The following is a 130444-nucleotide window of genomic DNA, read 5'->3' as shown; positions in this document are numbered from 1 at the left end:
CCCATGGACTGAAATGTGCTGTCCTCAGTAATATTCCATCTCGGGCGGTAAATGTGATCGGATTCTTGCAAAAACAATGTAATTATCTAAGTCAACAAAACACTAAGATGGAAGTCCGCGCAGCGGAGCAAAAACGAACCTATACCTGCGGGGATGAAGCAGAAAAGTCAGCGCCAGCCCCACAAGAAGGCTCCGCCGCGAAACCTCGTGGCGCTGCAGGGCTGGCGCGGCCGCCGTCGGAGTCTTCAACTTCAAACTCCTCATCCTCCTCGGAAACAGGCCTTTTCTCCTGCGACCTAGAACCAAAATCAGTCTCGCGAGGAGGGCTGTGCGCAGGAGGAGGTGAGGGAGGTCTCGACGCCGCCAGGTCGGCGCGTAAAACGGCCTCCTGCTCCTTAGTAATCCCGATGAGGGGAGATTCAGCACTTGCAGGAGCAGGAGCAGAACCAGCGGCGCTGGCACCGGCGCCAGGATTGCCGCCGGCAGCTTGTACGCCAGCTATGACTCCTATGAAAAAATCAACAAAAAGAAATGGTTCATGACTTGATCTAAAAGAAAAAAGTCCGAAAATAAAAGCGCAATACATACCTTGGCGCAACTCCGTTCGCGAGGCAAACATCGCCATGAAGTCCATTCTACCCTTTTTTGAGGGTAAAACGGGGGACTTCGAAGGGACCTCCGGCGCAGCCTCGGCATCTTGTGGCGCTTGAGGTTGATCCACCAAGGTCGCCGGCTCTACACACATTTGAGTGAGCAAAGATTCATTAGTAATTCTATCAGAATCGCGCTCATAGAACCATAAAAGATAAGCAAAGGATAAGCAAAGTATACCTGTCGAAGGCGCAACACCGCTTCCCTTTTCCGCCGCGCGAAGGGAGGAGGTAGCGCCACCATACCTCGTGTGGACAGGAGGTCTGCCCACTTTTTGAGGCAGGGAAGACAAGGAAAACTTGGTGGTAAACACCTGGGTTTTCTCAAGTCCCTTCGCCTGGGTAGGAGGATCCTGAACAACAGGGGCATCATCTTTCTTCTGTTTCTTACTGGCCCCTGCGCCAGTTTTCCCTTTAGCCTTACGCTTTAGTTGGGGCGCCTCCTCCTCCTCCTCCTCTTCCGCGAGCTCCAGCTCGTAGTTTTCGAGCGCATCTACAATAAGTGCAAAGGAAATGTTAGCCAAATTTGGTATAAAGGCATAAGCATAAGTACAAAGGCTTACCAGGCGCATCGCTGTCAAAGACAAATCCCAGATCAACAGGGATGAACATGTCATCGAAGCGATCGGGAAACCAACCTCCCCAGCGCCCAGCACGACGGAGCCACCCTCCATATGCTCGTCATACGCGGCGTGGACATACTCCTTGCTGACTGCACAAAACAAGTCAAATGATATCAGCAAAACGAAGTACATTAGCGCAGAGGTAATGGAATGAGATTAACTTACACAAGCCATCAACTTGGATTACGGGCTCAGTCGCGCTGTCGGCCCACCTCCTGCTCATGCCAACCCCCACCAGCGCCTCCTCGCAAATGTTCTTAGCGGGGGATGGTTCGGCAGTCAACTTGTTTACCCAGGCGCCAGTTGGGTTCTTGAGGACACCCACATCCGCAGGCGCAGAAGAGATCGCGCGCATGGTCATGCGGATGGGGATCACACCAGCCCTTATATAGAAAAATCTCTCAGACCAGTCATGAAGGCTCTTGAATGAAACAGTGCAGCACTTGACCTTCTGACTGCGAGGAATAAATGAGAACCAAGAATCTTGGATCTTGGGCTTGTAAAAAAACTGAAAGCGCCGAGGGGTGGGCTCCTCGCGCTGAGATTTGCACATGAACTCAAAGTGAGTCATGCGCACGAGTCCAAACGGATGGACTTGGGATATATGAATCCCATAAAATTTAAGCAGCGCACCCACAAACTTTGTCATCGGGAGACGAAGGTTGCAGTGGGTGAAAAAATGGCAATAAAGGGATATATAGCCGGTGGGCGGGTCCGCCGCCGTTTGCCCGGCCGCCGGCAACATGCAGCCGTACTCAGGGAGAAAACCCTGAGAGGCAATAAGGCTGTCAAAATCGGCCTGCCTCAGTTTGCAGGGGATCTCATCCCACTTCTTCACTGTTTTGGTCCTCCCTACCTCCTCCGATGAGGCCTCAGCAGCTTTCTTCCCCTTGCCGGTCTTCTTCAATGTAGACATTACTAATGATTTCACACGGCGATGGATAGGGGAGATTGTGTTGTCTGAGCTATCAGACATACAACTGTAAAAACGGACGAAGGATGCTTCTGAAGAACAGAGATCCGGAAGCAGAAGATAGGTAATCGGAAAAGAACGAAAGAAAGGAAAGCTTCGAATAAACAACAAAGAAGATGAAGAATAAAAGCTCTAAGGGCTTGCATTTATAGGCTCAGGAGAGAGAAAATTTGGTACTGAACGGACTTCACGCGCCCCCGCTCGCAGGTGTAAGCCAACGCAAGCGCGACACGTGTCCCTGATACTGTGTGAGGGGACACGAAAAGAAACGATACAGCTGCTACCATAGTTCACGCGCCACCACTCGCAGGTACGGACCAACGCGAGCGCGACACGTGTTCCTGACACTATGTGAGGAGACATGAAAGGCAACTGTAGCACCTCGAGCACACGAAAGGTCTGACACGTCTCCATCACTGACGCATGTCAGCAACAACCAACCACGTACAGGGACGATTCGTTTTCAGCCAAAGGGATAGAATTTCGCGCAACGATGAGTAATAAGAAGAAAAGACAAACCCTATTAAAAAGAGCAACCTATTAAGTCTAATATCTATCTTACCTCGCTCGCGCGAGACAAGACACACATTAGACTGGGGGGCTTGAAGAGGTATGTACCCGCCTCAACACCGAGCGAGGCGGGTCAACCCACAAGATATAGACAAGAGGCTTGAAATCAAGAAGGCACAAAGCCAAAACCTATGCGCATGGCGCATATCACATATGCTCACGCATATCACATATGCTCATGCATACATGCTCAGGCATCACATATGCTCACGCATCACATATGCTCACGCATATCACATCTGCGCGTGGCGCATCCGCGCGTGGCGCATATCACATGCTTGTGCATATCACATCTGCGTATGAAACATCTGCGCGTGAGAATAAAGAGAAGACCTCGCGCATCCTCAGGATAGGCGCGTATCACACATGCACATAATCAACCTCGTCCTTATCCAAATCAGGATTAGGGCAACCTTGATGGTGCACGTCAGACAACCTTCCAGAAGGTATCTTTTTAAGGAATAAGAATATGCTGATGTTGACAGCTGCCAATGAAAGGTGGACAACTCAGCAAAACCCATGTGCTACCACGTGATTATAACCAACGAAAAAGCACCAGGTGTCCCAGAGGACACGTGGCGCAAAACAATTGGATGAGGCCAGCAAGGCCCTAATTGGGTCTGAGCCCAATCATTGGAAACCCTAGCACTATAAATATCACATCAACTCCACAAGGAAGAGGACACAATCACATCCAACTACACAGTATTCAGCTATATCAAGCAATACTCTCCAAATTTCCTTACTCTCATATTATTATCTTCTCCTACAAACACTTATTCTCACACCGGAGGGTTACCCCAAAGAGGACCCCTCTGTCCCTTTCTGAGGGGTAAGTTTACGGTGCTGTTCATTTTGTAGGTGGAAGAACCCAGATCCCAGGAATCCATCGATGGAAGAGCATAATCACACCCGAGGAAAGTAGATCGTCTACCAGTGAGTCGATCCACGTTTCTTCACTTGCAATTAATAACTCATATACTAGTTATAACTACAGTTTCTTGCTGACCTTTGTAAGTGAAGATAAGATCTCCTTCATGTCTGGTCGATTGCCTAGATCCGCTCAAGTGCAAGATAAAGCCAACAGAAGAATCTGTTCTATAACATCGTGTTTTGTGGGGAAATCGGAAGCCAATACAGGATCTACAATTTTAATCAGCTCATTGATTTTGTAAGTGAAGATAAGATCTCCACCAATACGACTTCCAATCCATTTCAAAATACAGTAAGTTCTGTGTTTTACAACTTAATTAACTTTATTACTTTATATTTAGAAAATAAATTTTATGAATAGGCATGCATGCATGTGTATGTTTTCGGTATATATGTTAGCTATAACTGGAGGTGCAAATGTGTCGAGCCACTCGTGAGCTATTTTGAGACCGGCTCGTGAAAAAGCTCATCGAGCCGAGGTTGAACGAACTCAAGCCCGAGCCTAAAAATGAACGAGCCTGAGCTTCGTTTGTAGCTCGAACCAGCTCACGAGCCTAAACAAGCCTATTATTTATATAGTTTTCAATATATATATGTGTGTGTGTGTGTATATATATGTGTGCGTGTGTATAGGGTTTGGATGAAATACAAATGAAATTAACGTGCTAAATGTGAGAATCAAGTAGTGTAATAATATATACATATAGAGTAATTATGTAAATATTCTATGATAATTACTCTATGATGTAATTACATAATATTTCTACTTGTATATATAATTACTCTACTTGATTCTCACGTTTAGCACGTTAATTTCATTTGTGCGTTAACCTTTATATATATATATATATATATATATATATAATGTTACAAAAATAACGAATTAATTTATATTATTTATACGCAAACACACACAATTTTAAATGTATAAAAATATATTAATAAATAGTAAACGAGCCGAGGTCGAGGTTGAAAGACTACTCACGAGGCGAGCCGAACCTTAGAATTAAAGATCGAAAGAAGCCAAACTTGAGCTCGAGCTCTGTGTAAGTTAAACACACAACCCCCCCCCCCCAACACTGTTCACCCCTACCCCCCCCCCCCCCTCGCCGAGTACTCAACGAGTAATCTATTCCTTGGCCGAGTTCTCGACGAGCCGTCCCCAAGTACTCTCCGACTAAGGTCGAGGAATCCCAACTCCCCAATCAGCCGCCTAGAATCCGTCTAGCGACTTTTACAACACTGAAAAAAACTACATAAAGATTAACTTATATTTTCCCTTTTGAATATTGTAATAAACAACACTGACACAAAACAAGAATTGAATAATATATTTGGATAACTTTGAATGGATAGATAAGGTTAAACTTTTAAATTTTTTTTTTCGCTATTTAATATTTTCACATATTTAAATATAAAAATTGTCTTTGTGTTTAAAAAATGCAAACTATCTTTAAAAACTATATGAAAAAACTTTCTATGAAAAAAAAAACAATTAAAGAAAAAAAAAGTATTTTTAAATAATAATTTTTTTTATTTTAAATAAGGAATATCTGTTTTTTATTATTTAAAAAAATAAAAAATCATTTTAAAAAGTATTAAAAAAAAGTTCTAGAAAAATGTGTTTTGAAAATAATAACAAAATTATAATAAAATAAAATATTTTAAATTGTATTAATGTAAAACTAGAGAGATGAGGTACGTTCGGTAAAATTGACGGGAATGTGGGTATGTTTAGCAATAGTACGCTATTGATAAACCTTAAATACATACCAAGTATATTAATTTATGTACGCTTGCACATTCACCTTTTTGTCGTATAATATTGTATTTTTCTTTGAATTTCCGGATAGGATCTCATAAGTCAAACTCATCAGAATAAAGTAGTAATAAAGCATAGTATAATATTATATTATATACTAGTTTGAGGCTCGTGTATTACACTGGTAATTAATTAAAAATTTAATCTTTAACCATTAAGTGAAATACATTCAACAAATTGATCATATATTGTTAATACAATTACAATTAACATTGAAATTACATAAATTAGATAACTAAGATTACACAAATATGTTACAAATAAGTAAAAACTTTCTTTTACACTACATTTGTGATTGTATTAATAGGTATACATTGTTTATCAAAAATCAAAATATTTAGTCCATGTCTGTTTGTAACTCTTAATAAGGTGACATATATGTATGTTTATAACTCTTGATATAGCCACGTATAGTTGTTCGTGTGACAAAAAATGTTCCCCAAATACATACCAACTCTAGATAAATGATAATATATCTATGAAATTATTAAAAAAAATATTCATACATATAAAATATCATAGCTTTTAATCAATTAATATGATATCATTTGAGAACATCTGCTCATGTTTTTTTTTTAAAAAACACGATTATCCCAAAAATCATATTACCTACACTTAGATGTTATAATCATCCTTAGAATCTTTAGAATTTGAAATGATCATGATAAATTTGTTGTCATTAATATTCTGTGTATGACAAAATTTTAATTAATTTTATATTTTACAATTAAAAATTGTATAATCAAGCAACATAAAAACCGAAAATTAAACTATAACAAAATGATTTGTTTCATTCATATGAATGTAATTGCCAAGAAAATGACAAATACATATTAACCTTATAACCATGTTTAAATAATAGTGATTATTCTTTGTTAGAAGAATTTTAGAAGATTTAAAGTTGCATAAAGTGAAGGTAGTGATTCTTATATATAATAGTTGGAAGTAGGACTGTCACTTTTACCCGTAACCTGAAACCCAACCCAAGAAAACTCATACCCGAACCCAAACTAACCCGGCCTGAGAAACTCGAACCTAAGAAAATACTAACCCGAACTTGAACCGAAGTAATTCGGGTTGGTTCTTGGGTCAAAGTTCTAGGTTTCGAGTCAACAAAAATAAACTTTGAGTTTTTAAATCATATATATTTTTTGGTATTAAAGGCTAAGCCTTAGTCACTGGCGTTATCAGGATTTAATCCAAGTCGATTGTTCTCATTCCACATATAATGAATCGATTGTTTATTTTTTATTATTTTGAATATAAACCATAATAAACACTTTAATTATGTACTAACCAACATGTAACACTAACATAACCTCAATTCGTTGTATTTGTATAAAATTAAAATTAATAAGGTAATATAATATAGGAATTATGTAAATAACTGATGAAAACGATATTCTAGGTTTCAAAATCCTAAATGATTTTTGGAAAACGAAAATAATGGAATGGGACTGAACCAAATTTTTTGGTTTAAAATATCAAATGCTTTTAATTAAGTAATTTATCTTATAAGACATATTAAATTAAATATATTAGAATGTATAGAAAAAATATAAATTAAGTCATAAAACATATGTTTATGAAGTATTTTGCTCTGAGTTATGAAATAAAATATTGAAAACTAAATATTGATTTTTCTTATTGCTAAAACCCTTTATACTACACAAAAAGTCATATAAATAGATGACAAATATTTCATAGAGTAAATCGTTATAAATATAGATTATAATTATACTATTCAACTTCAATGATTTAATGTTAAACACCAAGATATATGTGTATAATAGGTATTCTCCATGTTTGTAATATTTATACAAAATATTTGTAGAAAATTAAGAATATACACATATGATGAGTTCAAATGCATATGTGAAAATTTTAAATCCAAATTTGAAACTAATCTTATATAAAAAATTATGCACTGCTGTTTGAATCCCTGCTTAAATATAGTTTGTAGTTTACCATACAAATCTAAATTATTCGACAATAATGCACCTTTATTTTTTTTACTTGCAATTACTTGTGACTTTCAAATTTTATTCTAACAGATCTGCAACTTTGATTTTTATATTTTCTTATTTCACCATTAATGTTAATGAATGAATAAGTTAGTATTTACATTTAATAAACATAAACTTAGATTCATATATTGAAATTACTTAAAAATAAGAACCATATATAGAAATTTGTTGAAAAATAGTGAGGAGGGTTATGAGCTTGACAAGTGGCAAAAGTTATAGTCTTTTATTAGAATAGATAGATATTTAAATCGTCTATTACATAAAACTTTCCCGGCCATTTGTAAATTTTAACTGCGGCTTTATACAACCGCCTCGCATATATTCGTCTAGTTGTATATACTAACAGCTGCTACGGGCCTTTATCTCTTCCATTCATCTCCCCTAGCATCATTTATCTCCTATGGTTGATACGAGTAAAGTTCACGTGTTGGTTGCGGTTTTAATGAAAAAATCGAACAGGATCAGTTAACGGTGCTTGGTGTTGGGTTTCAACGGTGGTTCGGAACGAAAACGGTCAAACTTTTTAACCCGTTTTAGTTAAGTATTTCGTTTAAGTAATCATTAATCAATATTAATAATTTATATATAAACGAACTATAAAACGTAGCGGATAAATAAACGAGAGAGCGAACCATAAACCGAAACCCGAACCCGGATCCGGTTACAACATATAACGACGGCAACGGCGGCGATTAACGACGGCAACGGCGGCGATTAACGGCGGCGGTGGCGACGGGTGGTTTTACGGTGGGTGCAGGCTGCTTTGGCGACGGCGGACTAATCCGGCGACGACAGGCTGGGCGGCAGTGGCTGGTTCCAGCGGACAGAAGCCAAACAGCAGCAGTAGATGCGTAAAGAAACAGCGGCCGGTGGTGTTGAGGTCGGCTATTGACAACAGTGGATGTAGGTGACTGTGGTGATTGTTTGGTTGCCGGAAAAAGCCTCGTCGGAAAAACGGGCTGCCGAAATTCAGCGCCGGAAAAACGGCTGGAAGTGATGGTGGTGGATTAGGGTTTTTTCTTTTTTTGATTAGCTTAGATAATAATATAATATTAAGATATTATGTAGAATACAATTAGGGTTTAAACACTTTAAACCAATTTGGGCTTAAAGCCCAAATACCAAATCAAGGCCTAATCCACCAACTTAACATTCTAATTGATTGTGTAGGCCCAGTTAACATTTAAGTGGGTTTAATATTCCGTTACCCTCGGTGTAACTCATACCGAGTCCTATTCGGGTCGGTCCACGTTGACTTGACCCGAACCCACCATATATTCCAACCCTTGGTGAGGAGCATAGTGCTACAAATCTTGTGTCTCGGTGTGATTTTTGGCTTTACTATATCGCGTATTTTTGTGGGGGTACTATCGGGCTTGTTTACAGTAACAATTTAGGGCAGGTTGTGCGGTCACTTGGATACATTTCCATGACCAAACCACTTGTTACGACTTATTCTACATGATCGTTTTTTGGGCGTCTTCTTTCGGGCGCTGCAGATTTGGTTGCCTTCTTTTACCACCAGACTTATACAGAATGTATAGTACTTGGACCGGGAGGCTATCGCTTGCACTCGTGCCAATGCCTTTTGATTTTGTTCTGCTAATATTATCAGACGGATTGACTGTTTTACGTGTGGCTACCGGTTTGATAGGAATCTGCTCCGGGTTCTTAGTGTCAACAGCTGTTACAATCACTTCTGAGCTTTTTGAATCAGAGAGCTCGAGGATTAATTATAATATTCTTATAACCAACATCCCATTAGGATCATCGATATGTAGTGTTACTGCATCTCTGGTTTACGATGACCACATCAGGAGCTCAGAAGATGAAGGATCAACGGTGTGTATTGGTCGAAAATGTTATTACGAGACGTTTATATTGTGGGGATGCGTTTCTTTGTTGGGTTTGGTTTCGAGTTTTCTGCTTTCTTTAAGAATGAAACCGACTTATAAAAGATATTTGATGGGGGCCCAAGTATTGAAGACCGGGATATTATGTTTCTAGAGGCCCAAGATCGCGCTACAAAAGGTGGCCCACAAAAACGGGCATAACTTGGCCCACGAAGCTTTGTTTCAGGCCTATTACCAGTCAAATCGAAGCTTGAGACGAGGAGCACGTTATGGCAAACTGCCAACGGCGGTTTGGCCCCTATCCGAAGCCAAGATATTGTAATTCAAGATCTTGTAATCTTGACAAATTCCCAATCTCTCTAAGAATGATACCCGTAAGTTGGTTTTGGCCGACATTAAGAACTTGTAGGTCTTGGCCGACATTGGCAAACTTGATAGGTTTCCAATCTCTTTAGGAATGATACCAGATATCTTGTTTTGATTCAAGCCAAGCACTTGTAATTCTTTCAACTTACCAACCGAAGGAGGAATCGGACCTTCTAAACTGTTATTATAGGCTGAAAGATACTGTAGATTAACCAAATCACCTATCGACTCTGGAATTGTACTGGTAACCGATGTTGGAATCGAACCTTCCAAAAGGTTACTAAAAGCTCCAAGAAACCGAAGATTGACTAAATCACCAATTCTATCTGGAATTGAACCGTTAAGCTTGTTGGTATCTAGATGAAGTTCTACCAAAGAAGTGCAATTACTCAATTGAACACATGCAGTTGAGTAATAAATTGCTGAACTTTTGATTGCAAGTTGTGCAGTAATTTGATAAGAAGCATGTGTAGATTTTTTTTACTATAAAGCTTTGTTGCAATTTGAGAGTACATAGGAACAACATGCATTCTTCTTAGTCTGAGACAAATATAGGAAGTTAAAGATAGGGTAAAAACAAAGAGTTAATTCATAAATTGGTTTAAGGGCAAAATGGTCAAAGTAAGTACTCCCTATGCTATTTTGCATAAATAGAAGTAATGCTCACAGACAAATATGAAACTGCTACAATCTTGAAGTGAAACTTGTTATTAATACTCAAATACGAGTTATAACTACACTTTCTTGCTGATCTTTGTGAGCGAAGATAAGACTTCGTTCATGTCTGGTCGATCATCTGGATCCGCTTGAGTGCAAGATAATGCCAACTGAAGAATCTGTTCTATAACACCGTGTTTTGTGGGGAAATCGGAAGCCAGTACAGGATCGACAATTTCAATCAGCTCACTGGTTTCATTTGAAAGTGCTTGTTCTATCAACTGTGGCAAAGTTCCCTCGTCTTCGGTGAGTCCTGTTGGTCTTCTTCCTGTCATAAACTCCAAAATTATCACTCCAAAGCTAAATACATCCACTTTTGTTGTCACTTTTCGCATATATGCAAACTCTAGTGGAGAAAAAAAATGAATTAGTGTGACTTTTTAGGTCAAATGCTATCTAAAAAGAGAGTTGGGGATGCATTACCTGGTGCCAAGTAACCAATGGTCCCTTGAAATGCGGATGTAGAAGAAACACTCCTTCCATCCGGCTGAATCACTCCTAGAATCCGAGTGGTCCCAAAATCGCTAACATGAGCATCCCAATTTTCATCGAGAAGAATGTTAGAAGGCTTTAAATCACAATGAACTATGGGGAAATCATATCCTGAATGTAAATAAACGAGTCCTCTAGAAACTGAAACCAAAAGACCAACTCTCTCAGAAAGATTCCATCTTGATCGATCAATCCCAGAATCATGTATAACCTTATCCAGATTACCATTTTCAATGTATTCAAGAACCACAGCCTTTAACTTTCTACTCTCCCATGCATAACCAACCACTTTCACTAGATTTCTATGCCTCAATTTTGCTAACGTGCTCATTTCTTTGTAGAAGCTCTTATCGGATTCTGTTGAAAATTCTCTTAAACTCAGATTTTTCACCGCTATCATCCTTCCATCTGTTAGTCTACCCTTGTACACTGTGCTTAAACTGCTTGTACCAAGAACGTTACTTTTACCGTATCCATTAGTAGCATCTTCCATTTCTTTTCTTTCAAATCTTTCGAGAGTACACCCTCGGGTGAATTCTAGTTCTTTGTCCCCAGACATAACTTTTGGTTTTCGAACATAGCAATAATATAAACCCGCCAAAAATAATACAAGAAGCAAAGCTAGAGATCCGAGCAATATTGCAAGAATTATGACTTTTCTTGATATTTGATGAGAATGATAGGTGCATGATTTGGTTCCGTTTGCAACACACAAAGAAGGGTTTCCAAGTAATCCAACTGCGCTCGAATTTTTGAAAATTCCTTTATTGGGAACACGTCCTTCAAGGTGGTTGAACGATAGATTGAGGTGTTTTAATGCCAAACTGTTGGCAAAATTTTCAGGAATCATGCCATTGAATTTGTTTTGTGAAAGATCAAGTGAAGTAAGAAGTGTGAGATTCGCGATGCTTTCTGGGATCTCTCCTTCCAACTGATTTCTAGAGAAGTTTATGTAGTAAAGAAGGCCAAGAGTAGGAAATATTTCGTCAGAGACGGTGCCAGAAAGGCGGTTTCCTGACAAATCAAGACTCTGTAGGTTTCTGCAATTTTGGATTGTTACAGGAATACCTCCTGACAGATTATTGTTTGAGATATCAATGGCTTGCACCATCTCCATCTTCCCAAACTCACTTGGGATATTTCCTGTAAGGAAATTATTTGAGAAATTAAGATATATCTGCATATTCTTCATACTTGCAATTACTGGCCCTGAAATCGATCCAGTGAGCAAGTTGTATGACAGGTCAATCCACATCAACCGATTCAATTTTGACAGACTGTCCCCAATTGATCCGTTAAACCTGTTTCCACTTAGATCCAACTTAGAAAGCATCTGGAGCTTTGAAACAGAATGTAGAATCGGACCCCTCAGATTTATTATTCTCCAACTTGAGGTAAGTCAATTGTTTAAGATCATAGATTTTATTAGGGACCCGACCTTCTAGATTATTGTTACCGACAGATAGGCTTTGAAGGGAAGAAAGGTTTGAGATTTCTGAAGGAATGGTGCTTGAAAGTTGGTTTGTGCTCAATTCAAGATATAGAAGCTCTTTCAAATTTCCAATTGAAGTCGGAATCGGGCCAGAGAGAGAATTTTGCCCCAAGAATAGAAATTGTAAGCTGGACAAATTCCCAATCTCTCTAGGAATGATACCAGAAAGTTGGTTTTTGTGCAATTCAAGATCTTGTAGCTCTTTCAAATTTCCAATGGAAGTTGGAATCGGGCCAGAGAGGGAATTTTGCCACAAGTAAAGAAATTTTAACCTGGACAAATTCCCAATTTCTCTTGGAATGATACCAGAAAGTTGGTTATGGTCCGATTCAAGAAATTGTAGCTCTTTCAAATTTCCAATCGAAGTTGGAAACGGGCCAGAGAGGAAATTTTGCGACAAGAAAAGAATTTGTAACCTGGACAAATTCCCAATCTCTCTAGGAATGATACCATGAAGTTGGTTTTCGCTCAAACCAAGAGCTTCTAAAATTTTCAGCTTGACAATCGAAGCCGGAATCGAACCTTCTAAAAGGTTTTCTGTTAGCCCAAGAATCCGAAGATTGGCCAAATCACCGATTCTATTTGGAAGTTTACCGTTAAGTTTGTTGTTACTAAGTTCAAGTGTAACAACGAAGTGCAGTTACACAAGCTATCCGGAATGATTCCAGTGATGAAATTGGAATACAGAATAAGTTTGGAAAGTTGTGTGCAGTATCCCAACTGGGATGGAATGTTGCCAGTAAATGAGTTATTAGATAAATCAAGAACCTGGAGACCGGAAAGGTTACCAAGAAAGGGAGAGATTTGGCCTTTGAGGTGTGCTTGTTGAATGGAAATAGAAATGACACGTTTGGTGGTATTATGGCATTGGATTCCCGTCCAGTTGCAGTGGTGGGTGGATTCAGCATTCCAGTTCAGGAGTGCACCAGTCGGGTCGTCTGTGATTAAACTCTTGAAATGTTTCAGAGCATTTGCTTCATCAGCTTCCGAGGTGGAGTGAACACCAAGCACCAGGAAAGCTAGAAGGATAAAGATTTTGAAGGCCATTGAAGTGATGATGAGCATACATGGAAGGTGGTAATTATTTATATTGTAGGATCTATAAGAGAATATCTTTCTTGATTTGTCACATTAAATACTTTTCATATCATATGTGGCTTTGTTTTAAGTCTCTAGGAGGAACAAGTCTCTTCCATGCAAGTAAATGGTGGTCATACTCTTACCTACCCCAAAGACGCGGCTTAACAAAAGTTCTTTTGACGTCCCTTTCATAAGACAACATAAGTCAACGTTGACGGCTGTTTAATTTATATAAGTCTATGTACACATTGGATGGTTTGAATGTTTAATATAGGAAATAGTAATGCTACCAAACCAACTCGAATCTTTACATTATTCGTTTAGTCCCCTGCATACGAAAATGAGGAGATTAGTCAAGTGTGACTAATGGGTACTATAGAAAATATATTTTTATCATTTTTTCCGTGTTTTTTAAGTCATGTATCCGTATTTTCTTCCCGTGTCTCTGTATTCACAACCCATGAATTTCAAATCCAAACCCTAACTCTATATTTATATATATGCACACCGAGGAGCTTCTTCGGTTGGTAATGAATATTTTTAGATTCATGAACGATGGGGATATTCTATTGGAATTAATTTAATCGAGCAACACAAAGGACACGATATTTTGTGATAACTCATCATGACTCTTTCAATATTATTAACTCAAATGTAAACTTGAACCAAGAAATTACAATTCCCTATCAATTTATTTATACTAGACCCAAAATCTAAACCAACCAACTATATATGGACTTAAAACACTTTTAAAGTTATCCAAATAAAAAAGGTAAACATTAACTTTAAACAATTATATAAACTTAAAAAACTAACTCAAACTCTAATAATTTAAGTTTTATCAAGATTAACCCTTCAATTTCTTAGATATTTGGATATTTTTTGGCAAATGTAAAAGTAGGATGATTGTATCCAATATTGTAGGTTCTTCAAAAAGCTCGTGACTCGGAGCTCGCTCAGATTAAGCTCGCTTGATACGGGTCATTTTGAAACTGAGCCGAGCCAACTCAGTTTGGATCGCTCGTTGGCACAACACGTTTAGCTCAGATTATTTTACTTTTTAATTTCCATATTTATATTAAACGTATAGTATATTTTAAAAATATTAAAAGGGGGGGGGGATTATATCTCCTTCCCAAAACTAGAATCTTGTTCTTATTTATCAAAACTCTTGCATTATTGTTGTTGCAGGTTGGTTCGGTTGCTAATGATCTTATTTGACTTATTATGTATTTGCGTAATGAACTTGTTTTGTATATGGTTGAAGTTTATTAACTTAAAAAAAGTGAGCAAAATCGAGTCGAGCCAGCTCGATTTTTAACAAGCCGTGCTCGAGCTTAAACTTTCAGCTCGGTTTTAAAACCGAGGTGAGCCGAGCTGGATCGGTTTAAAACTGGGCCGGGCCCGAGATCTTTGAAAGTGTAGTTTGGTCCGAGTATGCTGGGCTTAACACCCTCAGAGTCAGTTGCAGACTTACGGTTGCGTTGAATCGAAAGACACGGGGTGCGATTTCAATGCTATTTTATATAATCGAATCGATTACTAATGCATCAATTCAATTCGTTAGGCAATTTGATTCAATATGTTTAGTATAGTACCACTTGATTTTGTAGTTTTGATGTTTAATTGATTGATCTATGTATGTTAAAATGTATTATTGCTTGATTCAATTAATTAGCACTCCAACTGTTTGATGAAATGCCTGAATGAAGTTTTCTTGATGATTTAGTTGTTGATAATTAATATTTGAATAGGTAAGTAATGCTTTGACTAATCATTTTTTATAGGTTACTAATTAGATTTAAACGAACGAACATGAACATGCCCTCGGCGGTGTTCGTTCGGTTAGTTTATAGGCCTACCTTTAGGTGGTGGAAGTAGATTTAGCTTAACATGTTTCTGACTAAAACCAAACAACTATATAACTGCTAGAATCATGAAATGAAATTTGCTATTATAATTTGCATCTAGATGAATATGAGTTTACTGGTTTGAACTGTTCAAATTTGAAACACTAACTACACTTTCTTGCTGATCTTTGTAAGTGAAGATAAGACCGCGTTCATGTCTGGACGATCGTCTGGATCCGATCGAGTACATGATACAGCTAACTGAAGAATCTGTTCTACGACACCGTGTTTTGTGGAGAAATCGGAAGCCAAATCAGGATCCACAATTTCGATCAGCTCATTCATTCCTTTTGAAAGCGCTTGTTCTACCAACTGTGGCAAAGTCATTTGGATTCCGTCCTCTTCGGTGAGTCCTGTTGGTCGTTTTCTAGTGATAAATTCCATTATTATGACACCAAAGCTGAATACATCCACTTTTGTTGTCACTCTTCTCATATATGCAAACTCTGTTAGAAAAAATAAATGGTTTAGTGTTAGAATTAGAAATCATTAACCCTAATTTAAACAAATAAAAGAAAGAGCTGGTGATTACGGCTATAAACGAATCAAACCGAACCGAATGAAGCCTTGTTCGTTTGTTAAGCTTTTATCAGACAAACAAACTGTGCATGAACACATAACCGAACGAAATTCTTGTTCATTCCTTAAGGAAATTAACTTGTTTGTGTTCATTCGTTAACTTCTTAAACGAACACAAACAAACACAAACGGTTATTTATAAGTTCGAAAATATAAAACAGCATTGTTAATCCCATACTATAGACATAATAATTATAATCATTACAGTTAAAAGGAGTGTGAAAGGTCTAAGTTCCCCAAAGTCGAATGCTTGGGTAATAAACTAAAAATTTAATATAATATATTATATAAAAGCCTGTAATGAATGAACACGAATAGATAATAATGAGCGTAAATGAACGAACATCAACGAACACGTTACCAAATGTTAACGAATATAAATGAACGAACGCGACCTTTATTCATGTTCGTTCATTTAATTAATTGAACGAAGCTTATTGTTTATGTTTGTTCGTTTATTAAATGAACAAATGTAAACGAGCTTCCCACCGAACAGTTCACGAACAGTTCGTTGAACGTTTTGTTCGTTTACAGCCCTATTGGCGATGCATTACCTGGTGCCAAGTAGCCAATGGTGCCTTGAAATGTTGATGCAGAAGAAACACTGCTTCCATCCTGCTGATGAACTCCTAGAATCCGAGCTGTCCCAAAGTCGCTAACGTGAGCATCCCATTTTTCATCAAGAAGAATGTTAGAAGGCTTTAAATCACAGTGAACTATAGGGAAATCGTATCCTGAGTGTAAATAAACGAGTCCTCTAGAAACTGAAACCAAAACATCAATTCTCTCAGAAAGATCCCATCTTGATCGATCAATCCCTGAGTCATGTATAACCTTGTCTAGATTACCGTTTTCCATGTATTCAAGAACCAAAGCCTTTAGTTTCCCACTCTCCCATGCATAAACAACCACTTTCACTAGATTTCTATGCCTCAATTTTGCTAACGTCTTCATTTCTTTGTTAAAGCTTTTATCAGATTCTGATGAAAACTCTGTGAAATTAAGATTCTTCACTGCTATCACCCTTCCATCTGCTAGTGTACCCTTGTACACTGTGCTTAAACTGCTTGTACCCAAAATGTTACTTTCACTGAATCCATCAGTAGCATCTTCAAGTTCTTTTCTATCAAATCTCTTGAGAGTGACACCCCGGGTGTATTCTGGTTCCGGGGTCTCAGATTCTATAGCTTTCGGTTTTATAACATGGCGATAACATAAACCCCCCAAAAATAATACAAGAAGCAAAGCTAGAGATCCGAGTATGGCAAGGATTAAAATGGCCTTTCTGGATAATTGATGTGAATGATTAGATTCAGCTGAGAAGACACATGATATGGTGTCATTGATTACACACAAAGAAGGATTTCCAAGTAATCCGACCGCGCTAGAGTTTTTGAAAATTCCCTTATCAGGTACACGTCCTTCGAGGTGATTGAACGAGAGATTGAGGTGTTTTAATGCTAAATTGTTGCCAAGATTTTCAGGAATCGTGCCATTGAACTTGTTTTGTGAAAGATCAAGTGAAGTAAGGAGTGTGAGATTCGCTATGCTTTCTGGGATCTCTCCTTCCAACTGATTTCTTGAGAAATTTATGTAGGAAAGAACTTCAAGGGTAGGGAATATATCATTAGAGACGGTACCGGAAAGTCGGTTTCCTGCCAAATCAAAACTCTGCAGGTTTCTACATTTTTGAATTGTTACGGGAATACCTCCTGACAGATTATTGTTTGAGATATCAATGGCTTGCACCATCTCCATCTTCCCAAACTCACTTGGGATATTTCCTGTTAGGAAATTATTTGAGAAATTGAGATATATCTGCATATCTTTCATACTTGAAATCACTGGCCCTGAAATCGATCCGGTGAAGAAGTTGTGTGACAGGTCTATCAGAATCAACCGGTTCAGTTTTGTCATGCTGTCCCCAATTGACCCGTTAAACCTGTTTCCACTAAGATCCAACCGAGAAAGCATATTGAGCTTCGAAACAGAATTCAGAATCGGACCCTCAAATTTGTTGTTCCGCAAGTAGAGATCAGTTAGCAGGTTAAGCTCAAATATTTTATCAGGAATCCGACCTTCTAGATTATTATTACGAATTGAAAGTCTTTGAAGGGAAGACATTTTTGAGATTTCTACAGGAATGGTGCCTGAAAATTGGTTTGGCCCGAGATATAACATTATCATACTGGTTAAGTTTCCAATTTCTTTTGGGATTGGCCCGGAAATGGAATTTTCATGAATTTGCAGTATTTGGAGATTAGAAAGTCTTCCAATCCCCGGTTTAAACATCCCTGTAAGATTGTTAAATGACATACTTAAAGTCACAAGACTCGAACAATTGAAGAGATCGTCTGGGACTTTTCCCGACAGTTTGTTTTCTTCGATACTAAGAAATTTAAGTTTTGACAACTTTCCTAAACCCCGAGGAATCTCTCCGGTTATCCTATTTTTAGACAAATCTAAGGCGCCCATATTTGTACAGTTTGTGATGCTAACTGGAATATGACCCTCAAGAAGATTACTGCTGAGGGACAAATTTCTTAAGTTGTAAAGAGACCCGATGCTTGAAGGAATTGATCCAGTGAGAAAGTTTATACTTATTGACAAGTAAGTCAAATTGACTAACCTGGTTATGGATGCTGGAATCTCACCTGTAAGCTTGTTCTCATGTAGGGTCAATATTTGCAGTGATTTCAGTGAGGAAATCTCTGAAGAAATGTTCCCGGTTAGGTTATTCATAGACAGTTCGAATACTATTAATGATTTCAACTGAAACAATGTTTTTGGGATTGTGGAATTCAGTTGATTATCGTATAACCGCAAAAACTGTAATCTTTGAAGGTTTCCAATCTCACCAGGAATGCTTCCAGTGAGCTTGTTGCTGTATATATTCAAAAGATTGAGATTTTTGCAACTGCCAATTTCGGTCGGTATATTACCCGAGAGAAAATTTTCAAACAACTGAAGAATTTGTAAACTTGACAAATTCCCAATCTCTCTAGGAATGATACCGGACAGTTGGTTTTGGCTCAAATCAAAAGCTTGGAGATCTTTTAAGTATCCAATCGAAGTTGGAATCGAACCTTCTAAACGGTTATCAAAAGCTCCAAGAAGCTGAAGATTTACCATATCACCAATTCTCTCCGGAATTGTACCGTTAAGTTGGTTGGTATCAAGACTAAGCTGTTGCAAAGAAGTGCAGTTACACAAACTATCCGGAATGATTCCAGTGATGGAATTGTTTCCCACATCCAGTATCTGCAGATTCTGGAGCTTCCCAAGTTCGGACGGAATTGGGCCAGAGAGGGAATTTGTGTACAAAACAAGTGAGGTAAGCTGTGTGCAGTATCCCAACTGGAATGGAATATTGCCAGTGAATAAGTTATAAGATAAATCAAGAGCCTGGAGACCAGAAAGGTTTCCAAGAAAAGGAGATATTTGGCCTTTGAGGTATGTTTGTTGAATCGAAATCGAAATGACACGATTGGTGATATTATGGCATTGGATTCCAGTCCAGTTGCAATGGTGGTTGGAACTGGAATCCCAATCCAGGAGTGCACCAGTCGGGTCGTCTGTGACTAAGTTCTTGAAATGTTTTAAAGCATCTGCTTCATCTTCTAATGCAGACTCTGCAAATGTAACTGAAAGTAGCAGGAAAGGTAAAAGTATAAAGCTTTTGAAAGCCATTGAAGAGTTGATGATTTTATGAGCTAGAAGCTGTGGTCTATATATTGTGGAATTAAGAGGTCAACTAGAATGATTATTTGTCAAACCTTAACATGTGAAACCAAAATATTTACTGCGCTGAAACTTTCAAGATTCATTCTTATCATAATAACTGGAACCCATACTCCCAAGTCCCACACACTGAATAACAATCATATTACTTGTGAATATAATGGAAAATGAATCATTATCTGCAATTTTTCTATTTATAAAAATTAAGCACATGTTTGATTACAATATTTTTGTTATATGTTACTTTCATGTACTTAATGGTAATTTCTGCTTTATGTGAATAGAATTTAAATTATGGCAAGTGGGTACGTTCTCATGTATTGTACTTGCATTTCTTTATAACCAAACTAGCAGCTTGTTCAGCTGAAAACTCAAATATGGGTCAATCTAGTGCTTCGGAATTAATCTTGGTGTCTTAAGACCGATACTTGTTTTTTATGTGTTATTTACTTGTTTCAAAGGCGAGTGAAGAATATGGTATAATATTATATATATATATATATATATATATATATATTTAAAAGCAAATGGTACTTAACTCACATAAAGTCACTATTCATGAAAGAGTAAATATATTAACCACTTACTTATTGACGCCTCACTTACTTTTTTTTATTTCTATAACTAACTTTTGATTTTTACATATTTTACTTATACATATTTTAATATACTATGTTTTCTTAATTTTCAAATATACGATCACGAACGCTTATTTTTATTTATGTTTCATCATAAGCTTCGTTCAAAACCGATGTGTAGGTCAAATATTATGTATTTTTAACTTTTTTTCGCAACTTAATGCTACTTTAAATTTGAATACAAACGACAATGTTTCTACGTATGCTTCGATATAAATTTGATTCAATACCGAGCTCATACAATGCTTGACCTAAACATGTGTGTCAAATATAATATATTTTTGTACTCTTCATGGCATTATAATTTTTTACAAAAACAACCATATTTCTACATATATTTCGATGTAAAAACTAATTATTAAAATCAAGCAACTATAACGCATTGAAAAACTTTATTAACTTTATGTTTTATCAACGTCCTCATTGCAATGCACATACTAATGTGTATCAAGGCTCCAATCGCAACGCACGGGATTATTTACTAGTTCTGGTTAAGTACATTGAATCCTTATTTTCTCATACGTCAAGCAGTATTGTCTTTAACTCTTAATAATTGAGATTTGAGAGTCAACTGCTTGGTACATGTCATCTGTCATGTATCAATAATATGTGACTTGTGATGAGTCTCTGGGAGTCCATGAAGTAAATGTCATCTTCCTAGTAAACGGTGGTCGTACCCCCTACCCTACCATATCCTATCTGCTTAGGTTGTGTGTAGTGGGTGAGAATTTGTGGGCGACAGGGGCGATTTTGACATGGAACACCCCCCCCCCCCCTCGCGACAAATGGGGCGAGGGGGGGATGAGTTTTTGTCACCGGCCAACCTTTGATTATTATTATTATATTGTGTTGTGCGTGGTATATATATATATATATATATATATATATATATATATATATATATATATTGGGCTACAATACCACTACACCCTTAAAACAAAAACTCATGTTTTGTTGACTGGACGTCAGATGACAAAAATTGCTTCATTTTATAGACCTTCCACTACACATGGCCTTACCAGTTACCACGCATATTTGGCTTCCACAAGTTCTTTTTGACTTCTTATACAAAATATGATAAATTTTCTTTTTTAAAAATTACTTATTATCTATCTATAGTAAATAAGAAGTTTGGCGTCACAGGACTCTTATTGGACCTTTAGTTTAGCCAATCGTCTTTGTCCATCTCTCATCTCTGGCTTCATATTCACATCCACATCCACGCTCCGTCTCATCGATGTTATACAATCAGCTTTTTATAAAACCAACCAATTGACCCTAAAATTGTTCTTGTTATGTTTAAAATATAAATATGCTTTTTTAATAATATTTAGGGGGGTGGGTTATTCTACGAAGGATGAATACTCATGAGAAACATGCTTGCTTCCCATGAGGCACACACGTGTCGTAAGGGTGTCAATGGTAAAGGCGTTGAATGAAAACGTACAAGTCTGAAAAACAAAGATACAAAACCTAACGTACCATTATATGAGGTAAAGGCATTACATATTGGATCGAAGCTAGGTAAAGCGTCTATGAAGAACTCTAATGCATCGTCATATGCACCAAATTGAAATATTTTGAAAAAGTTTTTTCTTTGATATAATGATGTTATTATAATTGAATTAAAACGAAAAATGCTTATTTTTATGGTAAACATTATAAACTATATAAAAGTTGTTTAATTTAAATAAAAAAAACCCACCTATATAGGCTAATACTAATAACATATTATAGTTTTTTATATTTATTATTATTTTAGTTCATAATTGATAAAATAAACATGGAAACACACTGGTATATGAAATTACGAGTACATGCATGCACAGTTGATATTTTGTCTTGTAACCATGAAAGTGATGTACAAGTAGAATCATACAATGTACAAGTTTGGGATGACGTCTCCTCTCTTGAATGCTTCCGTACTTAAAACCGTGTGCCTACTTCAAAGGCACAACTTGCAACTAAAAGGACACAACGCGTGATATCAATATATTCCTTTTTGGATTTTCTTTTAATAATACCTTATCTATCTATATTACATAATAAATAAAACTTTTCTTATGCCACATGTCATTCTTTTATGTATTCTTATTCTTTCTTCCCGCCTCTCCCTCCTATTAATTATACATACCTTTTAAAGTTCATTTTATATATTATTTGTTTAATGATTTCTCTAATTGCTTTTACAAAACGTATTTTATATTTTTTTTAAACGTTAGGTTTATTTATAAAACATTTTTATAAACTGAACATTTTCATTATTTAACGGGTTCGTTGTTAAAAACACGTGGATATTTAATTGAGCCCGACCCGCCTTCTTTTCACCTGTAACCGTAATATCTTTCTTTCTATCCATATTTTGTCGATCAAAACCTTATCGATTATCCTATACTGTACATTCTTCAACTAATCGAACGTATTCTTATATTGATGGTTAGTTCGTATCGATTGTACCGTTTATGTTCTCATAATACTATTTTATTTTAGTTGCTACCATATTTTTAGTGTATTATCTAATTTTGTATCGAAAGAAGTATTTAAAGATTTATGATTTATATTTAAGTTTGTGAATAGTAGTTATAATTTAACTTTGTACTTACTTAATGTATTATTCAACTTTATTTATCAAAAGTTATCACTTCCTCTCAAGTCACCAGATTGGTTTATTTGTAAATGAAGGTTTCTCATGCATCAGACCCGAGTCCATGGGAATGAGTCTCACACACCCAGATGGCGCTTAATAACAAAAGTTCTTTTGACGTCCCTTTCATAAGACAACATAAGTCAATGTTGACGGCTGTTTAATTTATATAAGTCTATGTACACATTGGATGGTTTGAATGTTTAATATAGGAAATAGTAATGCTACCAAACCAACTCGAATCTTTACATTATTCGTTTAGTCCCCTGCATACGAAAATGAGGAGATTAGTCAAGTGTGAGTAAAGGGTACTATAGAAAATAGTAATTGCTTCAAGTCTTTTGGAGGAACAAGCCTCTTCCAAGTAAATGGTGGCCATACTCTACGTATCCCAAACACACGGCTTCCCAAAGTTCTTTGACGTCCCTTTCATAATACAATAAGTTTTGTATTTTACAGCTTAGTTAGGTTATTAATAAAAAAAATAAATAAACATTATACGCATACAAGTATGTGTGTTCTTTTAGTATATATGCACAATCACTTTTTGTCTTATATTAGTGTACAAGTAAGAGTGTTGAAAGGGGTGCCAAATTCAGAGTCATTGTGAAATTGAAACAAATAGACACAACGTACGCGTTATATCAATATACTAGTGTGAGTCCCGTGTGGCCGTGTATTACACGGGGAATTGATCAAAATTATAAACTTCAAACATTAACCACAATACAATTAAACACACAATTATTATATATTGTTAATACAATTACAAGTTGTGTTAAATTACGGAAATTACAAAGCAAACATTAAACAAAAATTTAACAAATAAGTAAAAATTTCCTTGTACACTACTTGTGGTTGTATTGGTCAATATACCTTGTTTATCAAATATCAAAATTTTGGCCCGTGTCTTCTTTTAACTCTTGGTAATGCCACATACAACTGTCCGGATAAAACACAGGTTCTTTCAAACACAAACCAACCTTAGACAATGATTGACCTTGGCTTTTGGTTCTGGTCATCACGAAAGATATTGCAAGGGAAACTGTCGTCTTTGAAATTTAAATACTATTAATTTGTTGTCTGTTGGAGTCAGTGGTGTTTTATGGATCAAAACTATATGTCCAATATTAGTTCCAAAAACGATTTTTGCTTCAATAACCTAAATATATGATATGTAGTCTAGTACCGTTACACAACCTTTCTTTCTGATTAAGATTTATAAATAGCATAACATAACCCCAACTTTTAGTATAAGCTTGTGGTTTTGCAGTATAGATATTCTTAGACCATTAATAATGGTTTTTTTTGTTTAAGATATTTAATATTAACAGAATTTATGCTATTTTTTTGTGCTATATTTATAAATGTTATAAGGGGAATTGAATACGGTGGTGTTATGTAACCTGGGAAGATTAATTTGATTAAACGACCTGTTTTATTTTAATTAAAATCCCCTCCATATTTAAGGTCACAAAACGTAACTCTTTGAACGTAATCCTTGTTTGCAGAGATTTTCATCCAAAAATCCGTTTTGCTGGTTATTTAAAATAGAGTTTTTTTCCTTTTATTTGATGAACTTGTTTTCCTTTTATTATTATTTAGGTGAATATATTATATATAAACTCATTAATTTAATATGCATACCTTAAAATCCAAAAGAAAGTATAAAATAAATCAAGAAATCGCAAGCACTAATGTACGATTTATGAAAAAAAAAAGTTCCACGGCCTTATCAAAATAGGGGGGGGGGGGGGCTTTAGTTTGTTTTTTAAGTATTTCATCTAATCTCATTGAAAGTAATATAGAACTTTGGACTTTGGAGAAAAGTTACATTTGAGTAGATTCTAATTTGAGAAGATAAAGAATTTCCATTTCTAAATTAAAATTTTCACAACAATGAAAAAGATTTTATTGAATAAGAGGTCTTTTGATCAAAACTACATAGTCTCTGGAGTCCACCATGTCCCTGGAGGCGAAGGAATAGGTTCTTGTGGTGGCAGTTGGTTAGATTCCGGTGCCGGCAGTGGTGGCGGCGGCGAAGGTGGACAGGGGTGATAGAAGTTGATGGAGTTGGGAGAGTTTTGGGATTTAGGGTTTGACTGGAATAAAAGATCATAGATCCGAATAAGACTAAACTGTGACCCATGTGGGATTCATATTTTGAAAATGGGTTAAAAAGTGTGAGAAGGGCTAAGAGAGTGACAAGTGGCATAAAGTAGTAGTCTTTTATTATAATAGTATGATTTTTCTTTGGATTTCCCTTTCAAGGATAGTAGTACATAACAGTAATTTATAAATACTAGAAGACTACCCGCACAATTCAACGGGAAACACATAATTTGATAATCATGTAACAAAATTTAGGGTGTTCATTATTCCATTTGAAACTGTGAGACCGTTCATCAGTTTCGTTTCCCGGTGGAAACCGAAGCTGGCCGTACATATTGAAATGTTAAGTATTTTCTTATTTAGTATTAGATATGTTTTATAATATATATTAGACATAGTTAAAATATAGTTAAACAAAGTTTATATTTAATACAAACAAACTCGTCTATTACAGCTTTAATAATTTAGCCCAACTTCCAGTACGTTTTTATTTATAATATTTGTTCTTGTTATGATTTCTTCTTCTATTTATTCTAATAAGGTTTATTATTTATGTGACCAAAGTTATCTTTGTTCATAATATGATTCTCTTAATAATGTATTAGTTGGTGCTTAGTGTGAAGTGAATGTATATGCAAATTAACAATTCTTATTTTAACTTTTAAACTTAATTTTTTTATTGAAGTACAAACTATATCGGAACCTAGTCGCTGGGAATGGTTTGGCTTAGTTTAGTTTTAATTTTAAACAGTTCGGTTTCGTTTTCGATGACCAAAAAACGTGTAAAGTTGGCTCATAGTTTAATTTAAAACTATCAAAACCATACCGCAAACACTTTTGCATAAATTGTTTTTTTTTACTTCAAAAACTATAGCAATATCATACTCAAACTAAAGATAATAAAATGTTCGTTTTTATGATACCATTTATTTTAAACAATATTAACGTATGAAACAGTTATCACCGTTTAAAAATTGTGGGGTAGTTGAGTTAAAAGTGAAAATAAAATAATATATAAGTAAAAGATTAAGGACCAATGTTGTAACTTTAAGGGATGAAAATTGTAGTTATTTTGAAAAAAAAAATAAATAAACATGAGATTTCATTTAATGTAACAACTAACAATGCCTATTGCCCCTAGTTAATGTTGTAAAAAACTTAAAAATTAAGTGTATTAATTTGCCAATGAGTGATGCATTATATATAGTATAGATATAGATTTAATGCATATAAAATATTATACTTAGTAGTTTAATATTATTCATACCTTAACTGGGAGATGCTCCAAAAAAGTCAAAAAACAGACAAAACTGGAGAGACGGGTGGTGGCATGTTTTTTTTAACAGGAGATGATGTTATGTAACGAGTCAAAATCGGATACAGAGCTAGATGAGTTAGGGTTAAAACGAGAAAAATGTTGTGGTTCATACTCCAAACAAACCAAAAAACATAACAATCTAACCCACTACGTACTCTAAGTTACTTTAAATGAACAAAGAAAACTAGGAAACATGATGACACAGAAGCAGATTATGATTTTTGTGCATGGGTAACGTGGGTATGTGGACGTACCAAAGAGAAGTATTAATTTACATCTGCCCGAAATGGATATGGACTATAAGAGCTCGGATTGAAATGACTTGTTTTAGAAAAGAAAACAAAATTAGAAATGCGTTTACGTGCTATACCGGTGGATCTGTTAGTGATAGAGGTGGCAACAGGTGGTGGTGAGGTGATGAGTATCGATCATTGAGTGGCTGCAGTGGCCGGGTGGTGGTGTTGTTCAAAACGGTGGAGGTAGCATGCGGCACTGTGGACTGTGGAGGTGGCAACATCGATCGGTGGGGTGCATCAACATTGTGGCGACATAACAGAGATTGCGGTGTCAACAACGACGAGCAGGTACAACAGGTGTGGCCGGGACGGAACCAGGGGGTTCAGAAGGGTCCGGCAGTCAGAAAAGTTATATATCCGGTATATGATGTCGAAATCTTTTAGGTCGTTTGACCCTTCAAATATTTAGTAAAGTAGTACAAAAGTAAGAAAAGAAAAGGGAAGTAGACTTATCGGAAAAAAAATTCCCGTGGACTGAATGAGATTACTACGGATTGTGGAGTTGGGTGAAGATGAAGTATAATAATAATAATAATAATAATAATAAATGAGGACCTATATGTATAATACCACTTTTAAAAAAGGACTGTTGTAGTCTACAATACCAATATTACACTGATAAAAAGTTACAAATGTGACATATTTCAGATTTACTTTGTATACTTGATTTATTATTATAATTATTATTATTATTTAATTATTATACTTGTATATTATTGAATTAGATTATACTTTGTATGCTTTGGATTTAATAACTCTCTTATATTTTTACAAGTTATTTGATTTTTCTTAAACTCTTTTCGATGCTTTTAACAAAAGATATAATTGAGGAATTGTTTTTAATATTTAGACATTACATGGAACATCATGTGGTAAATATATCATTTATACCAAGACATATAATTTTTGTGGCTTTATTATATCACATCGCATATTTTTGTGGGGGTACTATCGGGCAGGCCCGGCCCGGCCCATGGGCCAGCCAAATAAAGCAATGGATTTGAGCCTCGAATTTTTTAAGGCCTCCAATTTTATATAGGTTATGACTATATTTTTTAAACTGAGCTTTTTTATTAAGAACTTGTTGATGGATCACAAGATAAGAGTGAGGCCCATGCATTAATGATTCATCCTTGTATTATGGTACCTATAGTAGAAAAAATAAAATAAAAATAAGAACGAAAACTAATTGCGGCCGATGGTTAAAATCTTAGATTATTTATAGCTAGATTTTTTTATAATGTCAAATAAAATTCGAAAGTTTGAATCGGGTCAATCTAAAATTTTTAACTCCTCAATCTATAAACTTATTGGTTTATTATTGCCGGTTCCAAACCCGAGAAAAGAGGAGGTTTTACATCAAATGGATTTTTCAAAAAGGCCTCAACATTTTAGTTTTTTTAGGCCTCCATAAACGTTAAGACGGGCCTTCTATCGGGCTCGTTTACAGTAACAATTTAGGGCAGGTTGTGCAGTCACTTGGATACATTTCCATGACCAAACCACTTGTTACGACTTATTCTACATGCTCGTTTTTTGGGCGTCTTCTTTCGGGTGCTGCAGATTTGGTTGCCTGCTTTTACCACCAGACTTATACAGGAATGTATAATACTCGGACCGGGAGGCTATCGCTTGCACTCATGCCGATGCCTTTTGCTTTTGTTCTGCTAATATTATCAGACGGATTGACTGTTTTACGTGTGGCTACCGGTTTGATAGGAATCTGCTCCGGGTTCTTAGTGTCAACAGCTGTTACGATCACTTCCGAACTTTTTGGTTCAGAGAGCTCGAGGATTAATCATAATATTCTTATAACCAACATCCCGTTAGGATCATTGATATACAGTGTTACTGCATCTCTGGTTTATGATGACCACATCAGGAGCTCAGAAGATGAAGGATCAACGGTGTGTATCGGTCGAAAATCTTATTACCAGACGTTTATATTGTGGGGATGTGTTTCTTTATTGGTTTGGTTTCGAGTTTTTTTGCTTTCTTTAAGAACGAAACCGGCTTATGAAAGATATTATAAGGAGAGAAGAAGTAAACAGCCTTCAGTCAGTGACGAGTTCTAGAGTTTTGATAAATGGGTTGGATACTTACGATGAAACGCGAAGAACAAGATAGACATAGAATTAGTGATCTTTGAAAGATGCAGTTCAGGATAGCAGCAGTGTATGACTTCATAGGTTTTGAGTTTATAAATTTGTAACATATAATTTGTAGTGCTGGTTAATGTATGCAACTTCTGGTCATTTTGACTAAAGAAAGTCAAACTGTGAATTTACTAATGAGTAATGATTAAGGTAGCCTTATGAGGAACTGGAGTGTGAAAACAAGAGTTTCTGTCTTTTCTTACCAAATGACATAAATTAGTTTTGAATGTGATTTATAGAATAGACTCGGTTGAAATGATTTATTTTAGAATCAAATTATTAAAATGGGCTCACTCGTTATATATGTGCTTTATGGCGGATAGTGTTGACGGGTGGAGGCGATAGCGGTGACAGATTGATAGACGATGGAGGTCGTGCCAATGGTGGCGGTTGGTAGTGGTAGTGGCGGATGGGTCACCCCTAGGCTGGAATGAAAAATATAATTGAGGGGTGTATCAAGTAAAAAACAAACCAAACTGGATGGTTTGGTCAGACTAGCCAAAATGGTTTGGTTTGACTGTTTAAATCTCTCCCCCTCTCTTTTTTTGTAATACAAGTCATTATGGAGTTCAAATCTTTTGAAGTGGAAATGATTTTTAAGGTTAAAAATGATAAGGATTCTTCTGATTTTAAAACCGTTAACTAGACAGATAAACTCGGTATTTCTAATCATAAATCGTGTATCGAGCTTTATTAATCTCAGACTGACTTAATTCATGATTTAGTTCATTTAAATGGTTCGATCTGTTTGAAATGTTTATTGCTAAGCGAATAACCGATAAGTTTTCTTCGTTGTCCGAGCTAGCTCGAGTTAACATTCCTATGTATACATAAAACACATTAGTAACCAAATGGATAATTTGTAAGCATTGTTTGTTATTCAAAGAAATCAACTGGTAAAATAGATGCAAGTTTTTATTTAGTTGTCCAAGCTTGCTCAATTTGACACTTGCAGTTGAGTAATAAATTGCTGAAGTTGCGCAGTAATTTGTTGAGAAGCATGTGTAGATTTTTTACTATAAAGTTCTGTTGCAATTTGAGAGTACATAGGAACAACATGCAGTTTAAGGGCAGAATGGTCAAAGTAACTACTCTCTATGCCATTATGCATAAATAGAAGTAATGCTCACAAACAAATATGAAACTGCTACAATCTTGAAATGAAACTTGCAATTAATAACTCATATATGAGTTATAACTGCAGTTTCTTGCTGATCTTGGAAAGTGAAGATAAGATCTCGTTCATGTCCGGTCGATCTTCTGGATCCACTTGAGTGCAGGATAAAGCCAATTGAAGAATCTGTTTTATAACACCGTGTTTTGTGGGGAAATCGGAAGCCAATACAGGATCTAAAATTTCAACCAGCTCACCGATTTCATTTGAAAGTGCGTGTTCTATCAACTGTGGCAAAGTTCCCTCGTCTTCGGTGAGTCCTGTTGGTCTTTTTCTAGTCATAAATTCCATCAATATAATTCCAAAGCTAAATACATCTACTTTTGTTGTCACTTTTTGCATATACGCAAACTCTAACAGAAAACAAAAATGCATTAGTGTAAACTTTTAGGTACAATGTTATCTAAAAAGAGAGCAGGCGATGCATTACCTGGCGCCAAATAACCAATGGTGCCCTGAAATGCTGATGCAGAAGAAACGTTGCTTCCATCGTGTTGATGAACTCCCAGAATCCGAGCTGTCCCAAAGTCGCTTACATGAGCATCCCATTTTTCATCAAGAAGAATGTTAGAAGGCTTTAAATCACAGTGAACAATGGGGAAATCATAGCCCGAATGTAAATAAACGAGTCCTCTAGAAACTGAAACCAACAGATAAACTCTCTCCATAAGATTCCATCTTGATCGATCAATCCGAGAATCATGTATAGCTTTGTCTAGATTACCGTTTTCCAAGTTTTCAAGAACCAAAGCCTTTAGTTTCCTACTTTCCCATGCATAGCCAACCACTTTCACTAGATTTCTATGCCTCAGTTTTGCTAACGTGCTCATTTCTTTGTAGAAGCTCTTATCGGATTCCGTTGAAAAGTCTGAAATTCAGACTTTTTACCGCTATCATACTTCCATTTGTTAGTCTACCCTTATACACTGTGCTTAAACTGCTTGTACCAAAAAGGTTACTTTTACTGAATCCATTAGTAGCATCTTCCAGTTCTTTTCTATCAAATCTTTTGAGAGTACACCCTCGGGTGAATTCTAATTCTTTGTCCCCAGATTTAACTTTTGGTTTTCGAATATGGCAATAACATAAAAGCGCCAAAAATAATACAAGAAGCAAAGCTAGAGATCCGAGCAATATTGCAAGAATTATGACTTTTCTTGATATTTGATGTGAATGATAGGCGCATGATTTGGTTCTGTTTGCAACACACAAAGACGGATTTCCAATTAATCCTACTGCACTAGAGTTTTTGAGAAGTCCCTTATTGGGAACATGTCCTTCGAGGTGATTGAAGGAGAGGTTGAGGTGTTTTAATGCCAAATTGTTGCCAAAATTTTCAGGAATCGTGCCACTGAATTTGTTTTGTGAAAGATCAAGTGAAGTAAGAAGTGTCAGATTCGCCATGGTTTCAGGGATCTCTCCGTCCAACTGATTTCTTGAGAAATTTATATAGGAAAAAAGTTTTAGAGTAGGGAATATTTCTTTGGAGACAGTACCAGAAAGTCGGTTTCCAGACAAATCAAGACTCTGCAGGTTTCTGCAGTTCCGAATCGTTACAGGAATACCTCCAGATAGATTATTGTTTGAGATATCAATGGCTTGCACCATCTCCATCTTCCCAAACTCACTTGGGATATTTCCTGATAGGAAATTGTTTGAGAAATTGAGATATATCTGTATATTCTTCATACTCGCAATCACTGGCCATGAAATCGATCTAGTGATCAAGTTGTTTGAGAGGTCTATCCAAAGCAACCGGTTTAAGTTTGTCGTACTTTCCCTAAATGACCCGTTAAACCTGTTTCCACTGAGATCCAAATGAGATAGCATCTCGAGCTTTGAAACAGAATTCAAAACTGGACCCTCAAATTTATTGTTCTTAATATAGAGTTGAGTCAACTGTTTAAGCTCATAGATTTTATCAGGAACCTGACCTTCTAGATTATTGTTATCGACAGATAGGCTTTGAAGGGAAGAAAGGTTTGAGATTCTAATGGAATGGTGCCTGAAAATTGGTTTTCGCTCAATTCAAGATTTAGAAGCTCTTTCAAATTTTCAATGGAAGTTGGAATCGGGCCAAAGAGGGAATTTTGCCACAAGTAAAGAGTTTGTAAACCGGACAAATTCCCAATCTCTCTAGGAATGATACCAGAAAGTTGGTTTCGTCTCAAATCAAGATCTTGTAGCTCTCTTAAATTTCCAACGGAAGTTGGAATCGGGCCATAGAGAGAATTTTGCCACATGTAAAGAACTTGTAACTTGGACAAATTTCCAATCTCTCTAGGAATGATACCCGAAAGTTGGTTCAGGCTCAATTCAAGACCTTATAGCTCTTTCAAATTTCCAATGGAAGTTGGAATCGGGCCAGAGAGGGAATTTTGCCACAAGTATAGAAATTGTAAGCTGGACAAATTCCCAATTTATCTTGGAATGGTACCAGAAAGTTGGTTTTCGCTCAATTCAAGATCTTGTAGCTCTTTCAAATTTCCAATGGAAGTTGGAATCGGGCCAGAGAGGGAATTTTGCCACAGGAAAAGAACTTGTAACCTAGACAAATTTCCAATCTCTCTAGGAATGATACCAGAAAATTGGTTTCGAGTCAATCCAAGATATTGTAGCTCTTTCAAATTTCCAATGGAAGTTGGAATAGGGCCTGAGAGGGAATTTTGCCACAAGTAAAGACCCTGTAACCTGGACAAATTCCCGATCTCTCTAGGTATGATACCAGAAAGTTGGTTTTCGCTCAAGTCAAGTTCTTGTAGCTCTTTCAAATTTCCAATGGAAGTTGGAATCGGCCCTTCTAAAAGGTTATCAAAAGCCCAAAGAATTTGAAGATTGGGAAAATCGCCAATTCTATTTGGAACTGTACCACTGAGTCTGTTGGAACCAAGTTTAAGTTGTAGCAAAGAAGTGCAGTTACACAAGCTATCTGGGATGGTTCCAGTGAGGGAATTGTTTGTGAGTCTAGTGTATGCAGATTCTTGAGTCTCCTTAGTTCAGTTGGAATCGAGCCAGAGAGGGAATTGTTGTAAATATCAAGTGTGGCAAGCTGTGTGCAGTATCCCAACTGGAATGGAATGTTGCTGCTGAAAGAATTTTCAGACAAATTAAGAAGCCTGAGGTTGGAAAGGTTACCAAGAAAGGGAGAGATTTGGCCTTTGAGGTGTGCTTGTGGAATTGCTATAGAAATCACACGTTTAGTGATATTATGGCATTGGATTCCAGTCCAATTGCAATGGTGGGTGGATTCAGCATGCCAATCCTGAAGTGCCCCAGTCGGATCGTCTGTGATTGAATTCTTGAAACGTTTCAAATCATTTGCTTCATCAGCTTCCAAGGTGGACTGAACACCCAGCACCAGGAAAGCTAAAGGGAAAAGGATTTTGAATGCCATTGAAGTGTTGATGAGCATATATACATCGAAGCTAGCTGGTTTATTTATATTGCAGAATTCAAAGAGAATATATTTCTTAATGTCATGTGAAATCAAAGACTAATCATACATATTTCTTTGAGTTCCCATTCAAAATACAATAAGTTCTGTAATATACAGCTTAACTAATTAAATTATGTTTAATAATTAATTATTGTATACATACATGCAGTATATATGCTAGCTACATTTTGTAGTTTTTACAGAAATAAAATTTTAACCATAATTTATATATAAACATTAAACTGTTAACCAATTATTACACACAAGTATATAAACTCACGTATGCACAATCACTTTTTGTCTGATAATAAAAGTGTACGTAAGAGTGTAGAACAGACAGATAAGTAGAGATTGTGGTGTCAACAACGACGAGTGTTGGATTATGAAGGCCTTTCGGCCTGTTTTATAAGGAGTCCCGGTTTTGGTTCCTAATTATGTTTAGCCTTAATCTTGTGTATTATATATATATATCCCATCATGTAATTGTAAACTTTATTATGAGCTAATAAGAAAACCTAGTTGCGGCCCGTGGATGTAGGTCTTCTCGTGGGACCGAACCACGTTAAAATTCTTGTGTCATTTATATTTCCAGTTACTACGTGTTAATCGTCTGTGCATGTGTGTGTTGTTTCGCTTTCGCGCGCTGTTTTGTTTCTAACAAGTGGTATCAGAGCTTTGGCTCACTGAACACACGGTTTGTTGCATGGAAAACTATTCGCAATTTTGGTTTATTCTGGTTCAACGATTGAAATCACGGGATTGATTTCTGGCTCGTGTTCATCAGTGATCGACGGTTCAAGATTGATGGTTGAGTTAGGGTTTCGATTTGGATATGGTTAGTGATTCTGTTTCGTGTTCCCTTAATTAATCGCCGCCGGGGTTTCGGTAGAAATCAGGTCCAATTCGCAGAAGAAAAAAAAAAGTTGTGGTCGAGGTTGTAACCTGGCTGGTTTTGATTGCGGGCATCGTGATCGGGTGTGGCGTTAGGAGTATGGTCAAGATTTTTGGCTGATTTTGCCGGTTCGTTTTGGCCGGAATCGTCTTGATGACGTTTTACGAGTGATACCAGTAAAAAACAAAAAAGAAATTGGGTCTATATTGTCTTCTCGGGGTGTATGAAGGAAAGTCACAAGAAAAGTTTTTTTTTTTTTTTGTGTGTGTGTGTTTGCTGAATCACGAGAAGAAAAGAAAAGCAAATGGAATTCCAATTCCTTTTTTTAATTATTATTTTCTTTTTTGTTTTGATCAGGATGTGACATACTGACATATGACCAAGGATCTAACGTTTTGTGAAATTTCAAGTTCGGGTTTGTCTGTTAATTATCAACGGTGAAATTGGGAAACCGGTTTGTGTGAAAATTCAGCGTTCGGATTGGGTCAAATTTGTTCGCAATAGATATGTTTAAAGTTTATTTTCATTTACTTGATTTATCGGTTATTTTGATTGACCGTCAAGTTCAGACACATGTCATTGCTGTGTCTGTTCACTGTTTCCGATCCGTTCTTGTTTGTTATTGTTATAACTGAAGATGGGATGGCTGTGATCGAAATGTTCAATGGTTACAGATTTGGGTTGGTTGGTTTGTCAAAGGGAACTTGGATGTGGAACTGATATGGGTAAACCTAGAGAAAATGGAACCATTATGTGTGTTGGTGATGACATAAGTGAAAAAAAGAGGTCAGTGGCAAGTCATGTGAACTATTACTCGTTTGGATGATCTTTCGGTTAGTGTTTGCGTTAACTGGTCGTGTGTACGGTCATAGAACCCTTGGTACCGCTTATGTTTCATGAATGTTCTACTGCTGTTATAATTGTTCGCTTGTTAGTTGGTTTGGAAATGTGATTATTACTTCTTGGTCGTTTGGAATTGTGAAGTTATATCTTGTTTAGTGGTGATCATTGGTACGACACTTGAGAGGATCGGGATCTTGTGTGGGTAAAGTTATTTGTTGGGAAAGTACGAGTGGGGTTCATCTCATGGAGTGTTGGTGTGGCATGGGTTGGGACAGTTGGAGCTGGGATAGTTGACTTGGCCGTCTGCATGGAGATGGGACATTTGAGAAGTCGATGTCGAAAGGTTTGAAATTCTACTTATGAGATATTAGGACTTAGTAAAGGTGGTGAAGACTCTTGGGTTTAAGATTCTGGTATGCTTAATTTCTTGTTACTCGCTTCAATAAAGCATTCGTGAACATTTTAGTTAAAGACTTTGGAAGATACGGTCTCTGTATCATCGAAAGAAGTGAAGCAACTTTCGAATTAAGGTCTTGGCTCGCTAAATGGGAAGAGCAAAGGGGTTTCAATTTTCGTACATGAAGCATGGAGCCACAGGGATGTCAGTTTGAGCGTATTCGAAGGTCTAAACATGTTCGGGGTTTTGGTAACAATGGGAGCACGCTGTGTGTTCTAGGTTAGTTTCCAAAGGGACGTTGGGTTCGGAAGACCGGGAATCCGAATGTGAAAATCTCTCTTGGTATAGTCTACTAATTTGGAGAGTGTTTTATCCTCTGAATGTCTTTGGAGTCGGTATTATGGCATTGGATTCCAGTCCAATTGCAATGGTGGGTGGATTCAGCATGCCAATCCTGAAGTGCACCAGTCGGATCGTCTGTGATTGAATTCTTGAAACGTTTCAAAGCATTTGCTTCATCAGCTTCCATGGTGGACTGAACACCCAGCACCAGGAAAGCTAAAAGGATGAGGATTTTGAATGCCATTGAAGTGATGATGAGCATGCATACATCGAAGCTGATTATTTATATTGCAAATCTAGCAGGAAATAATATTTTTTTACTGTTTAAATCAAAGACTATTATCATATCAAAGACCCTTTAAGTAAATAATCTTTTGGTTACACTCCACCTCACACGGCATCCTAAAGTTCTTTGAGTTCCCATTCAGAAAACAAGTTCTAGTATTTTACAGCTTAATTAAATTATATTTAAAAAACATTTATTACATGCATACATGAATGTTTGTTTTTAGTATATATGTTAGCTACAGATGTAACATATATTTTAGTTAAAAAAAATTAAAAATTTAACCATAATTGATAAATAAACTGATAACAAATTATTATACACACAAGTATATAACTGATCACGCATGAACAATCACTTTTTTGTCTAATAATAGTGTACAAAAGTTTGGGTTTAAAGATGCCAGACATCTTACGTCTAAAATGAAATGTACTATACTGTAAGGGCATGTTCGTTTCACAGAATTCGTGGGAATTCAAAGGAATTAGAATTAAAATCTCATGACATGGCGTGTTTGTTTCGTTGGAATTGGAATCTTAGTTTCACTTTGCTATGTTCGGTTCAAGGAATTGGAATTGGAATTCAATTCCTTCAAATTCCTTTAAATTAAGGGATTCCAAATCCTTCCAAAATGTGGAAGAATTAAGGTAATTCTGTGGAATCTATTCTCGAGGTTTTTTTTTTAACAAAGACAACGAATAAAACATTTTAGTTTTTTTTTTACTTTTTTTGTTTTTTACTTATATTTTGAGTGTTATGATTTTTTATTATTATTTTTGAATATTTTTTTTGAGGGGTTTTCTTATCTTAATAGAAAACCCATAATAAACATTAAAAAAAATAAAAACTCAAAATATAAATAAAAAACAAAAAAAGTAAAAAAACTAAAATGTTTTATTCGTTGTCTTCGTTAAAAAAACTGATTCCTATTCATTTGTCAAACGAACACATTAAGAATGTAATTGGATTTCAATCATCTCCAATTCCAATTCCTATTGGAATGTTCAAATTCCAAATCCAATTAATTCAAATTCCTAATCCTATACAAATGCCAATTCCAATTCCATTTCATTCCGTGAAACGAACGTGAGAGTGTTAACGGTGTGCCAAATTCTAAAGTCATTGTAAAGCTGAAACAAATAAACCCAACGTACACGTGATATCTTGGGATTTCCCTTTCAAGGATTGGATTACATAACAGTGATTTAGTAATATTAATGAATATAAAAATAATATATATATATATTTCAATTTTTATTAGTAATTTTACCGGGTGACACCCTGAAAAGCTTGACAAAATGAACAGGGCGCGTGGTCGTATGCATGTTTTTCTTAATTTTGAACAGCAGATGGTGTTATCAGTTATGTAACCGGTCAAAATGGATACGTACGTACAGAGCTAGATGAGTTCGGATTAAAACGAGAAGAAGTGTTTAAGTTGCTCACGCATGGGAGAAATTAAAGCATTAGCAACTGGGAAGCTGAAATGAGTATTAATTTACCAAAAGAACTTGGATTGAATGACTACGGTGGTTGAGGGCTGCAGTAGGCAGCGTCGGCGACTACGGTGGCATCGAACATCGTGACAACATAAGCGGAGATTGTGATGTCGACAATGGCGAGCAGCCGAGTAGGTAGCAGCAACAAACAATGGGTGTGCCGTGCGGGTATGATAAGCTAGGCAGGCATTTTGACCCGTTAAAGTTAAATCATCTGTTTTAGAGTTTAGATGATCCATATATTATTAATTTAAAAATAAATGATTCTAGCTACTTTTAACTTCTTGCTTTTATTCATATAAGGCCCAATTTGAATGTTTAAACCGAAAACACGAAATACTATTCAACTTAATTAACGGCATGCGCTCCTTCATCTCCTTACTTGTAGAAGTTATTAATAACATTTACAGGAATAAGTTAACAGAATAACATTATAATCATATTGATAAAATTAAAATTATTATTAAGGCAATATTGTCTCTCTATTCACAACTCATGAATTTTAAATCCAACCATTAACTCTATAAATACTTTTAGACTATTAGTGACCTATCATTTGTCAAACTAATATTGGTTTCATTGAAATAAACAATATAAAAAAGAAAATAAAAGTAATGAATCGGTCATGAGCCAAATATATATTTTTAAGTAAAACAAAAGTTCACATTTGTTTTATATTTAAAATAATGAACTTTTATCTTTTGAAATAAAATAATAATAAATTATATTTTATTATTTTATAAAGATAATAACACACCCTACATTTTTTTTTTTGAAAAGCTATAAAATTACCAAAACTAGAAAACCCAAGTAAGTTCGTAGGACCCAAAGTACAAAACAAAGAAAATGGTATTAACATATAGATATTAAAAGACAACTAATGGCTAAAGGCTAATTATATTGCGAGTCTCTCGACCTTATTTGGGGATTATTTTGACTTAGGATCACATATTTAAACTGTGCTTCAATCTTCATACTTTGCGGATATTTATTTTTTTGGGTTTAAGTGGTAATCAGTCAACGGTTTAATGATTAAACCCGATTTTAATAAAAGTTTCATAATTATTAATCTGATTAAAATTATTATGAATACGGCTGAATAAATAAACGAGTAATCATCACTTTATGGAACCATACAGGATCCAGTTACAAACAACACGAGTACAAAAACAAAACAACCAAACTAAATACCGACAATATTTAATTTTACCTCGGTTAATGAATAACTAGTTGAGACACCACATAACTAACTTCGCTAGGTGACAACACGAACGACACCCGGTGGTGGCGGTGCATGGAGGCAGCCGGCAGCAGCGGTGCCTGGACAGCAGCAGCGGCACGGCGGTGGTTGGTCAACGGCTGCGGCAGCCGCTTCCGGCGGCGATGGGAGCGGCTTCCAACACAGTCTCTGTTTTGTTGTTAACATACATAACTTTCCTGAAAACTGGCCAATTGCGGTATCTTTAAGTGTTAGTTTCAATGGAGTAACCGCGGCTTTATACAACCTCCTCACCACTCAAATATTCCCGAATGACAAAAGCACGTCATACCTTCTTCTAAACGCCATTGTCCCTTTCATTGTAGCCATAGCAGCACTAGGCCCGAAACAGTCATCAAAGACGACGCACATATATTCGTCTGTTTGTATATATTAGCAGCTGTTACGGGCCTTTATCTCTTCTTCTTAGATCTAAAGTCACAAAACATATATATCATGTCAATGTTTTTGATAATCCTTCCATTCATCTCCCCAAGCATCATTTATCTTATAAAGAAAGTGCACCGGACTTATTACTTTAAACAACAGCCCGTTAAAAGCCCGGGTTACTATTTTGTTGAATTTGAACATCATGAAGAATTCCCTGAAGAATGTATTACTCTTGTGGTTGACACGAGTTCACGTGGTGGTTGCGGTTTTAATGAAATAATCGAACAGGATCAGTTAACGGTGCTTGGTGAGGAGCATAGTGCTACAAATCTCGTGTCTCGGTGTGATTTTTGGCTTTATTATATCGCGTATTTTTGTGGGGGTACTATCGGGCTCGTTTACAGTAACAATTTAGGGCAGGTTGTGCAGTCACTTGGATACATTTCCATGACCAAACCACTTGTTACGACTTATTCTACATGCTTGTTTTTTGGGCGTCTTCTTTCGGGTGCTGCAGATTTGGTTGCCTGCAATTTTACCACCAGACTTATACAGGTATGTATAGTACTCGGACCGGGAGGCTATCACTTGCACTCGTGCTGATGCCTTTTGCTTTTGTCTTGCTAATATTATCAGACGGATTGACTGTTTTACGTGTGGCTACCGGTTTGATAGGAGTCTGCTTCGGGTTCTTAGTGTCAACAGCTGTTACGATCACTTCCGAGCTTTTTGGTTCAGAGAGCTCGAGATTAATCATAATATTCTTATAACCAACATCCCGTTAGGATCATTGATATACAGTGTTACTGCATCTCTGGTTTATGATGACCACATCAGGAGCTCAGAAGATGAAGGATCAACGGTGTGTATTGGTCGAAAATGTTATTACCAGACGTTTATATTGTGGGGATGCGCTTCTTTGTTGGGTTTGGTTTCGAGTTTTCTGCTTTCTTTAAGAACGAAACCGGCTTATGAAAGATATTATAAGGAGAGAAGAAGTAAACAGCCTTCAGTCAGTGACGAGTTCTTGAGTTTTGATAGATGGGTTGGATACTTGCCATGAAATGCGAAGAACAAGATAGACATAGAAATTAGTGATCTTTGAATGATGCAGTTCAGGAGTGTTGGTTAATGTATGCATCTTTTGGTCATTTTAACTAAAGAAAGTCAAACTGGGAATTTACTAGTGAGTAATGACTAATGTAGCCTTATGAGGAACTGGAGTGTGAAAAAAAAGAGTTTCTGTTTTTTTCTGACCAAATGACATAAATAAGTTAAAAGGATTGTGATTTGTAGAATAGACTCGGGTTGAAATGTTTTGTTTTAGAATCAAAGAATAAAAAATAGGTGTCTGAGTTAACATTTCGATGTATACATAAAACATTAGTGACCAATTGGATAATTTGTAAGCAAGTTGTGCAGTAATTTGATGAGAAGCATGTGTAGACCTTTTTACTATAAAGTTATGTTGCAGTTTGACCAGGAACAACATGCATTCTTCTTATTTTGAGACAAATTTAGGAAGTGAAAGAGGATAAAGGTAAGGAGTTAAATTGGTTTAAGGGCAAAACGGTCATTAAATACTCTCTATGCCATTTTGTTGAAATGGAAGTAATGCTCTCGACAAATATGCAACTGCTACAATCTCGAAATGAAACTTGCTATTATAATAACTCAAATGTGAGTTATAACTACACTTTCTTGCTGATTTTTGTAAGTGAATATAAGATTTCGTTCATGTTTCGTCGATCATCTGGATCCGTTCTAGTGCAGCATAAAGCCAATTGGAGAATCTGTTAACAGGTTGAGGCGACAACGGTGACAGACTGACAGGCAATGCAGCAATGCAGGTCGTGTCAATGGTGGCGGTTGGTAGTGGTAGTGGCGGACGAGTCACCCCTAGGCTGGAATGAAAACTATAATTGAGGGGTTTATATGGTATAGTTCGGACGGTTTTGATGTATGTTATGGCTAGAAGTCAATTACGGACAGGTAAACTAGGTTTTTAGTGATACAAGTCATTCTGATTTTGAAACCGTTGACTGGACAGGTAAACTCGGTTTTTCTAACCGTAAATCGTGTATCGAGCTTTATTAATCTCAGACTGACTTAATTCACGATTTAGTTCATTTAAACTGCTTGTACCAAAAAGGTTACTTTTACTGAATCCATTAGTAGCATCTTCCAGTTCTTTTCTATCAAATCTTTTGAGAGTACACCCTTGGGTGAATTCTAATTCTTTGTCCCCAGATTTAACTTTTGGTTTTCGAACATAGCAATAATATAAAACCGCCAAAAATAATACAAGAAGCAAAGCTAGAGATCCGAGGAATATTGCAAGAATTATGACTTTTCTGGATACTTGATGTGAATGATAGGCGCATGATTTGGTTGCGTTTGCAACACACAGAGACGGATTTCCAAGTAGCCCTACTACACTAGAGTTTTTGAAAAGTCCTTTATCGGGAACACGTCCTTCGAGGTGATTGTGTTATTAGTGTAAACATCATTTGTATATCTTATCATACTTAGCATATGTAAATAAACATTAGTACTTAGGTTATTGTTATTATTATCATTGTAACATAAGTAGTTGTCGGTTAATATTGTTATAAACAGATGACGGTTATATTGACAGTTATTACAGTTGATTATAACTGTCATAACCGTTTTGTTTGTTGACAGTTAACCGCCAAAATCCTTGTGTATATAAGGGTGAGGGCCGACACCCTTTGTTCGGCACCAAGATATTTACATTAATCAATAAATATCCATTTCGTTTCCTTTCATTATCAAATACTTTTGTGCTTCTGATTTCCAACATCTAGTATCAGAGCCACTACAATCGTCACTACAAATCCGTAAATCTTATCAAACAACATGGAAGGATCTTTCAGAAGCAGGAATCGCAGAATTAGAGACATTGAGAAACGTCTATGTTATTATTGCTGGGAGACTGGTCACAAAGTCCGACATTGCAAACTCAAAGAACAAGATGAAGCCACATCTCTAATCCGAGGCACAATCAATATGGGGATACAAGATCAGTATGCGATGAACAATCATACTGATGAATACATTGTATCAGGAACTGACCAAGGATCCTGGTCAGGAATATGGTATGTTAATATAAACATACGAAATCAATTTGCAAATGATTTATCCCAATTTGATAAAATAATGACATCATTTGGGTAGAAAGTCGTATAAAAAAATCTGAAATTTTGTTTATACGTGGAGTTGGGCAAGTTTCACTTAATCAGAATGGAAAATTGTTATTTTTTGAAAGTGTGTTCTATGTTCCAGACTCTGGTAAAAATGTTTTTAGTTTGGAACAATTAAGATTACAAGGTTTTAAGATTAAGTTTGAGGGACACAAATGCAAAATTGATCCCATGTTTGAAAAAGAAAAGGATTTTTCAAATGATCCTTATCAAGAAACAAGAATGAATCGTTTTGAAAAGAATAAAGTGATCTTAGGAAAAGATAATGAATATGAATCCTTTAAAAAATCTTATTTGAATTCATATTTTCAAGAACTCTCTTTGAATAACTCGTCCCAAAATGAATCACTTTGGTTACGTGTGATTATTGAAGCGGTAGAGTTTAACTCTTTTAATGACTGTATAACACTTCTTGATTTAATCGATAGTATAGATGATCTTTACAAATATAAAGATCAACTATCCACAAAGTTTTTACAAATGTTAGATTGGTTTTTTAGTTTTTATTTAAAACTCTCAAAACCGATTCCTCCATTGATGGACTGCAACAAAAAAATTGATTTACTTGATCTATTCATCGCCGTCAAGAAAGAAGGAGGGGCAAAACAAGTAAGTGAATATAATATTTGGACACTTATAGCCAAAGAATTGGGATTAGAATACTCTGATGATATGTGGGTAAAGGATGTCTACTTAAATTATCTTGATGCAATGGAATGGAATTACAACATTACATGTGCTGCAAGAGAAAGAAGAAATAATATATCTCATGACGGAAAACAAGTTGGAAAACAAGGCGGAACTTCTAATGAATCTCAACCTTTGTCAACAACACCCGATGAACAATCAGATTATGCATTATATCTCAATGGTGACTGGAATGCAGCAAAACGTATACTCAAGAGACGAAGATTCAATTTTTCTGGAGCTACAAAAGCTGTTGAAGAAGCAATCCAAAGTCTGCCCACTTACAAGACCTCTCCTTAATTTATGATGTTTAGGGGAGTATGTTATTAGTGTAAACATCATTTGTATATCTTATCATACTTAGCATATGTAAATAAACATTAGTACTTAGGTTATTGTTATTATTATCATTGTAACATAAGTAGTTGTCGGTTAATATTTTTATAAACAGATGACGGTTATATTGACAGTTATTACAGTTGATTATAACTGTCATAACCGTTTTGTTTGTTGACAGTTAACCGCCAAAATCCTTGTGTATATAAGGGTGAGGGCCGACACCCTTTGTTCGGCACCAAGATATTTACATTAATCAATAAATATCCATTTTGTTTCCTTTCATTATCAAATACTTTTGTGCTTATGATTTCCAACAGATTGAAGGAGAGGTTGAGGTGTTTCAATATGAAACTGTTGCCAAAATTTTCAGGAATCGTGCCACTGAATTTGTTATGGGAAAGATCAAGTGAAGTAAGAAGTGTCAGATTCGCCATGATTTCGGGTATCGCTCCTTCCAACTGATTTCTTGAGAAATTTATGAACGAAAGAAGCTTGAGAGTAGGGAATATTTCATCGGAAACGGTACCGGAAAGCTGGTTTCTTGATAGATCAAGACTTTGCAGGTTTCTGCAGTTCTGAATTGTTACAGGAATGTCCCCTGAGAGATTATTGTTTGAGATATCAATGGCTTGCACCATCTCCATCATCCCAAACTCACTTGGGATATTTCCTGTAAGATAATTGTTTGAGAAGTTTAGATATATCTGCATATTTTTTAAACTTGAAATTGTTGGCCCTGAAATTGATCCGCTGAAGAAACTGTGTGACAAATCTATCAAAATCAACTGGTTCAGTTTTGTCACGATGTCCCCAATTGACCCGTTAAACCTATTTCCACTGAGATCCAACTTAGAGAGCATCTCAAGCTTTGAAATAGAATTCAAAACTGGACCTTCAAAGTTATTGTTCCTCATATAGAGATAAGTCAACTGTTTAAGCTCATAGATTTCATCAGGTACCCGACCTTCTAGATTATTGTCACTGATTGATAGGCTTTTAAGTGAAGAAATTTTTGAGATTTCTACAGGAATGGTGCCTGAAAATTGGTTTTGGCGTAGTAGTAACAGCACTAGACCCGTTAGGTTTCCAATTGAAGTCGGAATTGAACCGTAAAGTTTGTTGGAACTAAGCCCAAGTTGTAGCAAAGAAGTGTAGTTACACAAGCTATCTGGAATGATTCCACTGATGGAATTGTTATTCAGGTACAGTGTCTGTTGATTTTGGAGTTTACCCAGTTCGGATGGTACGGGCCCTGAGAGAGAGTTTTGCCACAAGTTAAGAACTTGTAACCTAGATAAATTCCCAAACTCTCTAGGAATGATACCAGAAAAGTGGTTTTGGTTCAATTCAAGATCTTGTAACTCTTTCAAATTTCCAATGGAAGTTGGAATCGGGCCAGAGAGAGAGTTTTGCCACAAGTAAAGAACTTGTAACCTAGACAAATTTCCAATCTCTTTAGGAATGATACCAGAAAGTTGGTTTTGGCTAAAATCAATATCTTGTAGGTCTTTCAAATTTCCAATGGAAGTTGGAATCGGGCCAGAGAGAGAGTTTTGCCACAAGTAAAGAATTTGTAATCCGGACAAATTCCCAATCTCTCTAGGAATGATACCAGAAAGTTGGTTTTGGCTCAATTCAAGATCTTGTAACTCTTTCAAATTTCCAATGGAAGTTGGAATTGGGCCAGAGAGAGAGTTTTGCCACAAGTAAAGAATTTGTAATCCGGACAAATTCCCAATCACTCTAGGAATGATACCAGATTGTTGGTTTTGGCTCAAACCAAGAGCTTGTAAATTTTTCAGCTGATCAATCGAAGTCGGAATCGACCCTTCTAGAAGGTTATCAACAGCCCCAAGAATCTGAAGATTGACCAAATTACCGATTTTGTTTGGAAGTGTACCGTTAAGTTTGTTGGAACTAAGTTCAAGGTGTAACAAAGAGGTGCAGTTACACAAGCTATCCGGAATGATTCCAGTGATGAAATTGGAATACAGAATAAGTTCGGAAAGTTGTGTGCAGTATCCCAACTGGAATGGAATGTTGCCAGTGAATGAGTTATTAGATAAATCAAGAACCTGGAGACCGGAAAGGCTACCAAGAAAGGGAGATATTTGGCCTTTGAGGTGTTTTTTTTAATGGAAATAGAAATGATACGTTTGGTGGTATTATGGCATTGGATTCCCATCCAGTTGCAGTGGTGGGTGGATTCAGCATTCCAATTCAGGAGTGCACCAGTCGGGTCGTCTGTGATTAAACTCTTGAAATGTTTCAAAGCATTTGCTTCATCAGCTTCCAAGATGGACTGAACACCAAGCACCAGGAAAGCTAAAAGGAAAAGGATTTTGAATGCCATTGAAGTGTTGATGAGCATATATACATCGAAGCTAGCTGGTTTATTTATATTGCAGAATTCAAAGAGAATATATTTCTTAATGTCATGTGAAATCAAAGACTAATCATACATATTTCTTTGAGTTCCCATTCAAAATACAATAAGTTCTGTAATATACAGCTTAACTAATTAAATTATGTTTAATAATTAATTATTGTATACATACATGCAGTATATATGCTAGCTACATTTTTTAGTTTTTACAGAAATAAAATTTTAACCATAATTTATATATAAACATTAAACTGTTAACCAATTATTACACACAAGTATATAAACTCACGTATGCACAATCACTTTTTTTCTGATAATAAAAGTGTACGTAAGAGTGTAGAACAGATAGATAAGCAGAGATTGTGGTGTCAACAACGACGAGTGTTGGATTATGAAGGCCTTTCGGCCTGTTTTATAAGGAGTCCCGGTTTTGGTTCCTAATTATGTTTAGCCTTAATCTTGTGTATTATATATATCCCATCATGTAATTGTAAACTTTATTATGAGCTAATAAGAAAACCTAGTTGCGGCCCGTGGATGTAGGTCTTCTCGTGGGACCGAACCACGTTAAAATTCTTGTGTCATTTATATTTCCAATTACTACGTGTTAATCGTCTGTGCATGTGTGTGTTGTTTCGATTTCGCGCGCTGTTTTGTTTCTAACAAGTGGTATCAGAGCTTTGGCTCACTGAACACACGGTTTGTTGCATGGAAAACTATTCGCAATTTTGGTTTATTCTGGTTCAACGATTGAAATCACGGGATTTATTTCTGGCTCGTGTTCATCAGTGATCGACGGTTCAAGATTGATGGTTGAGTTAGGGTTTCGATTTGGATATGGTTAGTGATTCTGTTTCGTGTTCCCTTAATTAATCGCCGCCGGGGTTTCGGTAGAAATCAGGTCCAATTCGCAGAAGAAAAAAAAAGTTGTGGTCGAGGTTGTAACCTGGCTGGTTTTGATTGCGGGCATCGGGTGTGGCGTTAGGAGTATGGTCAAGATTTTTGGCTGATTTTGCCGGTTCGTTTTGGCCGGAATCGTCTTGATGACGTTTTACGAGTGATACCAGTAAAAAACAAAAAAGAAATTGGGTCTATATTGTCTTCTCGGGGTGTATGAAGGAAAGTCACAAGAAAAGTTTTTTTTTTTTTTTGTGTGTGTGTTTGCTGAATCACGAGAAGAAAAGAAAAGCAAATGGAATTCCAATTCCTTTTTTTAATTATTATTTTCTTTTTTGTTTTGATCAGGATGTGACATACTGACATATGACCAAGGATCTAACGTTTTGTGAAATTTCAAGTTCGGGTTTGTCTGTTAATTATCAACGGTGAAATTGGGAAACCGGTTTGTGTGAAAATTCAGCGTTCGGATTGGGTCAAATTTGTTCGCAATAGATATGTTTAAAGTTTATTTTCATTTACTTGATTTATTGGTTAATTTGATTGACCGTCAAGTTCAGACACATGTCATTGCTGTGTCTGTTCACTGTTTCCGATCCGTTCTTGTTTGTTATTGTTATAACTGAGGATGGGATGGCTGTGATCGAAATGTTCAACGGTTACAGATTTGGGTTGGTTGGTTTGTCAAAGGGAACTTGGATGTGGAACTGATATGGGTAAACCTAGAGAAAATGGAACCATTATGTGTGTTGGTGATGACATAAGTGAAAAAAAGAGGTCAGTGGCAAGTCATGTGAACTATTAGTTGTTTGGATGATCTTTCGGTTAGTGTTTGCGTTAACTGGTCGTGTGTACGGTCATAGAACCCTTGGTACCGCTTATGTTTCATGAATGTTCTACTGCTGTTATAATTGTTCGCTTGTTAGTTGGTTTGGAAATGTGATTATTACTTCTTGGTCGTTTGGAATTGTGAAGTTATATCTTGTTTAGTGGTGATCATTGGTACGACACTTGAGAAGATCGGGATCTTGTGTGGGTAAAGTTATTTGTTGGGAAAGTACGAGTGGGGTTCATCTCATGGAGTGTTGGTGTGGCATGGGTTGGGACAGTTGGAGATGGGATAGTTGACTTGGCCGTCTGCATGGAGATGGGACATTTGAGAAGTCGATGTCGAAAGGTTTGAAATTCTACTTATGAGATATTGGGACTTAGTAAAGGTGGTGAAGACTCTTGGGTTTAAGATTCTGGTATGCTTAATTTCTTGTTACTCGCTTCAATAAAGCATTCGTGAACATTTTAGTTAAAGACTTTGGAAGATACGGTCTCCGTATCATCGGAAGAAGTGAGTAAGGTCTTGGCTCGCTAAATGGGAAGAGCAAAGGGGTTTCAATTTTCGTACATGAAGCATGGAGCCACAGGGATGTCAGTTTGAGCGTATTCGAAGGTCTAAACATGTTCGGGGTTTTGGTAACAATGGGAGCACGCTGTGTGTTCTAGGTTAGTTTCCAAAGGGACGTTGGGTTCGGAAGACCGGGAATCCGAATGTGAAAATCTCTCTTGGTATAGTCTACTGATTTGGAGAGTGTTTTATCCTCTGAAAGTCTTTGGAGTCGGTAGTGTGAGTAAGTTGGTCTGATTAAGATTGAGGATGAGTTATTGGCAGGTTTTGTCATGACTGGGTCGTGATGACCGGATTGGAGCTCTCGGGAGCTTCAATATTGGGCATTTCAAGTAACTGATGGGAAGGGCCGCTGCAACTAGGGTGGATTGGTGGAAATCTTAGCTTGATCCTAGGGAACTAGAAGCTTGGAGAACTTATGTTGTTGAAGTTTAAGCTTGTTCTTGGAACTGGAGGCTTGGTAGATTTCTGTTACTGGATATTACTAGAGTTACTGGATTATTTGCTTGGAATGCGGACTAGAATTTATCGCAAGGGCCTTCAAGTGTGAGTTGGTTGGGTTATGAAGGCATTTGGGCCGGTTTTATTAGGAGGCCAGTTTTGGTTCATAATTATGTTTAAACATAATATTGTTTATTAGATATATATATCCCATCATGTAATTGTAATCTTTATTTAAAGCTAATAAAAAAACCTAGTTGTAGCCTGTGGATGTAGGTCCCCGCGACCACGTTAAAATTTTTATGTCATTTATATTTTCGGTTATTGCGTGTTTATCGTTTGTGCATGTGTGTGTGTTGTTTCGCTTCTCCGCCCCGCTTTGTTCCTAACAACGAGTAGGTAGTAGCGACAAACAATAGGTACGGTATAATATCACATTTAGACCCGTTAGAGTTAAGTGATATGTATAATAGTGATCAGTTTAAATGTTTTAGAGTTTAGATTCGTTAAACAATGTGAGTTGTTAATTTAAATAAAGGATTCTTGCTACTTATAACTTCTTGAGAGGTTTTACTTTTGTTCATATCAATCCATAATAAACTATAAGTAACAATTGCCACTCTCTGACAAAGGGTGTTTACGATTTAGTTTTCGCGGTTTTTAGGTCAAACCATGAACCAAACCATTGAACTTTTTAAACCGAACCAAACCAAACTGTTAGTTACGGTTTGGTTTCACGGTTTGGACATGTTGGGCTATGAATGCTATGTAAAAGTTTAACTTATTTATATAAGTTTAAACCATAGTGATGTTTAAAAACAAGGTGTTCGGAAACATGAAATGTATGTTATATAGAGGTTAATAGTTTAATTATAAAACAACCAAAATGAAATCCATTGCAACTTGTTATTGCGGTAGTGCGATTAGGATTTGGGCATCAACTCATTTTTCGATTTGTATTTACTTAATCATTAATACGAATATTATACACTTACACTACTGATTTATATATAACATAAATATTGATACTATATAACATAAAGATGTAAAAAAGTAAGTATAACTAAATTGTACGGTCCGGTCTGGTTTTATACGGTTGGTTTTTGACACAAGCTGCAAACCAAACCATTCGCTACGGTTTGAAGTTATTGAAACCGACCGGCCAAAACCTTAGGAAAAAACTAACCGTGAAACCGAACCGATGACCGGTTTGGGCAGTTTCACGGTTTTGAATCGAACCGTGTACACCCCTACTACTTCCTGAGGTGTTACTTTTATTCATATCATCTTCGAATCATGAATAACACAATCAGATTAAACCAATTAAGGTGTTCACCCAATGTTTAATCGGATTAGACTAACTAAGATGAAATTGAAAAACGAAATTTGCTTGTTATCATAAATGGTACCCATATACTCCCACCGACTGAATAACTATTATTTTACTTGTGTGTAGGGGTGGCAAACAAACCCCAATGAGTTGTTTTGGGTCGATAGGATAACTTTTAAAATTGAAATGGGTTATGATGGATCAGAAGAATTTTGCAAGAAGGTTAAGATGGGTTGGGATAATGCTAGTGATTTTTGGTTATGAGTTAGAATGGGTTTGTTTATGGGTTACAATGGATTAAATTAAACAAGCTCCTTCCAATTTTATTTCAAACAATACACACGAAACCGAAATGAAACCGAGAAATCAAAACCGAAAACATTAAAACTAAAACCGACCGAAATGAAAAAAAAACAAAATCGAACCCAAAAAACCGAACCTGAACCGAGAAAAACCGTTTTTCTAACGAACGTGAACGACAGGGAAAACATTTTAGTTATTTTTTTACTTTTTTGCGTTTTTTATTTATATTTTGAGTTATTGATGGGTTTTTGAAATCTTTTGTATTTTAACCTTTACTTGAGTCAAGATGGGTTAACTTTACCCACTTGACCTATACCCATCATAACCCTCTTTAATTTTTAAAACTCATCATAACCCAAACTCATTTTACCCCATCACCCAAATCCAACCCTACCCACGATATTGCCACCTCTACTTGTGTGTGTATATAAAGGGGGGGGGGGGAAATCCTTTCTGCATATATAAAAGTTGAGCACATTTTGATTATAACATTTTTTTCGATTTCATGTACTTAATGGTTGCTGCTTGATGTGAATAGAATTTAAGTTATGGCAAGTGGGTTCATACACTGTACATTTTAACAAAACTAGCTCGATCAACTGAAAATTCAAAGCTGTTAATTTTGTGGTCCTCGGTCAACTACTTTTACTTTGAACTTTATAAACATCACATGACACGGTAAAAAAAACACTGTATATTGCTATATAGTAAAACCAAGACATGCATGTTTTTTATGTGTTATTTACCTGAAAGTCGAGTGAAGATTAAGAAATAGATAAGATCATTATAATTGGGTTTTCTGAAGCATCATACATTAGTCTTTATTGAGAGTTTACTTAAAGGTTTCCAAGAAAACGAGAGATTTGGCCTTTAAGATGTACTTGTGGAACTGAAATAAATCAATGACATGTTTGGTTATATCATGGCATTGGATTCCAGTCAGTCTAGTTGCAGTGGTTTGGTTTAACTCTCATACTCCACCCCAAACACGTTTACAAGTCTTTTCCATGTAAATGGTGGGTCATACTCCACCCCAAACACATGTTTGTTACGTACTTCTCATTCAAAATACAATAAGTTCGATCGGTATTCTACAACATAATTATATCATATTAAAATCCGTGGTCCGCGTCACAATAGGATTTTTAGATATTCTTTTAATGTGTTTTTTCTTTAAATATGTATATTACTAGTTTTTATCCCCGGGGTTGTTTTATATTATTTGTTTTTAATAGTTATCTATTTTTTGAATTTTTATTTTTTTATTGTATAAAAGTTAATAATATACTTATGGTTTGATATTAAATTGTTTCACAATTAAATGAGATGTTATAACCCGGTTTAAAAGCAATATGAGTTTGATGAGATCCAAGATCCGTTTATTTATTTTTTTTTACAATAAATTTGGTTTTTTAATTATAAATAATATATATATATATTTAAATAAATTAGATATTAATATTTAGTATATTCCTACTTTATAAGATTTTTGTATCAAATATTTGGTGAGATTAGTTTTTAATTTGATGAGATGTTATAACTCGTTTAAGAAATATATGGGTTTGATAAGACCCATACTCGTGAATTCAGGTCAAATGCATGAGAAGCCTCCATTCAAAAATCAAGCAAATATGGTGACTCAAAAAAAAGGGGAACGACTACATCGCGACACGTAGGATTTTTATATTTTCGTTTATATATATTATTGATTTGTTTTTGTTTTTATACTATAACGCACGTAACCAACATCGGCCTCAATTCGCGTTGGCTCGTCTCCGCGACGCCAAGTTTTTACCGACCAAATAAACGTCTATCTAAATATGCTATGTTTTGCATCACAAGCTATACGTGTGTTTTAGGCGTTTACTAATTTATTTTTTGGATTTAGTGCCAATACTATGACGAAAATATCAATCAAATTCATGTCGCTTTGATCATAATTGTACATCAAGCAATACTATTTTGGGCACTCACATATTTACTTTATGGATTTAGTCCTATTGTTGTTGCGAAGTTAAATGATACCGACCAAATTCGCGGCGTTTCACCGCCGTCGCCGCAACATGATTGGTTTTTACCCAGTTATATTTTAAATAATATTATATGCATGCATGTGTGAGTGTGCCGGTAAGTTTGCTAGCTACAATTATAACATCTTAATGTATTTTCAATACACACTACATTGAGACCCGTGTATTATATTGGTAATACATGAAAACATGATATTTAATAAATAATCGGTATACAATAAACAATAAACCTATTAAACAACAAATTTGAAGTGTTAGTTTCAATGAGGTAAGCAGAGCTGTTTAAGCTCAAAGATTTTTACTATTAGAAATTTAACAAAAGGCTTTGAAGGAAAGAAATTTAAGTGATAGTTTCAATATAACAAAATCTTTCCATCTTACATGCCATTGCCCCATTCATTGTATCCATAGTAGCACTAGGCCTAAATTACAAGTTGGAATTGTGTAGGTCCCAAAACGACCACTCGAACGGATTTTTCACTTGACACGGTTTTCGAGACGGGTGCTGTAAATCTCGTTGTCGGTTAAAATATTTGATATATTAAACAAAATATTTGATATACAACACACATAAAAATGACACATAAAGCCTCTATATATAGTAAAACATAACATATTCTAGAAGCCTTATCCCGTTGAAGCTAAACGCGTGTTCCCGAAGCTCTCATTTCATGTTTGGTTTTGCTCGCCGACATTAATAATTATCTTGACCAAAATATATCACGGGTTTCGTCATTTATTTGATATCGCAAGTCAAATACCTCAGGAGTAATTTCCCCTAACGTCGCAACCCTTGCCGGAGTAACCATCCAAGGGTATAAATACCTCCGGCCACCACAGTTGTAAATATCCGTTCACATACAAAATCAATAATACAATTCTGTTATTGTTTAATTGTTGTTGTTTACATATTAATAGAAAAAAAAAACTTTTTCTAATTTGGAAAGGAAAAAAGGTAATATATTTTTTAGAGAACCAATTCGATGTTTTGCAACTCCTAGCTTTAGCGAAGATGTTTTGCAGTGCATGAAGATGTGCTGAAGCTACAACACACAAGTATTGCGTCACATCTGCTGTAGAATTTCTTGAAGTATTGATTAATTAAAATGTCTTGTTGTTAGGAGCTGTCTTTATTTTAAGAACGTGCTAAATCTAAGTTCAGGCTGCTCCAGTTAACATAAAAGTTATTCATTTTGATATGGTCTGTTTTCTCCTAATCAATCATGAATCATCACTGAGTTAACTCATGCTGTTAACATATTGAGGTCATGTTTGTTGATTATATCTTAAACACGGGTCAAAACAAAGAACCCTAATCATGTTAATTCAATCAGTAATATAAGCAAACATGTAAATTAGTAAGGCTTAATTACTTGTGAGAAACACAATCTAATTGATGAAGATGACATAGTATACTGCTTTGAAATGTTCAAATTTAAAACCCTAACTACACTTTCTTGCTGATCTTTGTAAGTGAAGATAAGATTTCGTTCATGTCCGGGCGATCGTCTGGATCCAATCGAGTGCAGGATAAGGCCAACTGAAGAATCTGCTCAACAACATCGTGTTTTGTGGAGAAATCAGAATCCAAATCAGGATCCACAATTTTAATCAGCTCATTCATTCCTTTTGAAACTGCCTGTTCTACCAATTGTGGCAAAGTCATTTGGATTCCGTCCTCTTCGGTGAGTCCTGTTGGTCTTTTTCTAGTGATAAATTCCAGTATTATTACTCCAAAGCTAAATACATCCACTTTTGTTGTCACTTTTCTCATATAGGCAAACTCTGGTAGAAATCAATGACTAGTGTTAGAAGTTCATAAACCCTAATTAATTTGAAAGAATAAAAGAAAGAGTTGGTGATGCATTACCTGGTGCCAAGTAGCCAATGGTGCCTTGGAATGCTGATGAGGAAGAAACAATGCTTCCATCCTGTTGATGAACTCCAAGAATCCGAGCCGTCCCAAAGTCGCTAACATGAGCATCCCATTTTTCATCCAAAAGAATGTTAGATGGCTTTAAATCACAGTGAACTATGGGGAAATCATACCCAGAATGTAAATAAGCGAGTCCTCTAGAAACTGAAACCAAAAGACCAACTCTCTCAGAAAGATTCCATCTTGACCGATCAATCTCAGAATCATGTATAACCTTGTCTAGATTTCCGTTTTCCATGTACTCAAGAACCAAAGCCTTTAGTTTCCCACTCTCCCATGCGTAACCAACCACCTTCAGCAGATTTATATGCCTCAATTTTGCTAATGTGTTCATTTCTTTGTAGAAGCTCTTATCGGATTCTGTTGAGAACTCTGTGAAGTTCAAATTTTTAACCGCTATCACCCTTCCATCTGCTAATGTACCCTTGTACACTTTGCTTAAATTGCTTGTACCGAGAATGTTACTTTCACTAAATCCATTAGTGGCATCTTCTAGTTATTTTCTGTTAAATCTTTTCAGAGTACACCCTCGGGTGAATTCTAATTCTTGGTACCCAGATTTAACTTTTGGTTTTTGAACACGACAATAACACAAAACCGCCAAAAATAATAAAAGAATCAAAGCTAGAGATCCGAATAGTGCAAGAATTATGGCTTTTCTGGATATTTGATGTGAACGATTTGATTGCTTTAAGAAGGCGCATGATTTGGTGCCGTTGGCAACACACAGTGACGGGTTTCCAAGCAACCCCACTGCACTAGAGTTTTTGAAAATTCCGGTATCAGGAACACGCCCCTCGAGGTTATTGAAAGAGAGATTTAGGTGTTTTAAAGCCAAATTGTTGCCAAAGTATACAGGAATTGTGCCATCGAATTTGTTTTGTGAAAGATCAAGTGAAACAAGAAGTGTGAGATTCGCTATGCTTTCTGGGATCTCTCCTTCCAACTGATTTCTTGAGAAATTTATGAAGGAAAGAAGCTTAAGAGTAGGGAACATTTCATCAGAAACGGTACCGGAAAGTCGGTTTCCTGACAAATCAAGACTCTGCAGGTTTCTGCAGTTCTGAATTGTTACAGGAATACCTCCTGATAGATTATTGTTTGAGATATCAATGGCTTGCACCATTTCCATCTTCCCTAACTCACTTGGGATATTTCCTGTAAGAAAATTGTTTGAGAAATTGAAATATGTCTGCATATTCTTCATACTTGAAATCAGTGTCCCAGGAATTGATCCAGTGAGAAAGTTGTGTGACAAATCAATAAAAATCAATTGATTTAATTTTGTCATACTGTCAGGAATCAACCCGTTAAACCTGTTTCTGCTGAGATCCAACCGAGAAAGCATACCAAGCTTCGAAACAAAACTCAGAATCGGACCCTCAAATTTGTTGTTCGTCAAGTGGAGTTCAGTCAGATGTTTAAGCTCACATATTTTATCAGGAATGCTACCTTCTAGATTATTATTACCAATCCAAAGGCTTTGAAGGAAAGATATCTTTGAGATTTCTATAGGAATGGTGCCCGAAAATTGGTTTTGGCCAAGATTTAACAAAATCAAACTAGTTAAGTTTCCTATATCTTGTGGTATTGGCCCGAAAAAGGAATTACCATGAATTTGTAGCATTTGCATATTAGAAAGTCTACCAATTCCCGGCTTCAACATCCCTGTAAGATTGTTATTTGCTATACTTAATATCACAAGATTTGAACAATTAAAGAGATCGTTCGGGACTTTTCCTGACAGTGCGTTGTCGCTGATACTAAGCCGTGTAAGAGTTGACAACCTTCCTAAACCTTGAGGAATTTCTCCTGTCATCCTATTTTTAGACAAATCTAACCAGCGTATCTTAGTACAGTTTGTGATGCTAATTGGAATAGACCCCTCAAGGAGATTATCGCTAAATGACAAATTTCTTAAGTTGTAAAGAGACCCGATGCTTAAAGGAATTGATCCTTTGAAAAAGTTTGAGTTAATTGTCAAGGAATTCAAATTGACTAACCTGGTTATGGATTCAGGGATTTCGCCAGTAAGCTTGTTGTTTTGAAGGTTCAATGATTGCAACGATTCCAGTGAAGAAATTTCTGAAGAAACATTCCCAATTAGATTATTATCTGACAATTCCAAAATAATCAGTGATTTCAACTTGAACAATGAGCTTGGGATTGTGGAGCTCAACTGATTACGGTATAACATCAAAGACCGTAATTCCCAAAGATTTCCGATTTCACCAGGAATGCCCCCAGTGAGCTTGTTCCTGTATAGATTCAGTTGAGAGAGATTTTTGCAACCACAAATTTCGGTTGGTATCTTTCCAGAGAGAGAATTTTCATACAACTGAAGGATTTGTAATGTTGACAAATTTCCAATCTCTCGTGGAATGGAACCAAAAAGTTGGTTTTTGCTAAAATCAATAATTTGTAATTCTTTCAATTGACCAATCGGAACTGGAATTGAACCTTCTAGGGAATTTTGAAACAACAGAATAATTTGTAATTTTGACATATTCCCAATCTCTCTAGGAATGATGCCAGAAAGTTGGTTTGCACTCAAATCAAGATTTTCTAATTCTTTCAGTTCACCAATCGAAGTCGTAAGCGAACCTTTTAGAGAGTTTTTCCACAATAGAAGAACTTGTATTCTTGATAGATTCCCAATCTCTCGAGGAATGATACCAGAAAGTTGGTTTTGGCTTAAATCGAGAGTTTGTAATTCTGTCAGTTGACCAATCGAAGGCGGAATCGAACCTTCTAGCGAATTTTGAGACAAATCAAGAACTTGTAATCTTGACAGATTCCCAATCTCTCTAGGAATGATTCCTGTGATGGAATTGAGCGCAAGATCTAGTGTCTGCAGATTTTGGAGTTTCCTTAGTTCGGCTGGAATTGGGCCAGAGAGGGAATTCTGCCACAAGTAAAGAGCTTGTAATTTTGACACATTCCCAATCTCTCCAGGAATGATACCAGAAAGTTGGTTTTTACTAATAGCAAGCCATTGTAATTCTTTCAATTTACCAACCGACTTAGGAATCAAACCTTCTAAAAGGTTATTAAAAGCCTCTAGAACTTGAAGATTGATCAAATTAACGATTTTATCTGGAATTGGACCGTTAAGTTTGAACCAAGTCCAAGTTCTAGTAAAGACGTGCAATTACACAAACTGTCCAGAATGATTCCGGTGATGGAATTGTTTCCAAGGTCGAGTGTCTGAAGATTCGGTAGTTTCCCTATTTCAGATGGAATCAGGCCGGAGAGGGAATTGGTGTAAAGAATGAGTATGGAAAGCTGTGTGCAGTATCCCAACTCGAATGGAATGTTGCCGGTGAATGAGTTATAAGACAAATCAAGAAGCTGGAGGCCAGAAAGGTTACCAAGAAAGGGAGAGATTTGTCCTTTGAGGTGTGATCGTTGTATTGAAATAGAAATGATACGTTTGGTGACATCATGGCATTTGTATCCAGTCCAGTTACAATGGTGGCTGGAATCAGCATTCCAATCGAGGAGCGCACCCGTTGGGTCATCGGTGATTGAATTCTTGAAGTGTTTCAAAGCATTTGCTTCATCTTCCAAGACGGATGCTGCAGATAGAACAGCAAGTACCAGGAAGGGTAAAAATAGTACAAGGCTTTTGAACTCCATTGTTACTTTTGAAGTGGTGATGAGTAAGAATTAATCTAGTGTTAATTTATATTGTAGAAGTCAGAACTTGGGATTTTTGTCAAACTTTAATGTGTGGTAACAGAATGTTATAATGTGTGAAACCAAAGACTTATCATATGTGCCTTGTTTTAAGTCTCTTGGTGTCTGAAGAAGTTGACTTTGTACGAGTAAATGGCTGTCATGCTCCTCCACCCAACCACCAATGACCAAACGCATGGCTTCTGATAGTTGTTTGACTTCCTATTCAGAAGTCAACTTGGTCTGTATAATTTACGTATATGTATTATATATATAGTTTTTTTTTTTTTAAATTGAGTTTTAAAAGTCATATATTGTTATTGTTGTTGAGGATGAGTTTCACTTTTAAAAGTATCTTGTTATAATTACATATGTAGTAGGCTGTTTATGAAAAAGAAATTATAAATCAAGAACGAAAAATAATCGAGAATGATTTGAACTGAAATTCAAGTATTTGATACAAATACCTTATAATAATGATGCATAAGATTTTTGTTAATTAATGTAGAATTTATTTATCATTCCTTATTTTTCTCACCATCTCTTAAATCATGTCCATCAATTTTTTCACGATCTCTTTTCACAATTTCTTTTCTTTTAAACGACAAATTCACACATACTCTAAGTGTATTCATTGATTTACCCTAGTTGGCTACACCATTAATTGTTCATGACAGGACTAATTAAAACCCACAACCACTTAAAAAAGTGACATCAAGCGTCAATACAACACATTAAAATACCACTAGGCCAAATGCACTTTGGTCTTTTCACGATTCCAAAAGTCAACCTATCCCTAACTACAAATTTGATATTACACTTGTACCACGAACAACTTCGTTTGTTAAAGTAAATTATGCGGTTATAGACTTATAGGATTTACAGATGGTACAAGTTTACAAGGTCATACATATATATTTCAACAAAGGTATTTCATAGTGTTTTATCTTTTTAAATATTTTAGTGTAATTTTATTAACTTGTCGACAAATGTAAACTACCATACATATGAAACAAGTTAGGAGGTGAAGGGTGCAAATATATTTAACTTTATTATAATGTTAGGGGTGAATGCCCTAACCAATAGAGATTCCAAAGGGGTGTTGCTCCCTTCGTCGTGTTCCAATGGGCGGCGACCTCTTACAAGATCAAAGCAATTTGGATTTTGTAACACATAAATCCTAAGCCAAAATAAGGGCTATTTTATTTTAGTGAATTTGAATTTCAAAATGGATAATCCTCTGTTTCCAACCTCATTCCTGCACACACACATACACACATACACACACATATATATATACACACGGCCTTACGGTATTTTAGTCGCCTCATGATTCAAAATTCACTCTCAAATCACATACAATTTCCTAGCTAGTTCTGTCTGAGTTTTATTCTAATAAGTATCAAAGAACCACCAAATAATTTAATCTGAAAAGATCATACGACTTTTGAAGTAACTAGACTCAATATTTTTAAACATTATCGTGTTTTCTAAGTACATAAAAGTAGGATGGTATAAAACTAACCATGTTACGTTATTTCAATTAATTTTGATCTTTAAAAAAAATTTGTAATTCATTTCATTATTATTATTATTATTATTATTATTATTATTATTATTATTATTATGGTCAAAACCAAACCGATCTACCTAATAAACCGGGCGGTCCCATGACGAACCCAAGCTGGGCGGTTCGGTATAATGTGTTCCCAAACCAACAGTTAACCGTTAAAATCAGTTGAAATCATTTCAAGCCCAGTTGAGCTAGGGCTTGGCTCATTTACACCCCAAGTCGGCTAGTCAATATTATTTAAACATCAAAATTCATATCTATATTGCTAGAAGTTCATTAACTCTAATTTGAAAGATTGAAAGAAAGGGTTGGTGATGCATTACCTGGTGCCAAGTAGCCAATGGTGCCTTGAAATGCTGATGCAGAAGAAACACTACTTCCATCCTGCTGATGAACTCCGAGCATCCGAGCCGTCCCGAAGTCGCTAACGTGAGCATCCCATTTTTCATCCAGAAGAATGTTAGAAGGTTTTAAATCACAGTGAACTACAGGGAAATCATATCCGGAATGTAGATAAACAAGTCCTCTAGAAACTGAAACCAAAACGTTAACTCTCTCCCAAAGATCCCATCTTGATCGATCAATCTGAGAATCATGTATAGCTCTATCTAGATTACCGTTTTCCATATATTCAAAAACCAAAGCCTTTAGTTTCCCACTCTCCCATGCATAACCAACCACTTTCACTAGATTTCTATGCCTCAATTTTGCTAACGTCTTCATTTCTTTATTAAAGCTCTTATCAGATTCGGATGAGAACTCTGTGAAATTCAAATTCTTCACTGCTATCACCCTTCCATCTGCTAGTGTACCCTTGTACACTGTGCTTAAACTGCTTGTACCCAGAATGTTACTTTCACTGAATCCATCAGTAGCATCTTCAAGTTCCTTCCTATCAAATCTCTTGAGAGTGACGCCTCGGGTGTATTCTGGTTCCGGGTTCTCAGATTCTTTAACTTTCGGTTTTCTAGCATGGCGATAACATAAGACCCCCAAAAACAATACAAGAAGCAAAGCTAGAGATCCAAGTATTGCAATAATTAATACGACTTTTCTGAATATTTTATGTGAATCATCCGATTCAGTTGAGAAGGCACATGATTCAGTGTCATTGGTTACACACAAAGAAGGGTTTCCAAGTAATCCGACCGCACTAGAGTTTTTGAAAATTCCATTATCTGGAACACGTCCTTCGAGGTGATTGAACGAGAGATTGAGGTGTTTCAATGCCAAACTGTTGGCAAAATTTTCAGGAATCGTGCCATTGAATTTGTTTTGTGAAAGATCAAGTGAAGTAAGGAGTGTGAGATTTGCTATGCTTTCTGGGATCTCTCCTTCCAACTGATTTCTTGAGAAGTTTAGGTAGGAAAGAACGGCAAGAGTAGGGAATATAACATTGGAGACGGTACCGGAAAGTCGGTTTCCTGACAAATCAAGACTCTGCAGGTTTCTGCAGTTCTGAATAGTTACAGGAATGTCTCCTGTCAGATTGTTGTTTGAGATATCAATGGTTTGCACCATCTCCATCTTCCCAAGCTCACTTGGAATATTTCCTGTTAGGAAATTGTTTGAGAAATTGAGATATATCTGCATATTCTTCATACTCGCAATCACTGGCCCTGAAATTGATCCGGTGAGAAAGTTGTGTGATAGGTCTATCCACATCAACTTATTCAATTTTGTCATACTGTCAGGAATCGACCCGTTAAACATGTTTCTACTGAGATCCAATTGAGAGAGTCTCTCGAGCTTTGAAACATGATTCAGAATTGAACCAACAAATTTGTTGTTCATCAACCAGAGTTGATACAGTTGTTTAAGCTCAAAGAGTTTTTCAGGAATCTGACCTTCTAGATTATTATCACCAACTGAAAGGATTTGAAGGAAAGAAAGTTTTGAGAGTTCTACAGGAATGGTGCCTGAAAATTGGTTTTGCCCGAGATCTAACGTCATCAAACTAGTTAAGTTTCCGATTTCTTGTGGGATTGGCCCGAAAAAGGAATTACCTTGAATTCGTAGAGCTTGGAGATTATAAAGTCTTCCAATTCCCGGTTTCAACGTCCCTGTTAGATTGCTATAACCCATAGTTAATAGCACAAGACTTGAACAATTGAATAGACCATCCGGGATTTCACCAGTAAGCTTGTTCCGATGAAGGGTCAGTGATTGCAATGATTGGAGTGAAGAAATTTCAGGAGAAACATTCCCTGTTAGCTCATTATCTGAGAGTCGCAAAACAGTTAATGCTTTCAACTTAAACAAAGAGCTTGGGATTGTGGAATTCAATGTATTATTGTATAACCTCAAATACTGTAATTCCTGAAGATTTCCGATTTCATCAGGAATACTTCCGGTGAGCTTGTTGTTGTATAGACTCAGAAAAGTGAGATTTTTGCAATTAACAATTTCGGTTGGTATATTTCCGGAGAGAGAATTTTCATGCAATTCAAGATCTTGTAATCTTGACAAATTCCCAATCTCTCTAGGAATGATACCCGTAAGTTGGTTTTGGCCGACATTAAGAGCCTGTAGCTCTTTCATATTACCAATCGAAGTCGGAATCTCTCCAGTGAGAGAATTTTCATACAAAACAAGTAGTTGCAAACTTGATAGGTTTCCAATCTCTTTAGGAATGATACCAGATATCTTGTTTTGATACAAGCCAAGCACTTGTAATTCTTTCAACTTACCAACCGAAGGCGGAATCAAACCTTCTAAAACTGTTATTATAAGCTGAAAGAAACTGTAGATTAACCAAATCACCGATGCTATCTGGGATTTTACCAGTAAGCATATTGGAATCTAGACTAAGCACTTGTAATTCTTTCAATTTACCAACCGACGATGGAATCAAACCTTCCAAAAGGTTACTAAAAGCTCCAAGAAACCGAAGATTGACTAAATCACCAATTCTATCTGGAATTGTACCGTTAAGCTTGTTGGTATCTAGATGAAGTTCTACCAAAGAAGTGCAATTACACAAGCTATTCGGGATGATTCCAGTGATGAAATTGTTTCCCACGTCTAGCATCTGCAGATTCCGGAGTCTCCCGAGTTCGGATGGTATCGGGCCAGAGAGTGAATTGGCGTAAAACACGAGTGAGGTAAGCTATGTGCAGTATCCCAACTGGAATGGAATGCTGCCGGTGAATGAGTTATTAGATAAATCAAGAACCTGGAGACCAGAAAGGTTTTCAAGAAAAGGAGAGATTTGGCCTTTGAGGTTTGTTTGTTGAATTGAAATCGAAACGACACGTTTGGTGATATTATGGCATTGGAATCCAGTCCAGTTGCAATGGTGGTTGGAACTGGAATCCCAATCCAAGAGTGCACCAGTCGGGTCATCTGTGATTAAATTCTTGAAATGTTTTAAAGCATCTGCTTCATCTTCTAACACAGACTCTGCAGATATAACTGAAAGTAACAGGAAAGGTAAAAGTATAAAGCTTTTGAAAGCCATTGAAAGTTGTGATGATATGATATAAGCAAGAAGTTGTCTTTATATTATATTGTAGGATTCAGAGGTCAACTAGAATGAACTTTTGTCAAACCTTAACATGTGAAACCAAAATATTTACTTCGCAGAAACTTTCAAGATTCATTCTTATCATAATAACTGGAACCCATACTCCCAAGTCCCACACACTGAATAATAATCATATTACTTATGAATATAATAAAATATAATCATTATCTGCAAGTTTGTCTATTTCTTTATTTATAAAAAATTAGCACATGTTTGTTTATAATAATGTCTTATATTTCATGTCCTTAATGGTTTCTGCTTTATGTGAATAGAATTTAGGTTATAGAAAGTGGGTTCATGTATATGTCGGGAAACGGATACTTGTTTTTCATGTGTTATTTACTTATTCGAAATTAGAGTGAAGATTGAAGAATATAAATAAAATCCTTATACTTTTGAGGTTTTTCATAAGTCAAAGATGTCTTAATTGAGAGTCAACTAAATATTAAATGTCATCTATGTGACTATGATACATCAATATGTAGTTTCATGTGGTCTTACTCCTGACCTACCCTACAGTTCATATTTGGCTTCCACAATTTCTTTTTGGCTTCTCATACAAAATATGATAAATTCTCTTTTTCTAAAATGACTTAAATTATAATTTAATATACAAATAAGTTAGAGAACTGGGGGGGGGGGGGTTGCTATCCATGAGGCACAGACGTCTCACAAGGGTGTCAGTGATAGATGCTTTAAATAGGCACAGACGTCTCGCAAGGGTGTCAGTGATAGATGCTTTAAATAAAACGTGAAAATATGGAAAACAAAGATACAAAACTTGACACGCCATTATGTATTGGATCAAAGCTAGAGGCATCATGAAATATGAACTCTAACGCGTCATTGTACGCACCAAGTTGAAAATTTTTTAAATAGTATTTTTTATATAGCATCTTAACTCAATTTTATGGTAAAATTTATGAACTGTATTAAACTTGTTTAATTTAAGAAAATGGTATAATATAAAAGTAATTAACAATGGTGGTATTACCATTTTACCCCTACTCGCAAAAGCTAATAGTCCTTTTGAGTCTACGTGATCATTCATCTCATTTTAACCATTGATTACACTTGATCAATGATCTAAAAATGTTCTCAGTATATAGGATTTTAAGACTTTTTATTTGATATTGATTCTAATTCTATGTATGTGTACGTTTTCACACACATGTGTGGAGGAGAATTTGTTTGATTGTTTCTAAACCAATAATATGTGAAGCAAAAAAATTTGAATGTGAATATATACAATTGTGCAAGTAGCTGTGTTTCCGTTTCCAACGAATATATTATTATGTTCTTGTGTTTTATTAACATAATATTGTTTCAGAAACAAATATGTTCTCACGCGTGTATAGTCAATATATGTTTGGGATAATATTAATACCCTAATTACAAAACCAATTAAATAAAGAACCATATAATACATTTGTACGCTTATAAGATTTAAAGTAGGCATAGCAAACGTGACGTATGTGTTACAAGTGCATTACGTGTTCTCGGATTATTTAATTAAAACCGTGTGTAATAACCATTTTTATAGATAAAATGTTAACACGAAAGTATATGTATACATGCATGCACGTTAACTTTTTGACTTGTAACAATGAAAAGGAAAGCATGTACAAGTAAAGAAGTACAATGTACAAGTCATGCAAAATGCCTCACGTCTCGAAAGCTTCCGTATTGTAAATCCGTGACAAATTCAAAGCCGTATATAGTACAACTTGCAACTAAAAGACACAACGCGTGATGTCTATTTATTCGTTTTTGGATTTGGATTTTCTTCAAAGGATATGATTTCGTCAATAATACTTCTAAATTATTGACTTCTAGTCATTTATTATTAATCAATCATCTTATCACGGGTTAATTAAACGAAACATTTAATATATGTACTTAACTTTTTTTTTTGGATCGGCGGAAATTATTAAACGAAAAAAAAACTAGACTAGAAAGAAGTTAGACCAGACACAACAAACACCCAAAATATATGTACATATCTATATATGTTTGAATTCTTTTTCATCTCTCTTCTTAGTTGTCTTTTAAAATTGGGCAAGAAGTTTGAATTCTTCAAATGGATACACTCTCCTTTCGATCTAGCTGGAAAAACCCTCACCTAAGGCTAACGCCCGTGAACACTCTCCCGAAGGCACGACGGTGCGGTGATATAAAACTTGCTCGGTTCAAGGATCTAATTAGTGAACGACACATGCCCGCCTAGTCTCCCATCATCACCTAGTGCCACTGAAACTAAATGATGGGGCAGGATTCGAACATGAGTCATATGGAATACCAAGTTTCTTTCTTACCACTACACCACAAGCTCATTGACATTTTTCTTCTATTTATGATTAGCAATTTAGATATAATAACACAAATTTCTTGTTACTCTTTGTCTGCTAAAATAATTGAAGGTCATCCTAACCTTTGATGATGCCGCAACTGCACTCTAATGAAAAGAAAACCATGATCCTTAAATGGAATACTTAAACCACTTTTAGATTCGAGATAAAAAATTGTTTACAGCATAAGACAAGTAAGACACAACACTCTTAAAAAACGATTTTGTAATGACCTTAATAAGGATTTTTCATGCATGAACTTATAAAACCAAATAATAAAACAAGTAAAAAAGATTAGAAAATGAATATAAAGATCTTTTTCCTATATAATAGCACCAACGACAATGAGAACTTGATGAAGATTCCTTGAAAAGTACATGGTACTTGATTTCCCATGTTCACATTCTTTTGTTTATGTTTCATACAAGACTTTGTATTTTACTAAGCTGGAATTTATTATAGATTTTTTTTATAAAACTACAGAATAAAAAAGAAACAAATGTAAAAAAAAATGCCCAAAATAATTCCAGCCTGGTTAAAGTAGGTCCCAAAACCAGAAATTTGACCAAATGCAACATTTTAGGATTGATCATGTTTAAAAACTTTTAGTTGTGTTATTGAAGTCAATTAATTCTCATATAGATAGTACTCATAGTATGCATGAAAACACACTCAAGGTATCCTTGTAATAATTAATCTATAAAAAAGCTACCTTGCTTTCTTTACAAAATAAGTTGAGAAAGGAAGATTTGTATACTTCGTATTTGATATTTTTGGTTTTCTAGCGTCTGAGACTTTAGAGTTTTTTAGGCATGTGTAACAAGTCATGAATAGTAATATTATGACCATATGTATTATAAATGTTATTTTTAAATGACTTAATTTTGATATCCAAAAAGGGTTAACAACACAACTTATTACCCACTTGTCTGTAGTAATACTATTTTTCTAATGAAACATATTTATTTTATGCATGTTCTATAGTTGAATAATAATAGTCATCTACCAGTGGCGGACCCATGATTTTTTGCCAATGGGGTCCCATATTTTCGGTGTTCAAATTTTTCGGGTCGGTCGTTGTTCAGGTCGGGTCGAGGCGAAAAACATAATAAAAAACAATATCATAATAAAACTTTCTTTTCAATCATCACTACCTGAACGGGTCAAAATGGGTCGGGTTGACACATAAACACTTTGTTTTCCCTTTCTTAAACATTTTTGAGATAGAACCTAGATCCACCCTTTCATAAGCATGTGTTGAAAACCATTAACTTAAACTAGTGAAAAATAAAACTGATATTTTAAAGTGTTTGAATGTTTCTAAAGAAAACCATGCATAAAGTTGAAAACAATGATATGTATTTTAGAGGTGTTTGAATGTTTCCAAAGTTATCATTGCAACATTAGCAATCAAATGATTGATTAACACTAAAAATTAACACAAAAAACCAAAAACTAAGCCTTGTAAGACTTGAACCCATGACCTTTCAAAGATAAAACAAGAGACTTTCCATCAAACCACATCAACATTAATAGTATGGGTTCCAAGTATTAAATCCTATGGGGTCCTCAAAAAATTTAATATACCGCTTCTAATAAATTTTTAAAAAACATTGGTGTCCCGGGACCCCGATCCACACTATGTGGGTCCGCCCCTGTCATCTACGCATTAACCGAACGTTGAAGAATTCAAGAAACAATTAAAAACTAGTTTAAGTGACGGAAAAATTAATGGAAGATACGTACAAAGCTAACAATCGATTCCTTGGCATTTACATTATCTAGAGTATACTTAAAAAGATTGTGATCTCTTAAAAAATTTGTAGAGGATTTTATATTTTGATTTTGATTCTTTTTCATAAATAGGGACTTGATGGAGGATTTTAAAAATGTTTTAAATCATTGTATACATTTCGCTTCCGTTGTCTTCAAATTTTAGGGGCTCGTATATAAATCACAACTCATATGATATCTAATGAGTAGGGATGTCCGTATAGCTTGAAGTTCGCTCGATACAATCTTAGAAACAACTCGCTCAAAATCGACTTAGTTATAAATAACCTAGCTCGGTTTGATTTATAAACGAACCAGATTCAAGCTAAACCGGGGTCTGTTTGACTCTCTTTGATCGTTAGATAAGCCCATTTTTAATGTATTATAACCTAGTTTATCTATTACTTGCTTAATTCAACTGCTTGGAACTTCCACACTCGTTTTAATTTACTTTTCGGGTAATTTGCTAATTCGTTGAATCTTAGGAATGGAGTTGATTAGAATTGTGAATACTTGAACCAACCTAGTAATCCATGAACAAGAAGCTAAAACACAAGAAATACTTGTTGACATCAAATAGAAGAAATTATTTGGGCACATGATCACAACATAGAGAATTAAGGTTAACTTCTCGAATCGATAGTTTAATAAACACTTACATTATAATCAAGAAAACTATCTCAAAACTTGATTACAGACTAAACCATAACTCGGTATATATATATAGTTAACCTAAACTCGTTAGACCATGATACAAATTGTAACAAAGTAGATTGGTATGAGTGCATGACCAACATGTTAATATGTATATTAATCACCTCATGTTGCACTACATACCAGTCTCTTGCTTGTAATCCAAGTTCAGATATTTGCTAGCAATCAACCCCCTAATTTTCGAATCAAATTAAACAGTTCTTGAAATTTAAGAGATTCTTGCATCTCCTTTAGAGTTGGCCCAAAAGGAGGTTGAGGAGGGTGACGGAGTCAGGCCCATTCTCTCAAAGGTCCATAATTGTTAAAAGAAATATATTTTTTATATATAATTTTGTTTTTAAACATAAGTATAAAAAATGGCTTTTTAGTGCAATGGAAAAGGTGATAGTCTAGGATCAAACGTTATGGGTTCAATTCCATTCCCATTATTTATGTTTATGTTTTTATTTAATAGAAAAAACTTTCCTTTGTGTTATTTATGAGCTATTTTAATAACTTTTTACAATTGTTGTTGTTGTTGTTGTTGTTGTTATTGTTATTTGTTTTGGTTCGTATTGAGCTTTGAAAATACAACCAAATTGGTAAAATTGTCAAATTAATTATCACATAGTTAAAAACGTGATTTCAGTGATCACTTTTTATGAGCCCCAAAATTTTTAAGGATTCTTGGAGATAGTCCCGATCTCCTTGAACATGATCTTACCAATAACTTTTGTCAATATGCTGACTTGTTATTTGTTGCGGCGTGCATGCTTGACCTCTATGTCGTCTTTCTTGGGTTCTTGAACGAGTTCTTTGGTTTCGTGATCGTGTTCTTCGTCAAGGCTATGATACCAATTCAATATCATAATACGATAAAACTAATTACGCCCTGCTTGCGGTGCACACATATAATGTATATATGTGTGAACCCTCGGGTGGGCAAAAGTGAAATTGCACTAATTTTGACGTTATTTTGCTTAGTTCGTAAAAAAATGTTAAAAGTGGCGGAAGGTTAATCAGGCATCATGTGGTGGCGTTGATAGCCGAAAGACAAGGGTACATGCACCAATCGGTCGGTGTCCCGATGGTTAGGTGTCATGTGTCTTATGTCCAAGGCTTGATGCAAAACTACTATCGAGCCGAGGGTCTCACCGGAAGCAGTCTCTCTATCCCTATGGGGTAGAGGTAAGGCTGTCTACATCTTACCCTCCTCAGACCCTACCATAGCTTTGCTATTTGTGGGATATATTGAGTACGTTAAAACTAACTGTAAATAAAAATTCTACTAACAAAAAATTTATGCCCAAATTTTATTTTTTTTTTTTTAAAGTTTCAGCCAAAATTAAAACCAAACCCAAACCGAAAACCAAAAGCCTTAAAACCGAACTTTTTTCATATACTCAAAAGCCGAAATCTCAAATTTGATTCGCTTTTAGCCCAAACCGACTACGCACACCCCGAAATCTCTATTTTAATTCGCTTTTAGCTCAAAACCGACCGACTGCTAAAGAGCAACAGCCAACTGCATTGTGGTTCCGTTAGCATGACCAATGAAAAAGCTCAAACCACACTTACCCACCCACCACCTTCAACCACCACCATCACTCGCCACCAAATCCCACAACGCTGTAATCAACCGCCACTCATCCGCCGGTGCACACCACCATGTCCTCCAACTCTACTTCACCATGCTTAAAACCCACATCCCACCAGACCCTTACACTTACCCAAGCATGTTCAAAGCCTGTACTTCACTAAACCTCATTTCACTCGGCGTATCATTCCACCAACACGCTGTCGTTAATGGGTATTCATCAGATGCCTACATTGCAGCTTCTTTGATCAACTTCTATGCGAAATTTGGACACATTGATGTTGCACGCCAAGTGTTTGATGTAATGCCTGAGAGAAATGTTGTCCCCTGGACCGCGGTTATCGGGTGTTATACTCGGTCAGGGGATGTGGATACTGGGTTGAGTTTGTATAAGCGAATGCAATGTGAAGGGATTAGACCGAGTTCAGTTACTATATTAACCATGGTTTCAGGGGTTTCAGGGGGTTCGGAATACGCACGTCTTCATGTTCAGTCTTTTCATGCTTCTTCGATCCGATACGGGTTCATTTGTGATTTGCCTTTAGTTAACAGCATTTTGAATTCGTATGGGAAATGTCGAAGAGTGACGGATGCGACTAACTTGTTTAAATCGATGGATAAACGAGATATTGTGTCGTGGAACTCTTTAGTTTCTGCTTATGCTTTGACTGATAATATTAGAGAAATATTACAACTTATGTACAGGATGTGTTTAAGTGAATTTGAGCCCGATCAGCAGACGTTCGGGTCGTTGATCTCTGCTGTTACGAGACAGAACAACCCGCGCGTTGCGAAACTGGTTCATGGGAAAGTGATAACTAGTGGTTTTGAAGTGGATTTACAAGTTAAAACATTACTTGTAACCATGTGTCTTAAGTTTAAAGATTTAACAACCGCGTATCAACTATTTGAATCGACTCCGAATAAAGACATGATCTTGTGGACTGCGATGATCTCTGGCCTTTTGCAGAACGAACATCCGGATAAATCATTATCGTTATTTCATAAAATGATAGTTTCTAAAGTGATCCCGTCTACCACAGCAATATCTTGTGCACTTGCAGCGTGTGCTCATTTGGGTTCGTTTCGTGTAGGAACTTCAATTCATGGTTACGTAATAAGACAACGAATATTACTAGATATTCCGACACAAAACTCACTCATTACAATGTATGCAAAATGCAGTCATCTTGATAAAAGTTGTGTTGTTTTTGAATCAATGGTTCGTAAAGACGTTGTGACATGGAACGCGATGGTTGCAGGGCACGCGCAAAATGGTCAGTTGTCGAATGCTTTATACGTATTCAATGAAATGAAAGAATCGTTTGAAAAACCGGATGCTGTAACAATAATATCCCTTCTTCAAGCGTGTGCATCCATCGGAGCTCATCATCAAGGAAAGTGGATACACAATTATATTATCAGGAATTCTCTTGCATCATCTTTATTACTTGATACAGCTTTGATTGACATGTATTTCAAATGCGGAAACATAGACAGTGCGAGAAAGTGCTTTGACCGAATGTCAAACCATGACGTGGTGACATGGAGCACGATGATTGGTGGATACGGTAGTCATGGTAAAGGGGAGGATGCTTTAAACATGTTCATGGAGTTCTTGCGGTCCGGGCTTGAACCGAATCATGTTATCTTTTTGTCTGTTTTATATTCTTGCAGCCATAACGGGCTTGTTGACGAAGGCCTCGCCCTTTTCAATATTATGAAGAATCGTTACAAAATTGAGCCGAAACTCGAGCATTGTGCATGCATTGTTGATCTTCTTTGTCGAGCTGGAAGCATAACGGACGCGTATGCTTTCTACAAGAAAACGTTTATAGAACCGGCTGTTGATGTTTTGGGAATTGTTTTAGATGCTTGTAGGAGTAAAGGTAATAAGGAACTTGGAGATGTTATTGCAAGTGAAATGCATAGGTTAAAGCCTGAAGATGCTGGGAATTTGGTGCAATTGGTTCATAATTATGCTTCAAGTGGTGAATGGGATGGTGTAGGTGATGCATGGGTGCAAATGAGGTCACTTGGGCTAAAAAAGCTTCCTGCTTGGAGTTTTGTTGAGTTAAATGGGAATATTACAACATTTTTTAAGGATCATAGTTCACATCCTGAATATAATGACATTTTAATGTGTTTGAAATCCATGTTTATGCATTTAAAACCTGGAAAATATGTTGTAGATTGTATAGAATGTCAAGATCCTGAGTAATATTTTGACATTTGTTTTACCAATATGACCCTTAAACAATTGCATTAAGGGCTTTTTCTTTGTAAATTTTGGATCAAAGTTTATTAAGTCAAAACCAACATTAAGTAAATCACAACTATAACAATAATACAATAAATCAACAATAAAGTAATAGTCATGAAACATTACATAACCACACTAAAGCCATAGGTTCATCATTCTCACAAAATAAAGCAAGTAAAATTACCCTTCTACCCAACTAGGCACTTCCCGAAACAAAGGCAACAACATCCCGGACAGCAGGGGCACAATCGCCATTTCCGCTAAACCTGTTGTGAACTTCAACCCGACAAATTTCCGAAACCCATTTTACATGCTTCGACTTTAAGAGACTTTAGGTATTTAACAGCTTCATCAAGGACTTCAACTGTATTCATTTGTGGGTTGCCGCCAGGTACGATTCCTCTAATTGATTTCATCATCTTCATCTTTTCATGTTTTCCGGAACTACTCTTTGACCCGTGAGATGATGTTGACCCGGCCCATTTGTTTCTTAACATAGAAGAGCAAGAATCAGATGTATCGCATGTGTCATTTCCATAGGTCCGCCCGGTGCTAACCTCCTCTTCTTCTTCATATTCTTCATCTTCATCCTCATCATCAAAGCTCAACAATGCGTCAATATCAGCCTGATCTTCTTCCACAGCCCTAGGGGCATATACGTCTTTTTGCATCAGTTCAGTATCAGGGAAATAAGGCCGACCCATGTTCAGACCGGGGTTGTACATGACCTGACTATGATTATCTGTCCGGTCAAAAATAATGAAATTTCTCGGGCAATCTCGTGATGGATGAAAGTCAACGTTTTGACCAAAGAACGATGAAATACGGTGATCGGGTAAGTATCCGTTATTACCCATTTGATCTTGATTTCGGGGGAGATTATGTCGGTCACCCTGCATTAATTCTTTTTAACCAGACGTATCTAAACGTGTGCCTTTGTTGTATGTAGTTTCGGTTCTTGGGCTTAGTGTGATCTTAAAACAAAAAAATAATCTTAAACACAAATAGTAGAGCAAGCGACGCACTTTCAAGTTATTTCCATTTTTGTACCGAGAGATTTATGTTCCAACTTAATATAACCACCAACAACTAACCGATCAATATCTTTAACGTCTTCTAATGAGAAAAAATAACCAAAAGAGCAAACCTTGCCAATGTCTACAAGCTTTGACTAAGAAACATCTACGTAACAGGCTTAAGCAACTGACGGAAATATTCAGCCTGTAACAAAGCACAAGTTAACGATTATTGGTCATCCAGCTCCAAATGAAGGTAAAGGTTGACTTTTGAAGTCAAACAGAAGTTAGTATCTATTACTTATGACAACACTTTTGAGTTCTAAATTCATGTTAATTACAGTAGTTATATACTTATATCATACATGCAGATAAATATATTTTACTTAAAATCACTTGGTTGACCAAAAAGTCAAAAGGTGCACCTTTTACCTAACAATAAGGTTAAGATAAAGATAACAAAAATAAAACTTTTGGAACGGAACACAAATCAACTATTGGTCAATCAGTGAAGAAAAATGAAGGCTGGCCAATGAAAATAGTGTCAAAAACATCTTAATTCACTATGAACACTTTTGACTTTCGAAGTCAAATAGGGCATGCTTCCGATTCCAAATCGATATGATTTGAGGATAAATTTTAAATATTGAAAATATGCAACTCATAAAACTTTTACAAATGATGATAATCAAATTGCATTCTACTCTAAATAAAAGCTTTTCTATATCAACTTTTTACCATGAAAACCATTTGGTTGACCAAAAAGTCCAAGGGTGCAATAAAAGTTAGCATAAAGCATATACCTGGCAAACTTGCATCAAATTGTAAAAAGCAATAACCCCAACACTCATTTTAATTTTCCCAACTTCTTTCACTGTTTGAATTCTCCTTTGTGAAACACCAATGAACATTCTCAGCCCTCCAACCAATATGCAATGAAAATAATACCAAATAACAGAACTAACAAAAACAAGCCTGCAAAAAAACAAGTATCCAAATTCAAAATTTGACCTTTGATCACCTAATAGTTGAAGCTCTTAAACATGTGACAAATAACAATTGTAAACAACAGGAGATGCATATCACCTTAGTAAAATCAAATTAAAGTATGAAACGGAAAAAAACCGACAAGCGAGAAAACTTTCCAATATAATTCAATCCCAAAGAGGTCCACTGCATTTTGATTCACTTATTCGAATACAGTTTTATGATGATCCCAACACCTGAGAAATCGCATATTCAAAAGTCAAACTATAAACATACTAATATAAAATCTAACTTTAATATATAAATAACAATATCATGATTCAAGAATATAAATCCTAAATTAAAAAACCTTAAAAGTAAATGTTACAAACACATTTATAATTAAAGTTGTTAGTCATTTTGACCCTAATTAATCACAAAATCATAATCAATTGTTAAAGAGTTCTAAACCAATTACGTTTTCTTGATGTGTTCAATGAGGATAAATAAAGATTTTAACTGCACAAAAATTTATGAATAAACTAGTATAATCACAGATTTAAAGAACTAAACATTTAAGATTAATAAAGTATCTAAAGTATCAATCATAGTGATAGAACTTGAGCTACCGACATAACTGTATGTAGCTCCAGCATCAGGATTAAATTCTTAGTATCTTGATCTATAACATCAAAACAAAACCCAAAATTTGATTACAACCTCCACTCTAAATATGAAATTTAAACCATACCCAAAAGACCAAAATGCGGATTCTTGAATAAAGATACAAACTTTTTGAAACAAGATTTGCAATATCTTAATGTTTCATGATCTTTAATATCAAGCAAAAAACTTTAAACAATTATCAACAAACCCCTGCAATTTAATCAACAAAATCACTAACTAAATCATTTTAAACAAACCAAGAATCAATTTCTTGAAAAATATACAAAAAGGGAAACTTTTTTTCAAAAAAAATTCCAAAGATCCAACTGATCTGTTATGCAATTACACTCCAAGAAACATCAAAACAAAAAGCCCATGTATTTAATTAACAAAATCACCACCATAATAGTTAAAACACATCTAAATCATAATCTTGAACAAGATCAAAGATCTTGAGTATATAATCAAACTCCCAATAAAACCATCATCCTACACAACAACCCCTACAAGATTTCAAGAAACCCATAAACAAAAACAAATAACTCATACCCAACTCAAATTCAGAAAGATCAAAGCTTTATCAAAATTGGAAACACATCTAAACAAGATTCTTGAACAAAATCAAAGATCTTGAATATACAATCAAACTCCCAATAAAACCATCATCCTACACAACAACCCTTACAAGAAACCCATAAACAAAAACAAATAACTCATACCCAATTCAATTCAGAAAGATCAAAACTTTATCAAAGATGCAAACACATCTAAACAAGATTCTTGAACAAGATCAAAGATCTTTGTTATATAGTCAAACTAGTCCCAATAATATCATTATCCTACAAGATTACAAGAAACACAAAAACAAAAACAAATAGCTCATACCCAATTCAAATTCTTGAAGAAAGATAAAAACTTTATCAAAGATGAAAACACATCTAAATAAGATTCTTGAACAAAATCAAAGATCTTGATTATACAGTCAAACTCCCAATAAAACCATCATCCTACACAACAACCCCTACAAGATTACAAGAAACACGTAAACTAAAACAAATAACTCATACCCAATTCAAATTCTTGAAAAAAGATGAAAACTTTATCAAAGATGAAAACACAAATAAACAAAGATCTTGAATATATAATCAAACTCCCAATAAAACCATCATCCTACACAACAACCCTTACAAGATTACAAGAAACACATAAACAAAAACAAATAACTCATACCCAAATCAAATTCTTGAATAAAGATAAAAACTTTATGAAAAAAAGATGTATTGTAGTAGTAGTAGTTGATGATGATGATGATGATCCAGTGAAGAAGTTAATAATAAAATGAGTAGTGAGGGAGGACTAAAATGGAGAAGAGTGTAGTGGGTGGGTTTTGATGTTGGGTGTGGGGACATTGTGCTTTTTTTTTCTGCTTTTTGTGCAGGGTGAGAGTCAAAGAGGTTAAACATGGACCCTTGGATTGAAACATTGGAGGGTTTGTGATCGTTGGATTGGATATTGAGAGCACGCGTGAGCGTGATCAAGAGGTTTGACAAAATGTGTGATCTTGTCTCTCTGTCACAAATCTAATCTCTTGGAATTTGGTTTTAAGTAATTAACAACATTAAGTAAACCACTTCACTTTTTATTTATTACTATTTGTTTTGTTTAGTAAGGCTGAGGGGTGTGGGGGCTCCAACGGGGGCGCGAGTGGGGGCTCCAGCCAATAATATTGTGACGTGTGGCAGAGAGAGAAACTGGATAAGATGGGTGTTGGAGTCCCCGCTGGAGCCCCTGGCCCTGGTGTGGAGGGGCTCCAGCAGGGGCTCCAGCGGATTTTTTTTTTATTTTTTTATAAATATATTCAAAAAACGTATTATTAAAAAAACTCATAAATTATTAAAAAAAACACACATTAAAAAAAACACATTAATATCTAAAAATAAAAAAAAATTAAAGTACTAAAAAAACATTATTCTTATTCTTCGGCTTGGTCTTCTTCGATCAACCTCTTTCGGATACGTTCCTTTTGCTTTTCCATCAGCATTTGATCGACCGGATTTAGGTTACTGAAGTCTCTTGTAAGGAAGTCCAAATCTCTCATTCGACTTTTTTCCTTTTTGTCATTAGAGACCACCTCCATGGTTTTGTTGAATTTATTGAGGGATTCAACAAGATCGACGATGTTTACGGCTCCCCCCTCAGCCGGTTTTTTCCCCTTGGCGTCCCGTCCCAATGGCCGCCTCCTCGGCGGTGAAGACGTTTCCTCCCCCGCAATGTTTAGGTCGAATCCAACGCGGCAATCCGACCCGGCAGAAGTGCTATACGCTCCAGACGAACTAGTTTTAGTCCGTTTCGGCCCTACTTCCGCATCATGGTCCGGCGCCACCAGCTCAACCCACTTGGAACACCTTTTCAACCTCTCCCACAACTTTACATCGTCCCACGTCTTCACCGTCCCATACCTCCGCAAACACTCCTGCTTCCACTCTTTGACAGTGAAATTGTAAACCGCCAAATCATCACTGCCACTTGGTCTCATACGACCGGCGTTCCTGTTGAAAAGATTAGTAAACAAGCCGACAAATTTTCTGATTTCGGACCACCGACCCGAAATCATACCGGCGTTTCGCTCTGTACTCCCAACGAGCGTATAGAACGTCTCCCTAACCTTTGTCCAAAAAACCTTGCTTTTTTGGTAGTCGGCTGCAAAATGAATAATTAAATTAGATTTCCAGTTAACTTTTTTATTTAACTTTTTTATTAAAAATCATTTTTAAAAACGTTAAAACAATTACCGCAACGTCGATCCTCATAAATGACTATCCAAGCCCGACACAAGGCTTCCTTCTCATCCGATGACCACGTAGTGGTTTTCCGTTTCGTCCTCGGAGTCGAAGCCGGTCCCGGCCCGTCCGTTGCAAGTTGTTTTTTCCGGTGGACGCGTCTTCTTGCTCCCGTAGCATCACCGTGTGATTCTTGTGTCTCCGGAACAACAAAGTTAGGAGACGGTTGTATGTTGGATGGTTGAAAGCCGGATGTTTCTTGCGACCCCGAAAAAAACATTGATTGGTCTGGTGACGACCATAAATCGTCGTAACTATAACCTGAATCTAGGTTTGGGTACCAATTTCCAGACATGTTTTTAAAAAAAAGTTTGGAAGATGGGTTGATTTTGGGTTTTTTTTGAAGTTGTGGTAATTGTTTTATGTGATTTTGGGTGTGGTAATTGTTTTATGTGATATTGGGTTTATATATAGGAAGAATACTATTTTTTTATTAAATTAAAGAGCCCAACGGCTCATTTCTGTACCCCCAACGGCTCTTTCACGTCTCCCAATGTCCCTTTACGCCTACAGGTCCCGCGAACCACCTTGCGCCTGCTTTGAATTCCGTGCTCGCGCCCCTCTCGCGCCCCGGTGGTGTGGTGCTCCAACGGGGGGCGCGAGCGGAGGGGCTCTCGCGCCCCCGCTGAAGCCCCACACCCCTCAGCCTATGTTTTGTTTATTGTGATTGTTTTTTGGTTAATCATGTTCTCACATCATTTGATTGACTTCAAGCTTATTATTATAACATGTATTTTACTTGGATAAAGTTTTCTTCTTTTTTTTTCCTAAAGTTTTTGGTGACAATCCATAATGTGTCTAGTTTTTGGGATAAGACTATTGGACTAGATTATTAACATAAATAGATGAAGTTACTTTATCTATTATTATTATTGTATCTATACTTATCTATTATTATTGTATCTATGTTGGTATTAACTAGATGTGGCAAATGGGTTGGGTCGAACGAGTCATGGGTTGAAATGAGTCATGAGTTGAAATGAGTATGAGTCAAAATGAGTTTGGGTCAAAACGAGTCAATTAAAAAAATGGTTGTTTTGGTTTGGGTCAAACCGGGTTTTGAGTTTTTTTTTTTTTTTTGTGAACGAGAATAACGGCGGAAACATTTTAGTTTTTTTAGATTTTTTGTTTTTTACTTATAATTTAAGTTATGATTTTTTTAATTATTTTTTTTGAATTTTTTTGAAGGGTTTTCTATTAAGATCAAAAACCCTCAAAAAAATATTCAAAAATAATAATAAAAAGGTTATAACTTAAAATATAAATCATAAACAAAAAAAGTAAAACACACAAAAATGTTTCATACGTTATCCTCGTTCCATAAAAAAAATATAGAATCGTACCGAAACCGAAAGAATCGACAAAAATGAAACAAAGAAACAAAAAGCCAAAACCGGGCCACATCAATCAAAATCGAAAAATCAATCTAAACGAAACTAAAAGAATTCAAACCGGACAAAAACAAAACTGAAAAAACGAACCAAAACGAGTCCGGAATCGACCAGAAAGAAACAAAAGAAACCAAAACCCAACACGTCACGGGTGAAAACTCGTGTTGACTTGAAACCTAAACCGAACCCGTTCCGATCTGAAACCCGTTTCATGCCGAAACCTGTCTTGTACGAGAACCCGTTTCGATCCGAAACCTGTCACATCTCCTTAGGACACTAACCCACATCGACCCATTTCTTTGAACTTGTCGACCCATTTTGACCCGAAAATAAAATGATGAAATTTCAAATGACTCATTTTGACCCATTTATGTAAAACCTTTTACCCAAACCAACTCATTTAACTTTTAAAACAACTCAAATTGACTCATTTGAAAGGGTTTGGTTTGAATCAAGATTGTCACCCCTAGTATTAAAATATCCCTTCTCACAAGTATTAACATATCCCTTCTCACAAACTTAGCAACACTTAGCCTATAATAATAGATGAACTTGGTTACTTATCTATTATTATTGTATCTGTAGTTATATAACATATCCCCTCTCACAAACTTGATAGGTCCCGCTAATAAAAATATTAATAATATTATTCTCTCTTTTACATGGGGTACGTTTAAAATTTGATACCTGAATCTGGTTTGATAAATGTATAGAACATGGCATGTGGCAACCATGAATTCCCAACCCCAAACCCAAAATTTAGCGTATGTGTGTGTCAGTGTCTTATGTGTTTATTTATAAGTAGTTAAATGCAAAATAAAATCATTAGCTATCCAAATAGTTCAACGCGAACATAAATCCTTGTTATCTCATTTATTAATATAATCCCCTATGTGTTATATTGCCAAGTTCCCTAGTTCTACTATTTGAACTTACAACATTTCGTAGTTTTTTTATATTAATTATAACAGCAAACTATTATGAAGTTTTAGTAGGGATTTCTTGTTCGGGTTTGATTGTTTGATCCTAAAATCAAATAGATGAAGATGTTCTCGCATAAGATCTTGATTTTGACACTGTGATATATGAATAGTGGTTAATTTGTGTATTAGCAACTCTTTATGTTGGTTATTATGACTTCCACTTTAAACACCCTCTCTTGAAAGATGAACACGAACTCATGAACACCACAAAGAGTAATAAAAAAGGTTGTTGGTATTAATAATAGTGAGGTGTCGTGCGCCGACCAAGAAAAGTTATGACATCCACTAGGCTACATTTATTAACATGTTCATAGTCTCATAGAGATATTAAATGGTTTGTAAATTGATGTCGATAGGCTTTGGACCAAGGTATTCAAGGTGTAAGATATTATATCAATCAATTTTCTTTATTTATTTTTAATTATAATAAAAGAAACAAAGGGGTAACTCACATGAAGCAATGAGCCCAAACGTACAAACAAAAAAACAACTAAAAACCCTGACGATCCAGCTTTCAAGGGAAACAAGACTTTATAAAGAAAAATTAATGAAATTAAACATGTACCACCTCTCCCAATCAAATGACGATCTCTTTCTCCTATTCTACCTCTCCCAATCAAATAACAATCTCTTGCTCCTATTCTTCACCCAAAAAAATGATGTTACTTTAATATCATTTATCATCTTACAATGGAGAATGGATAATGTTGTTGTATCATATATCAATCAAGTGATCTAGAGTTTATAAGACTTACCAAAAGGGGTGTAGCGTAAGTTGTATTTTTTACTTTTGTTTGAACGACAAAGGAAACTATATTCCATCATAAAGTAGTACATCAAGATAATACGAAAATATAAAAAACCAAACACGACAGGAAAACCATCATGAATAACCAAAAGGACAATGTCGAATTAGGAAGGATACAATACTACTGGAAGAATTCCTCTTTGGATAATAGGTACTGTAGCTGGTATTCTTGTGATCGGTTTAGTAGGCGTTTTCTTTTATGGTTCATATTCCGGGTTGGGTTCATCCATGTAGTCATAAGATGAATTGAGTTGTATACATGAAAGCGTAAGAACTCAACAGATTCCCTTTTTTGTTTGTCTGATTTGAGGTAGAAGGTCTCGTTGAATTCTTAATAATTATAAGAATTTTTTTATAAGTTCATTGAATAAGTTATAATAAAATGGGCATAACCTTTTATATTAATTTAGTATTCATTTATCTATAAAACATCTTGAAAAAAGATTATACATGGTAAATATAAAAAAAGACGGGTTGTTTTTCTATCAATTCAAACAATATTAACTTTAACGAAAAAAAATAACAATTTAATTTAAACTAAAATAAAATAAAGAGCATATGAATTTTACGTTATTCACTTGATCCATATGACAGGATACCTACCCCACAATCGAATTAGAGAAATTATCTACTAATTTTAATCTTTGTACAAGTTACAGTTACATTTATTAGTAACCATATTAATGTAAGCCAACTTGCTCTCAAAGTTACGCCATCAACATTATGTAATTTTCCATTAACAAATTCGATTACCGTATAGTCATATGTTACCTAGTCCATTTCCAGCAAGACTTTTAATTAATCATCACCTATATACTCTCTTGTAGTTTGAGTTCATATGCTATCAAAACTTACGATACATAAAAATTAACTCACAAAACCGTTAAACTCGCTTCATCTCTTAATCGATCATTTTAACCTTACTCAACTCTTCGTATCCTATCTCTTATATTTTCAACCCCACCCCCACCATTTTCATTGCATCAATTACCTCCTTTTTGTTCGTGGATCATAAAACACACGAATCTTTACGTAACCCCGACACCAACTGATTTACTCTGTTTCTATATAACTCGAAAATGGTTAAATCAAAATGTTAAAGAAAGTTTTAGTGGCTATCTTTTAAATTCTAAAACTATGGGGTTGTATTTAAAAACATCTAAACCTAATTTCATATAGTTTTACAATTCCCCCAAATTCCTAAATTCCGACGACACCGGCGCCGGCGCCGGCGTCGGTGACAGCCACTTCCGTCGTGTATAATATAAGGTAACTATTCTGCATTCTTACTTACACAATATCAATTTACATGTTTCCATTAGTTTCACACAAACTCATATACACATGTTTTATCAGTTTCATACATGAACACATAATCTTATTTAGATATGAAAATTGAAACTTGAGCTTCATGGGTTTAGTTTAAATCGTGTATATGGGATCAGAATAAGTCATGTTTCTGTTTTAGTTTCGGTTTTTTATCGGTTTTGAATGTATGCATGTTAAGTGTTCGATGAAATGCCTAAGAGAAATTTGTTGTTAAATTTTGCATTCTATGATCAGGGGTCTTGTTAAAGTTTGAGCTGTTGTTACTCTTGCACTTAAAATTTATTAAAAATGGTTATTTTATTGGATATTTATAATGTAATTATCGTTGTCGCTTATTGTTTTAGAAATCTGGTAGATTGATTAGCTAGTGTTTGCTGTCTTTATGTATCCGTTTATGGTATCTGGTAATCATGCCTGTCTCGCGTATGACATATTGAAGATGCACGTGATAGTTAAACTCGGGCTGCAAATGAGTCGAGCTGCTCGAGCTTGGATCAGTAAACAGCTCGAAACGAGCCGAGCTTTTTCTATCTCAAGCCGAGCCCGAGCCTCAAATAAAGCTCATTTAGTTATCGAGCCCGAGATCAAGCCTTGCGTATTTTTAAGTTTTACCTCTTTTGGACTTCTATGTGTTAATTTCACACTGCATAGCTAAGCTCGAGCCGAGCTTTGGCTCGTTTAAGGTATAACACGAGCTCAAGCCGAGCTTAGGCTCGTTTAATGTTTTTCTCAATATATAATAACATAGTATATACTTTAGTTAATAAATGATAAACAAGCCGAGCCCGAGCTGAGTCTGAGCTTGAAAAAACAACTCACGAGCCGAGCTTGAGATTTAGAAAAGGAGCTTGAAACGAGTTGAGCTCGAGCTCTGGTAAGTCAAAACGAACCAAGCTTAAGCCTAGTCGAGCTCGAGCTCTGGTAAGTCAAAACGAACCAAGCTTAAGCCTAGTCGAGCTCGGGCTCGGCTCGTTTACACCCGTAGTTAAAAAACACAAATGGTACACGCGATTATGAATGCGAGTATGAGTATGATTGTGATTTGTCTGTTAGATTAGCCATTTAGGTACAGTGTAAACTATTTGTTATTAAAGACAGATGAGTTTGTTACAGCAGTGAGCATTATTTTTCTTATGTGCTATTCATGTCACTACCAATACCTACCTCTGCTCCACTGCTTTGGCAACAACCAATCTTTACATCTTATATTTCCTTTTTTGTCAATAAATTCCGACAATCAGCTACAAGCAGGCCCACGGTCCTAGCATGCTCCCCACCTTTAACCTTACAAATGAGATTGTCTTGCTTGATAAAATCTCAAGTTCTCAACCCGACATGCTAAAGCGGTCCCCCGGCCCCAGTGATGTGGTTGTACTCCAATCGCTTGAAAGTTTGTCACGAAAAGAATTATTAGAGTGGAAGGTGACAGTATCACCTATTTAGTGGTCCCTGGAAATAGTGATGGCACCGAGACGGTTGTTGTATGATTGATCCACATTTCAAATTATCTTTTACTGTTTTTTATTATGGTTTTGTATGATTAATAACTTTTTATTCATTGGTTAGTATTGTGTAGGTTTCAAAGGGCCATGTCTCGGTTGAGGCAGATGATATTTATCATTCTAAGGTTTCACGAAATTTCGGGCCGGTTTCTTATGGGCTTCTTCAAGGCAAGGCCACTGAGACTTTGTGAAGCTTATGTTTCAACTAAGGTGGTGTTGGTGCTTTACAACTGCTAGGAGTTGTAACTGATAACGTCAAGTTACTACTAACGAACAACGTGCCAAGTGGTCAGGGGAAGTTGCTACTTGTGACGTCAACAAATGATTTAACCGACTTTTGAGAATAGATCAATATTGTAATACATATAGATGATAGTATGGCAAAAGTGCAAAACAGATTGTTTTGTTGTTTAAGCATTCTCTTGTAATCAGTTCTAAGAATTGATTACAACAAATCTACTTAGTATATTTGCAGACATATTGATTGTAATATGGCCGACGGACGATTATCAATAAAAGTGAAGTTGCACTGAAATTCTTTTGTGTTGTGTTTGTTGATTGTTCTTTGCTCTTGTGTCAATATTTTGCTTAATTGATAGAATTCTGCTGATCAATTAGAAAATATTTGAATTCTATATTAAAAACAGATAAAAGTAAACAATAAATAATTTATGATGTTTATTTATCACTAACGAGATTTGAATCATCACCATTTAAAATGGCAAAACATTATGTGAAATCCTAAACTATCAACAATTTATCATTCTATAATTAATAAGTAACTTGGATATAGTAAGTATGGAGTTTGGGTATTCATGTTGGGAGTTCAGAGTATATGAATTCTGTATTAAACACAAACAAGAAAAAATAATTATATAAACAAAAATATAATATAAGGTTAAGAAAAATTATAATTTAAGATTGTATTAGTTTAAATTAGATTGAAACCCAATGAATTCACAAATTACGGGTATTTAGATAACAATTGGATTAAATTGAAGTAAATGTGAAATTATAAATGACTTGTTTGTTTTAAATTAATGATTGTACGGTATATAGAAATGAGACACTCTTCAATAATAAACGGGTTTCAACTAATAGACTCAAGAAAGACATAAGAAGATATAGTTTTAATTGAGTAAAATATAAGGGGAAAATAGAAGGGGTTGAATGAGAAACTTGGTGTTCATTTTCCTTATAAGTATGTATTGTAATCAGGTGTTTTTGTAATCAGGTGTATATACACTTTGGTGTGTTTGTTCTTGGCTAGTATCTTGTTAGTCAAGTTCTTTTTTGGTTTCTAACAATAAGTTCAAATATATATATATATATATATAGAAATAGGATGAACGAAGCCATCACATTAAAATTAAAAAAAATCTTCAATAAATGAATATGAATTAAATACCATGTAATGCAATTTCAAGATTAAATAACACACAAAACCAAAGGTACAACTTTTACTCTTTTAGAACAAGTGTTGTGGGTAAGAACGGGGTGCCATCCACCTGCCACCTCAACCATTAAGCCACCATCAAACCATAACACTCCCTGGCACCAAACTTTCTCACCCCATTTACGTTCGACCACGACGCTTTTTTTAAATGGTTAGTTAGTTAAAGGTCAATGCATACGTGACAGTGATGTTACCTACTTACGTTTTAATTAACCTCTCCATAACATCCAAGTCAATGTTAAAGACTTTAGGTATGGATTCTAAAACTCTTATTTTATATGAACGGTATGTATTATCAACCAACCCAACAACGCCCGGCCCAAAACAATGAGGGCCCAACAGAACAAGCAATTACAATATAACAAAAAAATAAAATGCAAACACTATATACATTTTAAGAGAGCAAAAAGGAACTATTTGATCTAATCATTATACAGCTCTTAACTTGATCCATCCCCACAAGAATCGTATCACGGGTATTTTTGTTATTAAAAGTTTACTCGTTTCTGCACTTCAATGATGGAATGTTATGATTACATGTTATGTTATGTATTGTGTTACAATAAGTTGCGTTATGTCCAGATTACATTATATGTTACGTTAAGTCACGTTATGATGAACTACCTTCAATGAATGTGTTGTGATAATATGATGTTTACGTTAACTAGAATTCATTCAGCCTAGCTGACTTTTAGTATGCACATCAGATTGATTGCTGGAAGGTGTAGCTAGCTTGGAGTGCATCGCTGGGCTATTCAAGTTAATGATTGACATTCATACCGAAGAGTTAATGTTCGTTATGTTACGCATGTATTACATTTCAAAGACAAGTATCATGTGTGTTAAGATTTATATACGAGGCTTTAAAATTTGAAGAAAAAACAAGCGAAATGTATACAATGATTTAAAACATTTTTAAAACCTTTCATCACCCTATTTGTAAAAAATATCCAAAATCAAAATATAAAGGGGAGGAGGGGTAGAGGACGACCGAAATTGACTTGGGATGAGAGGATTAGGCTTGATTTGATAGACCTAAACCTCTCCGAGGACATGGTTGAGGATAGGAATTCGTGGAGAAGTAGAATTAAAGTTAAGGATTTTTAGAGAGAATTGAATACCTTAGGGCTTAGACTTAACTTATTTAGGTCACATACCATAATGGTATTTCCCTTACATATATTATTATTATTATTATTATTATTATAATTATTATTAGCTTTTATATAGCTGTTAAACTGTGATCTTATTATTAATATTATTATAATTAGTAGTAGTTTTTATATAACTGTTAAACTTTGATTTCCTTTATTTTGCTTCATACACATGTACTTAGAGCCGAGGGTCTCTCTGGAAGCCACCTCTTTATCCCTTTGGATAGAGGTACGGTATGCCTACATCCCACCCTCCCCAGACCCTACTTATAGCTTTGCTGTCGGTGGGATTTTACTGGGCATGATTGATTGATTGATCCAAAATCAAAATATGAATCACATAATTTTTTAAGTGATCACAATCTTTTAAGTATACTCTAGATAATGTAAATGCCAAGGAACCGGTAGTTAAATTTGTACGTATCTACACCATTATTTTAATTTTTCCGTCACTTAAACTGGTTTTTAATTATAAGGAGGCATTACATAATGCATACAATCTACCTGTTTTTATGTAATTAAATCCTTTTCTTATAATCTTATTGTATCTTGACTTCTTCAAATTTTCAGTTCATGTGTAAAAGATCCCATCTTCACACTTTATTATTTTTCAACTTATGGAACATGTAATTCACTTTATATATAAGCTAGTTTTTATCATCCTGTATTACGAGGATTGTTTTACATTATTATAACCCTTTTAATGAGATATTATAACCTTTTTAAGCGCCATCTGGGTGTGTGAGACTCATTCCCATGGACTCGGGTCTGATGCATGAGAAACCTTCATTTACAAATAAACCAATCTGGTGACTTGAGAGGAAGTGATAACTTTTGATAAATAAAGTTGAATAATACATTAAGTAAGTACAAAGTTAAATTATAACTACTATTCACAAACTTAAATATAAATCATAAATCTTTAAATACTTCTTTCGATACAAAATTAGATAATACACTAAAAATATGGTAGCAACTAAAATAAAATAGTATTATGAGAACATAAACGGTACAATCGATACGAACTAACCATCAATATAAGAATACGTTCGATTAGTTGAAGAATGTACAGTATAGGATAATCGATAAGGTTTTGATCGACAAAATATGGATAGAAAGAAAGATATTACGGTTACAGGTGAAAAGAAGGCGGGTCGGGCTCAATTAAATATCCACGTGTTTTTAACAACGAACCCGTTAAATAATGAAAATGTTCAGTTTATAAAAATGTTTTATAAATAAACCTAACGTTTAAAAAAAATATAAAATACGTTTTGTAAAAGCAATTAGAGAAATCATTAAACAAATAATATATAAAATGAACTTTAAAAGGTATGTATAATTAATAGGAGGGAGAGGCGGGAAGAAAGAATAAGAATACATAAAAGAATGACATGTGGCATAAGAAAAGTTTTATTTATTATGTAATATAGATAGATAAGGTATTATTAAAAGAAAATCCAAAAAGGAATATATTGATATCACGCGTTGTGTCCTTTTAGTTGCAAGTTGTGCCTTTGAAGTAGGCACACGGTTTTAAGTACGGAAGCATTCAAGAGAGGAGACGTCATCCCAAACTTGTACATTGTATGATTCTACTTGTACATCACTTTCATGGTTACAAGACAAAATATCAACTGTGCATGCATGTACTCGTAATTTCATATACCAGTGTGTTTCCATGTTTATTTTATCAATTATGAACTAAAATAATAATAAATATAAAAAACTATAATATGTTATTAGTATTAGCCTATATAGGTGGGTTTTTTTTATTTAAATTAAACAACTTTTATATAGTTTATAATGTTTACCATAAAAACAAGCATTTTTCGTTTTAATTCAATTATAATAACATCATTATATCAAAGAAAAAACTTTTTCAAAATATTTCAATTTGGTGCATATGACGATGCATTAGAGTTCTTCATAGACGCTTTACCTAGCTTCGATCCAATATGTAATGCCTTTACCTCATATAATGGTACGTTAGGTTTTGTATCTTTGTTTTTCAGACTTGTACGTTTTCATTCAACGCCTTTACCATTGACACCCTTACGACACGTGTGTGCCTCATGGGAAGCAAGCATGTTTCTCATGAGTATTCATCCTTCGTAGAATAACCCACCCCCCTAAATATTATTAAAAAAGCATATTTATATTTTAAACATAACAAGAACAATTTTAGGGTCAATTGGTTGGTTTTATAAAAAGCTGATTGTATAACATCGATGAGACGGAGCGTGGATGTGGATGTGAATATGAAGCCAGAGATGAGAGATGGACAAAGACGATTGGCTAAACTAAAGGTCCAATAAGAGTCCTGTGGCGCCAAACTTCTTATTTACTATAGATAGATAATAAGTAATTTTTAAAAAAGAGAATTTATCATATTTTGTATAAGAAGTCAAAAAGAACTTGTGGAAGCCAAATATGCGTGGTAACTGGTAAGGCCATGTGTAGTGGAAGGTCTACAAAATGAAGCAATTTTTGTCATCTGACGTCCAGTCAGCAAAACATGAGTTTTTGTTTTAAGGGTGTAGTGGTGTTGTAGCCCAATATATATATATATATATATACACACCACGCACAACACAATATAATAATAATAATCAAAGGTTGGCCGGTGACAAAAACTCATCCCCCCTCGCCCCATTTGTCGCGAGGGGGGGGGGGTGTTCCATGTCAAAATCGCCCCTGTCGCCCACAAATTCTCACCCACTACACACAACCTAAGCAGATAGGATATGGTAGGGTAGGGGGTACGACCACCGTTTACTAGGAAGATGACATTTACTTCATGGACTCCCAGAGACTCATCACAAGTCACATATTATTGATACATGACAGATGACATGTACCAAGCAGTTGACTCTCAAATCTCAATTATTAAGAGTTAAAGACAATACTGCTTGACGTATGAGAAAATAAGGATTCAATGTACTTAACCAGAACTAGTAAATAATCCCGTGCGTTGCGATTGGAGCCTTGATACACATTAGTATGTGCATTGCAATGAGGACGTTGATAAAACATAAAGTTAATAAAGTTTTTCAATGCGTTATAGTTGCTTGATTTTAATAATTATTTTTTACATCGAAATATATGTAGAAATATGGCTGTTTTTGTAAAAAATTATAATGCCATGAAGAGTACAAAAATATATTATATTTGACACACATGTTTAGGTCAAGCATTGTATGAGCTCGGTATTGAATCAAATTTATATCGAAGCATACGTAGAAACATTGTCGTTTGTATTCAAATTTAAAGTAGCATTAAGTTGCGAAAAAAAGTTAAAAATACATAATATTTGACCTACACATCGGTTTTGAACGAAGCTTATGATGAAACATAAATAAAAATAAGCGTTCGTGATCGTATATTTGAAAATTAAGAAAACATAGTATATTAAAATATGTATAAGAAAATATGTAAAAATCAAAAGTTAGTTATAGAAATAAAAAAAAGTAAGTGAGGCGTCAATAAGCAACTGGTTAATATATTTACTCTTTCATGAATAGTGACTTTATGTGAGTTAAGTACCATTTGCTTTTAAATATATATATATATATATATATATATATATATATATATATAATATTATACCATATTCTTCACTCGCCTTTGAAACAAGTAAATAACACATAAAAAACAAGTATCGGTCTTAAGACACCAAGATTAATTCCGAAGCACTAGATTGACCCATATTTGAGTTTTCAGCTGAACAAGCTGCTAGTTTGGTTATAAAGAAATGCAAGTACAATACATGAGAACGTACCCACTTGCCATAATTTAAATTCTATTCACATAAAGCAGAAATTACCATTAAGTACATGAAAGTAACATATAACAAAAATATTGTAATCAAACATGTGCTTAATTTTTATAAATAGAAAAATTGCAGATAATGATTCATTTTCCATTATATTCACAAGTAATATGATTGTTATTCAGTGTGTGGGACTTGGGAGTATGGGTTCCAGTTATTATGATAAGAATGAATCTTGAAAGTTTCAGCGCAGTAAATATTTTGGTTTCACATGTTAAGGTTTGACAAATAATCATTCTAGTTGACCTCTTAATTCCACAATATATAGACCACAGCTTCTAGCTCATAAAATCATCAACTCTTCAATGGCTTTCAAAAGCTTTATACTTTTACCTTTCCTGCTACTTTCAGTTACATTTGCAGAGTCTGCATTAGAAGATGAAGCAGATGCTTTAAAACATTTCAAGAACTTAGTCACAGACGACCCGACTGGTGCACTCCTGGATTGGGATTCCAGTTCCAACCACCATTGCAACTGGACTGGAATCCAATGCCATAATATCACCAATCGTGTCATTTCGATTTCGATTCAACAAACATACCTCAAAGGCCAAATATCTCCTTTTCTTGGAAACCTTTCTGGTCTCCAGGCTCTTGATTTATCTTATAACTTATTCACTGGCAATATTCCATTCCAGTTGGGATACTGCACACAGCTTACCTCACTTGTTTTGTACACAAATTCCCTCTCTGGCCCAATTCCGTCCGAACTTGGGAAGCTCCAGAATCTGCAGATACTGGATGTGGGAAACAATTCCATCACTGGAATCATTCCGGATAGTTTGTGTAACTGCACTTCTTTGCAACAGCTTAGTCTTGATACCAACCAACTTAACGGTACAATTCCGGAGAGAATTGGTGATATGGTAAATCTTCAGCTTCTTGGAGCTTTTGATAACCGTTTAGAAGGTTCGATTCCAACTTCGATTGGATACTTAAAAGATCTCCAAGCTTTTGATTTGAGCCAAAACCAACTGTCCGGTATCATTCCTAGAGAGATTGGGAATTTGTCAAGTTTACAAATTCTTCAGTTGTTTGAAAATTTTCTCTCGGGTAATATACCGACCGAAATTGGCAGTTGCAAAAATCTCAATCTTTTGAATATATACAGCAACAAGCTCACTGGAAGCATTCCTGGTGAGATTGGAAACCTTCAAAGATTACAGTTTTTGCGGTTATACGATAATCAACTGAATTCCACAATCCCAAAAACATTGTTTCAGTTGAAATCATTAATAGTATTCGAACTGTCTATGAATAACCTAACCGGGAACATTTCTTCAGAGATTTCCTCACTGAAATCACTGCAAATATTGACCCTACATGAGAACAAGCTTACAGGTGAGATTCCAGCATCCATAACCAGGTTAGTCAATTTGACTTACTTGTCAATAAGTATAAACTTTCTCACTGGATCAATTCCTTCAAGCATCGGGTCTCTTTACAACTTAAGAAATTTGTCCCTCAGCAGTAATCTTCTTGAGGGTCATATTCCAGTTAGCATCACAAACTGTACAAATATGGGCGCCTTAGATTTGTCTAAAAATAGGATAACCGGAGAGATTCCTCGGGGTTTAGGAAAGTTGTCAAAACTTAAATTTCTTAGTATCGAAGAAAACAAACTGTCGGGAAAAGTCCCAGACGATCTCTTCAATTGTTCGAGTCTTGTGACTTTAAGTATGTCATTTAACAATCTTACAGGGATGTTTAAACCGGGGATTGGAAGACTTTCTAATCTCCAAATACTGCAAATTCATGAAAATTCCTTTTCCGGGCCAATCCCAAAAGAAATTGGAAACTTAACCAGTATGATAATGTTATATCTCGGGCCAAACCAATTTTCAGGCACCATTCCTGTAGAAATCTCAAAAATGTCTTCCCTTCAAAGACTTTCAATTCGTAATAATAATCTAGAAGGTCGGATTCCTGATAAAATATTTGAGCTTAACCTGCTAACTGATCTCTACATGCGGAACAACAAATTTGAGGGTCCGATTCTGAATTCTGTTTCGAAGCTCAATATGCTTTCTCGGTTGGATCTTAGTGGAAACAGGTTTAACGGGTCAATTGGGGACAGCATGACAAAACTGAACCGGTTGATTCTGATAGACCTGTCACACAACTTCTTCACCGGATCGATTTCAGGGCCAGTGATTTCAAGTATGAAAGATATGCAGATATATCTCAATTTCTCAAATAATTTCCTAACAGGAAATATCCCAAGTGAGTTTGGGAAGATGGAGATGGTGCAAGCCATTGATATCTCAAACAATAATCTGTCAGGAGGTATTCCCGTAACAATTCAAAAATGTAGAAACCTGCAGAGTTTTGATTTGGCAGAAAACCGACTTTCCGGTACCGTCTCTAATGATATATTCCCTACCCTTGAAGTTCTTTCCTACATAAATTTCTCAAGAAATCAGTTGGAAGGAGAGATCCCAGAAAGCATAGCGAATCTCACACTCCTTACTTCACTTGATCTTTCACAAAACAAGTTCAATGGCACGATTCCTGAAAATCTTGGCAACAATTTAGCATTAAAACACCTCAATCTCTCGTTCAATCACCTCGAAGGACGTGTACCTGATAAGGGAATTTTCAAAATCTCTAGCGCGGTCGGATTGCTTGGAAATCCTTCTTTGTGTGTAATCAATGACACCATATCATGTGTCTTCTCAGCTGAATCTAATCATTCACATCAATTATCCAGAAAGGCCATTTTAATCCTTGCCATACTCGGATCTCTAGCTTTGCTTCTTGTATTATTTTTGGGGGTTTTATGTTATCGCCATGTTATAAAACCGAAAGCTATAGAATCTGAGACCCCGGAACCAGAATACACCCGGGGTGTCACTCTCAAGAGATTTGATAGAAAAGAACTTGAAGATGCTACTGATGGATTCAGTGAAAGTAACATTTTGGGTACAAGCAGTTTAAGCACAGTGTACAAGGGTACACTAGCAGATGGAAGGGTGATAGCAGTGAAGAATCTTAATTTCACAGAGTTTTCATCAGAATCTGATAAAAGCTTTAACAAAGAAATGAAGACGTTAGCAAAATTGAGGCATAGAAATCTAGTGAAAGTGGTTGGTTATGCATGGGAGAGTGGGAAACTAAAGGCTTTGGTTCTTGAATACATGGAAAACGGTAATCTAGACAAGGTTATACATGACTCAGGGATTGATCGATCAAGATGGGATCTTTCTGAGAGAATTGATGTTTTGGTTTCAGTTTCTAGAGGACTCGTTTATTTACACTCAGGATACGATTTCCCTATAGTTCACTGTGATTTAAAGCCTTCTAACATTCTTCTTGATGAAAAATGGGATGCTCACGTTAGCGACTTTGGGACAGCTCGGATTCTAGGAGTTCATCAGCAGGATGGAAGCAGTGTTTCTTCTGCATCAACATTTCAAGGCACCATTGGCTACTTGGCACCAGGTAATGCATCGCCAATAGGGCTGTAAACGAACAAAACGTTCAACGAACTGTTCGTGAACTGTTCGGTGGGAAGCTCGTTTACATTTGTTCATTTAATAAACGAACAAACATAAACAATAAGCTTCGTTCAATTAATTAAATGAACGAACATGAATAAAGGTCGCATTCGTTCATTTATATTCGTTAACATTTGGTAACGTGTTCGTTGATGTTCGTTCATTTACGCTCATTATTATCTATTCGTGTTCATTCATTACAGGCTTTTATATAATATATTATATTAAATTTTTAGTTTATTACCCAAGCATTCGACTTTGGGGAACTTAGACCTTTCACACTCCTTTTAACTATAATGATTATAATTATTATGTCTATAGTATGGGATTAACAATGCTGTTTTATATTTTCGAACTTATAAATAACCGTTTGTGTTTGTTTGTGTTCGTTTAAGAAGTTAACGAATGAACACAAACAAGTTAATTTCCTTAAGGAATGAACAAGAATTTCGTTCAGTTATGTGTTCATGCACAGTTTGTTTGTCTGATAAAAGCTTAACAAACGAACAAGGCTTCATTCGGTTCGGTTTGATTCGTTTATAGCCGTAATCACCAGCTCTTTCTTTTATTTGTTTAAATTAGGGTTAATGATTTCTAATTCTAACACTAAACCATTTATTTTTTCTAACAGAGTTTGCATATATGAGAAGAGTGACAACAAAAGTGGATGTATTCAGCTTTGGTGTCATAATAATGGAATTTATCACTAGAAAACGACCAACAGGACTCACCGAAGAGGACGGAATCCAAATGACTTTGCCACAGTTGGTAGAACAAGCGCTTTCAAAAGGAATGAATGAGCTGATCGAAATTGTGGATCCTGATTTGGCTTCCGATTTCTCCACAAAACACGGTGTCATAGAACAGATTCTTCAGTTAGCTGTATCATGTACTCAATCGGATCCAGACGATCGTCCAGACATGAACGCGGTCTTATCTTCACTTACAAAGATCAGCAAGAAAGTGTAGTTAGTGTTTCAAATTTGAACAGTTCAAACCAGTAAACTCATATTCATCTAGATGCAAATTATAATAGCAAATTTCATTTCATGATTCTAGCAGTTATATAGTTGTTTGGTTTTAGTCAGAAACATGTTAAGCTAAATCTACTTCCACCACCTAAAGGTAGGCCTATAAACTAACCGAACGAACACCGCCGAGGGCATGTTCATGTTCGTTCGTTTAAATCTAATTAGTAACCTATAAAAAATGATTAGTCAAAGCATTACTTACCTATTCAAATATTAATTATCAACAACTAAATCATCAAGAAAACTTCATTCAGGCATTTCATCAAACAGTTGGAGTGCTAATTAATTGAATCAAGCAATAATACATTTTAACATACATAGATCAATCAATTAAACATCAAAACTACAAAATCAAGTGGTACTATACTAAACATATTGAATCAAATTGCCTAACGAATTGAATTGATGCATTAGTAATCGATTCGATTATATAAAATAGCATTGAAATCGCACCCCGTGTCTTTCGATTCAACGCAACCGTAAGTCTGCAACTGACTCTGAGGGTGTTAAGCCCAGCATACTCGGACCAAACTACACTTTCAAAGATCTCGGGCCCGGCCCAGTTTTAAACCGATCCAGCTCGGCTCACCTCGGTTTTAAAACCGAGCTGAAAGTTTAAGCTCGAGCACGGCTTGTTAAAAATCGAGCTGGCTCGACTCGATTTTGCTCACTTTTTTTAAGTTAATAAACTTCAACCATATACAAAACAAGTTCATTACGCAAATACAAAATAAGTCAAATAAGATCATTAGCAACCGAACCAACCTGCAACAACAATAATGCAAGAGTTTTGATAAATAAGAACAAGATTCTAGTTTTGGGAAGGAGATATAATCCCCCCCCCCCCTTTTTAATATTTTTAAAATATACTATACGTTTAATATAAATATGGAAACTAAAAAGTAAAATAATCTGAGCTAAACGTGTTGTGCCAACGAGCGATCCAAACTGAGTTGGCTCGGCTCAGTTTCAAAATGACCCGTATCAAGCGAGCTTAATCTGAGCGAGCTCCGAGTCACGAGCTTTTTGAAGAACCTACAATATTGAATACAATCATCCTACTTTTACATTTGCCAAAAAATATCCAAATATCTAAGAAATTGAAGGGTTAATCTTGATAAAACTTAAATTATTAGAGTTTGAGTTAGTTTTTTAAGTTTATATAATTGTTTAAAGTTAATGTTTACCTTTTTTATTTGGATAACTTTAAAAGTGTTTTAAGTCCATATATAGTTGGTTGGTTTAGATTTTGGGTCTAGTATAAATAAATTGATAGGGAATTGTAATTTCTTGGTTCAAGTTTACATTTGAGTTAATAATATTGAAAGAGTCATGATGAGTTATCACAAAATATCGTGTCCTTTGTGTTGCTCGATTAAATTAATTCCAATAGAATATCCCCATCGTTCATGAATCTAAAAATATTCATTACCAACCGAAGAAGCTCCTCGGTGTGCATATATATAAATATAGAGTTAGGGTTTGGATTTGAAATTCATGGGTTGTGAATACAGAGACACGGGAAGAAAATACGGATACATGTCTTAAAAAACACGGAAAAAATGATAAAAATATATTTCTTAAAAAACACGGAAAAAATGATAAAAATATATTTTCTATAGTACCCATTAGTCACACTTGACTAATCTCCTCATTTTCGTATGCAGGGGACTAAACGAATAATCTAAAAGATTCAAGTTGGTTTGGTAGCATTACTATAGAAATTAAACATTTAAAGAGCCGTCAACATTGACTCATATTGTCTTTTTGACGTCAAAAGAACTTTTGTTAAGCAATTACTATTTTCTATAGTACCCTTTACTCACACTTGACTAATCTCCTCATTTTCGTATGCAGGGGACTAACGAATAATGTAAAGATTCGAGTTGGTTTGGTAGCATTACTATTTCCTATATTAAACATTCAAACCATCCAATGTGTACATAGACTTATATAAATTAAACAGCCGTCAACGTTGACTTATGTTGTCTTATGAAAGGGACGTCAAAAGAACGTTTGTTAAGCCGCGTCTTTGGGGTAGGTAAGAGTATGACCACCATTTACTTGCATGGAAGAGACTTGTTCCTCCTAGAGACTTAAAACAAAGCCACATATGATATGAAAAGTATTTAATGTGACAAATCAAGAAAGATATTCTCTTATAGATCCTACAATATAAATAATTACCACCTTCCATGTATGCTCATCATCACTTCAATGGCCTTCAAAATCTTTATCCTTCTAGCTTTCCTGGTGCTTGGTGTTCACTCCACCTCGGAAGCTGATGAAGCAAATGCTCTGAAACATTTCAAGAGTTTAATCACAGACGACCCGACTGGTGCACTCCTGAACTGGAATGCTGAATCCACCCACCACTGCAACTGGACGGGAATCCAATGCCATAATACCACCAAACGTGTCATTTCTATTTCCATTCAACAAGCACACCTCAAAGGCCAAATCTCTCCCTTTCTTGGTAACCTTTCCGGTCTCCAGGTTCTTGATTTATCTAATAACTCATTTACTGGCAACATTCCATCCCAGTTGGGATACTGCACACAACTTTCCAAACTTATTCTGTATTCCAATTTCATCACTGGAATCATTCCGGATAGCTTGTGTAACTGCACTTCGTTGTTACACTTGAACTTAGTAACAACAAACTTAACGGTAAACTTCCAAATAGAATCGGTGATTTGGCCAATCTTCGGATTCTTGGGCTAACAGAAAACCTTTTAGAAGGTTCGATTCCGGCTTCGATTGTCAAGCTGAAAATTTTAGAAGCTCTTGGTTTGAGCGAAAACCAACTTCATGGTATCATTCCTAGAGAGATTGGGAATTTGTCCAGGTTACAAATTCTTTTCTTGTCGCAAAATTTCCTCTCTGGCCCGTTTCCAACTTCGATTGGAAATTTGAAAGAGCTACAATTTCTTGAATCGGACGATAACCAACTTTCTGGTATCATTCCAAGAGAAATTGGGAATTTGTCCAGGTTAAAATTTCTTTACTTGTGGCAAAATTCCCTCTCTGGCCCGATTCCAACTTCCATTGGAAATTTGAAAGAGCTACAAGATCTTGAATTGCACAAAAACCAACTTTCTGGTATCATTCCTAGAGAGATTGGGAATTTGTCCAGCTTACAATTTCTATTCTTGGGGCAAAATTCTCTCTCTGGCCCGATTCCGACTTCAATTGGAAATTTGAAAGAGCTTCTATATCTTGAATTGAGCACAAACCAACTTTCAAGCACCATTCCTTCAGAAATCTCAAACCTTTCTTCCCTTCAAAGCCTATCTGTCGGTAACAATAATCTAGAAGGTCGGGTCCCTAATAAAATCTATGATCTTAAACAATTGACTTACCTCAAGTTGGAGAATAATAAATCTGAGGGGTCCGATTCTACATTCTGTTTCAAAGCTCCAGATGCTTTCTAAGTTGGATCTAAGTGGAAACAGGTTTAACGGATCAATTGGGGACAGTCTGTCAAAATTGTATCGGTTGATGTGGATTGACCTGTCATACAACTTGCTCACTGGATCGATTTCAGGGCCAGTAATTGCAAGTATGAAGAATATGCAGATATATCTTAATTTCTCAAATAATTTCCTTACAGGAAATATCCCAAGTGAGTTTGGGAAGATGGAGATGGTGCAAGCCATTGATATCTCAAACAATAATCTGTCAGGAGGTATTCCTGTAACAATCCAAAATTGCAGAAACCTACAGAGTCTTGATTTGTCAGGAAACCGCCTTTCTGGCACCGTCTCTGACGAAATATTTCCTACTCTTGGCCTTCTTTACTACATAAACTTCTCTAGAAATCAGTTGGAAGGAGAGATCCCAGAAAGCATCGCGAATCTCACACTTCTTACTTCACTTGATCTTTCACAAAACAAATTCAATGGCATGATTCCTGAAAATTTTGCCAACAGTTTGGCATTAAAACACCTCAATCTATCGTTCAACCACCTTGAAGGACGTGTTCCCAATAAAGGAATTTTCAAAAATTCGAGCGCAGTTGGATTACTTGGAAACCCTTCTTTGTGTGTTGCAAACGGAACCAAATCATGCACCTATCATTCTCATCAAATATCAAGAAAAGTCATAATTCTTGCAATATTGCTCGGATCTCTAGCTTTGCTTCTTGTATTATTTTTGGCGGGTTTATATTATTGCTATGTTCGAAAACCAAAAGTTATGTCTGGGGACAAAGAACTAGAATTCACCCGAGGGTGTACTCTCGAAAGATTTGAAAGAAAAGAAATGGAAGATGCTACTAATGGATACGGTAAAAGTAACGTTCTTGGTACAAGCAGTTTAAGCACAGTGTACAAGGGTAGACTAACAGATGGAAGGATGATAGCGGTGAAAAATCTGAGTTTAAGAGAATTTTCAACAGAATCCGATAAGAGTTTCTACAAAGAAATGAGCACGTTAGCAAAATTGAGGCATAGAAATCTAGTGAAAGTGGTTGGTTATGCATGGGAGAGTAGAAAGTTAAAGGCTGTGGTTCTTGAATACATTGAAAATGGTAATCTGGATAAGGTTATACATGATTCTGGGATTGATCGATCAAGATGGAATCTTTCTGAGAGAGTTGGTCTTTTGGTTTCAGTTTCTAGAGGACTCGTTTATTTACATTCAGGATATGATTTCCCCATAGTTCATTGTGATTTAAAGCCTTCTAACATTCTTCTCGATGAAAATTGGGATGCTCATGTTAGCGATTTTGGGACCGCTCGGATTCTAGGAGTGATTCAGCCGGATGGAAGGAGTGTTTCTTCTACATCCGCATTTCAAGGGACCATTGGTTACTTGGCGCCAGGTAATATATGCATCCCCAACTCTCTTTTTAGATAGCATTTGACCTAAAAAGTCACACTAATTCATTTTTTTCTCCACCAGAGTTTGCATATATGCGAAAAGTGACAACAAAAGTGGATGTATTTAGCTTTGGAGTGATAATTTTGGAGTTTATGACAGGAAGAAGACCAACAGGACTCACCGAAGACTAGGGAACTTTGCCACAGTTGATAGAACAAGCACTTTCAAATGAAACCAGTGAGCTGATTGAAATTGTCGATCCTGTACTGGCTTCCGATTTCCCCACAAAACACGGTGTTATAGAACAGATTCTTCAGTTGGCATTATCTTGCACTCAAGCGGATCCAGATGATCGACCAGACATGAACGAAGTCTTATCTTCGCTCACAAAGATCAGCAAGAAAGTGTAGTTATAACTCGTATTTGAGTATTAATAACAAGTTTCACTTCAAGATTGTAGCAGTTTCATATTTGTCTGTGAGCATTACTTCTATTTATGCAAAATAGCATAGGGAGTACTTACTTTGACCATTTTGCCCTTAAACCAATTTATGAATTAACTCTTTGTTTTTACCCTATCTTTAACTTCCTATATTTGTCTCAGACTAAGAAGAATGCATGTTGTTCCTATGTACTCTCAAATTGCAACAAAGCTTTATAGTAAAAAAAATCTACACATGCTTCTTATCAAATTACTGCACAACTTGCAATCAAAAGTTCAGCAATTTATTACTCAACTGCATGTGTTCAATTGAGTAATTGCACTTCTTTGGTAGAACTTCATCTAGATACCAACAAGCTTAACGGTTCAATTCCAGATAGAATTGGTGATTTAGTCAATCTTCGGTTTCTTGGAGCTTTTAGTAACCTTTTGGAAGGTTCGATTCCAACATCGGTTACCAGTACAATTCCAGAGTCGATAGGTGATTTGGTTAATCTACAGTATATTTCAGCCTATAATAACAGTTTAGAAGGTCCGATTCCTCCTTCGGTTGGTAAGTTGAAAGAATTACAAGTGCTTGGCTTGAATCAAAACAATATATCTGGTATCATTCCTAAAGAGATTGGAAACCTATCAAGTTTGCCAATGTCGGCCAAGACCTACAAGTTCTTAATGTCGGCCAAAACCAACTTACGGGTATCATTCTTAGAGAGATTGGGAATTTGTCAAGATTACAAGATCTTGAATTACAATATCTTGGCTTCGGATAGGGGCCAAACCGCCGTTGGCAGTTTGCCATAACGTGCTCCTCGTCTCAAGCTTCGATTTGACTGGTAATAGGCCTGAAACAAAGCTTCGTGGGCCAAGTTATGCCCGTTTTTGTGGGCCACCTTTTGTAGCGCGATCTTGGGCCTCTAGAAACATAATAGCCCGGTCTTCAATACTTGGGCCCCCATCAAATATCTTTTATAAGTCGGTTTCATTCTTAAAGAAAGCAGAAAACTCGAAACCAAACCCAACAAAGAAACGCATCCCCACAATATAAACGTCTCGTAATAACATTTTCGACCAATACACACCGTTGATCCTTCATCTTCTGAGCTCCTGATGTGGTCATCGTAAACCAGAGATGCAGTAACACTACATATCGATGATCCTAATGGGATGTTGGTTATAAGAATATTATAATTAATCCTCGAGCTCTCTGATCCAAAAAGCTCAGAAGTGATTGTAACAGCTGTTGACACTAAGAACCCGGAGCAGATTCCTATCAAACCGGTAGCCACACGTAAAACAGTCAATCCGTCTGATAATATTAGCAGAACAAAATCAAAAGGCATTGGCACGAGTGCAAGCGATAGCCTCCCGGTCCAAGTACTATACATTCTGTATAAGTCTGGTGGTAAAAGAAGGCAACCAAATCTGCAGCGCCCGAAAGAAGACGCCCAAAAAACGATCATGTAGAATAAGTCGTAACAAGTGGTTTGGTCATGGAAATGTATCCAAGTGACCGCACAACCTGCCCTAAATTGTTACTGTAAACAAGCCCGATAGTACCCCCACAAAAATACGCGATATAGTAAAGCCAAAAATCACACCGAGACACAAGATTTGTAGCACTATGCTCCTCACCAAGGGTTGGAATATATGGTGGGTTCGGGTCAAGTCAACGTGGACCGAACCGAATAGGACTCGGTATGAGTTACACCGAGGGTAACGGAATATTAAACCCACTTAAATGTTAACTGGGCCTACACAATCAATTAGAATGTTAAGTTGGTGGATTAGGCCTTGATTTGGTATTTGGGCTTTAAGCCCAAATTGGTTTAAAGTGTTTAAACCCTAATTGTATTCTACATAATATCTTAATATTATATTATTATCTAAGCTAATCAAAAAAAGAAAAAACCCTAATCCACCACCATCACTTCCAGCCGTTTTTCCGGCGCTGAATTTCGGCAGCCCGTTTTTCCGACGAGGCTTTTTCCGGCAACCAAATAATCACCACAGTCACCTACATCCACTGTTGTCAATAGCCGACCTCAACACCACCGGCCGCTGTTTCTTTACGCATCTACTGCTGCTGTTTGGCTTCCGTCCGCTGGAACCAGCCACTGTCGCCCAGCCTGTCGTCGCCGGATTAGTCCGCCGTCGCCAAAGCAGCCTGCACCCACCGTAAAACCACCCGTCGCCACCGCCGCCGTTAATCGCCGCCATTGCCGTCGTTAATCGCCGCCGTTGCCGTCGTTATATGTTGTAACCGGATCCTGGTTCGGGTTTCGGTTTATGGTTCGCTCTCTCGTTTATTTATCCGCTACGTTTTATAGTTCGTTTATATATAAATTATTAATATTGATTAATGATTACTTAAACGAAATACTTAACTAAAACGGGTTAAAAAGTTTGACCGTTTTCGTTCCGAACCACCGTTGAAACCCAACACCAAGCACCGTTAACTGATCCTGTTCGATTTTTTCATTAAATCCGCAACCAACACGTGAACTTTACTCGTATCAACCATAGGAGATAAATGATGCTAGGGGAGATGAATGGAAGAGATAAAGGCCCGTAGCAGCTGTTAGTATATACAACTAGACGAATATATGCGAGGCGGTTGTATAAAGCCGCAGTTAAAATTTACAAATGGCCGGGAAAGTTTTATGTAATAGACGATTTAAATATCTATCTATTCTAATAAAAGACTATAACTTTTGCCACTTGTCAAGCTCATAACCCTCCTCACTATTTTTCAACAAATTTCTATATATGGTTCTTATTTTTAAGTAATTTCAATATATGAATCTAAGTTTATGTTTATTAAATGTAAATACTAACTTATTCATTCATTAACATTAATGGTGAAATAAGAAAATATAAAAATCAAAGTTGCAGATCTGTTAGAATAAAATTTGAAAGTCACAAGTAATTGCAAGTAAAAAAAATAAAGGTGCATTATTGTCGAATAATTTAGATTTGTATGGTAAACTACAAACTATATTTAAGCAGGGATTCAAACAGCAGTGCATAATTTTTTATATAAGATTAGTTTCAAATTTGGATTTAAAATTTTCACATATGCATTTGAACTCATCATATGTGTATATTCTTAATTTTCTACAAATATTTTGTATAAATATTACAAACATGGAGAATACCTATTATACACATATATCTTGGTGTTTAACATTAAATCATTGAAGTTGAATAGTATAATTATAATCTATATTTATAACGATTTACTCTATGAAATATTTGTCATCTATTTATATGACTTTTTGTGTAGTATAAAGGGTTTTAGCAATAAGAAAAAATCAATATTTAGTTTTCAATATTTTATTTCATAACTCAGAGCAAAATACTTCATAAACATATGTTTTATGACTTAATTTATATTTTTTCTATACATTCTAATATATTTAATTTAATATGTCTTATAAGATAAATTACTTAATTAAAAGCATTTGATATTTTAAACCAAAAAATTTGGTTCAGTCCCATTCCATTATTTTCGTTTTCCAAAAATCATTTAGGATTTTGAAACCTAGAATATCGTTTTCATCAGGTATTTACATAATTCCTATATTATATTACCTTATTAATTTTAATTTTATACAAATACAACGAATTGAGGTTATGTTAGTGTTACATGTTGGTTAGTACATAATTAAAGTGTTTATTATGGTTTATATTCAAAATAATAAAAAATAAACAATCGATTCATTATATGTGGAATGAGAACAATCGACTTGGATTAAATCCTGATAACGCCAGTGACTAAGGCTTAGCCTTTAACACCAAAAAATATATATGATTTAAAAACTCAAAGTTTATTTTTGTTGACTCGAAACCTAGAACTTTGACCCAAGAACCAACCCGAATTACTTCGGTTCAAGTTCGGGTTAGTATTTTCTTAGGTTCGAGTTTCTCAGGCCGGGTTAGTTTGGGTTCGGGTATGAGTTTTCTTGGGTTGGGTTTCAGGTTACGGGTAAAAGTGACAGTCCTACTTCCAACTATTATATATAAGAATCACTACCTTCACTTTATGCAACTTTAAATCTTCTAAAATTCTTCTAACAAAGAATAATCACTATTATTTAAACATGGTTATAAGGTTAGTATGTATTTGTCATTTTCTTGGCAATTACATTCATATGAATGAAACAAATCATTTTGTTATAGTTTAATTTTCAGTTTTTATGTTGCTTGATTATACAATTTTTAATTGTAAAATATAAAATTAATTAAAATTTTGTCATACACAGAATATTAATGACAACAAATTTATCATGATCATTTCAAATTCTAAAGATTCTAAGGATGATTATAACATCTAAGTGTAGGTAATATGATTTTTGGGATAATCGTGTTTTTTTAAAAAAAAACATGAGCAGATGTTCTCAAATGATATCATATTAATTGATTAAAAGCTATGATATTTTATATGTATGAATATTTTTTTTAATAATTTCATAGATATATTATCATTTATCTAGAGTTGGTATGTATTTGGGGAACCTTTTTTGTCACACGAACAACTATACGTGGCTATATCAAGAGTTATAAACATACATATATGTCACCTTATTAAGAGTTACAAACAGACATGGACTAAATATTTTGATTTTTGATAAACAATGTATACCTATTAATACAATCACAAATGTAGTGTAAAAGAAAGTTTTTACTTATTTGTAACATATTTGTGTAATCTTAGTTATCTAATTTATGTAATTTCAATGTTAATTGTAATTGTATTAACAATATATGATCAATTTGTTGAATGTATTTCACTTAATGGTTAAAGATTAAATTTTTAATTAATTACCAGTGTAATACACGAGCCTCAAACTAGTATATAATATAATATAATATAATATTATACTATGCTTTATTACTACTTTATTCTGATGAGTTTGACTTATGAGATCCTATCCGGAAATTCAAAGAAAAATACAATATTATACGACAAAAAGGTGAATGTGCAAGCGTACATAAATTAATATACTTGGTATGTATTTAAGGTTTATCAATAGCGTACTATTGCTAAACATACCCACATTCCCGTCAATTTTACCGAACGTACCTCATCTCTCTAGTTTTACATTAATACAATTTAAAATATTTTATTTTATTATAATTTTGTTATTATTTTCAAAACACATTTTTCTAGAACTTTTTTTAATACTTTTTAAAATGATTTTTTATTTTTTTAAATAATAAAAAACAGATATTCCTTATTTAAAATAAAAAAAATTATTATTTAAAAATACTTTTTTTTTCTTTAATTGTTTTTTTTTTCATAGAAAGTTTTTTCATATAGTTTTTAAAGATAGTTTGCATTTTTTAAACACAAAGACAATTTTTATATTTAAATATGTGAAAATATTAAATAGCGAAAAAAAAATTTAAAAGTTTAACCTTATCTATCCATTCAAAGTTATCCAAATATATTATTCAATTCTTGTTTTGTGTCAGTGTTGTTTATTACAATATTCAAAAGGGAAAATATAAGTTAATCTTTATGTAGTTTTTTTCAGTGTTGTAAAAGTCGCTAGACGGATTCTAGGCGGCTGATTGGGGAGTTGGGATTCCTCGACCTTAGTCGGAGAGTACTTGGGGACGGCTCGTCGAGAACTCGGCCAAGGAATAGATTACTCGTTGAGTACTCGGCGAGGGGGGGGGGGGGGTAGGGGTGAACAGTGTGGGGGGGGGGGGGTTGTGTGTTTAACTTACACAGAGCTCGAGCTCAAGTTTGGCTTCTTTCGATATTTAATTCTAAGGTTCGGCTCGCCTCGTGAGTAGTCTTTCAACCTCGACCTCGGCTCGTTTACTATTTATTAATATATTTTTATACATTTAAAATTGTGTGTGTTTGCGTATAAATAATATAAATTAATTAGTTATTTTTGTAACATATATATATATATATATATATATATATATATATATATATATATATATATATATATATATATATATAAAGGTTAACGCACAAATGAAATTAACGTGCTAAACGTGAGAATCAAGTAGAGTAATTATATATACAAGTAGAAATATTATGTAATTACATCATAGAGTAATTATCATAGAATATTTACATAATTACTCTATATGTATATATTATTACACTACTTGATTCTCACATTTAGCACGTTAATTTCATTTGTATTTCATCCAAACCCTATACACACACACACATATATACACACACACACACACATATATATTGAAAACTATATAAATAATAGGCTTGTTTAGGCTCGTGAGCTGGTTCGAGCTACAAACGAAGCTCAGGCTCGTTCATTTTTAGGCTCGGGCTTGAGTTCGTTCAACCTCGGCTCGATGAGCTTTTTCACGAGCCGGTCTCAAAATAGCTCACGAGTGGCTCGACACATTTGCACCTCCAGTTATAGCTAACATATATACCGAAAACATACACATGCATGCATGCCTATTCATAAAATTTATTTTCTAAATATAAAGTAATAAAGTTAATTAAGTTGTAAAACACAGAACTTACTGTATTTTGAAATGGATTGGAAGTCGTATTGGTGGAGATCTTATCTTCACTTACAAAATCAATGAGCTGATTAAAATTGTAGATCCTGTATTGGCTTCCGATTTCCCCACAAAACACGATGTTATAGAACAGATTCTTCTGTTGGCTTTATCTTGCACTTGAGCGGATCTAGGCAATCGACCAGACATGAAGGAGATCTTATCTTCACTTACAAAGGTCAGCAAGAAACTGTAGTTATAACTAGTATATGAGTTATTAATTGCAAGTGAAGAAACGTGGATCGACTCACTGGTAGACGATCTACTTTCCTCGGGTGTGATTATGCTCTTCCATCGATGGATTCCTAGGATCTGGGTTCTTCCACCTACAAAATGAACAGCACCGTAAACTTACCCCTCAGAAAGGGACAGAGGGGTCCTCTTTGGGGTAACCCTCCGGTGTGAGAATAAGTGTTTGTAGGAGAAGATAATAATATGAGAGTAAGGAAATTTGGAGAGTATTGCTTGATATAGCTGAATACTGTGTAGTTGGATGTGATTGTGTCCTCTTCCTTGTGGAGTTGATGTGATATTTATAGTGCTAGGGTTTCCAATGATTGGGCTCAGACCCAATTAGGGCCTTGCTGGCCTCATCCAATTGTTTTGCGCCACGTGTCCTCTGGGACACCTGGTGCTTTTTCGTTGGTTATAATCACGTGGTAGCACATGGGTTTTGCTGAGTTGTCCACCTTTCATTGGCAGCTGTCAACATCAGCATATTCTTATTCCTTAAAAAGATACCTTCTGGAAGGTTGTCTGACGTGCACCATCAAGGTTGCCCTAATCCTGATTTGGATAAGGACGAGGTTGATTATGTGCATGTGTGATACGCGCCTATCCTGAGGATGCGCGAGGTCTTCTCTTTATTCTCACGCGCAGATGTTTCATACGCAGCTGTGATATGCACAAGCATGTGATATGCGCCACGCGCAGATGTGATATGCGTGAGCATATGTGATGCGTGAGCATATGTGATGCCTGAGCATGTATGCATGAGCATATGTGATATGCGTGAGCATATGTGATATGCGCCAAGCGCATAGGTTTTGGCTTTGTGCCTTCTTGATTTCAAGCCTCTTGTCTATATCTTGTGGGTTGACCCGCCTCGCTCGGTGTTGAGGCGGGTACATACCTCTTCAAGCCCCCCAGTCTAATGTGTGTCTTGTCTCGCGCGAGCGAGGTAAGATAGATATTAGACTTAATAGGTTGCTCTTTTTAATAGGGTTTGTCTTTTCTTCTTATTACTCATCGTTGCGCGAAATTCTATCCCTTTGGCTGAAAACGAATCGTCCCTGTACGTGGTTGGTTGTTGCTGACATGCGTCAGTGATGGAGACGTGTCAGACCTTTCGTGTGCTCGAGGTGCTACAGTTGCCTTTCATGTCTCCTCACATAGTGTCAGGAACACGTGTAGCGCTCGCGTTGGTCCGTACCTGCGAGTGGTGGCGCGTGAACTATGGTAGCAGCTGTATCGTTTCTTTTCGTGTCCCCTCACACAGTATCAGGGACACGTGTCGCGCTTGCGTTGGCTTACACCTGCGAGTGGGGGCGCGTGAAGTCCGTTCAGTACCAAATTTTCTCTCTCCTGAGCCTATAAATGCAAGCCCTTAGAGCTTTTATTCTTCATTTTCTTTGTTGTTTATTCGAAGCTTTCCTTTCTTTCGTTCTTTTCCGATTACCTATCTTCTGCTTCCGGATCTCTGTTCTTCAGAAGCATCCTTCGTCCGTTTTTACAGTTGTATGTCTGATAGCTCAGACAACACAATCTCCTCTATCCATCGCCGTGTGAAATCATTAGTAATGTCTACATTGAAGAAGACCGGCAAGGGGAAGAAAGCTACTGAGGCCTCATCGGAGGAGGTAGGGAGGACCAAAACAGTGAAGAAGTGGGATGAGATCCCCTGCAAACTGAGGCAGGCCGATTTTGACAGCCTTATTGCCTCTCAGGGTTTTCTCCCTGAGTACGGCTGCATGTTGCCGGCGGCCGGGCAAACGGCGGCGGACCCGCCCACCGGCTATATATCCCTTTATTGCCATTTTTTCACCCACTGCAACCTTCGTCTCCCGATGACAAGGTTTGTGGGTGCGCTGCTTAAATTTTATGGGATTCATATATCCCAAGTCCATCCGTTTGGACTCGTGCGCATGACTCACTTTGAGTTCATGTGCAAATCTCAGCGCGAGGAGCCCACCCCTCGGCGCTTTCAGTTTTTTTACAAGCCTAAGATCCAAGATTCTTGGTTCTCATTTATTCCTCGCAGTCAGAAGGTCAAGTGCTGCACTGTTTCATTCAAGAGCCTTCATGACTGGTCTGAGAGATTTTTCTATATAAGGGCTGGTGTGATCCCCATCCGCATGACCATGCGCGCGATCTCTTCTGCGCCTGCGGATGTGGGTGCCCTCAAGAACCCAACTGGCGCCTGGGTAAACAAGTTGACTGCCGAACCATCCCCCGCTAAGAACATTTGCGAGGAGGCGCTGGTGGGGTTGGCATGAGCAGGAGGTGGGCCGACAGCGCGACTGAGCCCGTTATCCAAGTTGACGGCTTGTGTAAGTTAATCTCATTCCATTACCTCTGCGCTAACGTACTTCGTTTTGCTGATATCATTTGACTTGTTTTGTGCAGTCAGCAAGGAGTATGTCCACGCCGCGTATGGCGAGCATATGGAGGGTGGCTCCGTCGCGCTGGGCGCTGGGGAGGTTGGTTTCCCGATCGCTTCGATGACATGTTCATCCCTGTTGATCTGGGATTTGTCTTTGACAGCGATGCGCCTGGTAAGCCTTTGTACTTATGCTTATGCCTTTATACCAAATTTGGCTAACATTTCCTTTGCACTTATTGTAGATGCGCTCGAAAACTACGAGCTGGAGCTCGCGGAAGAGGAGGAGGAGGAGGAGGCGCCCCAACTAAAGCGTAAGGCTAAAGGGAAAACTGGCGCAGGGGCCAGTAAGAAACAGAAGAAAGATGATGCCCCTGTTGTTCAGGATCCTCCTACCCAGGCGAAGGGACTTGAGAAAACCCAGGTGTTTACCACCAAGTTTTCCTTGTCTTCCCTGCCTCAAAAAGTGGGCAGACCTCCTGTCCACACGAGGTATGGTGGCGCTACCTCCTCCCTTCGCGCGGCGGAAAAGGGAAGCGGTGTTGCGCCTTCGACAGGTATACTTTGCTTATCCTTTGCTTATCTTTTATGGTTCTATGAGCGCGATTATGATAGAATTACTAATGAATCTTTGCTCACTCAAATGTGTGTAGAGCCGGCGACCTTGGTGGATCAACCTCAAGCGCCACAAGATGCCGAGGCTGCGCCGGAGGTCCCTTCGAAGTCCCCCGTTTTACCCTCAAAAAAGGGTAGAATGGACTTCATGGCGATGTTTGCCTCGCGAACGGAGTTGCGCCAAGGTATGTATAGCGCTTTTATTTTCTGACTTTTTTCTTTTAGATCAAGTCATGAACCATTTCTTTTTGTTGATTTTTTCATAGGAGTCATAGCTGGCGTACAAGCTGCTGGCGGCAATCCTGGCGCCGGTGCCAGCGCCGCTGGTTCTGCTCCTGCTCCTGCAAGTGCTGAATCTCCCCTCATCGGGATTACTAAGGAGCAGGAGGCCGTTTTACGCGCCGACCTGGCGGCGTCGAGACCTCCCTCACCTCCTCCTGCGCACAGCCTTCCTCACGAGACTGATTTTGGTTCTAGGTCGTAGGAGAAAAGGCCTGTTTCCGAGGAGGATGAGGAGTTTGAAGTTGAAGACTCCGACGGCGGCCGCGCCAGCCCTGCAGCGCCACGAGGTTTCGCGGCGGAGCCTTCTTGTGGGGCTGGCGCTGACTTTTCTGCTTCATCCCCGCAGGTATAGGTTCGTTTTTGCTCCGCTGCGCGGACTTCCATCTTAGTGTTTTGTTGACTTAGATAATTACATTGTTTTTGCAGGAATCCGGTCACATTTACCGCCCGAGATGGAATATTACTGAGGACAGCACATTTCAGTCCATGGGTGTGTGTGCGGAATTCTGGGCTCATTCTGTGCCTCCAGCTGAAAGGAAGTTCCAGGAGGACCGCGCTCGCGATGACTTGCTCAACGATCATTTGTTTGCTGGGTCGGCCTTCTTTGCTGCCTCCCAAGAGCTTCGCTATGATTACGTAAAGGTACGTGATGCTCTTGCGGAAGCCAAGCAAGAGGCTAAAGTGTCTGCTTGTCATCTTTCTGATGCTCGAGAGAGAGCTGAGAAGCTCCAAGCAGAGCTCAGTGAGAACAGAGCAAGTGCCAACAGCGCCTTCGTGAAGCGCGGGCATGAGCTTCAGGCTGCGCGGGAGAAGCTACAGGCGGCGGAGGCGGACGCGGCCAAGTACGCGCGTAGAGCGCGCGACTTGGAGCTGGACGCGGAGGCGCGTGACCAAGCTCTTGCCCAGTCTATAACTGAAAAATCATCACTGGAGAGTGAGGTTGCGCGCCTGAAGAAGGAGCTGGCGGCCGCGCAGGCCGAGAAGGATGAAGCCTTGGCGACGGCAGCGTCTAGCCAGGAAGCGCTCGAGCTTGCGCGAGCGGAAAAGGAAGAAGTCCTGGCGGCAGCAGCGTCCGACAAAGAGGAGCTGAAACAGACTAAGGAAACTGTTGAGTTGTTAAACTCTCAGATTCCTTCCCTCGAGACGTCTGTTGCTTCCCTCGCGCAGGATCGCCAATGGCTAATCTCACAGGGTGTGACTCGTTGCGCTTACGCGATGAAATATTCAGACGAGTTTCAGGTCCTTGTGATGGATTGCAACGCTGCCGCGCGCTTGGGGGTCGAGCTGAAGGGTTTAAGGATGGCTATGAATATGGGATGCTGAAGAAGAACCCATCCGACTACCCTTATCAGAGCGACGTTGCCTGCGCGGACATGGCCGCGATGAGGGAGAAGTATTTGAATACTCCCATTCCCATCCTTGGGCAGGTATTTTAACCTTAATGATATTGCCTTGACTTATTTTCCAAGTCTTTTTTGTACTTATATTTTTCCTTATGATTTCCAGATATCCGCGCTTGCTGACCAGCCCGACCTCGGCGCGCTAAAGAAATTACTTTACGAGTGCGAAGGGGCTGGTGGCGGCGATGATGGCGCGGGGAATGCTGCTCCTGCAAGCGGCTCTGGCGTGGCCAAAGGATCCGCTCCTGACACTGTTGTGATAGAAGACTCCATTCAGGATGAACAACTTGACTATGGTCAGTTTGGAGATGACGAGGAGCGGGCTGCGCCAGATGCTGAGGGCGGTGATGAGGACTATGAAGAGGCTGACGTCGACGTGGAGACTTGAGAAGCCCTTCATGTTTTTTTATTTTTATTTGTAGTTTGTATCTCATCATCTTGTAAACTTGTAAATTTAAATGCTTTGGAATGAAATTTTGTTTTTCCCTTCTTCGCATCTTGCGCATTCCCCATTCATCTCTTTATATTGCATGTTTGCTTGTTGAATATAAGATATGCTTGCACGTTGAAATAATAACAAGGTTGAAAGGAAATTATTATACTTAATCCTTGTCATATTGTAAGTGATTTTGCCATATCTTGATTATGTTGACACGTGCCTTGGCGTTTTCATTATTCCTCTTTTGCGCGACGTTATCGCGCATTTATTATATGGAATTATGAGTTTTTTAGCCTTTACGTGTCAATATGTGTTACTCAGATATCCATTACAATTTCCTGCGCGATCTCGACCTGAGACCTTAACAACTATGTTTTGGCATTTGCTTTGCCTTAGTTGTGCTTAGGTATTTTTATGATCAGGCTGCGCAGCATGTAGGATGGATGTTGTGAGTGATTTGAGCTAAGGCTCACATTATTGGGCTAAGGCCCTGAGCTAAGGCTCATAATTTTGGGCTAAGGCCCTGACGTTTTAGAGTTAAGACTCGTTAACGCGTTTGAGCTTGAAGCTCGCGCATGTATGTTTTACTTCGTTTTATTTCGTTTTGATGTCAATACAATGTTGTCATATTGCTCAAAATTAATAAAAGGAAGTGTGAAACATGTATGCAAAAGGTAATAGAATCCACATTAAGAGAAGATAGCGCGTATCATTATTCATAATGGCTTAGAAAGCCTTGATTACAAACTTGACAATTTTTACATGAAACATTTTCTAAGCTGTGCCGCGTTCCATGCGCGCGGGATCTTCTTTCCATTCAAATCTTTTAAGGCGTATGCGCCTTTTCCCAATTCTTCCAAGACTTGATAAGGTCCCTCCCAATTGGGGGACATTTTTCCCCGGGGTATCGCGCGGCTAGCTTCATTGTTTCGAAGGACAAAATCATTTTTCTTGAAGTGGCATTCTTTCACGCGCTGGTTGTAATATTTTTCTAGTTTTTTCTTGTATTTGGCTTCACTGATGATAGCCGCCTCTCTGCGCCCTTCAAGTAAGTTGAGATCCAACCTTCTTTCGCGCTCGTTATCAATCTTGCTCATCATGAGCACTCTATGGGATGGGCATCCAATTTCTGCTGGAATCATTGCCTCTGTTCCATAGGTTAGGCTGAACGGGGATTCGCCATTGCTGGTTTTGCTTAATGTCCTGTGTGCCCACAGGACATTAGGTAGTTCTTCGACCCAAGAATGGGATTCTCCCTCTAACCTTTTCTTCAGCCCATTCAGCAAGCTTTGGTTAGCGCGTTCCACTTGGCCATTCCCCTGAGGGTGATAAACTGAAGTGAAAATTTGGTTGATGCGCAATTCCTTGAGCCAGCTGGATATCTTCTTGTCAGTGAATTGCTTGCCATTATCGCTCACAATTTCCATGGGCAAGCCAAAACGGCATATGATGTGGCTCCATATAAACTGCTTCATCGCTTCGGCTGTGATTTTTGCTAGTGGCTTGGCTTCAACCCATTTTGTGAAATAGTCTACTGCCAGTACCAAAAATTTGACTCGCCCTTGCGCTTGCGGAAGGGGACCCACAATGTCGATTGCCCATTTGTGGAAAGGCCATGCGTAGGTCACTGGAATCAAGTTGTTCTTTGGCCGCATGGTGTTTGGCGCATAGCTCTGACATGCTTTGCATTTTTGGATCTCTTTCAGAGCGTCCAAGTACATGCCTGGCCAATAGTAACCTGCGCTCATTGCCTTGGCAACCACCATGCGCGGGCCAGCGTGTATTCCACAGATTCCTTCGTGTATCTCTCTGATCACATAGCTTGCTTCCTCAGCATCTAGGCATTTCATGAGCGGCCCAAGATAAGAGCGTCGATATAATGTGCCATCAAGGAGTTCATAGTTCTGCGACTTGTGTCTTATCTTCCTCGCCTGTGCGCGATCGTCCGGTACCTTTCCCTCCTTCAAGAATTCCATTATTGGAGTTATCCATGATGAAGGGGTTGTATGAGTTACAAGGACAGACTTCGCTACCACCGACGGGTTGCTCATTACCTCTACCCTGACATCTTTGCCAAAGTGATCGAAACTGGTTGATGCCATCTTGCTCAGCGCGTCAGCAGATTTGTTTTCACTGCGCGGAATATGAATGATTCTGAAGCAGTCAAATTGCTCGATGAGCTTTTTCGCCTGCTTTAGATATAGAGGCATGGTGTTCTCCTTGGCATCATAAAGGCCATTGACCTGTGCTGCTACCAAGTATGAATCAACATGGGCCTCTAGCTTTTTAACTCCGAATTTTTGCGCGATGCGCAGGCCAGCCAGCAGGGCTTCATACTCAGCCTCATTGTTGGTGCTCTTGAAGTCCAACCTGATGGCATAAGTATATTCATGATTCTCTGGATCCACCAGTTTGAGACCTGCGCCGGACCCTTCGTTGTTTGAAGCTCCGTCAGTGAACAATCTCCAAACATTTTCTTCATCATTGGCTCGCGGAGGGTCTACCTCGCGCTGAGCCTCTTCAACTCTTCCTTTCGGGGATTTCTGCGATGAAATCAGCTAAAACTTGCCCTTTTATTGCTGGACGGGGCTTATAGGCGATCGTGTGTTCACCTAACTCCAGGGCCCATTTTGTCAGCCTTCCCGAGAGCGCGGGGCGCCGCAAGACTTGCTGGATGTTGTAACCAGTTAGAACTTCAATAGGATGACCATTGAAATATCTATGAAGCTTGCGCGACGCGTGTGTTAGTGATAAAACTAACTTTTCCATGATGGAGTAGCGCGTCTTAGGATCTGTCAGCACCCGACTCACATAGTATATTGGCGTTTGGATTCCCTTGCGATCCACCAACAATACTGCGCCGATGGCGCGCTCTCCAGCTGATAGGTACAATGTCAAAGTTTCACCAGGAAGTGGAGCTGTGAGCGCGGGCAGATTTATCAAACATTCTTTAATCTCACTGAAAGCTTGCTCGGCCTCAGGAGTCCATTTGAATTGGCTTTTCTTTAAGCAGTTTCTCAATGTATTGACAAATGGGGTAGATTTGCTTGCATGGTTCGCTAGGAACCTGTTGATTGATACCAATCTACCATTCAGCTTCTGAACTTCTTTCATGGTGGATGGCGAGGGCATGTCAAGGATGGCCTCCACCTTCTCAGGGTTCACCTTAAAACCATCCTTGGTGACCATTACACCTAGAAATTTTCCCTCTTGCACGCTGAAAGTGCATTTGCTCGGATTGAGCTTCATGTTAACTTCCGTTAGGCGCCCAAGGGTTTCTTCGATGTCTTTGAGCATTTGTTTTTCCTCCCTACTTTTGATCACCAAAATCATCCACATAGACTTCTAGGTTTCTTCCAATTTGCTCGCTGAAAACGGCATCCATAAGTCTTTGGTAGGTGGCTCCCGCATTCTTCAAACCAAAGGGCATCTTTGTGTAACAGAAAACACCCTTGTCGGTTCTGAATGCGGTCTTGTCCTCGTCTTGTGGTGCCATTTGAATCTGGTGATAGCCCTTGTAGGCATCCAAGAAACATTTGAGCTTGAATGGCGCCACGGAGTCCACCTTTGCGTCGATGTTTGGGATGGGGTAACAATCCTTTGGGCATGCTTTGTTGAGGTCCTTGAAGTCAATGCACATCCTCCATGACCCGTTACTTTTCTTTACCATCACAGGATTGGCTACCCATGTTTGGTATCGTATCGGGCGGATGATGTTTGCGCGCAGTAGATCCTCAACCTGCTCATTCATGGCCCTCGCTTTCTCATCCCCCATGACTCTCTTCTTTTGAGCAATTGGCTCTACAGACTTGAACGTGTTGAGAGAATGTTGTGCCAGGTCTCGCGGAACCCCAGTCATATCAGAGTGTTGCGACGCGAAGACCGACATATATGCCGTGAGCAATCTTTTCATTCTCAACCTCGTGTCGTCTGATATCGTTGCGCCAATTGTGATCTTCTGCTCCGGGAATTTTGGGTTGAGAATCCATTCCTCTGGCGCGTTGTCTGCCATTGGAAGTTTCATTCTCCCTTCCCGCGGAGTATTTGTCACTGCACACAAATGATCTCGGTATACAAAAGTTACACCTGTTGGTGTTGGGAACCCCAACGCGCCGTGCGCTGGCGACGGTATGGCGTTAAATTGGGCAATCGTTCCTCTACCCAAGATCATATTGTGGCAAGAAGTGGTGGGCAAGACCAAGAAGTTGACAACTTCGGCTCGCTTGTGTTTCTCATCCCCCATAGTTAGCTCAAATTGTATTTGACCTAGGGGATGAATGATTTCATATGAAACACCAGAGATTGGTGCATTCACAATTTCAAGCCTTGCTTGGTCTGCCGGATCCAGTTTTCTGAAACATTGCTCATACATGATGTCTGATTCGCTGCCAGTGTCCACCAGGACTTTTGACACTTCGTAATGAGCAATGTGTGTAGTGATGACAAGAGGACTGCTGATAGAAGGGCCTCCCCTGATTCTTGGGAAGATTACTTGTTGCTCGCGCCAATCTCCTTGGATTTGCGCGCTTCTCTTTCTTGATGTTTGCCCTTGCCTTCCTCCCTCGGCTACACAGATTCTTTTGTACTTTTTGCTGGCAGAGGCTCCTTCTGGTTGTTCACTTTCTGGTCTTGGGTTTTTCACCAGGTGAGCCAGCTTGCCTGATTTCACATCTTTTTCAATTGCATCCTTCAAGTGATGGCATGCATCAGTGTTGTGTCCCGTGGACTTGTGAAACTCGCAGTACTTGCCACTGTTTGATGGTCCCTTGTAGTGTAGTGGCTTGGGGCTTTTGAACTGGACATTCTCAGTGCTTAACACTTGTGAAGGTGTTTTAGTGAGGGGAGTCCAGATTCTTGGCAGAGGTCTGCTAGGATCTCTGCCGCCTTCCCTCTTGTCACCCTCCCCGCGATTACGAACGTCTTTTTGGGGCTGGGGTGAGCTTGGTTGCGCCTGCTTTTCTGCGGAAGAAAAACTGGTTGATTGCAACCTGGACCATACAGTGCTCTGTTTGCCCCTTCTTTCGCTGCTGCGCGGTGCCTCTGCTTGATGCCCTCTTTCTCTCGCTCTATCTTGGGCAATTTGTTTTTCATTTCTCGCGAAGACTCGCGATGCTTCCATTAGCTTGGCCCAAGTGGTTGGCATGCCATCTCTGCTTACGAGAGCTCGGCGGAGTTGATCACTGCGCGCGCCTTGTATAAAGGCCACGCGCAATAGTTGCTCGGTGATACCTCCGATTGCCAGAGACTCCTGATTGAAACGAGTGATGTAGTCTTCAATCGTTTCATAATTCCTGCGCACGCAGTGCATGATGTCATCAGGGTCGCGCGTGTGTCTGCGCTGTTGTACGAAGTGAGCTTGGAACTTTTCCAATAGTTCCTCGAACCCATCGATTTGCCCAGTAGGCAAGCTTTCGAACCAAACACGCGCCGCGCCCGTGAGGCAGCGAGCAAACATGTGACACCATGTTGGCATCGTCCAGCTTTCTAGGTTTCCAGTGTTGTAAAAACCTTGTAAGAAATCGTCTGGATCTGTTGTGCCGTCATATTTGCCCAAACCACTTGGCATCTTGGTCTTGTGCTGGATGGGGGCCTTCGCGATGCGCTCAGTGAATTTTGAATGTTTCACCAAGATGGCTGGCCTGTACGGTGTGGTTACATCCACTTGCCCTCTCACTGGTGGGCTATATGGTGTGTGCAAATCCAGATCGGCCCTGGCTCCAGGCGCCATGTTCATTTGCGCGCGGAGCTGTGAGCCTCCTGCATGAGTATCTCGCGTCTTCCTGACGCTGTGCACTTCTTCATCACTAAACTCAGCGTGTTCAGTGTGAACAGAGTGACCCTCTTCCGGCGCGCGCGCCCTTTTTGTTCCTTGAATGGCTTGCTTGTCAAACGCTAGCCTTTGTGTTAAGTCGGCTAACTTTTTCTGTTTGACCATTTCATTGTACTTGTCCATTAGACGTCGTTGCTCGTTTATGAGCTATTCTTTAGGGTCATTGGTTTCATCTTCTGGACCCATTGGTCCTTTTTGTTTCGCGCCGACAAGATTTTGTAACGTGAGATCGTCTGGAGGAGTTTCAGTCTGGCCGTGAGGAGTTGTGATGAAGGGACGGTTACTGGTGGTGCGCGTAGAATCACGCGGCCCCCTCAGAAACTGTTGTCCCTCATTAACATCCTCACGTTCAATATCCTCCAGAACTTGATCGACGTTACGAGCACCAGAAACCATGGTGAAAATTTGTTTTTTTAGAGATCTGATGAGATCTTGTTGCCGTTGTAACCGTGGATGGCGCCAATGAAGAAACGTGGATCAACTCACTGGTAGACGATCTACTTTCCTCGGGTGTGATTATGCTCTTCCATCGATGGATTCCTGGGATCTGGGTTCTTCCACCTACAAAATGAACAGCACCGTAAACTTACCCCTCAGAAAGGGACAGAAGGGTCCTCTTTGGGGTAACCCTCCGGTGTGAGAATAAGTGTTTGTAGGAGAAGATAATAATATGAGAGTAAGGAAATTTGGAGAGTATTGCTTGATATAGCTGAATAATGTGTAGTTGGATGTGATTGTGTCCTCTTCCTTGTGGAGTTGATGTGATATTTATAGTGCTAGGGTTTCCACTGATTGGGCTCAGACCCAATTAGGGCCTTGCTGGCCTCCTCCAATTGTTTTGCGCCACGTGTCCTCTGGGACACCTGGTGCTTTTTCATTGGTTATAATCACGTGGTAGCACATGGGTTTTGCTGAGTTGTCCACCTTTCATTGGCAGCTGCCAACATCAGCATATTCTTATTCCTTAAAAAGATACCTTCTGGAAGGTTGTCTGACGTGCACCATCAAGGTTGCCCTAATCCTGATTTGGATAAGGACGAGGTTGATTATGTGCATGTGTGATACGCGCCTATCCTGAGGATGCGCGAGTTCTTCTCTTTATTCTCACGCGCAAATGTTTCATGCGCAGATGTGATATGCACAAGCATGTGATATGCGCCACGCGCGGATGCGCCACGCGCAGATGTGATATGCGTGAGCATATGTGATGCCTGAGCATGTGATGCATGAGCATATGTGATATGCGTGAGCATATGTGATATACGCCATGCGCATAGGTTTTGGCTTTGTGCCTTCTTGATTTCAAGCCTCTTGTCTATATCTTGTGGGTTGACCCGCCTCGCTCGGTGTTGAGGCGGGTACATACCTCTTCAGCAAGTTTCATTTCAAGATTGCAGCAGTTTCCTATTTGTTTGAGAACATTACTTCTATTTAAACAATATGGCACATAAATAGAGACTATTTGCTTTGATCATTTTGCCCTTAAACCATTTTAAGTCTTTATTTTTCGCCTCTGGCTCTTTTACTTCCTATATTTGTCTTCCAATAAGAAGAATGCATGTTGTTCCTACTCAAATTGCACCCGAATTTTATAGTAAAAAAATCTGCACATGTATCAAATTGAGCAAGCTCGGACAACTAGATAAAATCTTGCATATAATTTACCACTTGAATTTTTAAAATAACAAACAGTGCTTACTAATTATCCATTTGGTCGTTAATGATTTCTCATTTATGTATACATAGGAAGGTTAACTCGGGCAAGCTAGGACAACTGAGAAAACTTATTGGTTATTCGTGTAGCAATAAACAATTCAATTAGATGGAACCATTTAAGTGAACTAAATTGTGAATTAAGTCAGCCTGATATTTATACAGTTCTATACATGATTTACGGTTCGAAAAACCGAGTTCTATACATGAATTAAGTCAGCATGTCATTTACCTTTACAATGTTTCTTGAATATGCATATCACATGCAGTTATGTGTATGTATAGTATTCATGAAAAATCTTTTATCATTTAATCATTTTACCCTTAAATATCTTTTCCATTTCAAAAGACTTGTATTACCAGAAAAAGAGATTTAAATTGTCTAACCAACCCATCCGGTTTGGTTTGTTGTTTTTTGAAACCGTGTATATGACTTCTGGCTTTAACTCTAATCAAAACCGGCCAACCCCATTTTAATACTTTGATTCTAAAAGGAATCATTTCAACCCGAGTCTATTCTATGAGTCACGTTTCTTTAAAGATTCAACCCGGACAGATCCCTATCAAACCGGTAGCTACACTTAAAACATTTTTCATCAGCCACATGAGTTAAACATTCTTTAGTTGTGTGTGTGTGTGTTTTTTTTAATCTGAATCTGAAAGATTCAACTGATGAATCATTAGATTGTCGCCAGTGATGAAATACGTGGGAGAGACGGCGGGATCTACGCCGTTGGATCTCTAGACAGCTGAGCTTATGGCCAAACTTTATATCTACATAACCGTAAGTACGTAATATAATAGTTATATTAAAATTGAATATTTTATTAGTCGTAAAAGTTATAAAGACTACTTATTTGAGTCTTACAAATTTGATTTTAATTTCAAAGTATAGGTCAAGTTATTTACAAAGTGGAACAAAAATGAGAATGATGAGAAGGATTTGTAGTGGGTTTCAAAACATTGGTTTCTCCTTATTTCCAAGTGCGTTTATTTTCAAGTTTCGGGTCAAGTGACCTTTTATATGGTCCTCATTTCACCAAGTTTACATAACGTGGATACAAAATAAACGTACTGAGGTACGTAATACACCGATTAATAGCAAATAGAAAGACATACACAATTCTAATACTAATATAGAATAGGCTTTGCGATTCAAAAGGGGATAGCGGCGCAGCTTGTTGCTCACTTACCCATTATCCAGATATAGCTCGGTTTGTATTATATAAAAAGATATACTAGAATATTAGCCCTAAATTACATCTTTTAATCAATAGTTTGTACGAACGTAACGTCAATAGTGTTAGGTGGGCCTTTTAAGTTTTTCCCTTAAGCATGTATGAATGACTAAAGTAACTTTTAATTAAATCATTGTTATGTCATCATATCCTTGAAAGAGAGACCCAAAGAAAAATATATTGATATCACGTGCACGTTGGGTCTAGTTGTTTCAGCTTTACAATGACTTTATTTGGCACACCGTTCTACACTCTTACAGTACAGTACCATATCATTTTAGACTTAAGACGCCCAGCCAGCATCTTTGAACCCAAACTTTTGTACACTATTTATATACATATTAAAGGAAACCTTATATTTACTGTAGCAGCTACAGTAACTGTAGCAGCTACAGTAAATATTAGAGATAAACGAGCCAGATTTAGGATCTTTTTTTAAGACCAAAAGTTTTTAATTAGAAAAGAGGAATATTCCACATACCTTAAAATTATATGTGTGTGTCTGGTTTCTGTTTATGTAGCTAACATGTTTTTATTATTTTTATGCAACTTTGACTTATTGCCAAATATTTTTGATGTTTTCTAGCAGGTTTAACTAATGTTCTCAACGGTTCGATTATTAAGTATGTACTTTTATTTAGGGGTTTGCAGGAACCATTGGTGCCTACTGATTTTATGGAATGGAGTGATTCAAATGGCAAGCTACAAAAGGGCTCTATAACAAGATGACCAAGTTCAACCTATATACCTGAATTTGAGATTTGTTTACGTTGCGTACATTTGTAATCTATACATGCATTAGAAGAACCTTACACTACGTGTCTGAACAACCTCGGCGCAACGCACCGGGGCATCTACTAGTTTATATAAAACAAAAGTGATTGTGCTTGCATTAATATATATACACTTGTCTATGTCATAATAATTTGTTAACGCTTTATATATTTATTTAGATAATTTTGGTGAACACGCAGTTCATTGCAAAGAACTCTTGGGTTTCGGGCTTAGGGACCATAGTCACATAAATCACAAGGAAGGCCGCGTATTACGTATTGGATAGTTTTGTTCCCAAACGAAATCGCATACGTTCCTAATCGCCATGAAATCGTTAATTCAATTGACGGGTGCGGCAATCCTAATCGTTAGTGAATACGAATCCAATTTAACTGGTTCGTCGATTCTAATTGAAATTGAATTCTATCCAGCCGATATGGCGTACGTAATTGGATCGTATTTTTGTTAACGTATGCTTTCTTATAAGCAGATCCAATTAATTTGGGCGGTAAATAAGGCAACTCCGCGTTTCCAATCCTAATTATTCCTAAACGATTTTTAGGTATTCATTACCGGAATCAATTTACTGCTAGACTATCAATTAGCCTTCTTGTTTCCAAAGACAGTCCAGTCTATTTACAACAATAAAAGTTAATTTAAACTTTGAGCGTTATATATTATAAGGGTTGAGTTATAATAAGGAGATTATTTTTTTAAGAATGATAGGAAATAATCTTTTCCATTCATTTTACTTAAATGGTTGAGATTATATTAGAGAGAAAATCAAGTGTAAAACAAGGGTAAGACCATAATAGGATAACATATTTGTTTACTTTCTCTCTCCACATGCAAAACACATGTCAAATTCCCCAATCGTTTTAAAACGTTCATAACTTTTTTATACGACATTTTTTTAAAAACAACTTCACCTTAATAACGAGTGTTTTTTATCTTTTATATGAGTACCATATTGCTATATAAAAATAAAAAAATTTGTGGGTTTTTTTACAAATTATGTTTTATCAAAATTGTGTTTTACAAAATTGTGTTATACAATTGTTTTTTATTTTTTCATAGTATTTTTTACATTATGTTTTTTACATTGTGTTATTTAATTGTGTTTTTTTCATTGTATTTTTTCCTAGTGTTTTCCATTGTGTTTTTTCCCGCAGCCATTTTCGGTTGATCATTTCTGGTAATTGTTTTTCGGTAAACATTTCGACGAATTTTCCGGTGAAATTTTCCGGGGATTGTTTACCGGTGAATTTCCGACGAATTTTCCGGCGAAATTTTTCCGAAGACTTTCCGGCAAGGTGGTGGCGGTGGGCGGTGGTGGTTGTAGGAGATGAGTGAAATTTAAGTGGGTTTTTAAGATTAATTAAGTGGATTTTTAACTAAATTAAGTGGGTTTTCAATTAAGGTAGTAGACTAAAATACCCTTGTTCCAAGCCTTCTTAGAAATATTAAACTTCTTATTTGAACCCAACTTTATATTATAATATCAGTTTAGAGTTTAGAGAGATTTATTTTTTGTTATGGTAATTTGAATTTTGGAATTTGGTAAATTATGTTTTGATTTGGGAACATTGAACTAGACTCTATGGTACAACGTACTGGTTCGTACCGAAATGAACCTCCCCCCTATGTACCTAATACGCCCTCACTAGCGAATTGTGTTCCCGTTCCTCGTTTCCGTACACGAGCCCACGATCTATGTGACTATGTCAGGGACACCGGGTTTGTTGCTAGATAGACCATGCTAAAGGCAGTAGCAGGAAAAATTGCTAAGCATGAGAAGGCGTGTGTTGAGAATCAACACGCTTTCATTCCTTTTGCTTTCGATACATTTGAGTCCCTTGCCCATGGTGTTGCAATGTTTGTAAAATGAGTTTAGCGGATCATGCACAGTAACTCAACGTACAACGCCGAAGACCGATAACTTTGTTTTCAGTAGGATCGGTTTTGTCATTCAAAAAAGGGTGGTGGCGCAGCTTGTTGCTCGCTTACCTGCCTCTCTATCGTAATCGATTCCTTTTATAGTTGATCATGAGCTTGAAAAATAAAAAATAAATTATTATTAATAATTTATTTTTATTTTCAAAAATATTTATATGTTATAAGTACTGTAGCTAACATATATACTAAAAACAAACATGCATGTATATATGCACATAATAATTATTATTTTAAGTATAATTTAATTAAGCTGTAAAATACTAGATCTTATTGTATTTAATTTAAATGGGAACTCAAACTTTGGGATGCCGTGTGAGGTGGAGTGTAACCACCCTTTACATGGAGAGACTTTCATTAATATGATAAGTCTTTGATTAAACACATTAAGAAATAATATTTCCTCCTAGTTCTGCAATATAAATAATCAGCTTCGATGCCGCTCATCAGCACTTCAATGCATTCAAAATATTTGTCCTTTCAGCTTTCCTTTTCCTGGTACTTTGTGGTCATTGCATCTTGGAAGATGATGAAGTAAATGATTTGAAACATTTCAAGAATTCAATCACAGATGACCTGACTAGTGCACTCCTGAACTGGGATGCTGAATCCACCCAGCACTACGACTGGACTGGAATCCAATGCAATAATATCACCAAACGTGTCATTTCTATTTCAATTCCACAAGCACGCCTCAAAGGCCAAATCTCCCACTTTCTTGGTAACCTTTCCGGTCTTCGGTTTCTAAATTTATCTTTTAATTCATTCACTGGCAACATTCCACTCCAGCTGGGATACTGCGCACAACTTTCCACACTAAGATTAAGAATGAGAATAAAATTATCGATACGTATCACCAACGCATGTCATTGTGAATTTGTCCTCTCTAATAAAACCACCACATCCACTCCTTATCAACCAAAATTGCATTGCACTTACGTTTACCATTTGGTTATGTGTGCTATTAAACAAATATTGTAAAAAGATTAGAAAATAGGAAAAGCCAAGGCTATTTTGTTGGTTGTGTTTTGATTATTTTATTATTATTTATGATAATATTATAATTTATAATTTGTCTCTTCCGTTGAATGCAAAAAAGAGAAGAATTTTATAGTATTATATAAATGATCACGTGTAAAATAATATTTGTCAATTTCTTTCCGATGCAAGTGGGCCCCACTTGAAGACATACAAAGATTTCCTTATCATCTTTATGCATTATCGGCTTTACATGTCGGCTTTTTCACGTTTGCACCGTCATCAGAAGAGAAGCTTACCAGTACTATCTCGGTTCTTTACACACACTAATGTACTTTACTTTTTACATTAACGTAAGACAAACTTCAGTTATAACTCATATATGAGTTATTAATTGCAAGTTTCATTTCAAGATTGTAGCAGTTTCATATTTGTCTGTGAGCATTACTCTGTTTAAGCAAAATGGCACAGAGAGTATTTACTTTTACCATTTTGCCCTTAAACCAATTTATGAATTTAACTCTTTGTTTTTACCCTATTCCACTTCCTATATTTGTCTCAGAATAAGAAGATGATAAGCATAAAGTGTGGTCATTAACTAACAATAGTCACATTTATTGTTTTGCTGTCACTATTAGCTTTTAGCCACACATCAAATATTATAAGTGGCTAACAAACAATGTTATATGGTCACATAAACCTTTAAGTGTGACCAAATTTATTAATTTTTAGCCACATATGAAACAATTAAAGTGTGACCATTAATTACTAATAATCATACGCTTTGTCTTAACTTTTAGCTACACATAAAACTTATAAGTGGCTAACAAACAATACTCTATGATAACATATACCCGTAAGTGTGGCCATATATATTAGCTTTAGCCACATATTAACAAATTACTGTAAACATAGATAATATTTGGCCACAGTTTATTAAATGTGGCTAATAAATATCATATTTTTTGTGAAAATGTGGCTAAAGCTGCGTTTTTTGTCACACAATTTGAATAAGAGTGGCTAAAGATTCCAGCATGTGTGTTTTTTGTCACACGAATCTAATATATGTGGCTAAAGGTTCTAACATGTGTGTTTTTAGTTCTAACAGGTGCGTTTTTAGTCACACGAATAACAAATGTTTGACGAAAGCGACCTTTAGCCACACATTTAGACCGAGGTGTGGCAAACCGCCCAGAGCATGTGTGTGGCCAAAAGCCAATATTCACGTGGTGAATATCATCCTTAATTGATAGTTTAATTTGAAAAGTGGGTCCACCTAAAACCTAATTACAAATATAATCGGAGTAGATAGTTGGTTAAAAGACTTTGTCGGTCAAGACGGAATACCAAAAATCCTATCGGTCGAGACGATATTTAAACTTTTAAAACTTATAAGAAGAAACTTGAGAATATGAACTCCTTGGAACAAATTCAATCAAAATGCGTCTTGAAAGACAAAATTAAAAAAGCTCAACTCTCAAGAAAAATATAATATGAACTGACCAGACAAGAAACATAAAAAAACCGTCTTGATAGATTGTTTTATAAAAAGTGATTTAAGTTAAAAATAAGGTCGGAAGCCACGAGAAGTTTAAAAATCTCGTCTGGTGTGTCAAATGCTTTCCACATGTCAGCTTTTCATTGGTTGAAAAATCTCGTCGTTTATTTTCCCAAAGCGTCGGCTCAGTACATATTTAATTGGTTAGTTTGGGAATGTGAACAAATTTAGGATCTTTATTTTTTTTCTCTCTCTTCTTTTGGGTTATTTTGGGAGTTTCTACTATATAAGAGCATTCACATCCCATCCCCCACCCCCATCTCTATAATTACACTATAAAACACTATATTTCACTTTCCTGTTTAATTAAATAATATTTTTTATACTTTTATCATTACAGTTTTCTCTCTCCTCTACTCACAACCAATTCAATAAATATTAAAAAATAAATAGGGACAAACTTTGTTTCCTCAAATTTACAAAAAATCACTACATTTCTTTCTCCACTCTATAATTTACACTCACAATCATTCAAAACTCCATCCTATAATTTACTAATTCCCCTCACATAATTATGGGGGATGGGACGAGAATGCTCTAATATGTTATGATAGGTAGGTAAGTAGATAGATAGATAGTAGATAATAAATTATTAATAATAGACGATCAAATATAATATTTAATTATGCGCATTATTACTAAATTACTGTAATTTCTTGGAAGGAAAATTCAAAAAATATATATATTCATATTCATACGCACGATGTGTCTATTTGTTTAGCATTCCCCGCTCGTCCTCAATCCTCATCTTTATAATTACACTATAAAACACCGTATTTCTCTTTTATGTTCAATTAAATAATATTTTATATATGTTTATCATTAAATTTTTCTCTCTCTACTACTCACAACCAATTCAACAAATATTATAAATTAAATAGGGACTGAAAAAGTACTACAATTTCTCTCCGCCCTATAGTTTACACTCACAACCACTAAAAACCCCCACCCTATAATTTACATATAACCTCTCCTCATATAAATTTAAGGAATAGGTTGAGAATGCTCTTATATGAGAGAAAAAGTGTGATTGTGCATGTGTACGTGAATTTATATACTTATGTGCATGTGTTCACCGTTATTTATAAATTATGGTAAAAAATATTTCTTGTAAAAACTAAAATGTGCTATAATTGTAGCTAATATATATATATATACTGAAAACACACACATGCTTGTATGCAAAAATCATAGAATGTGTTTTTTTTTAAATATAATGTAATTAAGTTGTAAAACATAGAATTTAATTACTGTATTTTGAATAGGATTGGGGTGTTGGAGTACGACCGCCATTTACTTGGAAGAAGACTTGTTTCACCCCATGAAATAAGCCACGTATGAGATGATGAGTCTTTGATTTGAATTTTTGACACATATTATATGATATGTTAAGTCTTTGATATGTACTTTTTACGTATATAATATGATATGATAAGTCTTTGATTTGAATTTTTGACACATATAATACATAATAAAACGAAAAAAAAATCTTATCTTCTGAATTCTGCAATATAAAAAACCAGCTTCGATATATGCTGGTCACCACTTCAATCAGTCAATGGCGTTCAAAAGTTTTATGCTTTTACCTTTCCTGGTGCTTGGTGCTCATTCCATCTGGGAAGATGATGAAGCAAATGCTTTGAAACAATTTAGAAATTCAATCACGGCCGACCCGACAAGTGCACTTCTCAGTTGGAATGTCGATTTCACCCACCATTGCAACTGGACGGGAATCCGATGCCATAATATCACCAAACGTGTTGTTTCTATTTCCGTTCAACAAGCACGGCTTAAAGGCCAAATCTCTCCCTTCCTTGGAAACCTTTCCAGCCTCCGTGTTCTTGATTTATCTTATAATTCATTCACTGGCAACATTCCATTCCAGTTGGGATACTGCACACAGCTTACCTCACTTGCTCTGTACGCCAATTCCCTCTCTGGCCCGATACCATCCGAACTTGGGAGACTTCGGATGCTGCAGATGCTAGACGTGGGAAACACCTCCATCACTGGAATCATTCCGGATAGCTTGTGCAACTGCACTTCTTTGCAACAACTTAAACTTGATTCCAACAATCTCAATGGTATCGTTCCAGACAGAATTGGTGACTTGGCAAATCTTCAAGTACTCTGGGCTTTTGATAACCTTTTAGAAGGTTCAATTCCAACTTCGATTGGTCATTTGAAAGAGGTACAAAATATTGGCTTGAGCCAAAACCAACTTTCGGGAATCATTCCTAGGGAGATTGGAAATTTGTCAAGGTTACAAGTCCTTCACTTGTGGCAAAACAGGTTCTCTGGCCCGATTCCATCGGAACTGGGAAAACTCCACAATCTGCAGAAACTAGACCTGGGAATCAATTTCATTACTGGAATCATTCCGGAGGGGTTATGTAACTGCACTTCTTTGCAGCAACTCAGACTTAATTCCAACTTAATTAACGATACCATTCCAGACAAAATCGGTGACTTGGTTAATATTCAGGTACTTTGGGCTTTTAATAACCTTTTAGAGGGTTCAATTCCAACTACGATTGGCCGTTTTAAAGAGCTACAAAATCTTGACTTTAGCGAGAACCAACTTATTGGTATCATTCCAAGAGAGATTGGAAACTTGTCCAGTTTGCAAATTTTGTACTTGTGGCAAAACTCCATCACGGGAACTATTCCGGATAGCTTGTGCAACTGCACTTCTTTGAAACAACTTAAACTTAATTCTAACAAACTCAACGGTATAGTTCCAAACAGAATTGGTGACTTAGCAAATCTTCAGGTTCTCTGGGTTTTTAATAACCTTTTAGAAGGTTCAATTCCGACTTCGATTGGTCATTTGAAAGAAGTACAAAATATTGACTTGAGCCAAAACCAACTTTCGGGAATCATTCCTAGGGAGATTGGAAATTTGTCCAGGCTACAAGTTCTTCACATGTGGAAAAACACACTCTCTGGCCCGATACCATCTGAACTGGGAAAACTCCACAATCTGCAGAAACTAGACCTGGCAATAAATTTCATTACTGGAATCATGCCGGATAGCTTAGGCAGCTGCACTTCTTTACTGCAACTTAGACTTTTTTCCAATAACCTTAGCGGTACCATTCCAGACAGAATCGGTGACTTGGTCAATCTTAAGGTACTTTGGTCTTTTAATAACCTTTTAGAGGGTTCAATTCCAACTACGATTGGCCATTTGAAAGAGCTACAAAATCTTGACTTCAGCCAAAACCAACTTATAGGTATCATTCCTAGAGAGATTGGAAATTTGTTCAGGTTAGAAGCTCTTTACTTGTGGCAAAACACACTCTCTGGCCCGATTCCATCTGAATTGGGTAAACTCCAGAATTTGCAGACACTAGACCTGGGAATCAATTTCATTACTGGAATCATTCCGGATAGCTTATGCAACTGCACTTCTTTGCATCAGCTTAGACTCAACTCCAACAAAATTAACGGTTCAATTCCAACTTCGATTGGTCAATTGAAAGAGCTACAAGATCTTGACTTGAGTCAAAACCAAATTTCTGGTATGATTCCAAGAGAGATTGGGAATTTGTCCAGTTTACAAGTTCTTTATTTGTTGAAAAATTCACTCTCCGGTGAAATCCCTCTATCAATAACCAGGTTAGTCGATTTAAATAGATTGAAAATTAGCTTCAACTTTCTCACGGGATCAATTCCTTCAAGCATTGGGTCTCTTTACAAATTAATGTATTTGTTACTTTCTGGTAATCTTCTCGAGGGGCCTATTCCAATTAGCATCACAAATTGTACAAAGATCCGTATGTTAGAGTTGGCTAAAAATAGGATTGTGGGAGAAATTCCTCATGTTTTAGGAAAGTTGCCAAATCTTTTAATTCTTAATATTGGCCGCAACAAATTGTCTGGAAAGATCCCTGATGATCTCTTCAATTGTTCAAGTCTTGAGCAATTGTATATATATCTAAACAATCTTACTGGGGTGTTGAAACCAGGAATTGGAAGACTTTATAATCTCAAAATGCTGCAAATTAATGATAATTCCTTTTTCGGGCCAATCCCACGAGAAATTGGAAACTTGACTAATTTGATAACGTTATATCTTGGACAAAACCAATTTTCAAGCTCCATTCCTGTAGAAATCTCAAAAATTTCCTCTCTTCAAAGCCTGTATATTGCTTATACAAATTTAGAAGGCCGGGTTCCTGATCAAATCTTCGAGCTTAAACAGTTGACTCAACTCTCTCTGATGAACAATAAGTTTGAAGGTCCAGTTTTGAATTCAATTTCAAAGCTTGAGATGCTCTCTAAGCTGGATCTCAGTGGAAACTTGTTTAATGGGTCAATTGGGGACAGTATGACAAAATTGAACCGACTGATTTGGATAGACCTCTCACACAACTTTCTCACTGGATCAATTCCTGGGCCGGTGATTGCAAGCATGAAGAATACGCAGATATATCTAAATTTCTCAAACAATTTCCTTACAGGAAACATCCCAAGTGAATTTGGAATGATGGAGATGGTGCAAGCCGTTGATATCTCAAACAATAATCTATCAGGAGGTATTCCTGTAGCAATTCAGAACTGCAGAAACTTGCAAAGTCTTGATTTGTCAGGAAACCAGCTTTCCGGTACCGTCTCTGATGAAATTTTCCCTACTCTTAAGGTTCTTTCCTTCATAAATTTATCAAGAAATCAGTTGGAAGGAGAGATTCCAGAAAGCATGTCAAATCTGACACTTCTTACTTCAGTTGATCTTTCCCAAAACAAATTCAATGGCACGATTCCTAAAAATTTTGGATATAATTTGGCATTAAAACACCTTAATCTCTCGTTTAATCACCTCAAGGGGCGTGTTC

At 36.6% G+C, this 130444-nt stretch overlaps 5 protein-coding genes and 6 pseudogenes across 7 annotated transcripts in view; 5 read left to right on the top strand and 6 right to left on the bottom strand.

Moving 5' to 3' along the window:
• Positions 1-10549: 10549 nt before the first annotated feature.
• Positions 10550-13574, bottom strand: LOC143630700 (LRR receptor-like serine/threonine-protein kinase FLS2; annotated as a pseudogene). The gene is made up of 2 exons (XR_013153224.1): positions 10958-13574; positions 10550-10880 (listed from the first exon to the last, which is right to left on the bottom strand). The product of XR_013153224.1 is annotated as an LRR receptor-like serine/threonine-protein kinase FLS2 (transcript).
• A 1392-nt stretch (positions 13575-14966) lies between these two features.
• Positions 14967-19779, bottom strand: LOC143630695 (uncharacterized). Its single transcript, XM_077099631.1, has 2 exons — positions 16642-19779; positions 14967-15954 (listed from the first exon to the last, which is right to left on the bottom strand). Exons 1-2 carry the CDS (start codon positions 19775-19777, stop codon positions 15617-15619), a joined length of 3474 nt encoding a protein of 1157 aa, XP_076955746.1. The 5' UTR covers positions 19778-19779; the 3' UTR covers positions 14967-15616.
• Positions 19780-30096: 10317 nt separating this feature from the next.
• On the bottom strand, positions 30097-33619 carry LOC143630699 (uncharacterized; annotated as a pseudogene).
• Positions 33620-37977: 4358 nt separating this feature from the next.
• Positions 37978-40572, top strand: LOC143630660 (protein NUCLEAR FUSION DEFECTIVE 4-like; annotated as a pseudogene).
• A 13392-nt stretch (positions 40573-53964) lies between these two features.
• Positions 53965-63192, bottom strand: LOC143630696 (uncharacterized; annotated as a pseudogene). The gene is made up of 2 exons (XR_013153223.1): positions 60056-63192; positions 53965-54330 (listed from the first exon to the last, which is right to left on the bottom strand). The product of XR_013153223.1 is annotated as an uncharacterized LOC143630696 (transcript).
• Positions 57418-58244, bottom strand: LOC143630701 (LRR receptor-like serine/threonine-protein kinase FLS2). The gene has a single exon (XM_077099633.1). It carries the CDS (start codon positions 58118-58120, stop codon positions 57560-57562), a length of 561 nt encoding a protein of 186 aa, XP_076955748.1. The 5' UTR covers positions 58121-58244; the 3' UTR covers positions 57418-57559.
• Positions 63193-69613: 6421 nt separating the features above from the next.
• LOC143630693 (pentatricopeptide repeat-containing protein At4g04370 pseudogene) lies at positions 69614-71900 on the top strand (annotated as a pseudogene).
• A 74-nt stretch (positions 71901-71974) lies between these two features.
• On the bottom strand, positions 71975-75984 carry LOC143630694 (transcription factor bHLH144-like). Its single transcript, XM_077099630.1, has 4 exons — positions 75811-75984; positions 74035-74171; positions 73752-73923; positions 71975-73153 (listed from the first exon to the last, which is right to left on the bottom strand). Exon 4 carries the CDS (start codon positions 72829-72831, stop codon positions 72211-72213), a length of 621 nt encoding a protein of 206 aa, XP_076955745.1. The 5' UTR covers positions 72832-73153; positions 73752-73923; positions 74035-74171; positions 75811-75984; the 3' UTR covers positions 71975-72210.
• Positions 75985-90178: 14194 nt separating this feature from the next.
• On the top strand, positions 90179-94484 carry LOC143630690 (uncharacterized). The gene is made up of 2 exons (XM_077099628.1): positions 90179-93316; positions 94004-94484. The coding sequence occupies exons 1-2, from the start codon at positions 90181-90183 to the stop codon at positions 94339-94341; spliced, it is 3474 nt and encodes a 1157-aa protein (XP_076955743.1). The 5' UTR covers positions 90179-90180; the 3' UTR covers positions 94342-94484.
• A 2127-nt stretch (positions 94485-96611) lies between these two features.
• On the top strand, positions 96612-99637 carry LOC143630691 (LRR receptor-like serine/threonine-protein kinase FLS2; annotated as a pseudogene).
• A 27527-nt stretch (positions 99638-127164) lies between these two features.
• Positions 127165-130444, top strand: part of LOC143630692 (uncharacterized) — a 4647-nt gene continuing 1367 nt past the window's right edge. Inside the window, exons 1-3 of the mRNA XM_077099629.1 lie at positions 127165-127804; positions 128309-128523; positions 128740-130444. The exon at positions 128740-130444 is cut by the window's right edge and continues 840 nt beyond it. Coding sequence (XP_076955744.1) covers positions 127165-127804; positions 128309-128523; positions 128740-130444 — 2560 coding nt within the window. The remainder of the gene's footprint in view (positions 127805-128308; positions 128524-128739) is intronic.

This window comes from Bidens hawaiensis, unplaced genomic scaffold, assembly GCF_021521415.1.
Source record: "Bidens hawaiensis isolate Kalapana, Puna unplaced genomic scaffold, B.hawaiensis_p1.1 tig00005780_1, whole genome shotgun sequence".
NCBI lineage: Eukaryota > Viridiplantae > Streptophyta > Magnoliopsida > Asterales > Asteraceae > Bidens > Bidens hawaiensis.
Note: the sequence above shows the minus strand (reverse complement) of the source record. Positions and strands in the feature narration are given on the sequence as shown.

Coding starts and splice junctions, on each gene's coding strand:
- LOC143630701 (XM_077099633.1), bottom strand. CDS start 58,120: ATGGAGTTCAAAAGCCTTGTACTATTTTTACCCTTCCTGGTACTTGCT.
- LOC143630690 (XM_077099628.1), top strand. CDS start 90,181: ATGGCTTTCAAAAGCTTTATACTTTTACCTTTCCTGCTACTTTCAGTT. Junction 93,317..94,003: donor CATTGGCTACTTGGCACCAG/GTAATGCATCGC, acceptor TTTTTCTAACAG/AGTTTGCATATATGAGAAGA.
- LOC143630694 (XM_077099630.1), bottom strand. CDS start 72,831: ATGCAGGGTGACCGACATAATCTCCCCCGAAATCAAGATCAAATGGGT.
- LOC143630695 (XM_077099631.1), bottom strand. CDS start 19,777: ATGGCTTTCAAAAGCTTTATACTTTTACCTTTCCTGCTACTTTCAGTT. Junction 15,955..16,641: donor CATTGGCTACTTGGCACCAG/GTAATGCATCGC, acceptor TTTTTCTAACAG/AGTTTGCATATATGAGAAGA.